This window comes from Schistocerca piceifrons, chromosome 3 (assembly GCF_021461385.2).
Source record: "Schistocerca piceifrons isolate TAMUIC-IGC-003096 chromosome 3, iqSchPice1.1, whole genome shotgun sequence".
NCBI lineage: Eukaryota > Metazoa > Arthropoda > Insecta > Orthoptera > Acrididae > Schistocerca > Schistocerca piceifrons.
The window spans coordinates 962,547,413-962,691,591 of NC_060140.1; positions in this window are offsets into that span (position 1 = coordinate 962,547,413).

Consider the following 144,179-nt stretch of genomic DNA (forward strand, 5'->3'; position numbering starts at 1 on the left):
TTTTTCGAGTTACTCTCGTTTGTCAACTTAAAATTTACACCCAATATAAAACAAGTCCAGTATCGTTTGTATGACGATATGGATGCTAAATAATTAAGTAAATAAATTAACGAGTCCTTGACGGTACGAGGTGTGTGAAGAGGCGACCTGTCCTCTGGGAACACAGCACCGCCATTGGGGAACAACCACTGTACCATGGTTTTGACTTGGTCAGCTGAAAGGTCACATGATCGTTGGAAGTAATGCAACCGTGCAGAGTAACGGTGGAGCCAATGGTGCACAGATCATTAACAAATCCCGCCATGCTTCTCTCTACTGACCTAATCTCCGCCATAAGTTGAAAACAGTGTGAAACAAGACTCATCCAACCAAACGACTTTCATCCGTTGTTCCATAGTCCAGGTCTCGTGACCTTGGTGTCACGTTTTCATGTTACATGCACTTGTATCGCTAATGAATGATTTTGGAATTCGAGCTAGTCCCGTACTTCCCTGCTTGTGGAGCTCCCTTCGTAATGGTTAGGTGCCGAAAGGGTTAGCGAGTGCGACATTCGGTTCCGCAGTGACTTTTTCAGCTGTGGTCCCCTTTATTTTTCGTCACGATCTATCTTCAATGGCCAACCTCCACGCTCACTCAACACTAACATTCGTCCACGCTGTGACATAGACAATGATGTTTCTCCGCTTTCCCTGTAGGCGGTATAAATCTGCGATACGGTACCTCCTGAAGTGCCAAACACTTTGCCTCTCTTCTTTACGGAAGCCCCCACCATACGAGCTTCAACAGTTTGCCCGTGTTCAAATTCACTTATCCGCCACACAATACACTCACAGTTACATAGAACACTGTTCGGGGTACGAGTGACGCTTGCAATGTATTGAGGACTTTGCACAGGCGCTATTCGTGGTAAGGCACGACAGTGCAGTCTGCAGGCTTGGATAGAATATGCTGTTACGTTCCAGCATGCATTTCTCGCAGTGTTCCCATATTTTTGACCAATCCCTGTCAGTTCATTATGGCTAAAGCTAACCTAATGTGGCGGGATCTAGCCTCCAGAATAGTGTTGGATATCTTTCACCGTTACGAAATGTCGCCTGCAAGCGTTCTGATATGAGTCCGTATTGGGAAGCAACTTGAACGGCCCAGCGTTGAACGAATTCGCCAACGTTAACACATGAACACAGGAGGCCCGACGTTAATAACACATCACAAGCCTAGAACGTGAATTTATTTGTACTATGAGAAATGTTGGCGCTTATAAGAGAAGTGAGATAGGGTCTGCAATATTTGTACTGACAGAAAATGAAGTGAAAACAAGCAGAAAAAATGGAAAACGAATCTTCTGTCAGATTATCATAATAGATATTCATCCATCGGCCAGGTCTGCATCTAGAAGAGTTGGGAGGGGAGGGGGGGGGGCAAACCGGAGTAACTGCCCGGTGGCAATTTCAGGAGGCACGAGATTCATATTTATGAAGGAAAAAAAAACCTTATTTCACTAAGTACCTTAGAAATCGGCGCACGTTGGTGTAACGACTATCCATATTATTTTGACACACATGCCAGTCTGTTTTTGAACACTTTGTAAGTTGATTTCTGAACCAGTAATAAGATGATTTTTGAATGCGTGCATAGTGTACGTGATGTCTCCATCAGGGGAATCTCGGTCGCATAGAGAAATAAACTTTCCCGCAGACCAGAGAGGACCGCGCTATATGAGCTGAGCCGAAGAAACACTAACCGGTGAATGCAAATTGTTGTTTGTTTACGTGGTTGACTGGATGTGCGGACGATCAGCGTTGTTATAATTATTAGCGAAATCCATAGATTCAGACTACCGGAGTGGAAGTCAACGACCAACAGGAAAAACAGGTAAGAAAGATTACATATTACCCTGTCGGTGTATCCAGGAAAATGAAATTTCCACAGAAATTTTTTGCCAAATCGCTACACTACTAAGGGCCAGTTGTACAGTCCCCCGTTAGCAGCCGCTCAAGTTCTGTTCTCGGAATAGCGTGGGAAACGCGTTGTACGAACAACTAATAACGCCTAACCGGAGAATAAACGCGGAATAACTAAACCTGTGATACAGGCAGTGTTAGTGAAGTTAACCGGAGAATAAGTTTTGAAAATGACAGGAATGGTTACAGTATTAGTGTTGCAAGATTGTTTGTTAGAAAGAGGAAGGAGAAGAAGTGGGGACATCAGACAAATTATATGGAAGAATATGAGGATTCTGAATTTCATAAAAATTTCGTACTACTACTTTCCGATCTAATGCTTGAGGAACTGAAGCATATGAAAGAAATGTGTAACTGTATCCTAACATAAAACTTTTTGCTTGTAGTAGGCATTTGTTATTGGTACTTCGTGAATTATGTTCTGTCGTGTTATTTATGTAAATGAAGTACATAAAAATAACCATTTGTGCCGAAACAGTCTCGCTTATGTAGCGTGTGTAACAATTGCTGGAATATGGGAAAAGCCTACTTCAGTATATGTAGCAGACAGTGACAAAACAGACGTAATCAAATCGAGAAACCTCACCAGTCTTGGATAATATTCGTATTAATAGCTTTTCCAGTATTAGACAACGATATTTTGATTTTTAATGTAGCAAAACGTTTGAGAAACTTTGATGAGGTGATAGATTCTTTCGCACAAAGGAAAGCACGCCGTGTAAATCTGCAGCAAGATTAAAGAGGAAAAAACTGCTTGGCCCTAAGGATTGAAGAAATGTGTACTGTCTTGCTTACCTCTTATCTTTATTGGTTTTATGTTTCCGATCATTACTTTTATGTCATAGAAAAGAGAAAGTTATTATTAGCTAATAGACAATAAAACGTGGAAATTTTCTGAAGAGTTTTTTTTATGGGCGTAGGATGTATATTGAGAACAGTGGAAATTAAAATGTCCTGTGGTGCCTCTCCTGCTCCCAGTCGACACTGCACTTTGGCTCACTTAAGACGTATATGTTTTATATATCAAACTCTTCAAAAGATGTGTGCTACAAAAGGAACATATTTTGGAAAATCGATTTTTTTAAATTTTTTACGTCCTATCTCAAACGCTTGAGGGGTGGGAAGGGGGGAGGGGAGCCACTGACAAGTATTGGCCCCTGTTCGGAAATACAGATCCGGGGTTGTAATCGGCGGATAGGAAACAACTTACAACAAAGTAACGTAACTATAGTTACGAAAATAGAATGATTATGCAGTGCTTGAGGCTTTCCCGATGGGCTGGTTGTAAGTATCGTTCACGGACTAGACGTATACAAGTCCGAAATACAAGTCCGCAACTGACGTGTGCTCGCCCTCACCGTTGTCAACCAAACATCTACGTCGCCGCCGCAGAGTCACCCCATGTGCGACCAATAGTTTATTTATTTATTTATTTATTTATTTATTGTTCCGTGGGACCACATTTAGGAGAAGTCTCCATGGTCATGGAACGAGTCAATACATGAAATTATAACACGATTGTAGAAACAGATAAAATGAAATGTAAGAAACATATTCAGGCGACAAGTCGTTAGTTTAAATAAAGAAAATCAAGAATGTAACACTGGAATTTGCTTAATTTTTTATCTCTTCCAGGAGCTCCTCGACAGAATAGAAGGAGTGAGCCATGAGGAAACTCTTCAGTTTAGACTTAAAAGTGTTTGGGCTACTGCTAAGATTTTTGAGTTCTTGTGGTAGCTTATTGAAAATGGATGCAGCAGAATACTGCACTCCTTCTTTATGTTTGCTGAGATTTTAACAAGGCCAGAGCTATATCCAGTGCAGTGCTGAGTTGGTATCCTGTGTCCCTGATAAGCAGCATGGTCGAGCTATGAATTTCCACTGTTTCTTAAATAACGCTGTCCCAGTACGAAGATGTCGACGAGTAAAGTTTGGTGCTTTTGTATTCCGTGGAGTGTATTGACAAGGGGGGCAAACGACGTTGGGATCACGGATTTACTTCAGACTTTGTACTCCTGCAGTAGGCCATTAAAACAACATAAAGAGCAAGTTGTAGGGTGCACTACTCTGGCAATTCCGAGAAAATTGCAAGAGAAGTTACGCGTGTCTGTTATGTAACTGACATACCTGTGCGTAGGTGCGGGACGTCAGAGTTCAAGGTGGGCGGTTGGCCGTCAGTGACGGAGCGGCGAGCGCGTGTTCCTGTCGTTCCGCCGGTCTAGTGACGTTCGTGAGTTTGTTTACTTCTTGTGAGCGCGAGTAGCTTACTACAGTGTCACTGGAGTAACATGGCGATCTCATATAGGAAGAACACTATCGAGATTACGAAATTCAGGTGGCTATAAGCACTATGGGACTTAACATCTGAGTTCATCAACCCCTGGACTTAGAACTACTTAAACCTAACTAACCTAAGGACATCACACACAACCGTGCCCGAGGCAGGGTTCGAACCTATGAGCGTAGCAGGAGCGCGGTTCTGCACTGAAGGGCCTAGAACCGCTCGACCACAGCGGCCGGCGATCAAGATTACCAAGCCGAATATCCAAGGCCACGAGTATATGAAGTAGAATACTTGTTGCGTGACGAACTGCGTCTAGATCCACAGGACACAACTGGTATTCACTTTTCGACCACGGCCAGTGTAATCGATGTTAAGATGACCAACGAAGAAGCGTGCACGAAGGCATTTACCGGCTCTGCCGGAAAACTCCAGTTTAGGCACTCGGGTTTACTACCGGCGCTGTTACCGTTGAACACCAGACCTGGGCATGACGACGTTACGGGTATTCGAGCTACATTTTGAGGTACCCGCCGAGTCCGTTATCTTTGCTCTTAAGCCGTACGGGACTGTCATTAGACACGCAGCTGAGAAGTGTCAGACTTCCACAACGTATCCCGTACTCAATTGAGTATGTCAGGTCAAAACCTAACTAACGAAGCGTGTTCCTTCGGTCTTAAACATTGCCTGTTCTCGTGCAGTTGTCACGTACGATGGACAGCCGAGCACGTGCTCAGAATGTGGACAGGAATGTCATGTTCTGTATGATTGTTGGCAGTGGCGGATCACCCAGATTCGATCAGGAGAAGCGGTACAACATGTTCCTCAGTCAATAAAATTCTTCTGGGCTTGACGCCACATTGTCATCTGTAAAACTCGGACGTTTCGGTCACCAGTGCAAGGCTCCTTCCTCAGGATGTATTGCTAATTCGGCCCTGCGAATTTTAACTAAGAGAGCCTGCAGGATCAATGATGAACTACATAACCTCAGGTCCATTTTTGCAGCTAATGGCTACAACATGAGGATGATACACAAAACCATGGCGCCGAAGGAGGAGGGCAACAGGGAAATGCAGAACGAGCACAGAACACCGTCGTGCTACCCTATGTACAAGAGGTTACTGAACGTCTGGGCGAAATTCTCCGTCGGGCAGGCATTAAGCCGATTTTTCGTATCAACAACAAAATAAAAGACATTCTGGGCTCGACGAAAGATACAATTGACAAGTTTCATGCCACCGGAGTTTATGAAATGGGGTGCGAATGTGGACTAGTGTATGAAGGTGAGACTGGGCGTCCAATTAGCACGAGGTTAACTGAACACGAGAGATGTATCCACCTAAACAATAAGCGGTGGCAGAACACCAGGAACAGTGCAGGAGGAAGATCGAACTTCGAGAGGCCCGCGTACTGACGAAACAGCCGTTTAGTTTGAGCAGGCAGGTTAGAGAGGCTATAGAAATAGCCAAGCGACACGACAATATGAATAGAGAAGACGGGTACCGACTTCCAGCGCCTTGGCTGCCAGCTGTGATAGCTTTCCGCCAATTACAACACACAATGCCAAGACCAATAAACTGAACTCGTAATACCCTCCCTCCTTACCCTCACATGCAATGACAGCACTCCTACATAGTATATAAGTATCGAAACTAGTGCTCATTCAGCAATTAGCAATACACCCTGAAGAAGGCGCCTTGCAACAGTCGCCGGAACGTCGGTATCTTACAGATGACAATGCGACCTCAAACCCACAAGAACTTTATTGACTGTGACAACGGCCGCGGAAGCCTACGTTTACATACAACATGTTCCTCCATCGATTCTACTAATCATTTATCCAAATGTGACGTCACTTACGACATCTGGCGCACAAGTGTGGGCACCTGCGACGTCGGGCTGTGGGGTCGGGATAGGTTACCACCGTAAACAGACGGACACGTTACTGACGAGGCATATGCCGTTCGCACTCTGCAGAAGGACTCGCCAGATAAACCAGAGCAGCAACTTCCACCGCACAACGAGCGGCTGGATGTTGATCCACGACTCGTGACAACCCAAGCTTTCCTCTCGAAAGGCGCAGAGGAGTCTGACCTACGTTCGCATTCTGACACGGAGACGCACGTCCGGATGAATCGTACGCACAGCAAGCACAAGAGACGCCGACAGAGGCCGTCTGGCGACTGACTCTTGCGGACAGATACACACGATCGCCCTGATTTCGGCTGTGTCGTGGACGCTCCTGATCTTCAGACGCCGACCGACAACACTCCATCTTTACGAACTGAGATAGTGGACTTTTCGTCACCCGTCCGGGGGCGGTGAAACACCGCCGCAGCCTTGAGGAATTACAACAAGGGTCTCTATAGTAGCCGATGAACCACATCGACAGCCTCTCCCCAGTGACTCGTGGGCGGACGATGTGTAAGATGACTCATTGGCTGGCACATAACTCTCAGAAGACTCGTCCCATTGAGGCGTAGCGCTTTATACAGATTCTGCCTTGCAGGCGGTTAAGTAGGAGATGTGTCTCAGAGCTGGATAGTGACAGATGGTGACGCGCACGTAGTTTATGTATCAGCCGATAGAGGACGGTATTGGATAGGGGTACTGACTTAGTTTCGATTGTGCCCAGTATATTGCACTAAAGTAATAGAATGTCTCTTATAAACTGTTGTAGTATTTTCATAAAGTGTTACTACGTCTTCTTGTGTATGTAAAACGTTATACATGTGTTTTAGCAGTATGAATGATGCGTGAGTGTGGTTTAAGGTTAATATGAAGATAATTGTTTAACGAGTTATGTAGTGGGATTTAGTGTGGGAACATTTCGAAGAAGTGTGGATATGGACAAAGGGGATTTTTGTAGCATAGTTTTGTAAAGTAAGTTTATGGTAAAGAGAAAGTTAATTCAGGTATAAATAACAATAGCAAATAACTTTATGCATAAGCAAAACTTCAGCATATTAGATAATTACGTCGGTAAAAAGGGCAGTCTTAAGGCTTACTATTTTGCGATTGGTTATTGATGAAAAGCGCGGATTGACGCGGGAAAATGTTGTTTTGCTATTGGCTGATCAGTAAACTGACCAATGGTAAACATTATTCTTCGCACGCCTCTCTCTCTGCTGGTAGAGAAGACAGAGTATTCTACAGGAGCAGTCGGAGCCTACCCATGAAACAGTTAGGTCGTGTGTAGTAACAGTTCCGATGGAAACGATAAGTTGCCGGATCTAGCAGTGTTTCATACATCAAAAGTGTGGTAAAGTGACGACATAATTATTCCGATGGGGGTGTAGAAATTTCAGAATTTTTTGACGAAAAAAGACATATATTCCGCGTGACGTATTGTGCAGGTCGGTGGCCAAAAAACTGTGACTGCATTTGGTACGGACAGACTTAATATTTGGCAATCAGTATTTTTGTAGCTATTACGTTTTCGGGAAATGCAACACCATAAACTTGCTAACGTGAGTGAAAGGGATTGTTAGTGATTGTGTTAAGACTAGCACAGGCTTGGCAGTGACATATGTTCACGTACGTTTCAGAATATATTAATTGAGCACAAAATTTCCAACCTTTCATTTGTGTGATAACTTTCTCCCGAAATGTAGATTAGTGACTTCAGTTGCAGCCTGGTTCACGTCGAAGTACAGTAGGTTTCACTCGGCTTTCCTACTGATGATCTGCTGAGACAATGTTCACTCGTAGGTGCAGGTCCGTCGTAAAAGGACGGAAAGAACCGCGCCGCTGCACCATCTCCCTGGGACAGCATGATATTAGAGAAGACAGGACGACGTTGGAGTGATCAAACCCGTCGCCACTGCGTACACCGATGACTGCTGCTGTCTTCGAGGGCAAACAACGATCATATCGATTCGTGACAGTCCGGTCGCAGGAGAAGCTATTATTGTTACGCGACACATTTTATGCGGCCGACATTAACGCGATGATGTTTGATTTGTGTGGCGCTCAACTGCACCGTCATCAGCACCCGTACGAAGTCAAAATTTTTATTCTGTCCAGTTTCTTACACAAGCCTATCGAGCCATTGTCACGAATGATGATGATGAGAATGAAATGATGAGGACAACACAAACACCCAGTCCCCGGGGGCCGTCACTGACGTGGGCTTGTTGCAGAAGGTATACGTTCTTGACTTAGAGGACATCTCCGGATACACGACTTGCATATCACACTCGTCGGATACCGGCAGTGGCGTCGAAATACCTACCGAATGCGGGGGCCATGGCGCTTACGGTCCAAGGGATACACCTCGTCAGTGTCTCCGCACCGGCCGGTACCAGTAAAAGGCTTGTACGTTCGCTGTTCTTTACTGAGGAATTAAAACAGTTATGCCAAGGCACGATGGATGATTTGGTGATCGGGAGTGATTTTAATCGTACACAATCTCTTAAGGACCAGATTCCTCAGCGTTCACCGTGCCCACCTCTGGGCCCTGTTATTGGGCAGCTCTGTTTGGTAGACACTTGGAACATCATCTATGCTGATAGACAGGATTTCACGCACTTTACTGAACATTAGTCTAGCAGAATTGATAGGATATAGCGGGTGCTCCATTGATCGTGACCGGGCCAAACATCTCACGAAATGAGCGACAAACGAAAAAAACTACAAAGAACGAAATTTGTCTAGCTTGAAGGGGGAGGGGGGGAGCAGATGGCGCTGTAGTTGGCTCGCTAGATGGCGCTGCCATTGGTCAAACGTATATCAACTGTGTTTTTTTTTTAAATAGGAACCCCCATTTTTATTACATATTCGTGTAGTACGTAAAGAAATACAAATGTTTTAGTTGGACGACTTTTTTCGCTTTGTGATAGATGGCGCTGTAACAGTCACAAACATATGGTTCACAATTTTAGACCAACAGTTGGTAACAGGTAGGTTTTTTAAATTAAAATACAGTAGGTAGGTACGTTTGAACATTTTATTTCGGTTGTTCCAATGTGATACATGTACCTTTGTGAACTTATCATTTCTGAGAACTCATGCTGTTACAGCGTGATTACCTGTAAATACCACATTAATGCAATAAATACTTAAAATTATGTCCGTCAACCTCAATGCATTCGGAAATACGTGTAACGACATTCCTCTCAACAGCGAGTAGTTCGCCTTCCGTATTGTTCGCAGATGCATTGACAATGCGCTGACGCATGTTGTGAGGCGCTGTCGGTGGATCACGATAGCAAAAATCCTCCAACTTTGCCCACAGAAAGAAATCCGGGGACGTCAGATCCGGTGAACATGCGGGCCATGGTATGGTGCTTCGATGACCAATCCACCTGTCATGAAATATTGTCTTCAATACCGCTTCAACCGCAAGGGAGTTATGTGCGAGACATCCATCATGTTGGAAGTACATCGCCATTCTCTCATGCAGTGAAACGTCTTGTACGAACATCGGTAGAACATTACGTAGGAAATCAGCATGCATTGCACCATTTAGATTGCCATCGATAAAATGGGGGCCAATTATCCTTCCTCCCATAATGCCGCACCATACATTAACCCGCCAAGATCGCTGGTGTTCCACTCGTCTCAGCCATCGTGGATTTTCCGTTGCCCAATAGGGCATATTATGCCGGTTTACTTTACCGCTGTTGGTGAATGACGCTTCGTCGCTAAATAGAAGGCGTCCCAAAAATCTGTCATCATCCCGTAATTTCTCTTGCGCCCAGTGGCAGAACTGTACACGACGTTCAGAGTCGTCGCCATGCAATTCCTGGTGCATAGAAATATGGTACGGATGCAATCGATGTTGATGTAGCATTCTCAACACCGACGTTTTTGAGATTCCCGATTCTCGCGCAATTTGTCTGCTACTGATGTGCGGATTAGCCGCGACAGTAGCTAAAACACCTACTTGGGCATCATCATTTCTTGCAGGTCGTGGTTGAAGTTTCACATGTGGCTGAACACTTCCGGTTTCCTTAAATAATGTAACTATCCGGCGAGCGGTCCGGACGTTTGGATGATGTCGTCCAGGATACCGAGCAGCATACATAGCACACGCCCGTTGGGCATTTTGATCACAATTGCCATACATCCACACGATATCGACCTTTTCCGCAATTGGTAGACGGTCCATTTTAACACGGGTAATGCATCACGAAGCAAATACCGTCCGCATTGGCGGTATGTTACGTGATACCACGTACTTATACGTTTGTGAGTATTACAGCGTGTAACACTCCCGGTTTAATCTACTGACTTATCCCGCTCGATCGGGATCTGATTAGCAGCCCAAATAGATATTAATTAATGTGACCGTGTACCTAATGGGGCTGGCAATCGGATTGGACTGCTACGGAGATGTTACATTCCATTTTGTCCTTCTCAAATGCTGTAATAATGTACGTCTGGTGCCAAGAAGAACAACAAAACAGCTTCATTAATCAACGACCTATATTCTCATCAAAAACCACAAAGATAAGGAGACAGCCACTGCCTTCGTCAATACACTGTTAATAACGGCTAATCTCAGCACAGGCCCTTCCGTTATTCATTATCGTCACACGCAAATTTTAATCACTGTATCCAACACTGCGATCCAACACTGCAATCCAACACTGCAATCCAAATAATGCCGGCGCGGTAGACGCGTAATTACAAATATTGGCACAAAAATATCACTGAATCACACTAGTAATTAAACTTTATCACTTTCCCGTATATTTCTAACACAAAGGGGTTGAACCGCGGCGATGGCCACTCCCTTTGTCGGTAATTTCTATCAATTGCTGGCTTCTGCTCAGCTCTGCCCGCCTCGCGGGAACCTACAACACGCACTGACTTGACTCAACTCTCGCTCTCGCGACCCGACACACTAATCGATAGTTGCCCTGTCGACCTGTGTGAGTGCAAACCTAGTAGTAAGGGCCTGCGGACCCCTTACAAGCGCCATCTACCACAAAGCGAAAAAAGTGGTCCAACTAAAACATTCTTTACGTACTACACGAATATGTATTAAAAAATATCCGTTTGACCCATGGCAGCGCCATCTATCTGGCCAACATTAGCGACATCTGGTTTCCCCCATCAAGCTTGACGAGTTTCGTCCTTTGTAGTTTTTTCGTTTGATGCGTATTTCCTGAGATACTTGGCCCCGTGACTATCAATGGACCACCCTGTATATCTCCCACTATGTCGCGGATGCGATCACGGCAGCAGTGTCGGAGAAGTGATCTGATCCAGCGTTCGTTACAGCTGTCGCTGGTTTGACGCACGCCATGGTTACTCCGGAACTCCGACGGGAACTGCTAGAACCGGTGACTTAGAAAAGAAAATAGTGTCGGATCCCATAGGAAAAGGGCAGACAATAAGTCACCATAAACGGGTGGGTTAGCCTTGGAGTTTTGTAGGACGTTCCGTAGACTATTGGTGGCCCGTTGGACTACTATATGTCTAGAGCTCATGATACCCGAGGTGCAACTTCCTGTTGCATTTGTGGAAGGTATCATCGTCCCAATACGTAAACCTCGCGGAGGATCACATATTACTACCTACCGACCATTAACTTTATTGTACAGTAATATGAAAATCTTCACACGTCTACTCGCAGCTCGAATTTGGTGTACGACATATCGTGTCCTATCAGTGGATCAGGCATATATGACTGGGACGCATAACAGACGTTCGTCCCTGTGCCGCTACAGGGACCTAAATGCCCTCGCTAAGGTGTGCCGTGTACCAGAAGCACTGGCTGTGATACACATCATTCAAGCGTTTGATCGCGTCGGTCATATGTACTTAGCCGCTTTTCTTCAGAATATGCATTACCCGGACGCTTTCGTCGAGGTGGTACTCCGTCTCATACGTGGAGCAATATCGAAACTGCTTGTCAATGGTGGACTGCCGAACATCTTGCAAATTCGCCGCTCTGTTAGACAGGATGCCCGTTGCGATAATACTGTACGATTTAGCATTAGAACCTTTTTTCTGGTAAACCTTCCGGGATGTAAGGTCGTGGTCCATGAAACTCTTCAGCTCCTAACGTTTCGTCCAGAGCTGCGCTGGACATCTTCAGAGGGGTGTTTCTCCTCCGGTGAGTCTTGCCCTCTGAAGATGTCCAGCGCAGCTCTGGACGAAACGTTAGGAGCTGAAGAGTTTCATGGACCACGACCTTACATCCCGGAAGGTTTACCAGAAGATATGTCATCCGGTCGTGAAAGCCTTCATACTATGATTAGAACCTCTGTTGTGCGGTCTAACACTCCGCCTGTTTGTCTCTTGCTGGCTTCGTTTTTAAGTGCACTGCTTATGCAGATGATCTGATGTTAACACTTCGTGACGAACATGATGTACGCAGAGTCCTTGATAGGTTAACCACTTATTGTGAAGCTCCAGAGCCGTATGAATGTACATGAATCGATGGCTTTGAATACTATATTTGCAGTGGGATGACACTTGCAAGTGTTTCCCCACTCGGGCTGTACGATAAAATTCGCTGTCTTCATGTCGACTTCACGGACGACATCTCTCGCACGATGAGCCTCTTGCAACACATCCGCATCAGAGTTATGGATCATCGCCTTCGTACTTTAGACCTTCATCAACGAACCGAATCTGTTAATGTCTGTCAGGCATCACGAATTCCGCATGTAGCGCAAATACTACCGATACCTAAACACATAGCTCGGAGCATCATGACAGTATTGGGTTTCTTTGTAAGCGCTGTAATGATACTTAAGGTTCGATACGACTCCCTCCCTCTTGCTAACGAACGGGGCGGACTTGGCCTTGTCAATGTTCATGATCGAGCAGTGTCCCTTGTAAGTAGGCTGTTTAGGTTTTTATGTTGGTAACGCCACGTAGCGCTCTGTATGAAAATCACTGACTGTGCTGTGTGCAGTCTGTGGCTGGTTTCTATTGTTGGAATATTTGCTATTGTAGTGTTGGGCAGTTGGCTGTAACAGCGCGTAGCGTTGCGCAGTTGGAGGTGAGCCGCCAGCAGTGGTGAATGTGGGGAGAGAGATGGCGGAGTTTTGAGAGCGGAGGACGATCTGGACGTGTGTCCATCAGAAAAAGGAAATTTGTAAGACTGGATGTCGTGCGCTGATATGTATATGATGACTTTTGAACACTATTAAGGTAAATACATTGTTGGTTCTCTATCAAAATCTTTCATCTGCTAACTATGCCTATCAGTAGCTAGTGCCTTCAGTAGTTAGAATCTTTTATTTAGCTGGCAGTATTGGTGCTCGCTGTATTGCAGTAGTTCGAGTATCGAAGATTTTTGTGAGGTAAGTGATTGAAGAAAGGTATAGATTATTGTTAGTCAGGGCCATTCTTTTGTAGGGATTATTGAAAGTCAGACTGCGTTGCGCTAAAAATATTGTGTGCCAGTTTAGTGATGTTCAGAATAAGTGAAGAGAAAACTGTCTGAGTACGTTGAGTTTTGCTCAGCTGTTTGGAAATCTAATAACATAAGAGTTTTTCCTGGAGGCTCTGGAACCATATTCCCTTTACCCCCCGGTGGCGCTCACTGAAATACCGGTGCCCGTTTCCTGCTTTGGGAGGTTTTATCTGAAATACAGCTGCCTAGGAGACATTCTCCCCGTCTCGCGCTTACCAACGGCCAGTGACACCTACCGCATACTTCTTCGCCGTTCTGCACCATCTTGGCACTGACTTTAACGTTGCAGACTTTGCTGTAGGTTTCACCAAAACACTTCCAGCCATAAGATCTTGCGCAAACCGTTTTGCACAGGTTTTTCACGAACTGAACTTTTCATAACAGCGACACCGAACTGTTTAAGGTGAGCGCCATTTGACGCAACGAAATACTCGAGACGCAGCACGCAGGAGATGGGCGTATCCAGCCATGTGAAAGCCGATTGGTGCATCGAAATCAAAGTTTTAAGCAATCTCTATGATGGGCAGTTCTCCTGTTTATTAACGAGGGTCACTTCCGCGTCAGTCTTATAAATACCGTATTTTCTAGGACAGTTTTATTTTCCCGAACATTTAAAAGATGCATGGAGGTGCGTTTCGTTTTCGAAAGTAAATGAAAGGCAGTTTGTTTTTTTCCCAAAGGTGTCTGCTTCTTTTGTTTACGAAGCATCTTCAGTAAGCTCTAATACATGTTTATTAATACATAAACTGAAAGAAAAAAATAGCGAAACCAAGAAGGAGCTGTGCACCATAACCGAAAGTTGGTAGGCGTACTTCTGCATCTGAGAGATGATGTCTCTTAAAATTTCGCGCCAGTTGCATAAGAGTAGCGCTAGTGCCGCTGCTATGAGGATTCAAATAAGGTTTGAATTAAATACACATTGTAACGGTCATGAGATTTAGTTAATTTTGAGTTGGGACATGGTAAATTGATATGAGAATGCAGGCTTTCTCGGCGAATCTCGATGATGAAATCTTCTCGGATTGACAGCCAAGTCAATGTGTTGTTCTCCAGCAACTTTTCAGCAAGTTTCTTACTTGCCATCTTCAGGCGAAGTGTCGCGGTCCAGTGGCCCAGCGGCTATAAAGATTGGGGCGAGACGTGAACCCGACACTTCGCCTGAAGATGTCAAGTAAGAAACTTGCTGAAACGTTGCTGGAGAACAACACATTGACCCGGCTGTCAACCCGAGTTCTTATCGTGGTGAATTGACGTTAGTCAAAAATGCCTTTAAGACGATAAAGACGCCATTATCATCACCTCACTGAGTTTGAATGAAGTCGTATATTAGGACTACGAGAAGCTTGTTGTTCCTTCTTTGACACTGCAGGAAGATCTGGCAGGAATGTAGCCACTTTATATGATTTCTGGCAGTGCTGGTCACGGGAATGTACGGCCCCAAGAGGACCAATCATCTGGACGGCCACTTGGCACAACCACGGTGAACGACCAATGTGTTCAGGGTGCGTCTCTGGCGAGTCGTACTGCACCTGCAGCAGCAATCTGGGCTGCAGTTGGACCCACAGTTACACAAAGAACTGTTACAAATCGATTGCTTCAAGGACAGCTCCAACCAGACTCCCTGTAGCGAGTATTGCAATGGCACCAAACCACCGCCATTTGCGACTTCCGTGGTGTTGGAGAGCAAGGTGGAGACCTGTTGTGTTTTCTGACGGAAGCTGGTTCTGCCTCGGTGCCAGTGGTGGCCGTGTGTTGGTTGGAAGGAAGTCCTTGAGGACCTGCAGCTAACATACCTGTGTGCTGGACATTCTGGACCTACGTACACCTGGAGCTGTGGTCTGAGGTGCGATTTCTGATGATAGCAGGCGCACTCCCGTGGTTATGTCACGCGTCCTGACTGAAAAATTGTACGCCAGTCCGGTGATTCGATCTGTTGAGCTGCCATTCATGAACAACAGGATAATGCTCTCCCAAATATTGCCTTGGCCTGTTCGATAGTCAGATATGCCTCCAGTTGAGAACATATGAGACATCATAGGACGACAACTCCAGCGTCATTCACAAACAGCATTAAACGTCCTTGTAACTCACTGACATGCGACTTCTTACAACAAAAAGCATGCACGTTTGCACACTTTAATTTACACTGGTTATTAATGTACCAGCATTTCACATTTGCAATGGCTTATCTCGCTCTTGCATTAACCTGTGATCTTGCAATGTTAATCAGTTAAAAATGTTACATAGACAAATTTATTCCCTAAATTTCATTACCCCACATTAATAGTCTTCTGGTGTTGTGAGTTCTTTCCGTCTGTGTAGCAGTTACAAGTATGTTGCTACGTTACGTTTTCTCATAGTATTACCTTGTTTTACAGGCTAGAAACTACTTTTGCAGCACAAGTTTCGTGAGGTTAAATTATTATTAGTGATACTTACGATTACCAATATTTTTAGTCCGTATGTGGGGTGCGGGAGATGTTGGTCCTCATACTCCAGATATCCTATTTTCGGCACTTTTTTAAAATTTTTTTCACCCACATTTGTTATAACACTTCACTTGCATAATTTTTTTCATAATGCGGGGCCACAATCACAATATATTTCTTTAAAGTTGCGGTGGCGCGGTTCTTTCCGTCCCTTTACGATGGACCTGCACCTACCTGTGAAACCTACTGCACTTCGACGTGAACCAGGCTGCAATTTAAGTCACTAATCTACGTTTCGGGAAAAACACGAAATGAAAGGTTGGAAATTTTGTCCTCAATCAATATATTCTGAAACTTAGGTGAACAAGTATTACTGCCAAGCCCGTGCTAGTCTTAACACAGTCTCTCACAATCCCTTTCACTCACGTTAGCAAGTTTATGGTGTTGCATTTCCCGAAAACGTAATAGCTACAAAAATACGGATTGTTTTTGATTGAGAATGCTCGACATATATTAAGACTGTCGGTACCAAATGCAGTCACAGTTTTTAGCCACCGACCTGCTCAATACGTCACGCGGAATTTATGTCTTTTCTCGTCACAAAATTCACTTAAAAATTCCGAAATTTCTACACGCCCATCGGAATAATTATGCCGTCACTTTACCACACTTTTTGATGTATGAAACACTGCTAGATCCGGAAACTTTTTTAAAATTTTTTTCACCCACATTTGTTATAACACTTCACTTTACTGCTCTTACTATCCGACCAGACTGTCGCAGAGGTTTTCTTCCCTTGGCGCTTGACTTGGCTCCTTCTCCCCTCTCCCATTGAAACCGCTACTCTTTGCTCACTTCTCGTCTACTATCTATCTCCTCGGTGTGACCGTGTTAGTGGGTAATCCTACCCAGACCACGGATTTCCATTGGAACTACTGCTATTACACACGTCCGAACTGTTTCATGGGTAGGCTCCGACTGCTCCTGTAGAACACTCTAAGACTTCTCTACCAGCAGAGAAAGCCGCGCGAAGAATATTGCTTTACCATTGGTCAGTTTACTCAACAGCCAATAGCAAAACATTCTCCCGCGTCAGTCCGCGCTTTTCACCAATAACCAATCGCAAAGTAGTAAACCTAACGACTGCACCTTTTACCGACGTAGTTATCTAATATGCTGAAGTTCTGTTTATGCATAAAGTTATTTACTATTGTTATTTATACCTGAATTAACTTTCCCATTACCATAAACTTACTTTACAAATCTATTGTACAAAAATCCCCTTTGTTCATATCCACACTTCTTCGAAATGTTCCCACACTAAATCCCACCACATAACTCGTTAAACAGTTATCTTCATATTAACCTTAAACCACACTCACGCATCAGTCATACTGCTAAAACACATTTATAACATTTAACATACAAAACAAGACATAACAACTCTTTATGAAAATATTAGAACAGTTTATGAAAAACATTCTACTACTTTAGTGCAACCTAGTGGGCAGAATCGAAACTAAGATCACGGTCCCCCTATCTAGTATTGTCCTCCATCGGCTGATACATGAACTACGTGCGCGTCCAGTCTCGCGTCACCATCTGTCACTGTCCAGCTCTGAGACACAGCTTCCACTTAACCGCCTCCAAGGCAGGATCGTTATATGGCGCTGCGCCTCAAAGTCAGTACCGCCATTACACTGTCGTTTATTTACAGTTTTACATTTACACTTACACAGTCATGATTTCGGCCTAAAAGTGCCATTATCAAGTGTTTTAAGTGCTATAAATTGCCATCTTAGGCAACACTATAAGTAAACAACAGTCTAATGACTTTAAAGGAACCTCACTCGCACTTACCACTGTGTGTTCAACGTCTGTGTGTATGCAGTGTGCAGTGCTGCTAAATGTCGCCGTGTGTTTACCTTAGTCTTTTTTTTTGTGTGTTATGTACGTGTAATTTATCCATGAACGTATAGATGCTTCCGGCGCTATCTGTGGAGACTACGCTTCTCACTAGTCTTTTTATTGCGATCGTGTTCCCGAGTCGAGGTAACTTCTCCTGCAAAGGAACCGCACATCATAGCGCTCGGTGCTACTTTCGGTAAAGAACGCTCGCACCTTATTTCTTTGCTCCTTTCTCGTAACTACCGTTTATCACCTCTGCTGTCCCACAAAGTCTTCCTTCTAACAAAATTTATAGACTGCTCTTCCGGGAGACCGTTAGTCCTTCTTAACACCAGGGCTTGAAGACAGTTTAATGCTTCTGGCTGCAGAAAAGCGCCGCGAGAAGAATGAACCTCTAAGCTGGACTGAGGTGCACACGCAGACAACTTTCAGAAGCGTAATTTCTCCAAAAGGTGCACGATTCTCTTTATTCCACTGTAAATCAGCGAATAGCTGTCGAGTAATGACTCTCGAAGGAGTTCAGTGCGATTTACATCGGAAACTGTGTGACCGTAGATACTGCTTTACTCTAAGCAAAATGTATCTCTTGCTTTAAAGGAGGCACGGGAACAAGGGAATGTAGTTCACTACAAAGTTCTAATATTTAGTTTTCCTCCGTAAATAAATTTGTAAAATATAATAAAATAATAAAAAAACATTCGCTAATATTATTTACGTTCTTTTTTTCTGCTGCAACAGCAAAATATTACACCTTATTTAAAAATAATTTTCATTAGCGGCACAGCAGAATTTAAGGCTGCCCGTGTGAAACTAGGGTAAAGCTGTTACATGAAATGAATCAGGTTACCAGTTAATAACCCAGAGTGTAGTCTCTAGTCACAGTGTAAATACTTTTTCAGCAAATTTTATACCTTGGTATAGTTCCAATAAGATTTCAGTAACATAAAAATACATGTTTGGAGCCTGAGTTGAGAGAGCCCATGGGAGAAGTGGATCAAATTAATTGAACTTGTAGTGAGGTTGAACACGCATGTCTTTCTTAATGGAACCAATAAGCTAACATCCCGTCAGCGAGTGTGTAACGTGGACGAAGTGCGAAACTCACGAACGTGAAACTACTCGCTTCCTACATGCTACATAGCAATAGGCAGCAACTTGTTATGAGTCAATGAAACTAAAAAACTGTCAGAGTTACGCAGAAAGTTTGTTTTTATTTAAATGGCGACCAGTCTCGGACTTCAGCCCATTATCGATCCATCGCCGTAAGACCTACCAGAACACCATAATGTGTGTACGCCGGCCACATTCCTTTTATGGGTGACTAGCGTACACACTTTATGATATTATGGTCGGTCTAAAAGTCTGAAACTGGTCGCCATTTAAATAAAAACAAACTTATATGCAACTCTGATAGTTTTGTAATTTCACTGAATGTCCGACTAAGAGCTGAAATCACTACTGGCACCGACGTTACATCCTCACGATTTACAAACACAAACTACTGCTATTTTTAACATCTGATTTAGTAAAATTGTGCTGTTTATCCTCAGAAACGTTCAGTCCCCTTTCGACACGTCACTAGAGTGCAGAAACGCACAGCTAACAATTGAGATCGCTACTCACAAGGATATTATCAGATTAGTCACGTTGAGACATGTCGCAGTTCTTTTGTCACTAGTAGTTAACGCCACTTGAAATACACAAGCTAAATTACAACTGCCGATACACACTGGAAGTTATCTAAAGAGATTCGCAACAACCGATAATTTCTGGCTTGGATCCTGCAGGATGGGTACATGTGGATTGTGACTGTCGCTAGCTCTAGTCGTGTAGTGCCCGAGATCGAGGATTGCTACCGGCAGGCATAGCGCACATTCAAGAGGAATATTCGTTTTTATTTCATTACTACCTAGTAAATTTCAATATACTTTATCGTAAATATTTGTATCCATACCGTTTTAATGATATTTTACAACTCCAGAAAATTCTCCGGTGTGCAAAATTTAAGGACGAAAATAGTTTTCGCATGATGTGTCAGACCCAAGCAATATAGCTCGATGAATCTTGGACCCTACTTAGTGAGAACTGCTACAGTATAGTACAGAGATTAGCTCAAAGAAATACGCAATAACACGAAGAGAAACTACACTCTTATTCAGAGACAATAATTACACTGAACTCACCGCGATTCATAATGTCCCTCGACACATCAGTAAAGAGGGACACGGTTGTTAAGACACTGTGTGACTACCACGGACGGGAATGTATGATATGTGAGCTGTGATTGGCTCGTGTTCCCGCCATCATGTATTTTACACCCTGTTTTTAACGTACTTCCACCACACTACGTTAATTTAAATTACTACTGCCACTGAGTTGCTGCTTTGCCTGACCGCGAGCAGCGCTAGCGGCGCGTATCAATATATCCATCCCCTCTCGTAGTATCTTTGCTCGACTGCTGTTACTTCGCGGCAGTGTTGCCAACTCTAAAAAACCCGAGTCGCTAGCTTCAATATCAAAAGTCGCTAGAAAGTCGCTAAAACTGATTTTACTAGGGGTATACTGAAAATTTCGTGCTGTGAATGGTGCAATAAGCCAGTGGGTGGGGGGGGGGGGGGCTAATAAAATATTAATAAAAATTGTGTCATACGTAATTGCTATATTGTCTTAATTAAATAACGCATCGCTTGCAACAACATACATATAAAATACGCTAACGTTTAATTAAACATGTTATCATAATTAACACAACACATAAATTGTTCTTTCAATCACAGTAGTCAAATATATTAGAAATATACAACTATATGTGTAACAAAAGAAAGCAAGAACTCAAATTAGGTTACAAAATATATACACGTCGGTATGTGAGCTATTCATCGTCGTCACTCAGAAGATCGAATAACTCTTCTGTTTCATGTTCTGACAGAACTTTAGTTGATGTAGAGGGTTGAACGTCGCTCAAAAGGTGATGTTGCAGTTCGACTGGTTTCGTCGCAAAAGAGTAACTTCTGTTCGTTCCAATAAGTTCCAATACGTCTGACGGTATGTCAAAAGATGCACAATCTTTATTTTGTTTCTTCAGCTGGTCTCTCAATATGATCGAAGCATTAATTGTCTTTAACGATAATCTGTTACGTTGTTTAGTTGTTATAATGTTCATAGAACTGAATATTCTTTCCACTTCTGCATTTCAATGCGGTAGGCATAGAACAGTCATTGCTAGCTGTGAAATCAAAGAAAAAGGATTCTCCCCTCCCGGCCGGGGTGGCCGAGCGGTTCCAGGCGCTACAGTCTGGAACCGCGCGACCGCTACGGTCGTAGGTTCGAATCCTGCCTCGGGCATGGATGTGTGTGATGTCCTTAGGTTATTTAGGTTTAAGTAGTTCTAAGTTCTAGGGGACTGATGACCTTAGAAGTTAAGTCCCATAGTGCTCAGAGCCCATTTGATTCTCCCCTGCGGCATTTTTATACTGCAAAACCTCACTCCAAAATCGAACAGTGTCCGTAGTGTTATTCTACCTAATGAAGTTGATATTATGCCATTCTTGCAGCATACCGTCTATGAAATCGCCACTAAAACCCAATTCTTTGGCTGCATCCGCTACAGCATTAATTTTTTTCACTTTTAGTGTTTCTTCAACATTCATCATTGACATTTTTTTCGGGATCGTAACGTTACTTGGCAGTCTTTGTTGAATTTCTTCTATGAGTTTCAGACTAAACTGAATGCATTTCTTCTTCAAATAAACTTTATTTTCTTCAGACAAACTTGACTCCGACAATTTCTGTTCAAACATAAAACCAAGGTTCGGATTTGCATACATACATTCGCTTGGAACAGGTGTTGTCAACAGATCAACAGTTGGAAAAACTATGTTTTGTCCGAGTGACTGCATGAGAAATACAAGTGTATCTAGTAATTTAGTGGGGTCATTGTCTTCTCCTTCAAAAGCTTTTATTGCTATTTGTAGTTCTTTTAGAGCATGTTTAAGGTAAAACATGTAAAGATGATTTGAGTCGTCACAATACATCTTGTACAAAAGATCGGCAGTGTAACAATTGTCTTGAACTACGGCAAGTGAAAAATGTAGCTTTAGTTCTTCCCACTGCTCCAGAATTCTTTGTATTCCTGGTTCAATTGAAAGCCCACGAGTTGGCACAGACCTTCAAAAATTTTAGTGGCTGTTTTCCACAATTTATTTTCTCATAAACCTTTTTATATTGCTCTTGTCTTTTGGGTGAAATGGAGAACCAATTGTTCTGCTGAAGAGAGTGACAAATGCTGAAGCTGAAGAGAGTGACAAATGCAACGGATCAATACCAAATGCTTCAAACCATATTCTCTCATCGAGTTGTTCGAAAAGCTCATTGTTTATTCCAACCATTGCAGAATCATTATCTGTGCCAATTCCTACCATATTAGCGATTGGAAGTTTGAGATCTTTCAAAGAATTCACAAGAACAGCAGCCAGATTTCTTGCATCTGCAGTTTTCTACTACAGCGAGTTTGAGAAATGCTGATCTAATGGTTTGGTTGTTTACACTATAGTACCATATAACGATACCAAGCATTTTAGATAAAGATACATCTGTGGATTCATCTATTAGTACACTGTATTTTTGGTTACCTATATCTTCAACCAATGATTGTGTAAAATATGGAGCCAAAACTTCAGTTATAATGTTAGTGCAGTTTGTATGATGTAATTGCATGTTTTTAGCGCCCTCATCACTGGAAAACACCTTCTTGCACAGTATTCCTAAATAATCTACAGATAAAATCGACTAATGTTCAGCAATAAATAAAGAAATGGCGCCTTCCGCTGTGCTTGCAATTCTAACTGTAGTTTTCAGAACAATTTTCACAGGTAAAGTGGTTTGTGTTTTTTTTTTAAATCAATTTTTTGTTTATGCTTAATAGTTTTCGAATGCTTTCTAATATCACACAATTTAGCATAAAACTCTGTTGCACATACTTGACATCTTGCCTTGGATAAGTCCTCAACGACTGGTTTCAGCCACCCATTGAATTCAGGTTCTGCTTCCCACACATCCCGATATTTTTGAGCGTACTGCTTCTTCTTCTGCGGTAAATCCATTATGTAAGCCACCACAACATAAGTTTCACCAATTTATAATCACTGAAAATACATTAAAACTCAGGTGAACTAGAGATCATGAAACAATCTACTCACTCGGTAACTCGATATCAGTCCTATTGTTCATTGTTTAAAACGTAATAATGTCTGAGATACCCCCACCGAATTGTTCTTGCGTTACCACTGTGCATGTGGTAATAATTTGATTGCGAGTTAACATTTCGAAAAATTAGAGGTTGCTAGACTGAAATGTATTTTATTATACTTAATATTACGTATGTTTTTTGTCAACTCGAAAAATAAAGGGAGTTCAAAAGTTGAAGAATTATACACTACTGGGCATTAAAATTGCTACACCAAGAAGAAATGCAGATGATAAACGGGTATTCATTGGACAAATATATTATACTAGAACTGACAAGTGATTACATTTTCACGCGATTTGGGGGCATAAATCCTGAGAAATCAGTACCCTGAACAACCACCTCTGGCCATAATAACGACCTTGATATGCCTGGGCATTAGGTCAAATAGAGCTTGGATGGTGTGTACAGGTACAGCTGCCCATGCAGCTTCAACACGATACCACAGTTCTTCAAGAGTAGTGACTAGCGTATTGTGACGAGCCAGTTGCTCGGCCACTATTGACCAGACATTTTCAATTGGTGAGAGATCTGGAGAATGTGCTGGCCAGGGCAGCAGTTGAACATTTCCTGTATCCAGAAAGGCCCGTACAGGACCTGCAACATGCAGTCGTGCATTATCCTGCTGAAATGTAGGGTTTTGCAGGGATCGAACGAATGGTAGAGCCATGGGTCGTAACACATCTGAAATGTAACGCCCACTGTTCGAAGTGCCATCAATGCCAACAAGAGATGACTGAGACGTGTAACCAATGGCGCCCCATACCATCACGCCGGGTGATACGCCAGTATGGCGATTACGAATACACGCTTCCAATGTGCGTTCACCACGATGTCGCCAAACACGGATGCAACCATCATGATGCTGTAAACAGAACATGGATTCATCCGAAAAAATGACGTTTTGCCATTCATGCACCCAGGTTTGTCGTTGAGTACACCATCTCAGGTGCTCCTGTCTGTGATGCAGCGTCAAGGGTAACTGCAGCCATGGTGTCCGAGCCGATAGTTGATGCTGGAAACATCGTCGAACTGTTCGTGCAGATGGTTGTTGTCGCAAACATCCCCATGTGTTGACTCAGGGATCGAGATGTGGCTGTACGATCCGTTACAGCCATGCGGATAAGATGCCTGTCATCTCGACTGCTAATGATACGAGGCCGTTGGGATCCAGCACGGCGTTCCGTATTAGCGTCCTGAACCCACCGATTCCATATTTTGCTAACAGTCATTGGATCTCGACCCCAACGCGAGCAGCAATGTCGCGATACGATAAACCACAATCACGATAGGCTACAATCCAACTTTTACAAAAGTCTGAAACGTGGTGGTACGCATTTCTCCTCCTTACACGAGGCATCACAACAATGTTTCACCAGGCAATGCCTGTGAACTGCTCTTTGTGTAAGAGAAATCGGTTGGAAACTTTCCTCATGTCAGCACGTTGTGGGTGTCGCCACCGGCACCAACCTTGTGTGAATGCTCTGAAAAGCTAATCATTTGCATATCACAGCATCTTCTTCTTGTCGGTTAAATTTCACATCTGTAGCATGTCATCTTCGTGGTGTAGCAATTTTAATGGCCAGTAGAGTAGATCGATACGCTATCGACGATAACAGGCTAGTGGGTAAGGAACAATGAATTGTTCTATAGTAAAGGTTTTCTTACTCTGTGGGCAATTCCCACATTCATGTGTACTAAATGCTGAACAATGCTACATGATCTGCTAAGAACTTAATTTAACTTAGTAAATCTAGAACAAAGTCAGTGTAGTACCCATTATATAGTTCAAATCTTAGTTTTGCTAATGAAAATACTGGCCCAAAATACTTTGGATTTGTACTTCAAAAGTCGTTAGTACTCCAAAAGTCGCCAGGTAAGTCGCTAAATAATCTTTGTCGCTAAAAAGTTTTTTTTGTCGCTAAGACGAAGGCAAAAGTCGCCATTTCTAGCGACAAAGTCGCTAAATTGGCAACACTGCTTCCCGGTGGTTTTCTGTTGTATATCAGTTCAGGTCGCGAGCTCGGGCTGCCGGTCAGTTGGAACGCGTCTGGAGCGCAGTCCGGACCCGCCAGTCGGGGAGTTGCAATGCGGCGCTGGTGCAGTCGGGTTGGAGCAGCAGTGAGGTCTGCGCCGACATGGTTCGCCCGACCATTACCGCCACGCACCACTTGAGCCGGGCCACGGTCTGGCTGGATCGTCAGTCGGTCGTCCTACCGGACGATGCGTTTTGGCTCGCCGATCGTTCATGAGTCGGCTGTGTGTGTGTGTGTGTGTGTGTGTGTGTGTGCGTCTGTGTGTGTGCATCTACTTTGTCTTCGGCCTTGCTTAGTGACTGTTGGGTATCCTTCAGGTCTTCGGGCAAGTGTATGTCAGGTTGTGTGCATAGTTGGTGCTCTTTCCACTGACGACTATTTTACATGTTGTCGGCATTCTGCGGGCAGTCGGTCGGTTGGTGCGGACCAGGGAGGATATCTCCATGCGGAGCAGTCGGCTGAGTCCGCCGGCAGTCCCTGCGCAGTGTCGGAGCATGTGTGGAGCTGTCCAGTCGCTACTGGCTTCGTGGCTCACCGACCCAGGACGTCAGAGTTGAGTATTGTGTTAAGTACCCAAGACACGTCCGTTCATGTTCTGTCGTTCGTTTCGGTGGTTCACCGTTGGGGAGCTTTTCCTGTGTGCAGCTCCGAGTGTTTGCAGTGGTCAAATTGAGCCACTGTGGGGTGGAATTAACTATATTGGTTCACTACAATTCAAGTGCACCAGCGGAATTTTCTGCCTTGTGGCCGTTAGTGTTCCGGTTACATGCCCTGGCCACTGACGTAAATTAAGGCGGTGTTGCTTTTTGGTGAAGTTCACAATATTACCTTATTTCAAATTCAAGTGTGCCAGCAGAAGTTTCTGCCTTGTGGCCGTTAGTCTTCCGGTTACCTGCTCTGGCCACTAACGTAATTTCAGGCAGTGTTCTTCCCTCACCTGTTGTCGCTCTCCAACACGGTGTGTGGTTTTGACAGCTTAATACATATTTCACTGTGGATAATCACGTCCGTAACAGTTTGGTTTTTGAGATTTCATGTACCGATTGGTGGCTAGCAAGTCGTTTGGTCGGTAGGACCGTGACTGTCTCTTGGTTGGGTAACCGACGGATCGAGTGTAATAGGGCCCACCACCTGTCTCGCGTAAGTCTGGCTCACATGGCTCTAAGCATTATGCGACGTAAGGTCATCAGTCGCCTAGAACTTGGAACTACTTAAACCTAACTAACCTAAGGACATCACACACATCCATGCCGAGGCGGGATTCGAACCTGCGACCGTAGCGGTCGCTCGCCTCCAGACTGTAGCGCCTAGACCCGCACGGACACTCCGGCCGGCTCTCACCTAGGTGAACGTTAATGTTTCGAGGGCACCCCCGCCCCCACCCCCACCCCTGGGTGTTAAATGGTCTGTAGGTAATCTATTATAGGCAATGTTTTATGGAAAAAATTTTTTGTCTTTTATGTAAATCGCCATCAGCCCATATAAGTAAGTTTGAATTGTGGCAAGTCGATATTTTGCCGGAAAAAAAAATGGTTGGCTCTGAGCACTATGGGACTTAACATCTGTGGTCATCAGTCCCCTTGAACTTAGAACTAACCTAAGGATATCACACACATCCATGCCCGAGGCAGGATTCGAACCTGCGACCATAGCGGTCACGCGGTTCCAGACTGAAGCGCCTAGAACCGCTCGGCCACACCGGCTGGCCTTTTGCTGAAAGTTACTGTTGTTGTGCTATCTTTTCATGTTGTGGGCTGTCACTTATAAGTTAAAGGAATAAGGTATTTTGAATTTTTGTAAAATCAATTGTGGACCTTCAGCCACTTAAAACAGTATTCTTAAATTTAGTTATTGTCGTTGCGTTGCCTTTTCATTATGTGTACTTTCGGCCACTTAAAACTTAAAGGTTTAAGCTATTTTTTTTTTAATTTTTGGAAAATCAGCTGTGGGCCTTCAGCCGCTTAAAGCCTTATTCTTAAAATTTCCCCTTAAGTGGAAACATTGCGGCTTTCTGGCTCACAAGATAATGGTAATATATTTGGAATTTTGAATTTTAATTGTGGCCTTCAGCCATTGGTATTGCACCTCGCTTATGTTTGTTCTATCCTCTCTTGCCTTTAGGCTTCCAGCCTAGCTGTGATGTAGACATAAATATTTTAATTATCTTATTTGCAATTTTAACTGCATGTCTTCAGTCACTTGAAATGTATCTCGTCGATTTTTAAGATTGCTTGTTTGGAGGCCTTCAGCCGTGAAGGTATTGGATTTTGAAGCTCGTAGCTGTAAAGGATGTGTAACCCGTGGTCTAGGGGTAGCGTCTTTGATTCATAATCAAAACGTCTTCGGTCCCGGGTTCGATGCCCGCCATTGCCTAAATTTTGATAAATAATCAGCATTGGCGGCCGAAGACTTCCGGCATAAGAAGTCAGCCTCATTCTGCCAACGGCCTTGTCAAAGAGGCCGGAGGAGCGGATAGAGGTTCAGGGCACTCTCTTGTCCTAGGGGTTGGAAATTGCCCCTAAAGGCGGAAGAATCAGCAATGATCAACGATATGAGGATGCAGAAGGCAATGGAAACCACTGCATTAAAGACACGTAACGTGTATCCACAGGACCTGTGGCCTGTAATTGAAGAAGTGTTATGATGATCTCTCCATTGGCAAAAGATTCCGGAATAGTCCGCCATTCGGATCTCCGGGAGGGGACTGCCAAGGGGGAGGTTATCATGAGAAAAAGACTGAATAATCAACGAAAGGATAACGTTCTACGAGTCGGGGCGTGGAAAGTCAGAAGCTTGAACGTGGTAGGGAAACTAGAAAATCTGAAAAGGGAAATGTAAAGGCTCAATCTAGATATAGTAGGGGACAGTGAAGTGAAGTGGAAGGAAGACAAGGATTTCTGGTCAGATGAGTATCGGGTAATATCAACAGCAGCAGAAAATGGTATAACAGGTGTAGGATTCGTTATGAATAGGAAGGTAGGGCAGAGGGTGTGTTACTGTGAACAGTTCAGTGACCCGGTTGTTCTAATCAGAATCGACAGCAGACCAACACCGATAACGATAGTTCAGGTATACATGCCGACGTCGCAAGCTGAAGATGAACAGATAGAGAAAGTGTATGAGGATATTGAAAGGGTAATGCAGTATGTAAAGGGGGACGAGAATCTAATAGTCATGGGCGATTGGAATGCAGTTGTAGGGGAAGGAGTAGAAGAAAAGGTTACAGGGGAATATGGGCTTGGGACAAGGAATGAAAGAGGAGAAAGACTGATTGAGTACTGTAACAAGTTTCAGTTAGTAATAGCGAATACCCTGTTCAAGAATCACAAGAGGAGGAGGTATACTTGGAAAAGGCCGGGAGATAGGGGAAGATTTCAATTAGATTACATCATGGTCAGACAGAGATTCCGAAATCAGATACTGGATTGTAAGGCGTACCCAGGAGCAGATATAGACTCAGATCACGATATAGTAGTGATGAAGAGTAGGCTGAAGTTCAAGACATTAGTCAGGAAGAATCAATACGCAAAGAAGTGGGATACGGAAGTACTAAGGAATGACGAGATACGTTTGAAGTTCTCTAACGCTATAGATACAGCAATAAGGAATAGCGCAGTAGGCAGTACAGTTGAAGAGGAATGGACATCTCTAAAAAGGGCCATCACAGAAGTTGGGAAGGAAAACATAGGTACAAAGAAGGTAGCTGCGAAGAAACCATGGGTAACAGAAGAAATACTTCAGTTGATTGATGAAAGGAGGAAGTACAAACATGTTCCGGGAAAATCAGGAATACAGAAATACAAGTCGCTGAGGAATGAAATAAATAGGAAGTGCAGGGAAGCTAAGACGAAATGGCTGCAGGAAAAATGTGAAGACATCGAACAAGGTATGATTGTCGGAAGGACAGACTCAGCATACAGGAAAGTCAAAACAACCTTTGGTGACATTAAAAGCAACGGTGGTAACATTAAGAGGGCAAGGGGAATTCTACTGTTAAATACAGAGGAGAGAGCAGATAGGTGGAAAGAATACATTGAAAGCCTCTATGAGGGTGAAGATTTGTCTGATGTGATGGAAGAAGAAACAGGAATCGATTTAGAAGAGATAGGGGATCCAGTATTAGAATCGGAATTTAAAAGAGCTTTGGAGGACTTACGGTCAAATAAGGCAGAAGGGATAGATAACATTCCATCAGAATTTCTAAAATCATTAGGGGAAGTGGCAACAAAACGACTATTCACGTTGGCGTGTAGAATATATGAGTCTGGCGACATACCATCTGACTTTCGGAAAAGCATCATCCACACAATTCCGAAGACGGCAAGAGCTGACAAGTGCGAGAATTATCGCACAATCAGCTTAACAGCTCAAGCATCGAAGCTGCTTACAAGAATAATATAGAGAAGAATGGAAAAGAAAATTGAGAATGCGCTTGGTGACGATCAGTTTGGCCTTAGGAAAAATAAGGGGACGAGAGAGGCAATTCTGACGTTACGGCTAATAATGGAAGCAAGGCTAAAGAAAAATCAAGACACGTTCATAGGATTTGTCGACCTGGAAAAAGCGTTCGACAATATAAAATGGTGCAAGCTGTTCGAGATACTGAAAAAAGTAGGGGTAAGCTATAGGGAGAGACGGGTCATATACAATATGTACAACAACCAAGAGGGAATAATAAGAGTGAACGATCAAGAACGAAGTGCTCGTATTAAGAAGGGTGTAAGACAAGGCTGTAGCCTTTCGCCCCTACTCTTCAATATGTACATCGAGGAAGCAATGATGGAGATAAAAGAAAGGTTCAGGAGTGGAATTAAAATACAAGGTGAAAGGATATCAATGATACGATTCGCTGATGACATTGCTATCCTGAGTGAAAGTGAAGAAGAATTAAATGATCTGCTGAACGGAATGAACAGTCTAATGAGTACACAGTATGGTTTGAGAGTAAATCGGAGAAAGACGAAGGTAATGAAAAATAGTAGAAATGAGAACAGCGAGAAACTTAACATCAGGATTGATGGTCACGAAGTCAATGAAGTTAAGGAATTCTGCTACCTAGGCAGTAAAATAACCAATGACGGACGGAGCAAGGAAGACATCAAAAGCAAACTCGCTATGGCAAAAAAGCATTTCTGGCCAAGAGAAGTCTAGTAATATCAAATACCGGCCTTAATTTGAGGAAGAAATTTCTGAAGATGTACGTCTGGAGTACAGCATTGTATGGTAGTGAAACATGGACTGTGGGAAAAACGGAACAGAAGAGAATCGAAGCATTTGAGATGTGGTGCTATAGACGAATGTTAAAAATTAGGTGGACCGATAAGGTAAAGAATGACGAGGTTGTACGCAGAATCGGAGAGGAAAGGAATATGTGGAAAACACTGATAAGGAGAAGGGACAGGATGATAGGACATCTGCTAAGACATGAGGGAATGACTTCCATAGTACTAGAGGGAGCTGCAGAGGGCAAAAACTGTAGAGGAAGATAGAGATTGGAATACGTCGAGCAAATAATTGAGGACGTAGGTTGCAAGTGCTACTCTGAGATGAAGAGGTTAGCACAGCAAAGGAATTCGTGGAGGGTCGCATCAAACCAGTCAGTAAACTGATGACAAAAAAAAAAGAAAAAAAACTGTAAAGGTTTGGCTGCGTGCCGTGTTGGTTTAAATGTGTTATTAAATGACAATAAATTAAAATTTTGAAGTGAAACTGACCGCCGCCTTATTTGGCCGTTTCCACAATCCGAATCACCTGTTCTGCCCTGCGGGTTTAGCGGGCGTCTCACTATGCAGTGTGCTTCCATTCCCACCACTACATTGCCAAAGAGTTCTTGTAGTGCGGCATTCTGTTCCTCCACCAGCAGGGTTGGCAACCACTGGGTGGTTGTTGGCGTGTGCGAAATAGATGCAGTACGTCTCCCCAAAGCAACCCACACATTCAATGTGGGAAAAAAAGTCGGGGCAATGGGCAGGCCAGCCCATTCGCCGAATGTTCTCTCAATCCAAGATCTTCTCCACCTGCCCAAGTCCATGCGGTTGCGCGTTGTCATCCGTAAAAATGAACTCACGGGCGAGTGCACCCTGAAGAGACTCATGTGGGGAAGGAGTACCGTGTCACAGTGACATTGACCGATGAGTGTGCCGTGTTTAGAGACTGGGGGATCAGTACGCTGCAGTAACATTAAACTACCCCACGGCACGAAACCTGGACAACCAAAACGATCGTATTCGAGGAGGAGTAAATTAGTGTTTAACGTCCCGTCGACAACGAGGTCATTAGAGACGGAGCACAAACTCGGAATAGGGAAGGATGGAAAAGGAAATCAGCCTTGCTCTTTCAAAGGAACCATCCCGGCATTTGCCTGAAGCGATTTAGTGAAATCACGGAAAAACCTAAATTGGGATGGCCGGACGTGGATTTGACCCTTTGCCCTTCCTATTACGAGTCCAGTGTGCTAACCACTGTAGCACCACGCTCGGTATCATGTTCGACAATGTTCCTGGCTGCATTGTATGTGTAAGTAGACTGTTTAGGTTTTCTTATTGGTAACGCCACGTAGCGCTCTGTATGAAAATCACTGGCTGTGCTGTGTGCAGTCTGTGGCTAGTTTGCACTGTTGTCTGCCATTGTAGTGTTGGGCAGCTGGATGTTAACAGCGCGTAGCGTTGCGCAGTTGGAGGTGAGCCGCCAGCAATGGTGGATGTGGGGAGAGAGATGGCGGAGTTTTGAAATTTGTAAGACTGGATGTCATGAACTGTTATATATATTATGACTATTAAGGTAAATACATTGTTTGTTCTCTATTAAAATCTTTCATTTGCTAACTATACCTATCAGTAGTTAGTGCTTTCCATAGTTTGAATCTCTTATTTAGCTGGCAGTAGTGGCGCTCGCTGTATGGCAGTAGTTCGAGTAACGAAGATTTTTGTGAGGTAAGTGATTTGTGAAAGGTATAGGTTAATGTTAGTCAGGGCCATTCTTTTGTAGGGATTTCTGAAAGTCAGATTGCGTTGCGCTAAAAAAAAAATATTGTGTGTCAGTTTAAACACAGTCATGTATAATTGCTGAAAGGGGACGTTTCATATGTTCACCCCACTGTCATCTGAGAAGAGCAAGCGACCGTACTCCACGTTGATTCAGTCCCTATTGTAAGGTGGCGTGGTGTCCTGACCTTGATTTCTTACATATTCCGACCTCACCATCGTACTCTACGTATCAAGACGTGTCATTCGAACCCAAACTCGATACAGTAGAGTCAATTTTTACATATTTCCATTTAACCAATATGCAAATCTAATAGATAAATTGCAAGTGATCACCGAGATTAAAAACTCGAGGCTGGCGTTCACAGACATTCAAGACACGATGGCCACAGGAGTTTTTGTTTGGCGGAGGCAACCAGCCCCCAGGAAAGTCTGTAGGAGTGTGAGTTAGCACGCAGCTGCGCCGGCCACCCGGCCGCCCAGGGACCAAACTAGTTATTGCCAGAGGAAAGAGATAATGGCCTGCGTGTTCACCTTAAAAGCAAACCCCGCTGTATTGTTTGGGAGAGCCCCAGCATACGCATTCTTTGATGGACCTAGTGTGCAGTTTCAGAAGTCTCACAGGTGGACAGTAAACCCCTAACGCAGATGCTACATATTTCCGGACTGGTTGGCTTAAACGGAGCGCCATTCTCCCGTTTGTAAGAGTAACGCTGATTGGCGGACTATTTCTGACACAATGAGCCGGTGGAGTGAGGGAAAGACAGTGGATGATAGACCCTTTCACTTTTTGCGTGGAGAGGGGTGGTTCCAGTGACGCTCTTGAAGTGGAAACATGTATCGGGAGCGAGTGCGCTCGTGCGTGTACGCAGAGAGTGAGGAACAAAGTCTCTACTCAGTACTGAACTGAGAGAGCACCTCTGTCACTAGCAAATCGGAGTGATACTCTATATTGAGTCGCTCGCGATTAAGCGTTTGTTCACTGTGCTGGCCGCAACACTTAATGTGCAGTGTGAATACAGAGTATTAGTTAGCGCCTGCGACCGAACAACGAGGGGCACTGCAAGTCGTCAACATAACACCCACATACTGACGCTATGCTCTTGGCACCACCGTAAATGATGCTCTCTATGTGTGAGTGTCACCGGACACAACGTACTGTTCATTGGGCAAGCAGACGCCATGTCTATGAGGAGCTAGAGATTGCGTGCCTTGCAGTCCTGTTACATGTGATCACAGTGACACCCACTGTTTCAAGTGGGACCCTTCTTGCCTGTTGCACAATTCAGCAGTCATCTGCTGCTGTAGTTGGTCGACCATCTCCTCTGCTTCGGGCAGAAGCGTCTGTGCTTTGGAATGCTCCCCACACTCTAGAAGCAATGCTGTGAGCAATACCAGGTGTTAACTAGTCGACTAACTGGCAATGCAGGGAAGCTGTATTGCTCACTAAAGGCAAACAAACCCCAACCAAAACCCTTACACAGTGATCTACTTACGACCAATCGACCAGTTATATGATAATCTTGGCCTATTACAGGTACAGACGCTGCAGCTGCCCCAGGAGACTTCGCAGGTGTCCAGCCCAGCAGGATCCCTCCTCGAAAGTAGTGACAATCTTTATGAGAACGTATACTATGACAACGGTGCTTAACATTGCATGGTAGCCAAAACTAACAATTACCCTACCCTTGCATGATCTGTAGCAGATGGCAAGAAAACCTTTAGTGCTATTACTATCCGACCAGACTTTCGCAGAGGTTTTCTTCCCTTGGCGCTTGACTTGGCTCCTTCTCCCCTCTCCCACTGAAACCGCTACTCTTTGTTCACTTCTCGTCTACTATCTATCTCCTCGGTGTGACCGTGTTAGTGGGTAAGCCTACCCAGAGCACGGATAACATCACAGCCCCACATACTGTGAAGTCCTGGCTTAGTAACTAACAAATACGGAGGTAACAGCAGATCTTTTGAGATGGTCACCACGTCTTGTGGTCGTAGACGGGTTCCACCCTTTTAAAAAAAATACCAAGCACTTGGGGAGCACTGGTCACACTTCATCTTCTTTCAGTTTCCCGGTCGTTCCTCCTCACGTGAAGAGATCCAAATGTTGCCTCTGGACTCTGTTGTAAAGAAGAATGCCTTCACAGTGCACTCTAATTGCTCGCTGATCGACACATACTGTGTTTTAGCGTACCTCAAAATGCTCCATTTGGCTCCTTATTCATGCTGACCAAGTGACATACAGCTTACTGGGAGACGTCTAGCAAGATACACCAATGGGCATCGGTTGCAATGTATTGCCTTATCAGTGTATACTGCCTTAACTAACAATGTGTGGAGTATGATTAGTGTATGAAATGAAGAACAATGGACCAAGTATGAAACCCTCTGGCACATCCCAGTGAAGAATTCTCGCTCCGACCTTCCACTGATATGACAAAAGTCATCCGATACCTCGTAATATCGTGTCAAACCAATTCCTTTTACCGCACGTAGAGCACCAACCCGACAACTTGCTGGATGTTCACTCAGAAATATACAGCATGCTGCCTCTAAAGAGTGACTTTTTCCACCGTGTACAAACTCTAAGGATTCATAGATGAGAGGAAAATATGGCTCTAAGCAATTATGGCACTTAACATCTGAGGTCATCAGTCCCCTAGAACTTAGAACTACTTAAACCTAACTAACCTAAGGACATCACACACATCCATGCCCGAGGCAGGATTCGAACCTGCGACCGTAGCAGTCGCGCGGTTCCAGGCTGAAGTGCCTAGAATCGCTCGGCCACAGCAGCCGGCTTCGATGACAGGACATGGACCAAAAAAGGTCTAATGAACTTATTCTGAAAATGCATGGTTTCCATGCTAGAGACTATTTATTCATTCACACCAAGTTAAAAAATGGTTCAAATGGCTCTGAGCACTATGGGACTCAACATCTGTGGTCATAAGTCCCCTAGAACTTAGAACTACTTAAACCTAACTAACCTAAGGACATCACACACATCCATGCCCGAGGCAGGATTCGAACCTGCGACCGTAGCAGTCGCGCGGTTCCTGACTGAGCGCCTAGAACCGCTAGACCACCGCGGCCGGCACACCAAGTTACAGAGACTGTGGTCTAATACGCACTGTACCACGCAGCCACAGTATCGTTAGGTGTTGGTAATAGTTTTCATGTGCCTCAAAGCACGCGTGAACGCGCCTTAGAATGTTCTGACTTACACGATCACATCGGCCAGGCACAATCCGAACAGTGTCGAAGAGAGCATGAACACGCTGCTGCAGTGTCTCCACAGCTGGAATGGGCTCTATGTACAAGACCCTTTGGAGATGGCCCCATAACCAGAAATCTCACGGGTCGAGATGCGGTGAACGAACAGGCCATACAACTGGACTCCCTCGTCCGATTTGTGGAACAGGGAGGACACGATTGCGATGCGTCCGAACATTAACGGCGAAGTGGGATGGAGCACCATCACGCAGCATCCACATAACCATTCGAATCACCAATGACACTTCTTCCAACAGGGGAGGCAAAGTCACCCGCAAGAAACGCCGGTAGTTCCTGCATGTTACGCGACGTGGAAGGAAGACCGGTCCCAAAACACGGTGGCCAGTTATCCTAGACCATACATTCCGGCTACACCGAAGCTGATGATTCGCTGTCACCATACCATGGGGGTTCTGCATACTATCCCACAGATGACCATTACCAAAATTGAAGATACCACTCCGCGTAAAGGCGGTGTCGTCTGTGAATAGGATGGATGACACAAATCCCAGAATCGTGGTTGACAGATCAAGAAACCAGTGACAAAACTGCTACCGATGGGAAAGTCTTTCACTAGTACTTCCTGCACATTCTGTAAGTGATAAGGGTCATAACAATAGTCATGTAGAATGTTCCACACGGTCGTCTGGCTTACCCTGTACCGGCGGGCCAACTGCCTGCTACTGACCACGGTGGTCGCCTTCCGCAGCGTTAAAGAAATTTTCCTTCAAGTTTGGTGTCCGAACATTTCGGGTACGTCCTTCATGATTTCCTGCCTCCTGAAACGACCTTGTCTCAGACAAACGGCAAAACACTGTTGCAAACATTGAATGCTGTGGCTGTTGTCGTCGAGGATAGGTCTCCAGATAATACCTTGCTGCCCACCGTCCGTTGCCATTCGACTTTTCGTAAGTAAACAGCATATCGATGAGCTCTCGATTCGAATGCAGAACCACTGTGTACAACGCTGTATAATATCCACTATAAGATGAATCACCACGAGAAATGAATCGGACGCAACATTACCAATTTATCTGGCAGGAGAGGGCGCTAGGGAAAGACGTGTGAGGAACATTACCGCCCTCCAGGAGGAAACCATGCACACCGTACCTGTTGCTGCATGGTACAGCGAGTATTATACCGCAGGCTCCGTAACAATGTATGATTGAGTAAATGGTCTCTAGCATGGAAACAATGCCTTTTCGGATGTAAGCTATTTAGACCATTATTTGTTCCGTATGCTCAACCGGTCAGTCCGTTGAGTTTGTAAACGGTCGAAAAAATTACCCTGCATAGCCGTCCTTAATTTGAAAGTATTGCTGGTACAGGGTTTTGTGCACGAACTGACCTCTTGATTATGTTTCAGAAATATTACATGTGATTGAGGTCTGGCGATCTGGGTGGCCTGATCATTCGCTCAAATTTTCCAGAATTTTCTTCAAACCAGTCACGAACATTTGTGGCCTGGTCATATGGCTCTTACTCACCTGTAAATTCCATTGATGTGCGGAAACATTAAGTCCGTTAGTGACTGCAAATTGTCTCCAAGTAACCGAACGTAACCATTTCCAGTCAATGATCGGTCCAGTTGGACCAGAGGACCCAGTCCTTTCCATGTAAACACAGCCCACACCATTATGGAGCCACCAGCAGCTTGAAGAGTGCCAACTTGGGCCGACGGATTCCTGGGGTCTGTGCCGTACTCTAACCCTTTGGAGTTTGAATAGGACTTGAGATCAACTTACTTTCATTTATTCCGCTCCCAACAAGAAATAAAAATATAATAATAAATGAATCATCAATTAAATATTTTATTGTCCAAGCAATAGCATCGACAATACTATTATTTTCAATTTTGCTGATTCAAATAAAGTATCCAATAGATCGAAATCGGGACTCATCTGACCAGGCCACGGTTTTCCAGCCGTCTAGGATCCAACGGAGCCGGCCGCTGGTGGCCGAGCGGTTCTAGGCGCTTCAGTCTGGAACCGCGCGACCGCTGCGGTCGCAGGTTCCAATCCTGCCTCGGGCATGGATGTGTGTGATGTCCTTAGGTTAGTTAGGTTTAAGTAGTTCTAAGTTCTAGGGGACTGATGACCACAGATGTTAAGTCCCATAGTGCTTATTTGAACCGTTTGAGTCATTTGATCCAACCGATATGGTCACGACCCCGGGAGAAAAGCTGCAGGCGATGTCGTCCTGTTAGCAAAGGCACTCGTGACGGCCGTCTGCTGCAGTGACCCTATTAACGCCAAATTCCGATGCACTCTCCTAACGGATACGTTCGGCGTACTTCCCACATTGATTTCTGCAATTATTTCACCCTCGGTTGCTTTCCTGTTAGCACTGACAGCTCTGTGTAAACGCCGCAGCTCTCGGTCATTCAGTGAAGGTCCTCGGCCACTGTGTTGTCCGTGCTGAGAGGTCATGCGTGAAACCTGGTGCTCTCGACACACTGTTGACACTGCGGATTTCGAGATATTAAATTCCCTAAAGATTTACGTAATGGTGTGTTGCCTGCGTCTACCTTCAACTACTACACCGCATTCAAAGTGTGTTAGCACCCGTTGTGCGGCCAAAATCAAGTCGGCAATTTTTCACATGAATCAACAGAGTACAAATGATAGCTCCACCAATGTACTGCCCCTATAGTACCTTGTGTACGTGATGCTAACGTCATCTCTGTATGTGTACATCACCATCCCATGACCTTTGTCACATTAGCATATTTTTCCCTCCTGCCATTTATGTAACTGTTTGTGTATTGTTTTGTGTGTACTGAACTGGGGACCTAGAAACGACGTCGAGGCTTCGTCCTGCCGTAGCCCTCAGTGGTTCACAACCCGACAACACCCCACAGCAGTCCACCCACCGCACCGCCGCCCCACACCGAACCCAGGGTCATTGTTCGGTTCGGCCCCCAGTTCAGACTCACTTGAATCTTGATAACCTGCAATTGTAGCAGCAGTAACCGATCTAACATCTGCGCCAGACACTTGCTGTCTTATATGGGCATTGCTGAACGCAGAACCGTATTCTACCTGTTTATTGAACTGTTATTTGAATACGCATGCCTATACCAGTTTCTTTGGCGCTTCAGAGAGAATCACCATAAATAATCAATTGCACATTTACATACGTGTTACATCAAAGAGCATGGTTATACAGAAATTACAATAAGTAAAACGGACAAAGAAGTTAGATAAGAGCAATGTTGGTAATATCGGTAGTAGTGTTATAAACGTATACCGCCGACAGAGTCTCCACACGGGGAGAAAATCAGGTCATTAGCTTACGAAGAGAATGGTCGGCGACGATTCCATGGGGAGTGTGGCAGCTGGTGTAGTTACAGGTCAGTGGAGGCGCGTTGATTCGGGTCACGTGACGGCAGCTGGATCCGCGGCAGTCTGTCCCACGGGCGGCTGTGATCCCGTTTCGTCGCCGCCGGACCTCCATACCCAAGCGACCGGAGCGCCGTCGTTTGTCACGGCCGGAGGCCTGCCTTCTGGGAGGCGCAATTTGGCGGCGGATGGCCGCTCAAGTGGCTGCGCGGCGCCACCGATCGGATAAGAGCGGCGTTCTGCTGAAGCGAACAGCGCGTAAAATCCAGGAAAGAACAGCAATAGAACGAGCCTCGATAACGAGCAAGTGCTCGGCAGTTCAGAGTCAATAACTGTATGCAAATTAAACGGCTAGAGACAAATAGTAGTACTTGGCGTATAAACATCGTGAAATATCTCAGCACTTTGTGCAAGTAATTCCCACCATATCAGGAACCGGTGAAGAAGTTGGGTGTAACTTCGGGTGAGTAGAGAAGAGTTCTCTACCATGTAGTAATTTTCTGACTTTCGGTGCTGTAATAGATGGTCAGCATATTACATTATTGCGTTTTGAACTGGTAACATTACTTTTATGTGTGCTGTAATCTTTTTCTGAAATTACAAAAAATACTCTGGAAAGGTAAGGATTTTCCAACTGTGAAAAACTGTTTCAAAGTACAAGATGGTCATGTATCTAGGAACTGCAGTGTGTCCTGATGAGAAAGGAAAGATTTTGGAACTTCGACTGAAATTCTGACGTTTCATTGTGCTGAAGTCTAATTGTTCGGAATTTGGGACACATTATGATGTCCACCAGTAATAAAATGGCTGGTTCAAATGGCTCTGAGCACTATGGGACTTAACATCTTAGGTCATCAGTCCCCCAGAACTTAGAACTACTTAAACCTAACTAATCTAAGGACATCACACACACCCATGCCCGAGGCAGGATTCGAACCTGCGACCGTCGCAGTCCCGCGGTTCCAGACTGCAGCGCCTAGAACCGCAAGACCATCGCGGCCGGCCACCAGTAATAATATGAGTGTTAGATTACCTCTACTGCGGATGGTCAGTTTAGATAACTTTGGTTACATGTGTTGATGGGCGTCATGCTCAGAATCTTCGTTGGCTAGCAGATAAGATTGGTGACCGCAGACTGAAATGAATAAGCCGGCCGGAGTGGCCGTGCGGTTCGAGGCGCTACAGTCTGGAGCCGAGGGACCGCTACGGTCGCAGGTTCGAATCCTGCCTCGGGCATGGATGTGTGTGATGTCCTTAGGTTAGTTAGGTTTAATTAGTTCTAAGTTCTAGGCGACTACTGACCTCAGAACTTAAGTCGCATAGTGTTCAGAGCCATTTGAACCATTTTGAAATGAATTACATCACAGTAGAAAACATCTACTGGACTTAGTTAAAGAAATTTAGACTGCTAGGGTCGACCTTTTCTATATCGTCCACTTGTGCACATGTCCGCAGATGGTGCGCATATCGACACGGCGCCAAACTGCTGGCCTTCCAGCGTAATTAACACTGAAACTTAACAGAATCGTATATATCAGTAGTGAAAGTTAGTAGTATCATTTTTGATAAATAAAACATAGTTAAATCAGAATTTTCAGTTATTATTTGAAATAAACTACGAACAAATAACAAGGGTATGCTTATACTCTGAAAAGCAGAAGATGGCAGACAGCAGCCAGGAGGCTGTTCGTGCCTCTTTTGCTGTGCAAAAATGAACGTCGAAATTAACAGCAACGATGGCTGTAGAAATGTGGTAGTGGTATCATACAATTTTAAGTTTGCAGTGAGAAATAGTTAATTACAGAACAAATATTCTCTTCAGATTTAAATGTGTTGCGCTTGAGAAAATCTTGGCAGTACTATATGTAAGAGTCTGTATGTTACAATATTGCCAACGGCCTTGCCGCGGTTGTAACAGCGGTTCCCGTCAGATCACCGAAGTTAAGCGCTGTCGGGCATGGCTAACATTAGGATGGGTGACCGCCCGGTCTACCGAATGCTGTTGGCAAGCGGGCTGCACTCAGCCCTTGTGAGTCCAATTGAGGAGCTACTTGATGAGGAAGGAGCGGCACCGGTCACGAAAACTGACAACGGCCGGGAGAGTGATGTGCTGGCCACATGCTCCTCTGTATCCGCATCCAGTGACGCCTTTGATATTAGGATGACACGGCGGTCGGTCGGTACTGATGGGTCTTCAAGGCCTGTTCGCATTTCTGAGTGTTACGATATTTCTCTACTACACATCAGTAATTAATAACTGAAATGAAATTAAGAAGTATTAACAAAAGCCAGTTACCAATTAAGAGAAGCTACTGACATCTGACACCAGTTTCCATTTCGAAAAGAGGAACAATTGTTTAGGCATTAATGTAAGTAAGTTGATTCGCAGTTATCACTTGTTCCATGGTAAAGTATCTTCTTCCTCTTCAAGGAGAGTAGTTTTTCCACGTGTTTTTATGGTGGCTGGGTCACCCATGTTTTTTGTGAGGGATCGCACATTACCCTGTGTAATTAATTCAGCTTTCATCTGGTCTTACATGTGTTTTAATTGTCAATTTTAGAACCTATGCTCACTTTTACGCTGTCTTAATGGATGTGAGCTAGTGTGAACGAGTGGATGATCGTGAGTGGTGTTGGGAGGGAGTGCGTGTATTTCTGTAAAACTGTTGCTAGTGTTATGACATTTTGCCCTCATTTACGTTGTCATAATGGATGTGACATGGTGAGATTGTGCGTATGATGGTGAGTGAAGTTGGGAGGGACTGCGTGTGTTAACCTAAGGCGTAATTTTCCTAGTAATATGACATTTTAAACACACCTATTCGTATTAATATTAGCATGGAACCTGATACCCTCTCCGTTGTGCGCCAGTAAACCAGAAACACGTATACAGAAATTGATTTCTATTATGTGAGCTAGCCACGGTGGCCGAGCGGTTCTAGGCGCTACAGTCTGGAGCCGCGCGACTGATACGGTCGCAGGTTCGAATCCTGCCTCGGGCACGGATATGTGTGATGTCCTTAGGTTAGTTAGGTTTAAACAGTTCTAAGTTCTAGGGATCTGATGACCTCAGATGTTAAGTCCCATAGTGCTCAGTCATTTGAACCATTTTTTTCTATTATGTGACTTGAAAATGACCATTTAACTGCCTGCAACTAGTAATCGATTGTGCATTTTCAATCTCTCGCGACGTAATGAATAATCCATAACATTTTGGGCGTGCAGGTGCACTAATATTGCTACTTCTACTGATATTTCAGTCTTGTATCGCCCGTCTGTCCTCAGAGTGAGTAGCAAGACTGACGATAAGGTGAAAAGCTCGGCATTATATGCTCCACCACGGCGCTACTGCGCATGCGGGCCACAGGTGCTTGTCAGCGGCGGAGAGGTACGCTTATACACACGCCACCTGCGGTTAAAGCATTCAGACATTCGATTCGATTATCGATGTATAATCAGCGATGATAGCTCCCTGACGATTTCTCTGCAAATTATCGTTATCAAATATGCGTTGTGCCCTGTGCACTAAGGACTTAATGGCACCTACGGTTTGTGAAGGGTGACGGCAGCTACTGGTATATTATTATAGATTCATATGCGTTGCTTTACGACGCACAGCGAGTCATGATGTGCCATCAACCTTACGAAAAAAGAAAACGTAAAGAAAGAGAGCAGTCATCTTTCTCTGTTTGCAGAGCAAATTTAATTCTAGCTCGGATAGAATTCAGGTGCTCAAAGAAATCGATGTAATTCATCTCGTGATGCCATACCACATACCTGTCGTCCACGTACCTCTTGAAAACTGTTGGGTTAAGACTTGCCGAGTCCAGAGTGTTGTCCTCGAAGTCTTCCATAAATAAATTAGCTTCCAGAAGGTAGAGGGGGCTTCCCATAGCAGCTCGATCAATCTGCTCATAAAATCCACCATTGAACTGAAAATAAGGTGACAGGAGTACACCTCCTCGTTCACCAACGTATCTGTCTGGCACTTGTGACGTCCGGTGCCGCGGTATGGGACTGGTTTCGTTCATGTCGTGGTTGGTCTGAGACTAACCTAAGGACATCACAGACATCCATTCCCGAGGCAGGATTCGAACCTGCGATCGTAGTAGTCGCGCGCTTCCGGACTGAAGCGCCTAGAACCGTTCGGCCACCGCGGTCGGCAACCATTGTAGCACCTCACTCAGTGACATACATGTAATAAAAGGGAAATCCATACCTACATCGACAGTCAAAAGCCATGAGGCGCTGAGGAAGGGCCCAGCAAAGTCCAGATGGACTCAGAACCACTGGCTGCAGATGGTGGGCCACGGAAAATAACGATGAGCCAGGGCGGAAAATCTGCTTCAGCATATAAAAACAGACAGCCACGATAGATGTGACGGCAGAGTCCATGCCTTGCCAAGAGACATATTGGTGGATGAGGCCTTTGGTGAACATCATTCCCTCCTCCAGTGACATTCATGTAGAAGACCAGATCACAGAGGCTCGAAGGGTGACAAAGCATGTCCTGCTGTTGGTGCTCTGTATGAGGACGACCCCGTCGACCACAGAGAGCGCCTAGCGTCGACCCCAGAAGGCTTGCAGAGCCAGGTATGTCAGCACCTTCTGATTCGCAAGTCAACCATGTTTATGAATCGCAAGACATCATGCAGGACAAGGTCAATGCCAGTTTTTTGTCAGACAAGGGTGACATCCAATGGGAGCAGGGCCGAAGCGTCTTCAGCGTCTGAGTCCAGCTGGAAGCAGACCTCCAGGCTGAAGTCCGGGTCTTGACGAATGGGCAGCCTGGAAAGAAGGTCTGCTCAACATGGTGGGCCATGGATTGAAACTAAATATCGTAGGTGTACATGGAAAAAGAGAGAGTCCAGCACTGGATCCAGACCTACTTCAGTAAGGGCAGGAGCGGCTTGTGAACCATGCACAGTGTGCATTGTCAGCTGTACATACAGTTGTGAAACTATTTGATACCAAAGATGCTTCCTTCTCGATTTGACTGTAGTCCTGTTCAACCGATGTCAGAGTTTTTGACACAAAAGCAACTTGCCTTTCCACCCCGTCGATGACATGTGAGAGTGCAGCCACTACACTGTAGTCTGATGCATTGGCAGCAAGGATCAGGTACTTTCAGGGATCATAGGTGGAAGACAGATGGGGGGAGAGGAGAACCTGTCGGATATCACAAAATACCTTGTCACACTGGTAGTCCTTTCCCACTGTACTTTTTATAAAGGAGATGATGAAGTGGTTCTACCAAGGCCGCTATATGGGGTTGAAAATCGCGGTAGTAGTTCGAAAGTCCTAAGACGATTGGAGGTGATATCTGGTTTTAAGTTTGGGGAGATGTAGGATAACCTCGACGTACTGAGCTGTTGGTCAAATTCGCTGATGCACTGAAAATACGGACGAAGTATTCTACTTGTCGCACGAAAAAGTCACACTTATCTTAGTTACAACAAAGCTGCACATGGTTAAACACTGCTAAAAATACGTCCAAGTTCTTGATTAAATCTTCGGCAGAGTGAACTGCTACCAGAAAGTCATCTAGATTATTGGCGATGCCTGGGGCATACTGTATCTTCGAAAAATTGTTGGGGCACGAGCAGCGCCGAAGGGAAGTCTGTTGTACTGGTAGAATCCGAAGAGTGTGTTGATGACCAGAATGTCACAGGATTCGGCGTCCAACGGTAGCAGGAGGAACACTTTGCCAGTCCTACCCCCGTTTAGCAAGAATGTCTGGTAGTTTGAGAATAGGATACGAGTTGACCACCGATGCGTTGACTGTAGCACTAAAGTTTCCACAAATACGCAACACCCCACTGAGCATCTCGATGGTGACAGTAGGTGTTGCCCAGCGGCTGTTGGACGCTGGTGTGAACAACCCCATCGTCCTGCAGTTGCTGCAATTCTGTATTTAGTTTATCCCAAAGTGCGAAATGGACAGTTCGGACTGAGCAAAATTTGGGTGTAATTTGGGTGTAAAAGGAAGGAGACTCACTTGGGCTTCGAAGTCGGAGACATCCGAGGAGGACGTTGAAAAAACATCCGGGAATTTGGACAGAAGTTACGGATCATATGAAGACTTGTGGACGGCCGTGACAGTGGCTTCTGCGTCATGAATTTTCAGACCCTTGGTATTAAAAAGCTCCAGATCCAGCAGATTGAAGGCACCTGGAGTCGCGACAACGAGTATGCGTGTCGTGAGGGATGTGGAGCCATATTGCAACGAGGCTGAGGAAAGTAGTAGATGATCTACTGTCGATTTGAAGCTCGATCGAGATATCGTTCATACGAACAAAAACAGACATTAATTTTTCGACGGTGGGAGAATGGATTGGACAAAGTCAATATTTGGGAAAGGTAAGTTCGTGTCCGCTATCTCTGAACTGGAGGGCTTCCTGATTACCCAGCCCGTATCTCATCCACTGTACTTTGCTTTGCGAAAGCGGCATCGGTGTCGTTGGTAGCTAATAATGCATTGTGAACAGGAAGGAAGGGGCCGGAAACGACCTGGTCTTGATTTCGAGCTGATGTTGGAGTTTGTCCGGTATGGACAGGCCCCGAGTGGGACGTCATGTAAAAACCGACGAGGTGTCCTGAAGGGCTGCTGAGGATCAAAGAGACTGCTCGAAGGCATATGTGATGGGTGAACACACCTGCAAGAATGGATCTTTGAGCTTCAGAAGATCATGGCGAAAAGCCTCAGGGCAAAGTGCCAACACCACGTAGAAACGACGAGGAGAAGGGTTGTTTACACTAAGAGTTTGTGCAACGGAAAAAAAGAATGGAAGTGGCAACCGCGTGATTAGACCTTGGAGTCGTGCAATCCAGTCTCCGTAAGATTCAGAGGAAAGTTTGTGAGAGCAAAAAATTTGTGGCATGCCGCCGACATGTGAACTTGCGAATCAAAAGAGTTAAGCAAAGTAGATTTTCACGTTGCATAAGGAAAGGCACGTGGCTCCAGCTCGGGGTGTTGGATGAGATGGTACAGTGACGGGCGTGTACTAGGAAGGAGGAAAGCGCGTTGCTGCATATCACCTGAGATATCGTGCACCAGCAAACGTTCATCCTTTCGATGTAGTAGAACCATCGTTCCTGCTTGCTGTTGAATTGTTGGAAGGGTGGTGGCGTCGGCCGGATACGTTGACATGGGCGAGAAGTCTGGCAAACTGCGTCGCTCACTGCACGACAGCTGCCAACCGACCGACCAAAAGTTTGTATATGTGGATGCTAAACGAAATGGCAGACGAAGCACTTCGGTGGTCTACGGATAGCGCCTAACTTGAATGGCGGGCGAAGTGGTTCAGCTGTAAGATCAGAGCTGGTTCGGTAGTCTCGGAGGACGGACATGTTTTCTGCCGCGGTGTCAGTTAAGACTTGATTTGCAATGTCTAGTTTGTAAATGTGAGAGCTGAATCGGCAGTCTCGGACGACCGACATCTTGTCTCCCGCGGTCAGCCTCAGGTTAAGAAAAAGTGGTTCAAATGGCTCTGAGCAGTATGGGACTTAACATCAGCGGTCATCAGTCGCCTAGAACTTAGAACTACTTAAACCTAACTAACCTAAGAACATCACACACATCCATGCCCGAGGCAGGATCCGAACCTGCGACCGTAGCCGTCGCGCGGTTCCAGACTGAAGCGCCTCGAACTGCTCGGCCACAGCGGCCGGCCTCAGGTTAAGACTTTATTGGGAATGTATGGTTATGCGGAGATGTAATTGAGAACAAATTGATAGCAATTACGCAATTAAATTTTTGTTTTTATGAAAGCGTGTAGTTTGGAGGATATTTGTGATTCATAAAGTAGAACACAATTGTGCAGTTCCTCCTATTCTGGTGATATAAAATGAGTAGCATCGCGTATAAAGAAACAAATTGGAAATTTTATTATTTCTAGAATATCAGCTCTTCGCTAAGAGTTTATTATAGGCTCAAAATAACGGATTCACTAACTACGTGTTGTTTTCTGCGCAGGTGACAACAAATGTAGAAGACTGCAGGTTGGTGAACATTAATTAGAGCTTACGTATTCCACTGAGGGCGATGGAAGCAAATAGGCACCTAGCTTGTATTACAAACTTAGTACAAATGTAATCAGTGACACGACATCTGTGGTAACACAGAAGAGGTATGGACAGAAATTTTCGTGGAAAATTGTTTATCATACGCACTTTCAACTTGCCGTAAAGTCCACTGTATCACAGGCTGTGGCCATGGCTAAAAGCTAACATACACCTCCACTACCTGCAGCAGTTTCACTGAGTTGGTTTCAATCCCTCACTAAAGTGTCCTGTAATGGGGACACTCCTACAGGAATGCACGAATGTTCAAAACAAAGTGTTTTATTCGTAAGTTTCATTTCTGAATCCTTGAGACACAGATCAGTAAGTAAAGGTTTATCACTGCACCAAGAACAAACAAGCTGTAACTGGAGCCGAAAAAAATTCTTCTTCCGGCTACTTGTAGACTAAACAAAGTAGTCTCCCCAATTATTGCAATAAAGTAATTGCTGGATCACTGATTTGAATACAAATCACTGTCCTATCGGCAGCTTTTTAGTAAAGACATGAAATAAAAGTATTAAGATTTCTCAACAAAATATTTCCTTCCACAACGTGTAAGGAGAAGTCTGAATTACACTGCCAGAAGTCAAAGACAGCGTTTAGATTGTCTTTGCATACCTAAAGTTCGCTACGACAGCCTGAGACGAGCTGGGCCAAAATCAGACACCGTTGAGACACCGACTGCACTTCCAGCAGAACGGCGCTGCAGCGCAATAGCATGATGAGGAGCGGGTGGCGAGGGGTCTGGCGGCCATCGAGGAGCTGACCGCGGCGAACCTCACGGCCCTACTAAGTACGGTGGCAGCGGATGCATACAGGAAATCTATCGGCGGTGCGGTGTGTTTGCGGAGACATAACGTAGTACAGCATTCTCCGCCACTGAGGCCATCGGTGTGCGTGCGTCCCCGCCGCGTTACACGCGCGCCGAGGCGATTATCTGGCGCCGGCCGTTGAACTTTGCCGCCGGCCTGGTGCAGGGGTCAGGGGGTAGGCCACCCGCCATGCTATGTCAGCTGGGTGGCGTCGGCGCATAGTCGCGGCATGCAAGGTGCCGCTATCAACATAGTGTAAAACCTGCGGAATGTCTGTTTACTTGTAAAAATAGCATCCTGCCTTACTGCAGAACACATCCTGAACAAAACTTTGACTGTAAGCACACACAACCCGTGTTATATTTGGCAGATGTTTCGAGACTACTATACAGCTATAAAAATGAGTATACCCCCAAGTTCCTTGTCAGGTCGCACGACCCAGTCCACAGCCTGAGAAGGTCGACATCTCATCAGAATGACGTTGCAGGACAGATCTGCGTCTTCCTCGGCTCTGGTGCAACAGTGAAACAATGGAAAACACCGTACACTATCAGGTACGACAGTCCATCGCCGTTTATCACGGCGAGAGTTACGTACACGTTGCCCACCTCTCCGCCTACCTTTGGCGAATGTGCAGAACCATACTAGACGGCAATGGTGTTTGGACCAACGTCACTAGGGACAGGAGTGCCATCAAGTGGTGGGTTTGGACGAATCTACGTTCCATTTGTTTGGAAATGCTGGCCCAATTTGGTGCGCTGCAGACAGGCGGAGCGGCATCACAGTGACTGCATTCGCACAAGACATACAGCGTCAGCGGAAGGTCTTACACTGTAGGGTGCTGTTGGGTACAACTACAAACCACAGATGGTGCGTGTCCAGGGCACTGTGGCCAGTGTGACCTACGTAAATGACATCCTGCCACCCGTAGCCGTACACTTTCCGTACCGTACCCCAGACAGCATTTTTCAACAAGACAATGGACGAACGCTTGTTGCTGAACGAACAAGTGGATTGTTAAGTTTGCTCCTGACAAAGTCGCTTACAACCTCAGGGCATTATACGAGTACATGATGCCAACTTCGATGTGTTTGAGCCAGTGTAAGATTCATCATGATCGACTGATCTGAAAGACGTAATTTTTACGCTGGTTATAGCTGCTGTTTTCAAAAATTTCGTTTACCTCACAAAAGGTCACCAATGGTGACATGAAATTGTTAGTGCTGCTGATGATATCTTTGAAGAGATACGCTGCGCACGTGAAGAGGACAAAAGAGTAACATGGAGCCTCAGCCAGATTCTATCACGCCCGTTCCATATCGAAGGTATAGGCCCATCCAGTGTAGCCGGTAGTTTGACGTGAAAATCGGACCGTTCAGTTATACCAAATATGTACGAGGGTTGGAACTTTAATAGTGGCAACTATTCGAAGTTTTACTGACCTTCAAAGTAGTCACCAGCATTGCGTATAAACCGTTGCCAGCGACGTGGAAGTCGTAGGATACTCTTAGCAGTGCCACTTGTGTTGACAGTTCAAGCGGCGCGGTCTACTGCCCGACGAATTTGTAGCAATTCTGAAGCGAATGCCGTGAAGTGTTTCCTTCAGTTTAGAAACTGAGTTCAACTCACGAGGGCTGAAGTCAGGGGAGTGCAGTATGTGGTATACCACGTAGCAGTCCCATCAGTCAAACAAATCGGTAACAGCTTGCACTGTACGAGCTTGAGCATTGCCCTGCAAAATGATGTTCAGGTCCTGCAGAAAGTGTCATCACTTCTGTCTCTAAGCTGGTCGTTAGTTGTGTTCCAAATATGAACAGCATAGAGTCAGAAGTGATGACACTTTCTGCAGGACCTGAACATCATTTGGAGGACAATGCTCAAGCACGTACAGTGCAAGCTGTTACCGATTTGTTTCACTGAAGGGGCTGCTAAGTGCTATAGCACATACTGCGCTCCCCTGACTTAAGCCTTCGTAAGTTAAACTATATTTCTAAACCAGAACGATACCTGACGCCAGTAGTGCTTTGAATAAAATATTTCGATATATAGCACGAAGGACGAGTTGTGAAAACTGTCACTTCCGTCACTTTTTCATCCTAAAGTACTAACGACATTGTAGAAGGAGGATATTCACCCGTCGACAATTTGTGGTTAAGAAAATAATCTGTTCTATCTATTTCAAACGTTGCCTCACGTGTAAACAAGAGTGAAGATAACAAGTGCAGTACTGGAATTTTGTACAGTATATCACTGACAAGTTTTTTCATAATGGAAAATTCATAGGAGTAAGACAGTACTCACATTGAAGATGATATGTACACATGAACTTTCCGTGAAGTAACCACATCGAGATATTATTAGTTGAGGTCACTGGTCACATTTTTAGTCTTTCCCATGAAAGACCGCACTGGTCACAATGGGGCGCTGTAGGCTGTGTGGAGCTGGAAAGCTGTGACCAGGCGGTCACGTAACCCTCTACTGCTGACGTAAGACATGACAGTGAAGTATATGTGCCAGATGGTTGAACAGAATTAGCAAAGAGAGATCACTTGACGTGGAGACGTGATAATGTTGAAACCCATAGCAACTAATCACGTTTTAGGATACAATGAATGCATAGGAAGATTAATTTTCATTATTATTAAAATACACTATGTGGTCAAAAGTATGCGGACACCTGGCTGAAAATGACTTACAAGAACGTAGAGTCCTCCATCGGTAATGTTGGAATTCAATATGGTGTTGGCGCACACTTAGCATTGATGACAGCTTCCACTCTCGGAGGCATACCTTTAATCCGGTGCTGGAGGGTTTCTTGGGGAATGCCAGCCCATTGTTCACGGAGTACTGCACTGCGGAGAGGTATCGATGTCGGTCAGTCAGGCCTGACACGAAATTGGCGTTCCAAAACATCCCAGAGATGTTCTATAGGACTCAGGTCAGGACTCGTTGCAGGCCAGTCCATTAGAGGGATGTTATTGTCGTGTAACCACTCCACCATAGGCCGTGCGTTAGGAAAAGGTGCTCGATCGTGTTGAAAAATGCAATCACCATCCCCGAATTGCTCTTCGACAGTGAAGGTGCTTAAAGGTGCTTAAAACATCACTGTAGGCCTGTGCTCTGATGGTGCCACACAAAACAACAAGGGGTGCAAGCCCCCTCCAAGGAAAACACGATCACACCAAAACACCACCGTCTCAGAATTTTACTGTTAGCATGCGTCGTTTGGCATTTACCGGCGTGATATGTGGCTTATGAGCAGCCGCTCGACCCTGAAATCCTAGTTTTCTCACCTCCCTCCTAGTTGTCACAGTACTTGCAGTGGATCCTGACGCAGTTTGGAATTCCCGTGTGATGGTCTGGATAGATGTCTGCCTATTACACATTACGACCCTCTTCAATTGTCGGTGGTCTCCGTCAGTCAACAGATGAGGTCGGCATATACGCTTTCGTGCTGTACGTGTCCCTTTACGTTTCCACTTTACTATCACGTGAGAAACAATGGACCTAGGGATGTTTAGGAGTGTGGAAATCTCGCGTACAGACGTATGACACAAGTGACACCCGATCACCTGACCACGTTCCTAGTCCGTGAGTACTGCGGAGCACCCCATTCTGCTCTCTCACAATGTCTAATAACTACTGAGGTCGCTGATATGGAGTACCTGGCAATATGTTTCAGCACAATGCACCTAATATGAAAAACGTGTGTTTTTCGGGGTGTCCGGATACATTTGATCACATTGTGCATATATAGGGTGATTTTTTTCCACCGTGTACAAACAATCGATGAGACGATACGGAACAAAAAAGTTTAATGAACTTATGTTCGTAAAAGCATGGTTTCCATGCTAGCGACCATTTATTCAATCATACTTTGTTACAGAGACTGCAGTCTGATACGCGCTGTAGCACGCAGCCACAGTTCCAGTATGCGTGGTTGCCTCCTAAAGGGCGGTACTGTTCCTCATAAGTCATGCCGTAGCGCCCTCTCCTGCCATAGTAGTTGTTAATATTCTGTCCAATTCACTTGTCTTGCTGACTCACCTCGTAGTGAATGTGATTCAGCGTTGTACACAGTGGTCCCCTATTCGAATCGAGAGCTTGCCGACATGGTATTTACTTATTGAAAGGCAAATGGCAACGGGCGGCGGGCAGCAAAGTTGTATGAGGAGAGCCGGCCGCGGTGGCCGTGCGTTACTAGGAGCTACAGTCCGGAACCGCGGGGCTGCTACGGTCGCAGGTTCGAATCCTGCCTCGGGCATGGATGTGTGTGATGTCCTTAGGTTAGTTAGGTTTAAGTAGTTCTAAGTTCTAGGGGACTGTTGACCTCAGCTGTTTAGTCCCATAGTGCTCAGAGCCATTTGAACCATTTTTTTTTTTTTTTTTTTTTTTTGTATGAGGAGACCTATCCCCGCCGACAACAATCACAGCATTCGCTGTTTGCAACAGTGTTTCGCCGTTTGACTGAGACAGAGTCGTTTCAGAAAAGCAGGAAATCATGGAGGACGCATCCGAAATGTTCGGAAACCAGACTTGGAGGAAAATTGTGATTAACAGCGTGGAAAGTCACCACCGCGCCAGTGGCAGGCAATTCGCCCGCCAGTACAGAGTAAGCCAAACGACCGTGTGGGACATTCTACATGAAAATTCTTATTACCATTATCAATTACAGGCAATGCTGGGATTAATAGCGACAGACTTTTCACATCGGGAGCAGTTTTGTCACTGGTTTCACCAGGTAACCACGATTCCGGGATTTGTGTCATCCATCCTCTACACACATGGAACCACCTTCACGCAGAATGGCAAGAAGTGCCATTGACGATTCGAGTGATTGTGTCGCAGCTACATGATATTGCTGCAGCCCACTTGGCCCTAAACGTCCGGACGCATCTCAGTCGTGTCTTCCCTGATCGAACGACAGGATGAGGGGGACCAGTTGCATGGACTGCGCGTTCACTTTATCTCGACCCGTGCGATTTCTGGTTATGGCGCTATCTCAAAAGTGTCGTCTATGCAGAGCCCATTCCACATATGGAGACACTGGAGCAGCGTGTCGGTGCTGCCTTTGACACTGTTCGGACGCAACCTGACCGATGTGAACGTGTGAGAATGTGCTACGGCGCGTACACGCGTGCGTTGAGGCACATGGTCACCATTTTCAATGCGTGCTGTAATTGTGGCTGCGTGATATAGGGCTTATTAGATCGCAGTCTCTGTAACTGTGTGTGATTGAATAAATGGTCTCTAACATGGAAACCATGCATTTTAGGACATAAATTCATTAGACCTCTTTGTTCCATATCCTCTCGGCCGAGGTCGAGTCTCGGTCGGGCACACAGTTTTAATCTGCAAGGAAGTTTCATATCAGCGCACACTCCGCTGCAGAGTGAAAATCTCATTCTTGAAACATCCCCCAGGCTGTGGCTAAGCCATGTCTCCGCAATATCCTTTTTTCAGGAGTGCTACTACCGCAAGATTCGCAGGAGAGCTTCTGTAAAGTTTGGAAGGTAGGAGACGAGGTACTGGCAGAAGTAAAGCTGTGAGGACGGGGCGTGAGTCGTACTTGGGTAACTCAGTAGGTAGAGCACTTGCCCGCGAAAGGCAAAGGTCCCGAGTTCGAGTCTCGGTCGGGCACACAGTTTTAATGTGCAAGGAAGTTTCATATCAGCGCACACTCCGCTGCAGAGTGAAAATCTCATTCTTGAAACATCCCCCAGGCTGTGGCTAAGCCATGTCTCCGCAATATCCTTTCTTTCAGGAGTGCTAGTTCTGCATGGTTCGCAGGAGAGCTTCTGTAAGGTTTGGAAGGTAGGAGACGAGATACTGGCAGAAGTAAAGCTGTGAGTACCGGGCGTGAGTCGTGCCTTGGTAGCTCAAATGGTAAAGAACTTGCCCGTTAAAGGCAAAGGTCCTGAGTTCGAGTCTCGGTCGGGCACACAGTTTTAATCTGCCAGGAAGTTTCATATCCGCGCACACTCCGCTGCGGAGTGAAAATCTCATTCTGGAAACTTCGAGAATGTTTTTATGTTTTTATCCATTTTTACTCTTGGACTTTTTACTGAGGGAGAGAAGCTGACATTTACCTCGCTTAAGGTTAAACATGACAGGGATTCCCGATATTTCGGGGTAATGAACCTAGGTAAACCATTCAGTATCTATTGGGTTTTGGATGGGTTGAACTTTAACCCTATATAATGCGTCAATTTTGAAAGAGCCCACACATCGGTACTGAAATTCTCGATAGCTGTCTTCAGGTTTGTTGACTTTGCACTTAATACAACTGTAGGCTGTCAGCGTAAATGTAGTATTTGTAGTGGAACAAACTGATGACTCCTCATTTCCGTACAGTGGAAAGAGTAAATTACCTAATACTGAACTCTGGAAGTCGCCAGGTACTGCCTGTCTTTATTGCGACTTTGTAGTGCCGGAAATGACGCAATGCTGGCGAGACTTCAACTATGAGCGAAACCACTGCACCGCACTTTGTGACAGATTTAGGGTGCTAAATTTGGCAAGCAAAATCTCGAAGTTGACTATCTTAGCCCTTAGCTACGCGCGCCGCTGAAATTTACGCCAGTACACGCGCTCGGCACTCCGTACCGCAGATCCGATTTCCGGCAATCACACCACATAGTATTTTTAAAATATTTCTTGAGCAATAAAATTTAAGTAGTATAACTGTTACAAATGACTCATGATGGCAAATATATTAGTTAAGTAAATAATTCAAATATAACTCATTACTTATGACTAACTAGGAACAAGGTTGCATAAAAAACAAAGCGATGAACAAATATTTAGAAAAAAAATAAATACTACGATGTCACTCTTCATCGAATTGAATGTTGCAGGCATTGCAAATAGTTTTGCAGGTGGAATGCTTTTTGCCCACGAATCGCGTACACTCTGAGCATGTTATTGTAGTTTTATTGTTGCGATGTTTACCGCACTCATGGCATGGACCAGATCTTGGTCGCTCTCATGAGGCTTCAGGAATTACTGGTAAATCAGAACGCTCCTTGTATTTGACCAGATATGCTTTTATATCTATGGGCAGTGATTGTATGTGAGCCCTATCTTTCATATAATCTTCACGTAGGCTAAATCCCAAGTTTTCAATAAACTCTCCTCGCCTTTGCCTCTTCCTTTCCAACACTGATATGTTGTTGGCAACAAAAATAATATGAATGTTTACAACTGCCATATCTAAAAATCTGAAATAAATGCTAGTGGCCACCTCCTTGTCCTTCGTCTTTTTAGAATAATTGTCCCATGTTTGATCATGTGAATCAACACGTAGCCAACTCGAAAGACAAATAAAGTTGATCCTATTGAGCGACTTCGGTTGGGAAGGAACTCCAGAGGGATGTCTGGCTTGTTCTTCTTCATGGTAGCTGAAAAAGTAAGACCATTTTCGAGATGGTGTATAGCAAGCTCGTAACTTAAATAATAGTTATCAGTTGTTAAATTTCTCTTTGAATCTTTCAATGGTTCTACTAATCTCTGTACGATGTCTATCGCCTTATTCGATAGTACATACTACCCTGGACGCTAGACAACACAGTAAATCTCAAAATTTGATACGTAATACGTTTTCGCATCACATAAGGCACACATTTTTATGCCATATTTGGCTTGTTTAATCTGGCATATAGACGACGAAGCCACATCGGCCTCGAAATGGGTGGAGCATTTCGTCAATGGTGACAAATGCAGGTAAACAATAACTTTTCTGAAAATTTTCATTTATTTCTGAATAAACCTCTATAATTGGGGCTAATTTACCTACCACACATATCTGTAATCGACTGCGGTAGTTGTCAAAGCGTAGGGATTGTAGTAAATATCGAAATCTGTTTACTGTAAAAGCGGGCCTGGCCACCATAAGACCAGCACCATACGTCTTCCAGTCCTGCGTGGCATCAGCTCTGCGACTCTTGTTGACAGCTAAAATATATAAATGACCTTAAAGACACATGACTTCGGACCGACAGCTGGCTTTACAATCTTTATCTCTGGAATAAACGCAACTACTTCTCTTTCTTTCTATATATAGATTAGTGTAATTTACAATTTTATCTGTAATATCAATTGTAAAATACTTCATAAATGCATCGATTTCAATTTTAGCATCCCTTGAGACACGTGCGGGTCCAGGAAAATTTTTCAACAAATTATTTGAAGACATTTTCGAGGTTTGCGTCACTGGATTGCTGAGCGAAAAAGGTTTCAGACCTTTTCCCCTGCCCCAAAAATACTTGAAATTTACTTGACAGTTCCAGAGTTTCTTGGCCTTCGTCCCCTGGCTGTTCACTCGCGCTGGAATGGTCAGCTTCGATAATTGTCCCTTCTTCGTCACTTTCGTCTGAAAAATCAAAAGTGTCTTCTTGTTGTAATCTGCCTTCACGCTCTTCATCAGAGAGCTCTCTTAGTAGCTCCACAATCTCTTCTATCGTATTATAACGTCTGGACCCGAAAGATGAGAAACGAGGGAGTAATGAAAGGAAAAGCAAAGCAAATAAACGACGGAAGTGAATAGAACAATTAGACCAATGAAGCAAAATGTAGCTTATTTTTGTAGTAGAAATAATAATAATTATTCATTTATAAATGTATAGTACTATAAAAGCAACTAAGTAGTAAAAAATACTTGCATTATTGTGTATTATAAATATAATTGTAGAACACCACCACACGCAAACGATACGGGGTGCAGCATCGAGTAACTGTCTCAGTTAAGGGCTTGCAGACAACTAGCAGTAAATCATACAGACACTGAGTCGTCCGGGAATCACATGGAGACTCCTGGTGGGGCAACACCTGGAAGCTTAACCTCAAACATCCCATAATAGCTGCCAAAACTCAGAAGTGCGCATTTTCCGGCACAGAGTGCCGCTCAGCGTGTAGCTAAGGGTTAAAGGCTTCCTTGAAGTTGAAACACATGATAATCGCCTCTTGTTGATGCATGCCAAGCTTCGGGCCATTCGTTACCTAATTTAAGGGATCTGTTGTACTGCAATGTTTACGGAAACCTGAGAGAAAACAGGTCGGTAATTAGAGGATGCTGTGGGAACGCCCATTTTCGGCAGTGGCTTCACTGGTACTGTAGTGTAACGACGTAAGTTTTTGTTTATAACCAATTTTTGTTTGACATATGACCATGTGCAGACTTCGTCACCTACGTCAGTTACAACCCACTTCAAAATGATTTATATTCTTTTTAAATTGTCATAGAATGGTTCTTGAACGAAACTGTAAAACATCAGTTGAGTCGTATGCAAAGAATTACATCACTTGGACCAATTGGTTTCCATAAACTTTTTCGATTTAAATTTCGTTTGTTTCTCCTCAGAAATTATATTGACACACGTTATCTTGATTTAATCGATATCAGAATCACACATTGAATAAACTTTTGAGATTCAAAGTTTCGATGAACGCTGTCAGAATCAATAATCTTGTCAAATATATTATTAATCCGTTCACATAATTCTTCATAAATAAATCCTCAGAACACGTGTTTCAACTTTAGTAGCATCCACTATTTTATTAGCTTCCTACACATACAGATGTGAACTTGACCGTTGACAAACTAGGACTGACTTTTCAATAAGATTAAGCTCTATATGACGTCATTGTTGTACAAAAAGAGTATAAAAAATTCATTTTTAATTTTTAGAAGCACGACGCAACAACTCGGTTCCAGGATCTTCTGTTGCTCCTTGGCTGTCGACCCGCGACGTATAGCGGCCAGCAATTTCCTCTCCGGTCGCGGCAACGAAGATGCTGTCTCCGTTCGTTGCGCCGCCCTCTCCGTACATGAAACACATAAAAAAATACAAAACTTTTAGATAAATCACAGCTATTACAAATATTAAGAAAAATACATAAACAAAACTAAATTAAACTAATAGTCACCTGCAAACTGGGCTGACATTGGTGGATGGGTGACGCTTAATTTCGTCCCGCTACAGTACCTGTTTCCAAGCCTCAGGCAAACATTTGTGTTATGGAATGGTTGAAGATATCTGTTACACTGGGAAGTTGTGGGTCAGTAATAAGCTTGACCATTCGAACTGTGACCGATTGTATTCAGCAGACGCTGATCTAATACGCATAATAACCTTTTTGAAGGTATTGCCAGTAATATGCATTAGACAGAGATTTCCGTAGATACAATGGTTTACCCCAGTGAAGTAATATGACCTTCATGCATACGGCGCCGTTTCTATGCCGATTGATTGATGAGCTACTTCAGTTTTTCAGTTAGCTAATGTGTAGGCTTTCTTCTCACTTCTCCATACTTTCCCGTAACGTAATTCTAGACAGAGCGTAAGACAGGGAGATAGACTCTCGTCCCTACTTTTCAATCTATACAGCGAAGAAGAAATGACAGAAATAAAAGAAAGGTTCAAGAATGGTATTAAAATTCGAGGTGAAAGGTTATCAATTATAGGATTCTCTGACTACTTTGCTACCCACAGTGAGAAGAAGACTTACAGGATCTACTGAATGGCAGGAACAGTCTAATGAGTACAGAAAATGGATGAAGAGTAAATAGAAGAAAGACGAAAGTAATGAGAAAACATATGAGAACAGTGAGAAATTTAACATCAGGATAGATAATCACAAAGTAGATGAAGTTAAGGAAGTCTGCTACCTAGGCAGAAAAATGTCCCATAACGGAAGGAGCAAATAGGACTTAAGAAGCAGTGTATCATTGCAAAAAAGGGCATTCCTGGCCACGAGAAATGCGTTAGTATCAAACATAGACCTTAATTTAACGGAGAAATTTCTGAGAATTTGGAGTACAGAATTGTGCGGTAGTGAAACATGGACTGTGGGAAAAGCTGGGAATAAGAGAATCGAAGCATTTGAGATATGGTGTTACAGAAGAATGTTGAAAGTTAGGTGGATTGATAAGATAAGGAATGAGGTGGTGCTCTGGAGAATCCTGGAGGAAAGGGATATATGGACACACTGACAAGAAGAAGTGACAGGATAATATTTCATCTGTTATGACGTCACCGAATAACTTCAATGAGACTAGAGGGAACTGTACAAGAATACATCCACCAAATAACTGAGGACGTACGTTGAAAGTGTTACTCTGAGATGAAGTGGTTGTCACAGGAGAGGAATTTGCGGGGTAGGGAGGGGGGGGGTGGTGCAGTAAAACTGACATATTTTTAAGTAAGTCTGTTAGCTTTTCGTCATCTGCGACAAGGGTTCACCGCCTATATCACGTACAGCAGGCCACTGTTGTACTGTGACGCAACCTGTCGTCGACCAGCGATGTGATCGCAAGGGTGTACAATGTACAATGTCCAAGAAAGAAACCACAACTGCCTGAATATCGAGATTTCAAACGCATAAATTTATCTGAACTTGCAGTCGAGGCTCAAGAAACAGTTTGAGGGACCTCATTTAAGCCTTTGTTGCAGATAAACTTCATGGATTTACTAACAAACGTACTTAACAATATGACAATTTTACTGCGGCCCGCCTTGAATTCCTCTCCTGTGACAACATCTTCATCTCAGAGTAGCACTTGCAACCTACGCCCTCGATTATTTGCTGGATGTATTCTTCTAGAGTTTTTATCCTCTACAGTTCCCTCTAGTCCCATTGAAGTCGTTCGGTGACGCCGTAACAGACGAAATACCACCCTGTCACTTCTTCTTGTCAGTGTTTTCTATATATTCCGTTCCCTGCCGATTCTCCGGAGAAACTCCTCATGCCTTACCTTATCAGCTCACTTAACTTTCAAAATTCTTCTATAACTCGACGTCTCAAAAGCTTCGATTCTGTTATTTCCTGGTTTCCCCATACTCCATGTTTCACTACCGTACAAAGCTATGATCCAAACATACATTCTCGGAAATTTCTCCCTTAAATTAAGGAGTACGTTTGATACTAGCACACTTCTCGTGGCCAGCATTACCCTTTTTTCCAATACTAGTCTGCTTCTTATGTCCTCTTTGCTCCGTCCGTCGTGAGTTATTATGTTGCCTAGGCAGCAGAATTCCTTAACTTCATCTACTTCTCGTTATCGCATATCCTGTTCTCATTTCTGCTTCTTCTCATTACTTTGGTCGTTCTTCGATTTACTGTTCATCCATATTTTGTACTCATCAGATTGTTCAGTCTATTCAGTGGATCCTGTAATTCTTCTTCACTTTCACTGTAGATAGCAAAGTCATCAGGGAATCCCATCGTTGATATCCATTTACCTTGAATTTTAATACCACTCTTGAACCTTTCTCTTATTTCCGTCATTGCTTCTTCGATGTATAGATTGAAAACTACGGGGGAGAGACTACCTCCCTGTCTTACATCCTGTCTACAAATATGCTATCCGAAGGACCGGAGAAGTGAGAAGAAAGCCAGCGCATTGCCTAACCGAAAAACTGAAGTAGCTCATGAATCTGAGGGACGCTTCAGATCGGCACGCAAACGGCGCCCTATAGCTGAAGATCGTATTACTCCATGGGGGTAAACTACAGTAGCCACGAAAATCTCTGTCTAAAGCATATCACTTGCATTACCATCCAAAAAAGTCATTGTGCCTATCAGATCAGCATCTACTTAACACGCTAGACCACAGTCCAAATGGTCAAGCTAATTATTGGGCCACAACTCCCCACTGTAACAGATATCTTCAATCACTCCATAATACAAATGTTTCCCTGATACCTGGAAACAGCTAATAGTTAAGCCGCTGTCAAAAACAGACGTTGCCACAGCACCCTCTGATTACTGACCTATTTTCTGCCAGAGCTCTGTAAACACTGCGTTATAGCATATCTTTAAAACAGGTGACGGATGACTCAAAGCTCGCCATTCATGAACAGGAGGCGACTATCACGTGGTCCTTAGACTTCAACAAAGCATTTAACACAGTTGGCTTCTACATTTGGTTGCCGAACTTAGTAGCCTACATCTCTCACGAAGTACTTGACATCTCACCAGCAATGCTTTATGTCTGGGACCATAACATAACAATGAAGACAGGTAGTACTAGACGTCTCCCAGAGTTCGGTTTTTGGTACTATACTCTTTCCATTGTACATAAATGAGATGTCAGCAGTTTTGCCCTGCTGCAAATACCACATTTATGCTGATGGCCTCCAGTTGTATTTAAGTGCAATATCAACAAACCTGAAGACAGCTACTGAGAATTCCCAGTGCCGATCTGCAAGCTCTTTCTAAATGGGAGGAGGATACAGGGCTAAAGCTCAACACATCCAAAACCCAATAGTTAATGATTGGTCGTTCTAGGCTCAATATCCCGAAATATCGGGAATACATACCTTCTTTAACCCTAAGTCAGCAAAATGTTAAGGAGTAAAAATAGATAAAAATCTAAATTGTACTAAGAAGATAACTACAGTGTGCAAGAAGTATCTCTCCGTGTCTTACCAAAATATAAGACACGCTGTCTGTCTCGTTGCAGCCACCTTCATTTCCAACGGGTTCCCGAAGGCCGTATTCATCTAATGCAGGATCTCAGCAACAGCACGCGACTAGCTCCCAAGGGAACAGGCATACAGATCGTTCGGCAAAGCTGAATCGTACGGCCACATGACGTATCTTGTGTCAGGAAATACTCTTGTTTACAGGAAAACAAGTATCCACAGCACCATTCCTGTGACGTCTGGAGCACAACAGGCAGCCTGCACGGTGACCGTTTTTCTGGCTCTCGTTGACAAGGCAACAGACAGGCAACGACAACAATAGTCAAAGCGGTGGTACTAGTTTTTTTATATGAGTATGCGTTTCCTCAATAGCAAACTCCATGTTTGTATCAGACTGTCGAAACACTCAGCGGTGTGAGAATGGAAGAATTAGTGGAGAAAAAGTTATTCTCAAGATAAATACAATGCGATATACATTACCTGTAAGAATAATTCCTATTGTAAAACTCTATTAATTAAATCAATTCTAAGAAAATTAAGAATCATAACGAATATTGCTAGCAATGTAAAAAATTATAAAAATAAGATAAAAAGCCCTCTGACAAATGACGATTTATGCTTAAAAATAAAGTGATTAAGTTGCCAAGCAATTTAAAAAATTGTGTTATTTTCTTTCTGTTCGCGTCACCTCAGCATTCATCGAAATAGAAATGTTGGTGATGGGTGGAAACGTGCGGGAAGAGAGAAACAGAACTTCAGTAAATTTAAATATAAAAGTAATTGTTCATTTATTGAAACACAAATTTATAAAACACCACTGGATTAATCTATTAAAAGGAACCAAGAATCCATATCTAATGCCAGATGTATGAAAAACTTGTATTTAAGTAAATAAATAAATGAATTTGAACATAATTCGTTTTAGGACTATACTTTTATTCACCTCTACTTGAAATGAAATGCGTTATTTGTCTCTAAAAATGTTGACAACGTTGATCATGGTTCATGTATAACCGAAAAGACTGAATAAGTATGCAAATGAAACCACTCAGACCTGGAGAGTGAGTGAAAATATGTATATAGCTGACATGGCACCAGAGACAAATATCATTTGGTCGTTTCATTCGAGTGAAAAAAACCAATGAATGAAAAAACTCAGACCAATAGGTTATTAGAACCAGTCGATTGCCCCATCACTAGAATTTATCGCTAGATGTCATGAGAGTCACAGCCGCCGTATAAAAGCAGGTGGCGAGTATTGCACTGTATTGCCGTCAGAGAATCAGTAAGAGCAGGCTAGGTAGATCAGGAAAGCACTGTCACTTCGAACGTGGACTAGCCGCTGGGTGTGATTTGAATAACCGATACATCAGGATATTTCAATCCTATTAAGCTGCCTACGTCGGTTGTTGATGATGTGATTGTGAAGTGGAAGCGCGAAGGAGCACCGCAGTTAAACTAAGACCAGATAGACCTCATGTACTGAGGCATATGTTACTGTTCACTATTTCATTGGCCATTTGTTGGTTAGTAATGCATTTATCTGCAGGGGCAGGTTGCCTTATTGTAATATGAACAGATGTAAGGAAGGAGTTTAGTGTGTGTGTCAAGCAAGGTTAAGTTAGCCTTCACACTGCCTTCTGTTTAATCATTTATCCTGACAGAAGATTGCCAAAGTAACCTGGCGACAGGTTTTAGTATGTAATGTTACAACTTGCTTTTGTGCTGCGAGAACGTCCGTTCCTCACCCACCTGTTTACTGTTGTTTATACTCTGCTGGAGTGTTTCGGAACCGACTCCCAGTTTGAGTGTTCCGTTTCTGTTAGGTTATGTCACAGTCAACTTTTCAAAAATTCCTCGCAGAGGTACAACGTTAGCATCGATTGTCGTTTTAAGGTGGCCGGTAGCACCGTTACAGGCTGTTAAAAGGAATGGGGTACAATGGTCTAGCAGCTTCTCTGAGTCAACGCTAACGGTTGCCTAAGATGCTGAAAAGAGAGACGCCACTGGATCGCGGATGACTGGAAACGATTGATGTGGTGTGATGCATCAGGCACTGGCAGTTCGATAGAAGACATCTGGTTCGGCGCATTCCTGGAGAACGTTACCTGCCATCATGTGTAGTGTCTACAGTGAAACATAGAAGAGTTTTTTGTGGTAAGGCAGTGATCCTTTTACTGTGAGTAAGAAAACGCTAAATGCAGAGGAATATGATCATATTTCACAAAATTTTGCACCGCATACTATAGACTGCAGTGGTCATCAAACGTTTTTGCTCAAGATCCAACATTGACAATGTGTGGCGACGCCTCTGGCCACATATACACCGATCTTATTATTAACTGTTGACCTATGTAAATTAGTGTTTAATGGGCACCCAATAGATTCTATACTAAGAGTGCGATAAGTTGGCCACCCACCCCAAGTACTGATCGATAAAAGTCACCACCATTCGGAATACTTCGGCTCCGCTGTACTCTGTTTCACATTGCTGCCACGTTCAGTGACCGCCAAAGCTGTGACACTGTAATTGTCTGACGAAGTGTTGCTGTGTTGTCTATGCGGACCTATGATTAATTGATTAATAACAATAACTATACTTTCGGTTACATGCATTATGCGATATGAGGTAATATCACAAGTATTTACTAAATGGTTGTAGTGTTATTTTTCTTCCACTCGCTGCGTTGTATTACAAAAGCTTTCATTTATTTTCACATTCTTTGCTGCAAATATTACCACATTTGAACATGATTGTCTCTATAATGTGCGTTTATGAATTCGTGTTACTTCCGTCCGAAGTATATACCATAGAAGCTGATCGGTAAGCATCGCACACGCCCGTGAGTTGTCAGTACTTGAAGATAAACAATAAAAAATCACCTGTCACATCCTCTAAGCCTGCATTACTATTACTGCCTGTGAAAGAATTTTTTTGTTACTGTACAGGAAAAGCTCTTAAGAAGCCCTTAACGTTAATTGAAGTTTGGATTCGGCTGTTACTTGTCAGGTGCATAGCATTATATAACTAGTAAAACCCGATTCTTTAAAGAACCGAATTCCCATGCATAAAACAACTTTAAACGTCTGATTACCTTAGAAATGAGTTTATGTGTTAAATTAGGCATGTAAGTGAGAGACAGGTATAAGGTGTGCATGTGATTTTGATTTTTGTAAGTTATCGATATGCACTTGAGAGAGAGAAAGAGTTACGTTACTGTTAAATAATCTTTGGTCTTGTCGAGGCGCAGTCTTTGCTCTGCGAAGTCTGATACATTCTTAGATGAAGTGTGGTAGGTGATGGACGCATTCTATAGTGCTGTGTCGACTTGTGATTGTATCTGTTAGATGAAGACAGATTGATCGTCAAGGATAGCAATGGTGAAGAAGATGTATATATTATTAGAAAGCGAAGAGAATACAAATAATGAAACAACCTTTCTTTTTTTTTTTTTTTTTTTTTTTTTTTTTTTTTTTTTTTTTTTTTTTTTTTTTTTTTGCACTGTGCACCTAATTTGTAGAAATGATTATTGTGAGCTAGTTAACTCGGTTCACGTGCTCAGAGCTGAGAGAAAGACCACCTCACTTCCCAGAGTCACAAATTAATATGTCAACTGATTAAGCCGGTTAATTTTTACAGAAATCCTCTGTTATCATTATCCCTTTTTAAATCATTGTTCACTTTACTAACCACAATACTTATTAGACCAAAGTTCTGTGTGAAGGTCACGCGAAATTTTACTCTGTCTCTTTGAATATGTACTTCATTCTAAAATCACTGTCTTGGGATATCATTTCATAGGAATAGTTACTCTTGCCATACTACTGTTTAACGAAGGTTTATCATTACGCATTACCACATTGCACCATGTTGCATAGGCAACAGATTGAATATTGTTTGGCAGTTTTACTTAAAAATAGAAATCTAGGTTAGCTGCAGCATGCTTGATGTTTGTTGTTGTCCTTTCGAGAAATCTGCAACGATGTTGTCAAGACGTGAGGTAACTGGAAATTTTAGTTAGTATCAGATAATTGTTTTACTTCTGTTACGCATTTAGTATAAAGGCAAGTTTTACTCAGACCATTTACAGTTGAATTCAAATTAGGTTCTGTTTTGACAAAGGTTAGCATACGATTCATTTGGATAACAGTCTGTGGGTACATTGTTTTGTTAACACGTAGACATTTTATGGAGTGGGAGGAACATTTGGGCTCAATTTCATACAAAAACCCACAGTGAGGAACTTACAAAGTTTGGGAAAGGTTTGAAATATTGCTTAACGTCTGTTGTAACTCACTCAATGCTTTTATTATGAAACACCGAATGAATATAGTGTGGGTAATTTGAGTGCTCTGTTTTATGCAAAATCTAATTCTTCACTCATCTGAATTATTATGGCACCATATCTCCTGAACTAAGTGTCTGGTTTCTTGGGTACAAAAGATGTAATACATTAATATGTCACATATGATGGATACGCAGCGACAATGTAGTAAACGGTACACTCTTTCACTTTCATCATTCTCAGCAGGGGAGGAGGGGGGGGGGGGACAGCAGTGTCGACGATAAAAAGCTTCATAAAGATCTCGAATTACGTGCCACGTTTGTTGGAAGTCACTATGTCCTCTCATTTTCAGTTGGTTGATGAATATACTCAGGGTAGCTGCACGCAGTCACTTACGCTGCCTTAATTTAAATCTGTTCTATCTCGGAAACTATTCGGAATAGGGCATATGACAAAGTGAAGTTTTGTGCCCCGAATTACCGTTTCTCTCATACGCCTGAATATTAACCATTCCTCTTGAAGTACCCTCTTGGCACGGCTGAGAACCGCGGGCCGCATGAATACTTGATTGGTGCCACATGCAGCCCCCGGGATGCAGTCTGACGACCTCTGCAGTAGAGTAGGCTGGAAGACGATGATTGTATCACCAGCAAGTGAACCCTGTTATAAAGCAGCGTTGACAATAACATTCATTAAATGGTCTAGCCTCCCCAGACTCATGATCTGAACTCAGCGAAACACGTCTGGAATGAGTTTTGAACTCGACTTCTCTCCAGACCACAGCGATCAACATCACTACCTTTTCCGATTTCAGGAGGAGAGTATGGTTTAAACTATGAAGGTTAAATCTTTTACATTCTCATCCATGTTGTCTACCATCTTTTAAAGTTTGTAAGTAAAGTTGTCTTTTTACCTGTTTTCATAATTAGGTGCTTATGTCCTTGTAAGACTTTGATGTAGAGGGGTAGAACTACTATCATTCTATATTTCTTTTTATTTAGATATGCAGATGTTCTCCCTCGTGGAAAAAAATAATCAGTGACTATCTGTCTGGTTTTAATTATGGGTTTAACATTTGTGAGTACACTTGGGTTTTTATCTATTCTTATAATTAGATGTTTATTGCTCCAGTATTAGTTGATAGGGGTTAGTTGCTATTATTCTTTATTTATTGCTGTTTGGATATATATGTTACAGTCAAAACCCGATTTTAGTTAGAATGCGTTCTTACAAGTTAAAACTAGTTTACACTGAGCCACTTTGTCCAAACACGTTTTGCCTAGATAAAATTAGTTTTAATGACTGTTGCTTTTGACCAGCAGTGAATCCTAATTTTAACTAAGGTTATCAGTGTCAACTAGTTTCAAATAGTAAGAATGTGTTCTAACTAAACTAGACAGAACTAGTTTTCACTAAATTTATTTAGGGGCAAACATTAAAATTAAGAGTAACTATGTGTTGATTGAAATAAAAGGCAGCATTTTTGTATTGTTCGATGCAACATTTATTGAAAATATTGATCATACATCTAAGTCATTAATATTAACTACAGCAATATAAAAGTAACCATGCACTGAAGAAACATTTAAGGAACATTACAGAGCCATATTAACAGTATTAGTTACAAAAGTGGAAACAAAATAATCATACAGTAAAAGTATATTAATTACTCATAGACTTGGCAAAAGTTGCTACAGTGTTAATAAAAGAGAAACATGTCTAAAAAATTAAAAATTAAGTTTGGATTATTTGTTATTGCAAGGGAAACTGTTGTGACATTTTGAGTTACCAAGGTTTCCTTTTTTACTACAAAAGCATCTTTTTGAAATACATGCCTTCTTACACACACAACGAACACATCCTTGTCCTGATCCTAAGGTAGCAGTTGTTAGTGATACCTTTGTCTCTGGCACGTCTTCCAGAATTTATCTTTGGACACATCGAATTCGGATCTGGAAGAGAACTTTTAATTAGCTTGTTTGAAAGGCTATTAGGTACTTAATACACATTATAAAATATTTTACAATGTAAGTATTAAAAGATAAAATATTAATTAATTATTTGAATAGTTAGAAAAATTTTCAAAGCATTAAATCAATGAAGTGATGAATATCTCTGATATTTGTCCTTAATTATTGAAATCAATTCAGAAATACATATCTGCAATACAATTTGTCGAGTATCCCATATTTCGTTCCAATCTTGTGGAAGCTCTGTTCATCTTTCTGAAGAACAACTCCAATAATATTGGGGAGATCAGATCTGCTTTTGCTCTGTCGATAACAGGAATCGGTATAATTATATTGTCACTGATTTGTACAGTGGTGTGTATTGAATCTGAAGCTATCTTCATTATTTTGGCCTGTTTCGTTAGGTTTTCATGAGCGTTTTCTCTAACTATTCGTATTCGAGATTGTCGTTTCGTAATAGCTTCAGCTTCTGGATCCTCATGACAAGCTGGAGCTATTTGAGGCTCTGCAATAGTACTACCTACTGCTTCTGGATACTCTTGATTGGCTGGTGCTGTTGTTGGAGACTGTATACTTGTATTGGGCAAAGCTTTTGCATCTTCTTGTCTGGCTGCAGATGTAATCTGTCCATTGCTACTAGCCATAACCGCTATCTCCTCTGAGCCGTGTGATAGTTCCAGTTCATCAGGTGTCTCATTTACTGCGTCTACCACATTAGTTTTATTCAAAGCCTCTTTAATATCATCTTCATCTTTTATCTCGTTAATAACATTTAGAGGCAGACTCGAAGTCATAAGCCCTGCTGGTGGTTCTGTGCCAAACGTAGCTTTGTAAGGTGTTTCCTTGATACCAGAATGATATGCCTGATTTTTCATGAACTGTACATACCCATTATATACTTAAAACCACGATCTTCTTGAGTTTGCATGTCGATCAGATCAACTTGGCAACAACTGTTCATTTCTGAATGAAGTATAGGTTTCGAAACATACCCCCTTTAATTAATGCTCCTTTTGCGCTGACAAGTTTCACACATAGACAGATAATTGTTTATCATCTCCACTGCTATGTTTGCATATTTTCTTGGAGTTTTAACCTTTAATCTGTCTCGACCTCCATGACCAACGGCCTGATGAGCTGCTTCAATAATGTTGAAAATTTCTTCGACACATAAGTAGAACCTCACAGGCTCTTTTCTTATCACTGACTTCCTGGTCCCACAAATATTAATAACCTTGAATCGATTTAAAGTTCTGTACTGCTTCTGAGTCTTTTTTTAAGCTGATCGTGCTTCTTCAATTTCGTCCACTAATTTATCGTAAGATCGTTTTGTCATAACATTGTAGTGATTTTCTCTTTTGTCGTCTTCTTCAGTCTGTAACATCATTCTCACAAATTCTTCTTTCCATCGCCTTTCTTGATTTAGATCTGCCGTGATAAATACGTACAAGCTAATCTACACGTGCTTAACCCCGCGACCATGTTGTTTGTTGTGGCGAAAAGCGACCAGTGCCGGGCTATTGTCGGCCGCTGCAGCTCTGCCCAGCCGGGGAGTTTTGGCGCCTAGCACTGTTCCCAGGCGTATAGTTCTTTCCGCGCCTCTGGCGCTTATTGTAGCGGCGCGTATTGAAGCGCTTATGTGCGATTGTTGTGGGAGCAAGTAATTACCTAACAACTGAATACCTAACAATTCGAAGATTTTCACAGTAGTAACGTTGTTACAGAATTAAAAATTAGTTATTATCAATTTTTATATAATAAGGAAGGGTTTTAGTGGTAGATCTAAAGGAAACACAGTTTCTTGAAGAATATTTTTTAGAAATGACTCTTTGTATGGTATAGCTCGAAACATGGTATTGCACACAATCCAACATCGCATCCTTCACAATACACACGCGTTCCTCTTCTTATGTTTCCCTCGATGTCATCCAGTTTGCAGCAACACTCACCATTTTACGTGTCGGCGTCTTCTTGTTTTCACTATCTGGAATGTGTTTGGATGTATGATCAATATTCCAATAAATATTGCATTGCACAATACAAAAATCCTGTTTCTTCAATCAACACGTAGTTGCTCTTAATATTAATATTTGCCCCTAAATAAATTTAGTGAAAACTAGTTCTTTCTAGCTTAGTTAGAACACGTTCCTACTAGTTGGAACTAGTTGATATTGATAGCCTTAGTTACTACTAGAATTTACTGCTGGTCAAAAGCGAGAGTCAGTTGAAACTAGTTTTAACTAGGCAAAACGCGTTTCGACAAAGTGGCTCAGTAAAAACTAGTTTTAACTAGTAAGAACGCGTTCTAACTAGAAACGGGTTTTGACTGTAACATATAGAAGCGCAAAACCGGTAGTATCTGATAAAAAGTTGGTTCTAATGCAGCTGTCTGCGAAATTTCAGATATGCAATCGTAGACTTTTATAACGATACTGCATCATTTTGAAGCAGGTGTTGTTTTCAAGCAGCGTCTTATCTAATAATCTGCTACATTCTGGGCTGTCAGTTTGCTATTACCATCCATGACAGCGAACGGTGACAAGGGCTGCCAGGTGCCCGGTTTTAGCCGCACGTGTCCTGCTTTTTACAGTCCTGTCCAGCCAAATATGCACAAGTTCGGCGTGTTCTGTTTTAGCGATGAAACAGATAACGCAGAGCTAAAGCCTGTTCGAGGCTAATGACGTCAGGGCGAGGAATAAGTGTAAGGAGGAATGATGAGATGTACCATAAAGATATATAGGTACACAATATTCGATGCTACTCTAAGGGAAACCTAAAGTTGGCGGACAGTAAATTCTTTGATCAGTGGAAAAATTTCAGAAACTTCACGTAAAAAGAAATGACGACATTGCCTTTAAAAAGTTTTTGTGTATGGAAACTGGACACCTTATTTCAAATTACACCTCAATGAAAATTATTATTCGGAATTATTAAAATAGGCGGAACATTATTTCGCAACTCCTGGCCGCAATGCCAACTTCGAAAGAGCTTTCTTTTTCATAAACGACGAATGGGCAGCCAAAAATGCAATAAATCCCAAACCCACAAAACCACAAAACCACAAAAATGACGATGTCGGTGTGTAATTTAAAAATATCCTGTCAAGAGTTCCAGGAAATCATTTATAACAAACGCAATATTCTTGATTAAGAGGGTGCAATATTAAAACTTAATTACTGAATGCTGTTCTTTCTTTATCAAGCTAATTCAAATGACAAAATTCATTGTCTAACTTTTCATTTTCCGTCCCAGAAGAATAGGTAACAGCTTATTTTGTTTGGAAAAGAACTTTGTTTAATTTGTCTTAAGGTCATCTTAGGAAGAAGACTGAGCAGTTAAGATCTCTTAGCACTTAGCTGCTATCGGAATATCGTAACTGCCAAATTATAATGCCGTCTGCTCTTTTCCATTAGTTTAATAACGTTTAAGGTGGATCTCACAAGAAAACTAACTGTTATTGATTGTTAATAAATGACTACAAATTTTCAACTGGCTCTATTTTTATTTGAAATACTTAGTCCCGCTGTTAGGACAAAATTTTCGGCTGAATATAGCGTCGAGTCCGACTTTCCCGTTTTTGGATCTGACAACCCTAACGGCGACTCTCGTCGACCACACAGTTGGCGGCAGCAGTTGAGTAACGGCGGCTGTTTCCACAGAACCGAGACGCTCATTGAAGACCTGTGGCATGTCGAACTATTTGTGGTGACAGGAGAATTCTTGCTCTTTTTCGCTTCTCTGTATCCCGCTGTGTCGAGCAGACCACTTGTCCGTAATTCAATTGCTGCTGATGAGTCCAAGTGGCAGTGACTAAATCGTTCGAATGTCAGAGTAAGAAATAAGTAATACAAGAATACTTGGAACTGGTGTGCAGCTATGTAAAGAGCTACGTGATTAAATTGATGCTAGCATTTTTAGTGGAATGTTAAACGCTACAATGTCACTCTCGTATTACGACAACGGGATGTTTGCTTCCCAAGCAATAAAAACTAACTTTGAAGGGTCTAGACTATACATCAGCTTGATATCAGCGTCTAGTTATTGGAGTGCATAGGTGCCCCACTACCAGTTGGTCAGGGAGGGCAGTGTGCCAACGGAATTTCTGCAGACTGTAAGTTGCACAACTGCCATTACTCTTGACATGGTAGTGTCTGCCGTTGTTTTAGCGTTCAAAGGTACTTCTCCTATTATTCTCTAGCTACTAAACGCTGCAATTACTCTGTTATAAGCTTAACAAAGGGGTGGCCAGGGAAGGGACAGGCTGGCCACAAAATAACATAGCCGAAACCAAGAGAGCAGACGATTTAATGTAGAGGCACTGAATTTACATACAAGCACTGGAGTGTGAACTACAGTCGTGTTTAGCACCTAGAGTTGTGTGAGAGAACACTGTAACGTTTATGTCTAAAGTAAGGTGTGATGTTTACGTCTACCAAAGAACAGTTATGTCAAGTGGTGTGATGACTGCTTATCTGATTACGTGTATTCATATATTTACCTGGCCCTGTATTAAACAATCTGTCTACTAGAAAGAAAGCAATACCAGTAAAGCAAAACTAATTAAAACCTGTACGCGATGATTACAAATTAGAGATAAGCACATTAAGATCTACTCGATCTTACTACGGCCCTGTAAATCTGAATAAGTACAAATGTGCTCCTGGCCCGAAAATCCATTAACTGTGTGATACAAATTTCTTACCTCGTATTGGTGTCGCTTTGGAACACCCGTTGTTCTGCTCAGAGCACTACTAAAGTAACTACAGTTGCAAAAGCCGAAATACAATGTATTTGACTGAGACACATTTAGAATAGGTTCAAATAAAACGACTTGAAATTCTGAGATGGAACATGACTGAGGGGAATGACTGTAATATCTTTATGTTACTATATTGTGAAACTCACTTGCAATTGTTAACCCATATCGTAAAAAACACATTTACGCAAACAAATGATCTTCAAAAAAATAATACAATAAAAAACCTTGGGGTTACATACAAAGCTGGTCTCATTCAAATTAGTTCTACAGCACAAGCGCATAAATACACGAATATTGATTCCCTTGTTGTAGATCGATGTAACGATATGTAGAAAGATTCTTCATCAAAATTTCGTAATAATACTTGCAGCATTTTCTTAATTAATTTTACTTCATATCTTATTTCTTTCATAAATCATTAATACACAACACTGAAATTATTAAACTGAATATTTAATACTAACCGGCTGCCCACCCCGGAGCATCACAATAGACACTACCCCCTACCCCTGCTCGTCCTGACCAACAACTGCCTATCACTGCGCGACCTGAGATAAGTTCTTTGTTTCACATACTCTGTCCCGCTGCCTCGCAGAGTTCTTTCGCACGTACATCTTTGTAAATGATGTTTCGCTTATGGTCTTGGATAGTACATTAAAATTTACAATTTTCATTATTTGTACGTATTTCAACACGAAAGACCTTGACATCTGGCAGTCAGATTCCCTTTATCACCATTTCCGATATGTCCCGTAATCATGTTTGTCATAGAATTTATAGTAAACCATATGCTCAATATCGCTTAAGTGAGTCGCTACATCATCTTTGTCGGCGGTATTAATAATTGATGAAACATGATCTAGACTGTTCAGTTCATTAGACATGGTATGGTTGCTAATTATTCGATTTTTTCTATTGCGCATGTCGCTTAATCGACATCGCACACCCTTCTTACTTTATATGCAGTTTGTATGGCATAATATTTTAATTAATTTTATATTGCTTACTGTTGCGAGCACGACAGATAAAATACGATTTTCACTATTAGTTTCTGCAGTTGAAAATATTTTAACTTCATGCACTTTGACCTATTATGTGGGGATACGCACAACGCTGAAAGATTTCCTGCTGTGGACGTACGATCTTCAATTTGCAAACTACTTTTATGTAACACCGATCTGGCTTGTTAGATATGGAACGTGGTAACATTACTGTAACTAATTATGGAAAAAAAGCCCTTCACTACTTTCATCTCTTGAACGCACTGAAAATTACTCCTATTACCTGTACGGAAGTTACAGTACTTTATGTTCACTAAACGTAAAAGCTGCTGTGGATTTTTTTTAAATATAATTATTAAGACTGTTAACTGCCGTGACTAACATGAGAGCATGAAACTAAAAAAAATGAAATTTGGTTATTATGTTATTAGCCAGAACAGGTTTTGCCCAGCAGTTTTTGATACAAGTAAAATTTTATCACTCATGAACTATTTACGTAACTGACAACATAATAGCAGCTGCCCATGTCCACCTGAAAATGGCATAATAAAATCCACAATTTCCCTCTGAAGTCTCCAGGAAGCCGAAAGAGATAATTTTGATGTTCCGTTACCTGCCTCCTATATTGCGGGAAAATTGCTTTCATTCAAATTAATTTGAATTTGCCGCGTCATGAAAAATTCCCGATATGCTGAAAAGGGATAAGAATGTGGAAGATAACAATTTCTATATTAAAAAAATCAACATCAATTGAAAGTACACACCCTTTTCAAATATCAACCTCCAATGGCGTCTTTCTCGATCAAAGGACAAACGAAGGCTAAATAACCATTCAAGCGAGTGTAACAGGCTCTTACAACTTTAACGGCTACAAGAAGACAGAGAGAGTAATGTTTTAACCTCCACTGTTTATAGCAGTTTAATAAGCATCTTTGTAATTATTTTTCATTACCTGCTTCGAGACATACATTTGCCGACCAAAGACGTTATTTGTGAAATACAGATACATAAATATTGCACAAACATAAAAATTAAAAATTGTTATTTCCTTTTATACATAACCAACAACCATTCATACAGTAATTAAATAATAATAATTATACAGATAAATGTTTATTTTTATTATTTTTATTATATTATACCGATTTTGTAAATGTGTTGCCAGGAGACGTCACACGCATCATCACTGTTTGAAGTTGTTTTAATACTGAGTGCAGTCGAGGCTGCTATGCCGTTCTGTGTTATGCTTCAAATATGGGTATGAGTATGAGTAATTTCGCCCACTGCCGATCATCTGATCATCACAAGGTCAAATGTTTGACGTAGTCTATACCGCCACAGCACAGTACTTAGGGTATACCAGGTGTCAAGTTGAGCACTTTGACTGTAACCATCTGTAAACAAAAATCATTACTATGGTGCAATACATCGTATCCAACAAAATAACCGTGATGCCCTATTGAAGGTCATCCGTCAACAATTGTCATTTGTGAACGATAAAAGATAATGATTTGGTAGTCTACGCTGAACTTACTAATGCAAATGCGGATATGATCTCAATCTTTCGCGTAGTCTTTATGTCTTCTTTTAATAGGTTACTACTGTACTTATCATTATACACTGTTTGTGTAGGACCTCTTTTCGCCAGCGTAGCTCAGTCAACGTTTCATGGACTCAGTAAGGTGTTGGAATTCCTCTGCCGTAATATTGGGCCATTATGCGTCTATAGCTGTCCATAATTGCGGAAGTATTACCGGTGCAGGATTTTGTGCACGAAATGAGCTCTCGGTTATCTGACATAAATATTCGATTGGATTCATTGTCGGATGGTCGGGATGGCGAAATCATTCCCTCGAATTGTCCAGAATGTTTTTCAAACGAATCACGAACAGTTGTGGCCGGGTGACATGTTTAGGAACGTGAAGTCCGTGAATGGCTGAAAATGGTTTCCAAGTAGCCGATCATAACCATTTCCAGTGGACGATCGGTTCAGTTGGACCAAACTATTCCACGTAAACACAGCTTAAACCACTACGGAACTACCACAAGTTTGCGCAGTAACTTGATGACAACCTGTGTCCATGGCTTTGCGCGGTCTGTGCCATGCTGGAACACTGCTGTCTGTGTCACACTTGCCAACTGAAATCGGAACTACGGTTTTTCACTTGTCTAGGATCCAACCGATATGGTCAGTAGTCCAATCATCATCAGATTTAGGCGATGTCGTGCTGTCAGCAAAGGCCCTCGCATCTCTCCTTTGCTGCCAAAGCCTATTAATGCCAAATTTCGCGACACTGTAGTAAGGGATACTTTCGTCGTACATCCCACACTGATTACTGCTGTTATTTCACGCAGTTGCTTGTCTGTCATCACTGACAACTGTCTTCTCGGTCGTTAAATGAAAGCCGCTGACACTTGTAAGTAGGCTGTTTAGGTTTTTTTATTGGTAACGCCACCTTTGTATGACAATCACTGGCTGTGCTGTGGGCAGTCTGTGGCTAGTTTGCATTGTTGTCTGCCATTGTAGTGTTAGGCAGCTGGATGTGAACAGCGCGTAGCATTGCGCAGTTGGAGGTGAGCCGCCAGCAGTGGTGGATGTGGGGAGAGAGATGGCGGAGATTTGTAATTTGTCATGAACTGCTATATTTATATATGATGATATCAAGGTAAATACATTGTTTGTTCTCTATTAATATCTTTCATTTGCTAACTATCCCTATCAGTAGTTAGTGCCTTCCATAGTTTGAATCTTTTATTTAGCTGGCAGTAGTGGCGCTCGCTGTATTGCAGTAGCTTGAGCAGCGAAGATTTTTGTGAGGTAAGTGATTTGTGAAAGGTATAGTTTAATGTTAGTCAGGGCCATTCTTTTGAAGGGAATTTTGAAAGTCAGATTGCGTTGCACTAAAAATATTGTGTGTCAGTTTAAGCACAGTCATATATAAAATTGTTCAAAGGGGACGTTTCATATGTCGACCCTTAGCCGAGGATACCTCACTGGAATCTTCTGATTTTTCTTGTAGTTTGTGTAATTAGTGTAGATGTTGTTTATTGCTAGCGCGTAATTGTAGAGAGAATCTCCTTTGTAGTTGTAGCCTTTCATTGTTGTACAGTAAAACAGTTGTGGCATGCATGTAGATTTGCACCAAGTATTTCGCAGCTGCGCTGGCAATTAAGTAGACATTATTTCCATTGCTATGTTATTTTATTTTGCTCTTCAAATTGTGCTTTTCTGTGTTATCGTGTGAAATATTGTGACAATTATGGCGTGTGAAAAACGTAATACTAGGCTCCAAAGTAAACTGAGAAATGACAATGAAGACGAAGGCAGTGTGTTAGCGCCGCAGAGTAATGAATTAACTAATGTTCAAAGTAGTAATTTGGTAATTGCGCATAGGGAAATGGAGCGGGCGGCAAACAATGGTGTAGACAGTGAAACAGGTAGTGAACAGGGAAGCGTTATCGATCGATTGGTCGGCAACAGCTCGCCTCAGGAATCGCGAATGACAGAACACAATATCGCAGATACTGTAGATTCAGGTTTTGGGTCATCACCGTTTTCTCAAATAAGTCAAGACACATTTTCTGCTTGTCAAAATGTGAATGTTGCCGGTGCAAATGCACTGCCGAAAAGCGTAGAGAAACAGATTCCAGACACTAATACATTATTATTGCAATTAATGCAACAAATGGAACAAAATCAGAGACAAATGGGACAAAATCTTAAAAAGTTAGACACAATGGAACAACACCAGAGACAAACACAGCAACAGTTAGACGCAATGGAACAAAATCTTCACACCACGCTTGAACAAACACGTGAAGATTTAACTACTGAGTTACATAACATTGAATCGAAATGTCAAAAAGTCTGTAATGACGTAAAAACACAAATTTGTGAGCATTTTCAACCTATTTTTTCGCGGCATGAAAATGTATTACAGAATCACGAAGCAGCCATAAAAGAACTGCAAACCATTGTTCATGAAAATCACGACACCTTGCAACCTAAAATTGACTCAGTTGCATCTACCGATTCGGTTACGCAACTTGCAAAAACTCAGGAAAACTTAAAGGACACAGTAGATACTCTGAAACTTGGTTCAGAAAAACATACAGAGGAAATAATTTCACTATCGGATAAAGTAGCTGAACTTTCAGATCAGTTCACTAACTTATCTACAAAGGTAGATGATGATCTGAATGACACAAGACCTGTAACCTTCACTGACACTGAAGAGTGCGAACAAATTAGGAAATTCAAACAAAATCAGAATCAGATTAATACGCAACACCAAAGAGAAATCCGGGAAGTACAAGATCAGCTGACACAGTTAATACAAGAATTACGTATTTCAGAGGATACTCGCGCCCCAATACGGGAAGAGGGACACAGAAATACGGAACAGCCACAAAATAATAACACAGGGCATTTCGGAAGTTATGAAAGAAATTGGCAATGTGCACCGAATTTTGAGATGGAACGGCCGACACGACCTAACAATGACCGATATGCGACTCGCCGACATGATGACTTTGACTATAAGCTGTTCATTACTACACGTAAATTCAAAACATTTCAGAATTCTGGCAACGACATTCATCCACAAGCATGGCTCCATCAATTCTCTCATTGTTTTCCTCCCAACTGGTCATTAGAGCACAGATTAGAATTTATGTGTGGCTACTTAGAGAATGAACCAGCTGTAAGAATGCGATCGGTCATTCACGATTGCCACAGTGAAGGAGAATTTTACCATGCCTTCCTCTCAGCATATTGGTCTCAAGCCACACAAGACCGCGTAAAACATGGCATCATAATGATGAAACATTTCGAACAATCTGAATTCTCCAGTCTTGTGAAATATTTTGAAGACATGTTGCACAAGAATCAGTACCTGTCAAACCCATACAGCCCCTCAGAACTCATCCGCATTTGCTTAATCAAATTACCTGAACATTTACGGCATATTATTTTAGCAGGACGTTGCAAAGACGACATTGAAGCTTTTCAGGGACTGTTACAAGAACTAGGAATTGACACTGATAATCGCGGAACGCGAAAACAAGGACACAACAATTACAGGTCACATCCGTCACAATTCCGTGACGACAGAAACAATAACCGGACACGACTGGTCTATTCTTACAACGCAAATCGTGACCAAAATAGACACCACCCGTACGACAACCGTTGGCAGAGTAATAATAGTTACAGAGAAAGATCACCTCTCCGTGGTAATGACTATCACAGAGACAATCAGAGAAACAGACAATATGGGAACCAAAATAATTATTATTACGGGAGACAGAATAACTTTAGACGCAACGGTCCAGCGCGCAGTTACGATTCAGGGAGAAATTCTCCACCACTTAACCGACAAGAAAGAAACTACAGGAACTACCGACATGACGACAGACGATGTGATCGTAACGACAGACCTGAATTGCATCAGAACTGGCGGGATTCAAACAGAGCAGGGCCCTCTCGTCACGGTGAATTTGTAGAAGTTAGGTCTCCTAATCCCAATAACAACGCGCGGCAACAAAGAGACAGACAACGACTCGCGCCGCAGGCACCCACGTGCGCCGGCTGGCTCAGAGAAAAATAACATTGACGCTAACCCTGTGAAAAATTCCAGTATTCTTTACCGACGTATACTGCATGATAATTGCGTTCAAGCTGAAATTCTGAGTACTTTGAAGAGTAAAAGATTGTACCACATTTCACATGTAAAACCGATTATTGAAAGATAATCTGCTTTACAAATATGCTTTGTCAGACTTAGAATCTGTTAACATGCAACAATGTTTGAAGTTAAATATCCAGTCAAGAACCAAGAGAACTTATTTAAACAGAAATGACGAATGCATTGTTATAGTGAACAGACGTCACAGTGTTATTGTGTGTGTACATTCTTGCTTGTTTGTTGCACGATTACATAACGACTATAAGGCTCACATACTTAGAACATTTACCAGTACTGCTAATGAGATTTTAATGCAACATTTTGGTTTATTTGAAAATACATTCTGGGTTTAAAGTACTTTCTGTGAGATACCAGAGGACACAGTGGTTAGTTTATGTGACAGCTACACGATGTTATCACGACGCTACTAATGAGTGACAATTTACAATGTTGCTTTTGCAGTGTATCTGTTTTATATCTGCACAGTTTTCTGAATTCTTCTAGGAAGAAAAACAGGTTTTAGTAGTAACTTTTGTGGTATAGCTACAATGAGACAGCCTTTTTCGTGGCATAACAATACATTACTGTACAGTACTTTCTTCATTACAACAATAAGCGTAATAACTATGATACCTATACGCAAAGCATTTCACTTTTGTGTATTATGAGGTAAGTACATTGACTTATGCAGAACTTAGCTTTCGGAGGACGATAACTACGACACTTCCACACAGATTATGTTGCAACAAGACGCACATTTAGCGCTACAGTACACGTATTTGAGTGATTAATTTTGTACTTAAAACATTTATTTTTAAAGATTTTTGAATTACTAAGAAAGTTTTCCGTGATACATTTCATTGCATTGCTGTAATCTGTAACACCTGAGGGTATAATTACATTAATCCTCAGGGGGGTACACGCTTGCTTTGTGTACCATGTGTTTGGCAAGCACAAGGAGCACTAGCTAATATGGTATTTGCTTATACAACTTTACACATCGGTACCATATTTCTCTAACACAGAATTACACAGCTATCTGATTATTTGACAGAGAAACAAACATTCTTTTTACTATGTCAGTGACACATGTTTACGCAATTACACAGTTGGATAACTTCACACTTATGAAATTGTATTTTGTCTGTACTTTGTGAAATGCTCATATTTTTTCGGAACCATTGTGATACTATGAGAGCTTTGAATGATGTATTTGGTATGGGATCATGATTTTTAAAGTACGTTTGAGGCAGATGACACTTTTGACATGAGCAGAGAATTTTTTTAGGTTTTGAAATTATTGCAGAAAGCTACGACGTTTTTGAGATTTGACTGAGGTGTTATGATATTTTTTACGACGACGATGTGTATTATGCTGCTGAGGTATGTTTATGATTAATAAGCTGGTGCTATATGAGGAATTTGGTTATGCTATGTATTTATTATGATGAAATATTGAAGTGTCGTCGCAAGGTTGACGTGTCGACGAATATAAATATGTGTAATAAGGTAAGGAGTAATGAATAGTGATTAGGGACTCTGACTTATGGAAAAGGATGTTGGAAACCAAGAATCGTACTTTAGAATTATGAAATGTGTGTACATGTGTGAATCATGTGTGAATGTATCACAATGCCACTGAAAATTTTTTTGGACACTGTTATATTCATAGGATTTTGTTTCTACACATTTGCAAAGTAAATTCTCGACCTGTGAAATTTTGTATATATGACTGTCACTGTAGCGGAAACTGCTGTCGTAAATATTTCCGTACGAAAGTTAAGTGACCACCTGCACATAATGCGTCGTGGGCACCCAGGTGTGTCAGACGCCTGGAGAACAAGCCATTAGTGTGAGTGCCTCGTCAGAAGCACAGGTAGAAAAAAAAAAGAAAGGGAAGGCCATTGTCCGCGCTACTGACATCTCCTTGTTGAAAGCATACTGTGGAGCTCGTAATTTATGATATTTACTGAAATGCCTAATGAAACGATGAGAAACATTTCACAGCTATTGCCTTGCTAGTTAAGAAAAATGCCATATGGCTTGTTTTATGTATTTATTTACACATTTTGTTTAATATCAAGTTTCTAGCTGCACTGCAGCATTGGTTAAAATAAAATTTTATAGATGTACTAATATAAATATTTTCTGTCTACAGATCGAGTATATAATAATTTTTTTCAAAAAAATGAGGGAGCACAAAGCGACATTTACCTTCACAGGAACTGCATTCATAATTTTCTTTTCAAGTACTTGGTAATTTCTTTTGTAGAATAAATTGTGATGCATCACTCTAGTGTTAAGATGTGACATGGCCATTTTTAGTGTACTATTTTTTCTGCTTGAGCTATGTCATGTTTAGATATAAGCTGCTGTTTGCCAGGCATAGTGCTACTGAACTTTAATTTGTGTTACTCTGCTAAGCCAGATTTATTTTTTTGTTGCTGCACATTGGCCTCTATTAGTTGTAATGTTGCATTGCTTGGTAATTTAGATTTACTGTAGCTTGCTTTGCAATTTTCCAATTTTTTGGTCATTGCTGTTTGTGTTACTTATTTTGTGCTGCTGCATTGCCTCGTCCCTTAGTTAAACATCTGAGCTCAGTAGATTTAAGTTAGCTTAAGAGGGGGTAGCCTCTAAGAGAATGAGTTGCGATGAATTGGAAGAAATGCATTGAGAAAACAGGTTTAGGTAGGATTTTCTTGGAAATAAATGTTGAGGTAAGAAATGTGTGAACATATAAATACAGAAAGCATGCTTAGATAGAATTTTTTTGGTGGAAACAAAGGATGAAATAAGAGGAAAGATATATGAAGTTTTGGGTTGGACTGCAGTACCAAATGTTACACTGAAAACGAACCCTGTCCTTTCCTATTGGTGTTATCCCACTATGTGTGTGTGTACTCTTGTGTATTTATGTTTTTCCTGTATTTATATGTTTATCTGCTAAGACTTATGTTGTAGAATTTTTCTAGTACTAAGCTACATTCACTATGATGAGGAATACCGTTATCCTCAAATACAATTGGCATTAATAGTGTGTTATTTACTTTGTAAAGATGTTTAGACATTATTAATTCTGTTTTGTGTTAATGCTCATGTGTGAAGTTGATGTTTCGAAAGTTACTCTGATCTTTTATGTATGTACTCATGTCATAATTCCTGTAACACTGATGTATATGTTATTTCGATTCTTTTGTAAAGCCTGTATTGCTACAAATGTTATCTGTATTGTTATGTTTTTAATGATGTATCATGTACCTTTGTTATTGTATTTTTATGTTACCAAATTGTAATTGTTACCAGTTCTTCAAATTAAGTAACATTTCACTGCACACGTTTCTGTTGGTCATAGTACATGGACAATATGTGAGAAGTAGGGACTGATAGTGTTTGCACGTGTGTTAATGATTCAGCAAGGGACTGGATAACAGCATTGCTGGATCTAAGGACAATTCCAGAAACTTTGTGAGTGCACAAGTGGTGGTTTATGGACTTGCTATATTGTCCGCAAGACTCTTCGATGGTGATTGTGCACCTGCACGTTTGCAACAGATGGCTGCTGGCTGTCTCTACCAGGACTGGGTCTGCATCTTTGATGGCCCACTAATTGCTACAAGGACTGCAGTGGGTCTGCACCTCTGGTGGCCCACCAGTACCGTAATTTCTACCAGGACTACAGTGGGTCTGCTCTGTGATGACCTAACTACCAATATTCTTCAAAACGTCGACTGACTCTGCTGTGGGTTTACTCTGTTGTGGCCCATTACCTGTCTGCATGTCGAGTCAGCACTGTCTTTCCGTTGGAAGGACAACACTACTTCTTCAAGACTGCATGGAAATCCACTACGTCTGTGTGCATTGTCTTTTACTGGTCAGACTTTGAGAAAAACACTGCAGTTTTACTGTGACGAATGATGAGGACTGTCTTTATGGACTGTGAGAAATTTTTAGCTTTTGACCAACATTGTATCAATAAGTGTGTGCATTTGATTTCTTTGTTATTGTAATTATGAAAATATTTTTTCAAATCTGTATTGGCCACTGCCAAATCCAATTTGTAAAAATTTTTTGTGGGGAGCATGGGGGCTATGTAAGTAGGCTGTTTAGGTTTTTTTATTGGTAACGCCACCTTTGTATGACAATCACTGGCTGTGCTGTGGGCAGTCTGTGGCTAGTTTGCATTGTTGTCTGCCATTGTAGTGTTAGGCAGCTGGATGTGAACAGCGCGTAGCGTTGCGCAGTTGGAGGTGAGCCGCCAGCAGTGGTGGATGTGGGGAGAGAGATGGCGGAGATTTGTAATTTGTCATGAACTGCTATATTTATATATGATGATATCAAGGTAAATACATTGTTTGTTCTCTATTAATATCTTTCATTTGCTAACTATCCCTATCAGTAGTTAGTGCCTTCCATAGTTTGAATCTTTTATTTAGCTGGCAGTAGTGGCGCTCGCTGTATTGCAGTAGCTTGAGCAGCGAAGATTTTTGTGAGGTAAGTGATTTGTGAAAGGTATAGTTTAATGTTAGTCAGGGCCATTCTTTTGAAGGGAATTTTGAAAGTCAGATTGCGTTGCGCTAAAAATATTGTGTGTCAGTTTAAGCACAGTCATATATAAAATTGTTCAAAGGGTTCACACTGAGTTGTCCATGATGAGAGGTAACGCTTGAAAATTGGCTTCTGGCACACTCTTGGCACTGTGGATGGCGTAATATTGAATTCCATAACGATTTCCGAAATGGAATGTTCGATGGGTCTAGCACCAACAACCACTCCGCGTTTAAAGTCTGTTAATTGCCGTCGTGCGGTCATAATCACGTCGGAAACTTTTTCACACGAATTATCTGAGTAAAAATGACGGTTCCTCCAAGCTCTGCCCTTTTATACCTTGTGTGTGTGCACTACTGCAGCCATCTGTGCATGTGCAAATCGCTATCCCATGACTTTCTGCAGCTCAGTGTAAATCTATCAAGTCAGTGCGAAATGTCAAGAAATGTACAGAATAAGCACAAAGTCTAATGAATGTTTTTTTAAACTTAAGTTTTATATGTTTTGAGTTACCTGAGTGTTGACTGAATTATTTGAAATACAAGACACGTTTTTGTATAGTCATATTTTATGCCACGATGCCTTATTTATATGCATACAAGACGGTAAAAGGAACCAAAAATTACACAATGAAAGTAAATGCTCTCAACTGTTAATTAAATGTAAACAGAAAACTCTAAGAAATCGGCAGTTATAAACGATTTTTTTTTTCGCACAGGTCAGTAGCAGCATTCAAACATAAGGATGTACGCAATAGACCGTCTCATCGAAAGTATCGGGGCTACGCTTGGTGGTCATTAATAGAGTGAGTGTCCACTCTACAACTTGATAATAAATTCAGTTGGGAAGGGCACACCACAGAACTGCAGAAGCGCCTTAACAATTTTTTATTTACAATTCGAGTGTTAGCAGACATAGGCGACATAAAAATGAAAAAGCTTGCATACTTTGCCTACTTTCATTCCATATTGTCATATGGTATAATATTTTGGGGTAACTCTTCAAGTCAAACAAAAGTTTTCAGAGTCCAAAAGTGTGTAATATGTATTATTTGTAGGGTAAATTCACGGACGTCCTGTAGAAACCTCTTCATAGAACTGGGTATACTAACTACTGCCTCTCAGTATATTTACTCATTAATGAAATTTGTCCTAAATAATATATCTCTTTTTCCAATAAACAGCTCAGTTCATACATACAATACTAGGAACAAAAATGATCTGCACAAGGACTTAAAAGCACTTACTGTAGTTCAAAAAGGGGTCCACTACTCAGGAACACTCATCTTCAATAATTTGCCAGTAAACATAAAAAATTTAGTTACAAATAAAGATCAGTTTAAAAGGAGCCTGAAAGACTTACTAGTGGCCAACTCCTTCTACTCCATTGACGAACTTTTTTAATAGAGACGAATGATGTATTGTATATATTCATACTATTAGTTTTGTTATTTCAGCTAAAAAAAAAATTGACATGTTCCACATCCATGAGGATCTCCTCAGCACGGATCTATGGAACGAAAAACTAATCTAATCTATTCTAATCTCCGCCTTTATGGCAGCCTCGGCTCTTCTGGGAACCCTTTTAATATCTGAATATCTGTGGAAGAATTTCAGCACATTCTTAGGCAAGAGTTGAAACCAGACAAGATTGTGACATTGGATGCTGCGGTCTGGAGGAAGTCAACACTGGAATTCATCTCGAAGGTGTTCCGTTGGGTTCAGGTCGCAACTCTGCGGGGTCAGTGCCCTAGAGACATGTTATTGTGCACAAAAACCATTGTCTCACAGATGCTGCTTTATGACAGTTTGCGTTGTCTTACTGATACAATCATCGTCTCCGAGGTCCGCAGCTCGTCGTCTAGTGGCTAGCGTTGGTGCCTCTGGATCGCGAGGTCTGGATTCGATTCCCGGTCGGGTTGGGGATCTTCTTTGCCTGGGGACTGGGTGTTTGTGTTGTCCTCATCATTTCATCATCATCATCATCATCATTCGTGACAGTGGCTTCATTGGATTGCGTAAAAATTGGACTGTGTAATAATTGGGACTTCGTACAGATGCTGATGACCGGGCAGTTGAGCGCTCCACGAACCAAACATCGTCATCATCAAATTGCCTGGCAGATTAAAACTGTGAGCCGGACCGAGATTCGAACTCGGCACCTTTCCCTTTCGCGGGCAAGTGCTCTACCAACTGAGCTATCCAAGCACGACTCACGCCCCGTCCTCACAGCTGGCTAAGCCATGTCTCCACAATATCCTTTCTTTCAGGAGTGCTAGTTCTGCAAGGTCCGCAGGAGAGCTTGTGTAAAGTTGGGATGGTAGGAGACGAGGTACTGGCAGCACTAAAGCTGTGAGGACGGGGCGTGAGTCGTGCTTGGGTAGCTCAGTTGGTAGAGCACTTGACCGCGAAAGGCAAAGGTCCCGAGTTCGTGTCTCGATCCTGCACACATTTTTAATCTGCCAGGAAGTTTCATATCAGCGCATACTCCGCTGCCGAGTGAGTATCTCATTCTGGATTCATCGTCATCATCGTCTCCAAACTGTTCCTCTATTGTTCGCAGTATAGTGTAATTAAGTTTTCCGACCAGTTCCTAGTCCTGAATCGTTGGAAGTCGGTAAAAACTCGATGGCCTCCCCGAGAGTCCTTCTCTCTTGGCTGCGGCCAACATTAGCTAGCTGGCAGTAGTTTTTGAGGTAGGTTGGCTGCTGTGTTGCTATGTTTAGCTTCATCATATTTAGTACTGTGTCGTTTCCTTGCGATAAGTGTGCGTAATTACAGCATTTCCCATACTTTACTCCAATACTAGACTGGTGATCCCTTGGTATCTCAGAAAGTGTCCTGCCAACCGATTCCTTCTTTTTCTCAACTTATGCCATAAATTTCTTTTCTCTCTGGCTCTGCTCACTAACTCCTAATCTTCAGCATTCTTCTGTAGCACCACATTTCGAAAGCTTCTATCCTCTTCTTGTGTCAACTGTTTATCGTTCACTTTTCACTTCCATACAAGGCTACACTCCAGACAAATACCTTCAGAAAAGACTTTCTAACAATTAAATCTATAATTAATGTTCACAGATTTGTCTTCTTCAGAAACGCTTTTCTTGCCGTTGTCTCTCTACCTTTTATATCCTCTTTACTTCGGCCATTACAAGTTATTTTACTACACAAATAAGAAAACTCATATATTACTTTTAGTGTCTCGTTTGCTAAACTAATTCCATCAGCATCACCAGATTCAATTCGACCACATTCCGTTACTATTGGTTTCCTTTTGTTAATGTTCATCTTATTTCCCCCTTTCAAGACACTGTCCATTTCGTTCAACTGCTCTTCAAAGTCTTTTGATGCCTCTGACAGAATTTTAATGTCATCAGCAAGCCTCAAAGTTTTTGTTTCTTTTTGCATAACTTTGAATCCATCTCCAAATTATTATTTGTTTTCGTTTTGTGTTTGTTCAGTGTACAGATTGAATGGAGTAAGCTTCAAACCCGTCTCACTCCCTTCTCAACCACTGATCCCCTTTCATGCCATCTGGTTTCTGTACAAGTTTTTACAGCCTTTCGTTCCCTGTTGATATCCTTTCGCATTTAGCATTTTGTTAAACGCACTAAACGGACAACACCGGAAACACATCGGCACGCTATGACACCTTCTCCGTACAAGACTGTTGGTACTAAACATGGTGATGGGTAACGTTCATAAGACATCCGTCAATCCGAAACCCTTCCATCAGATTGCCAGAGGGTATAGCGTGGATACATCACCCCAAATCACTCGTTTCGAGTCATCACTGTCCACTTTAGGCGTTGCTAAGCGTTAGCTTATGAGGAGCTGCTCAACCATGGTATCTCATTATTTTTAACTTCATACGCACAGTCATGCTCCTAGCTGGGCTGCTGGTAGCTCATCGAAACTCGGCAGGGAATCCTTACTCTGATTTCACGCGATATTTTACAACCAACTTCCACAGAGTTGGACGGTCCCTGTGTTCCTTCCTGGTTCCACTTCACAGCGGCATCACCAGCAGCCGACTGGGACAGCTATACGTGGGTTGACATGACCCTGACCCATTTGTTACTTAGGTGACAACCAATGACTGGTCTACGTTCGAAGTCACTGAGCTCTCCTGACAAAGTCATTCTGCTGTTACTGAGTCTCTACTGACAAAATAATGCTCCCCGCCTCCTTTCTTACTGACGGGTGTGGCTATCGTGATATCTACTGGTCAATTCCTCATTACACATAGTTTTCCGGGTACATTTGATCAAATAGTGTAGTGGTGGATTACTGTATTTCTTCAAGTAATTCGATGCTATTTTGTCGAAAATTGAGATTGTGATACCGTGGGTGTGTGAAAATACACATTAATTTTTACAATAAAGCAGATACAGCAAGCAGCTTCAAGTGATAATGCTATTTACTAATAAAAATGCGCCGTATTTTCGGTGTAGTACAGTCGCGCGGAGTGGCTGCGCGGTTTGTGGTGCCATCTCATGGATTGTGCGGCCCCTTCCGCAGGAGGTTCAAGTCCTCCCTTGGGCATGGATGTGTGTGTTGGTCTAGTTTAGTAGTGCGTAAGTCTGGGGATCGATGAACTCAGCAGTTTTGTCTCTTAGCAATTCACACACTTTTGAATATTTCTGCCAAAAGACTAAGTAACAACTTTTTTAGCGCAGGTGTGCAGGAAGAGCGTCAGTGAGGTTCTGGAAGGTATCGACAGGGGTGTGGAGCCATGACGACTCCAGAGTTGTGGCCAGATGCGCCAGGTTTCTCTATTGAGGATGCATGATCCGAACAGACCACTGTAGGTGGTCCCACAGGATATCGATTGATTTTAACGGCCAGGTGAGTACCGTAAAGTTATTCGGCTGCTGTTTGAACCACACAAGGTCACTGTAAGCTGTTTGACGCATTGCATCGTCCTACTGGTAGGTTGCCACCGTGCCGACGTAAAAGCAAAGTGTATGTAGGGGTGGACATGGTCCTCAAGGATACATGCATACTTGCGCTGATCCATTGTACGTTCCAGAACGAGATCACCCAGGGAATGCCACTAAAACATTACCCAGACCAAAACCTTCCCTCCTCTGGCCTGGACCATTCTGGCGATTTTTGCGGGCTGTACACACCGAAGGCCAACTGTACGATGGATTCATCTGAAGAGGCCATCTCCCGCCACTCAATGGACTTCCAGTTGCAGTTCTGGTGTGCAAAATCCATCCATTGTCGCCAAAGAACAGCATAGGTGGGTGAACCAGGTACCTAGTGCAGAACTTTCACTGAGCGATTGTTGAGGACACACCGTTGGTAACCCCTTGGTTCTTCTCGGCGGTCGGTTGCTCAACAGTTGCAGGTCTATTCGGCCCTGCACATCTCCGCATCCGTTGTTCGCCCCTGTCGTCTATGGACAACTGTGCACCACAGTTGCCTAGCCACTGGTCTTGTATGGCACCATTTTACCGTGCACTGTATACTTTAACCATGTCATCACGGAATCAGCTTAGAAACTTAGCTGTTTCGGAAATGCTTTTCCCCTTGGGCTGAAAGCCAATGACCACGCCCTTTTGGAAGTCAGATACCTCTCTCCATTTCCACAATACGATAACGACAGCACCGTATTCCGTATCCGGGTGACACGCGTTATATACCCTTCACTGCTAGTGCTGCCACCTACCGTATGTGAGTGAAAATTGCTCGTCGACGTTCAGCGTAGGTGGTTGTCACACATATGTGACTGGACGATGTACAGACGATGATGATCACGAAAATGTAACTGGCCATTGTACAAGACGATCGATTGTAGCCGGTATTCTAATGGAGAAGAGGGGGTGGGGGGGGGGTGGGGGGTGGGGGGGGGGGGCGGGGCACCATCTTCCGTGTTGAAGTGCTCATGTATGTATGCCACTACGAAGATTTGACATATATCATATGGGCTTCCACATCGGCACGTAATATAGCACGTGATTAGTATTAATCTTTTCAAAAGAAACACCACCCACACACACGTGATTAATATTGTTTTTTTGTACATTACTTGCTTTGTTTTGGTTGAGACAGAATCCGGAAAGATGTTAAAATACCGAAAACAGTAATACAGGGTGGCGCAGGGGAACGGGAAATTTTGAACGTTACAGTTGGCAGCACTGTAGCGCCGGCAGATGTTCGAAACTTTGCACAATTGATGTGAACGCATTGCCATTTAGTAATCATGGAGAATTGGACTGGTGCGGAACGTGCAGTAGCTGTGAGAGCGTTTTACGAAAATGGTAATAGTGCGACTGCCGCGCAGAGAACATTTCGACGGCATTACCAGCTTGGACGTCATGGACGTGTCCCATCTGCACATGCGATTACAACGTGGGTGCGTAATTTTGAAGAAACAGGATCTGCCTTGAAAAAGAAACCTCTAGGTGGCATTCCAACGGTACGTACCCCAGAGAACATTGCAGCTGTTAGAGCTGCAATCGAGAGAAGTCCTCGCCGCTCCGTTCGACAGCATGCATCTTCGCTAGGGATTAAGCGACGAAGCTTACAAAGAATACTGCACGAGTTAGACCCATCCCTATAAGTTGCAGATTGTGCAACACTTACATGAACGAGACCCAGCGTCACGTATGAAGTTAAGTAGCCAGATATTGGCTAAAATCAACGAGGACGCGAATTTCCTTGGTAACTTCTGGATATCAAACGAAGGCCATTTCCACCTGAACGGATTCGTGAACAAACAGAATTTTCGTTATTCGGCACAGGACAATCCTTGTGAGTTTCACCAGCGACCACTACATAGCGCCAAGGTCACAATACGGTGTGCTGTGTCGTGTCACGGTGTTGTCGGCCCTTATTTGTTTGAACGTGAGGATGGTCGTGCAGTGACGGTAACATCCGCTCGATATGTTGAAATGCTTCAAACACTCTTTACACCGAGACTGTACGAGCTTAATCTTAACGTCGAAAACATGTGGTTTCAGCAGGACGCAGCCACGTCACACACTGCTCGACAATCGATGGCAGCAGTTCGTCAATTGTTTGGAAGACGCATTATTTCACGTAACGGTGACATAGCATGGCCTGCGAGATCCCCTGATCTTAGTGTGTGCGACTTCTTCCTGTGGGGATATCTTAAAGGCAAGGTGTACCGTGCACGTCCTGCAACAATCCATGAACATTGAAAACGAAATCACTGCCATTCCCCAAGATTTGCTACACCGCGCATTCCAGAGTTTTCATAACAGGCTGTTGGAGTGTGAACGCCGAATGGGAGCACATCTTTCCGATGTCATCTTTAAAAAGTAAAGAGACAGTTTTGGACATTTTGATTGTAAAGACATTCTGAATAAAGGCCTACTGAATACGTTGACTTTCGTTAATAAATTACTAGTTTTATGAATTTATGCATGGAAATGATGTTATTTCGAAATTTCACGTTTCCCTGCGCCACCCTGTATAAAAGATTTTTTTGTGCAGCTGTGTGTCATGCAATAAAAAAACCAAAGTTACTAAATCTGTTGCAGTTGTCGTTTGATAGCTACACAACAGATTGTGAGGTGTACAATGACGAAGCAATTGGAAGCAGCAGCGTAGCGTTTGGCCTCTGCTGAAAACAAACGGCCTGCGAGTGCCGCCGAGTTGTCTCGCCCTTGTGGCACCTGGTCGGAGGAGCGCCATTCACTTCACCTGATGTTGTGGCCGCAAACTGTCGAGGGTCTCTCAGGAAGGCAACACGGCAGTGGTTCTGCTCTGGAGGGCTGGGGGGCGCAACTTCGTGTTATTTGTGGCCGCGCCACTGACAACTCGGCGCTGCGAATGGCAGAGTGCGGGGGAGGCGGTGGGGAGTAGGGAAGCGGTGATGGGGAGGAGGGGGGACTGGTTTAGAGGGGGAAGGAGAGTGGACTTTTTATTTCCTGCCGCCGATGCACATGTCCATTAGCGAGGGCACTCCCAGACCACTCGCATTAGCCCCCTGCTCGCTCTGCGTCGAGGGCCGAATTTTTAAAATCGGCTCCACAGGTGGATTGGCGAGGAGGGGCGGCGGGCTGGAGCTTCCCCTGTCGCGCACTCGTTCCTCTGCTGGCTCGAATTTCTCCTGTAAATACACAGCGTTACAGTAAAATAACGGTCACAGGTGTGTCCGCTGTGTCTGGCTGTTACTGGGAACGTGGCAGTGCTGTTCGGTACTCACGCTAAGACTTAAATCACTGCTGCCGCGCGGAGTGGCGGCGTGGTTTGAGGCGCCATGTCACGGATTGCGCGGCCACTCCCGCCGAAGGTATGAGTCCTCCCTCGGGCACGGGTGTGTGTGTTGTTCTTAGCATAAGTTAGTTTAAGTAGTGTGTAAGTGTAGGGACCGATGAACTCAGCAAAAAAAAAAGGTTGAAATGGGTGTGATCACTATGCGACTTAACTTCTGAGGTCATCAATCGCCTAGAACTTAGAACTAATTAAACCTAACTAACCTAAGGGCATCACACACATCCATGCCCGAAGCAGGATTCGATCCTGCGACGGTAGTACTCGCTCGGTTCCAGACTGTAGCACCTAGAACCGCACGGGCACTCCGGCCGGCTGACGTCAGCAGCTTGGTCCCTTAGGAATTAACGCACATTAAACAAATCACTGTTAGCTCCAGCCGTGCGACCGTAATCACGTCGGAAATCTTTTCACATGAAACACCAGAGTACAAATCTAGCTCCGCCAGTGTAGTGCCTTGTTATACCTTGTGTACGTGATTCTAGCACCATCTCTGAATGTTTATACCACTATCGCATGACTGTTGTAACGTTGGTGTATTTTCCCCTCCTGCCATTTTTGTAATTGTACTCAGTGTCTAACATTGTGTGTATGAAATCTTATGGGACTTAACTGCTAAGGTCAACAGTCCCTAAGCTTACGCCGTACTTAACCTAAATTATCCTAGGGACAAATACACACACCCATGCCCGAAGGAGGACTCGAACCTCCAACGGGACCAGCCGCACAGACCATAACTGCAGCGCCTCAGACCGCTCGGGTAATCCAGCGCGGCTGTCTAACAATAGCGGCTACTATTAATGTAGTAGTATACAGATACTGTTACTCTGGTGAAAGGATTTTTTTTTTTACTGTGACTGTGAGCTTGTCTTTCGGCACTGACAAATCTAAGTACATTTCCCTGCTCTCGCTCGTTAAGTGAAGGCCAGAGGCTCTGAATTCTCCGTGGTGAGTGATAATGTCTGAAATTTTATATTCTCGGCACGCTCTTGATGCTGTGGATCTCGGAATATTGAATTTCCCAACGATATCCGAAATGGAATGTCCTATGCGTGTAGCTCGAACCACCATTCCGCGATCAAAGTGTGTTAACTGCCGTCGTGCGGATATTAACGGCGGGAACCTTTTCACGTGAATCACCTGAGTACAATTCAGAGCTCCGCCGATGCACCGCCCATTGACACACTATGTACGAAATACTAACGCCATCTGTGTGTGTGCATGTAGCTATCCCGCGACTTTCTCACATTGGTGTACCTTTTCCTCCTGCCGTTTTCGTACTCAAGGTATACTGCCAACAGAGTTTCTACACGTGGAAAAAAATCAGGTCATTAGCTTACGAGGACAATGGCAAGAGCTGGCTGCAGCTACATGCTGCCTAAGCAAAGACTGTGAGGAGATACTTTGTATTAGATGTTCCATGACGTGATGATCAGACGATAGCCAATGGATCAAAACAATCTGTATTTGAAGTAGAAAGAAAAAACAGCCTGACAAAAAAGAGAAGTAATTAGAAGATATGATCAGCTGTCAATGTATCTTCGAACACGCAATGTACGCCATTGTCTAATAAGTAAACGGTTAGTATTGTAACCCTCTGTTACAATTAGAACGGCCATAGGAGTACGTTAGTGGTTACCAGAACTATTAGGGTGTATATGGAGCGTGAATAACGTCATATGCTGAGTGGTTAGTGTGATGCACGCTGAGGTGCCACGCTTTCGTGTGAGACGCCTTATCAGCAACTGACAGAATTTGAAAGGGGCCTCATCGTGTGTCTCCATCGAGCCGGTTGGTCGAATCGTGCAACGTCCAGGTTAGCGTTGTGCTCCAATCTGACCGTGGTTCGATACTGGACTGCTTAGGAGTTAGAGGTCAGGCGTACACCCCGCCACGCTTCTGGTCGACCACGTCTGACTACCACCAGGAATTGTCGCCGTATTGTGCGACAAGCGTATTGTAAGCCCTTCACGTACGAGCATGCGATCCGAGAACAGGTAAAGAACTCCTCGGTAGGAAAGCAGCGGCAGCCGCACTACGGAAGTACTATCGCGTGCGTAGGCAGCCATTAACACAAACGACTGAGTTTTGAGTGGTGCCGCGACAGTGAGGCTCGGACGTCTGATGAAAGCTGTCGCATTGTGTTCAGTGGGCAACGGCGTTTCTGATCAACCCAGGATGACCATTCTCGGCTATTATGGCGGCTTCCTGTGGAGAGGTCCCGATCTTCTAATGCTTTGGAGACGCGCAGCGGTATCACTCCTGATGCTGTGATGTTGGGAGCCGTAGGGCATCATTCCAGATCAAGTAATGTGCCTCTAAACTTCGACGTTTCCCCACAACCAACAGCATAGGATTAATCAGAAGGTGCGCGACAGCTACGTACGAAAAATAACTAGATAGTGATCAACGCAACCAAGAGACCATATCAGAACTGTTTTTAATGCCACACTCAAAGCCGATTGGAGAGGAGTGGAAGAAGAGTTAGAGATTCAAATACAGCTGCGGGCGTCGACTTGCTTCATTTACTGACATGATCAACGATCTGCAATGGTAAATGTTACAGAAAGGGTACTCTGAGTTGGAAAGTCGCTTACAGCGCTCCGAGATCATAGTTGTACTATACGAGTGGTGTTCAGTAAAGAGTGGAACACTCCTTTTCTGCAGAAAAATTGATTTTATTCAGTTTTCCAGTCCACCTTATTATTCCCCACTATTTTGGCTACAAAACACTATTTTTCAACATAAATCCCACTCAATGTGACGGCCTTCTACTGGTCGACATCGGAACCAAAGTCTTCGTGCATGAATAACCTCCCATTCATCCAGGCACTGCTTTCCCCGGAGTGCATCCTTCATTTGGCCAAACACAGGGAAGTCGGCAAGTGCGCGAGATCCGGGCTGTAGGGCGGGTGAGGAAGCACATTCCACTGAAGTTCTGTTACCTCCTCTCGAGTGCGTAGATTTGTGTGTGGTCTTGTGTTCTCATGCAGAAAGAGAAGTGCATTTGCAATTTAGTGGCGAGAAGCAAGCTGAAGTTCTTTCTTCAGTCACATAAGGGTAGTACAATACCCTTCACAGTTTATCCTTGCCCCATGATGGAGGATATCAAAGCAGAACAGACCCATAAGAGTTCAATAAAACCATCTCCACCGGTGTGGCCGAACGGTTCTAGGCACTTCAGACTGGAACCGCGCTACCGCTACGGTCGCAGGTTCGAATCCTGCCTCGGGCATGGATGTGTGTGATGTTCTTAGCTTGGTTAGGATTACGTCGTCCTACGTTCTAGGGCACTTATGACCTCCGATGTTAAGTCCCAAAGCGCTCAGATCCATTTGAACCATTTTTGAGCCAAAACCGTCTCCGCGAGTTTACTAGCTCATGGTGCGGCTTTGAACTATTTTTCGTGGAGGTGTGGTGTGGCATGACCTCGTTGGTCATCGGGGGCCGGTTCGAAGCGGGACTCATCACTGAAGATTCTACTTCAGTCAATCAAATTCCAGGCCGAAGACGTAATGGAGACACGGCGTTAGAACACCAACCTGACTCTCGCCCGCCGTACCGTCCGGAGAACAGGACTCATGGTCTGGGGTGCCACTTCTTTCCTAAGCGGGACCCTTTATGTTGTTATCCGTGGCACGCTTACAGAACAAGCCATTCTGGAGCTACGTTTCAGCAAGATATTGCCCGCCCGTATCTGGTGAGAGTGGTCGTGCAAACTCTACCTTGGAGAACGTCGCCGGATCTGACACTAACTTAGAACGTTTGGAGCATTATGGGCAGGGCTATCCAGCCAGCTCGAGATTTTGACGATCTAACGCACCGATTGGACAGCATCTGGCGCGATGCTCCCCAAGAGGACATCTAAAAACTGTGCCAATCAATGTCAAGTCGAATAACTGCTTGCATAGGGGCCAGAGTTGGACCAACGCGTTATTGACTTGCTCCGTTTCTCTTGAACAAATCATTCAGTATTTCTGAAACTGTAATAATTTGGTTGAATGTACATGTGCGCGTACATCACATCTACTGATGTCCGTTCCATTGGGATAATTCTTTCGTGGTGCACCATTTTTTGTGTTAGAGTGTATTAGCTACACTATGTTGCGCATAAGAATAAACCTGATGTAAATAAATGCAATCGCGATGATTGATCAGCAGCTGTAGCACATGTGCACTGCCGTTGCACCGCTCTTGGAAGTAACTCCTACTGATTTACTAGATATCCTATTAATATGTTATAGTAAATGAAACTTTAAGATAATCTTACGTGTTTACAGCAATCAACGTTTTTCTTAATCGTATTTAAGCTATGTAGTTTCTGTTTCAAAAATCGTATCCATTCTCAGTCCCTGGATTGTTGTGCTCTGATTCGAGCGCTGTTAATACGTACTGTGGAAATGGCTGATGCTGCTTACTGGTCCGTAGTGAAGCAAACGCGTGGAGCACTGTTAAAAAGTGGATACAAACAGGTTATTCATATTTTTCACAAATTTACGGAAAGAATCAACTTTGAAGTTTTCTGAGTTCCCGTATTTACAAAAGTTAAGGGGGCGTTGAAAACCGGACGTATAGTTGAATCGCTAGCGTTATAGAATGATAACTGGTTAGAATTCATGGATCGATTGTACAAATCTCACTTTGCCCTTCCTTTTTTTTCAATTTGAAACACCTAAATCATTTACATTTTAGATTCGTCAAATATTTTCTAATTAACACTTATTTAATCACCAGTTTAGTAAAAAATGCATTTCTTCTTGTTTCTAATAACATACTGATCGCAAAATTACCGTTCCACTGAAGTATAAACACAACAGAGCAGAGCTGCTCTAGGGCCAAGTTACGGGATCTGTCGCTACAAAGGGCTTAAAAAGCCAGACGCACTGGAACTACTGCACGAAGCTTTTGTCACACGTCACTGCTGACCGCTGTCGTAATACAGGATGGCACTCCAAAAGAAGAAGAGAAAATGTGGAACTTGAATGGCTTCCTGGTTTTCATTATTGATCCATTTGTTATCAATGTAGCAGACGGCAGTTCCAGTATTGGAATGTATTTCTCGGATTTGGATATGAAAAAAGTTAGAGATTACCAGACGACTGACTGTAAACAACACGTTCAGCCGCCTCAGTATTTAACAATACGCTGAAATCCCTGTAATACGCGTTTGCATCCTACATGTCGTGCGCACAAAAGTTACCCTGTGTATAAGTTAAGAATTTTCATCACTCTTGTTTTTAAGAACGAGCGCGTATTGTGTTTTCTGTCTGGTCTCCTAAGATGCGTTCGGTATTGGAGTTTTCCCGACAGTTATTTCATTCTCTTTAAAAATTAAATGAAATTCGAAGCTATGTTGCTGCTCTGCTCTTCTCTCTTTACGTCTTACCTGCAGCTGTGCACATCACTGCAGCTTAGTCGGACCATCTGGCTGTCCAGTGCGGTTCGCGTCACTGTAAATGCGGCGGTAAAGCTACTGTCCCGTATTAACGCACAGTCGATGTGCATTTAAAGCACAACATAAAACATACCCTTATTCTCGTACTTGACTGTACTTAGACAGCTTCGCTCTCGCTCCACGCTGAACGAAATCTCCACCAACCGCAGAAGAATACATGGTGTAATGTTTAGGGTTCATCAGAGATTTATTCTTGTGAGGAACACAGTAGAGTACCCCTCCCCCCCCCCCCCCTCCCCCCTCCCCCCCTCCCCAACCCTATCACTAACAGCGTTAGCACCTAAATAAGGTGTAGAATGAAATAAGGTTTTTCTTTGAACGCTTTGATTTGTAAAATCACGGAAGATAGATTATATCTGAAACTTCCTGGCAGATTAAAACTGTGTTCCCGTCCGAGAGTCGAACTCGAGACCTGCAAGGTTCACAGAAGAGCTTCAGAGGAGGTTGGAAGGTAGGAAACGAGGTACTGGAGCACGTAAAGCTGTAAGGACGGATCGTGAGTCGTGCTTGGGCAGCTCAGATGGTAGAGTACTTGCCCGCGATACGCAAAGGTCCCGAGTTCGAGTCTCGGTCCGGCATACGTTTTTAATCTACGAGGAATTTTCATAACACGCGCACTCCGCTGCAGAGTGAAAATTTCATTCTTGAAATGATATCTGGTTTTTGTGGGTTTTTCTCGAAACATGGAGTAATGAACCAATGAGTCTACTTGTACTGTTATTTCCTACAAGCCTTTTTTTCATAGAATGGTGAAGCAATCCTTAGTACATTGATAGTGCCACCTACAATTTCTTTTCAGTAAGGAAAGCAGACTTTTGACATGGAGAGTAAATAGTCGTTACGGAACATGCTTTCCCCATGCCACCCTTCTAGCTAGATACACTGGATTCTGTGGAGATAACCACAGCCACGCCGTGATAAGAGCAGCCAGGCGAGGGGAAGCAGGAAACAGGAGTATGATGGCAGCTGTGCAGTTTATCCACGACAGAGGACCCCATCATGACCAGAAGAATGATAAGTAGACATGAAGAGGATGAGGGCAGCTGACTGGGATTGATGCTGACACGATTCGGCCATCTGCGACTTAAACGTGTGGACAATCCTTTCAGGCAATCCATTGGATGCAGTATGGAATAGCGCCATATGGAGCAGCTGGATGCCTGATGTAGCACAGAATGAAGTAAACTCTGCTGATGTGAACTGCAGGCAGTTGTCAGACCCTCAATGGCGAAAATATGATAGAGGGATTGAATGGTGTGAGTCACAGTTGTTGAGGACATGAGTGCAACATACAGAAAACCACTGCTGGCGTCCACCAAAATGAGGCAGTAGGACCCTAGGAATGGACCCACAAAATCCAGATGGAGCAAGGAGCACAGGTCAGCGATAGGAGGCCACGGAAGCAGGCGTCATGGTGGAGCTAACTGCTAACATTGACAGGAGGAGCAGAAACCCACCTTGTGGGTGATGTCACTGTCCATTCCCCAACCACAGATATGGTGGCAGGCGAGGCGCTTTGTCAGGACGATGCCTTGGTGCCTGACATGTAGGAGTACAAGGACCTGCTGATGAAGGGGGGAGAGAATGAAGTCACGCCAATGATCAGTGTCCCCTAAGAGAAGAAGAATACCGTCACGAATGGAAAAGTTGTTGCAGAAAGGCCAGTAAGCCCAAACCTCTGTCTCCAACATCTGACAACGATTGGAGGGCCACCTGAGTTGAACATGGTGCAGAATCGTCTGAAGAGCTGAGTCTGAGGCCATGTGCTGTGCGATGAGCTGGGAAATGCAGCGACAGCAGAGGAGGCCACGTCATCCAGATGAAAACAAGCACCCGGATCAGCATCGAATTCGGAATCCGCCCCACAGGACGTAGAGAAAGAAGATCAGTGTTGGCATGGAGGGCCATGGCATGGTAATGGATGTCGTACCCTGCAAGGAACAACGCCCAGCGCTGCCGGTGGCGAGCAGTCCAGGTGGGGATGACGTATGTGGCACTGAAAGGGGAGACCAAGGGCTTGTGGTCTGTGTACACCATGAACCATTGTCCGTAGATGAAGTCGTGGAACATCTTGAATCCAAATATGATGGATAAGGCCTCTTTCTCGTTGTGGCTATAGTTACACTGTGCATGTGATAGGTGAAAGCCACTGCGCACTCAACACTGTCAACGATATGAGACAAGACAACCCCAGCCCATAAACTGGTGCATCAGCAGTCAAACTAAGAGGTTTGGCAGGACTGTATGGGACGAGGCAAGGTGGAGTGAAAAGCAGATTTGAGATACTGAAAAGCCTCATCACATTCTGGCGACTAGGTTGAGGGAACATTCTTGCAAACCAGGTGATGCAGAGGCTCCGCCAGAGCCCCAGGATTTTGGATGAAACTCCAATAATAGATGAGATGATCCAACACAGATTTCAGCTGGGAGCCATTTGTTCACAGGACACAGTGTTAACCGCTGGGGCTGAATCATGGATTTCAAGGCCAAGAGAATCAGAAAGATTCACCGGAGGAGAAACACCCCTCTGAAGATGTCCAGCGAAGCACTGGACGAAACGTTAGGAGCTGAAGAGTTTCATGGACCACGACCTTACATCCCGCAAGGTTTACCAGAAGATATGTCATCCAGTCGTGAAAGCCTTCATACTATGAGAAAGATCCACCCCCAACAGATTATTGGCTGTGGAGGCGGCTAGGACCAAAACTTCGGCAGTGACATCATGAGAGAGATATCGCACCTGCTCGAGGAGCCACCTCTACACACGGATAATGTCATTACTATAGTTCTTCAAGGGTATCAGGAATGGGCAGAGCATCGGAGCAGTCAAGCTGTGGTGAGAGTCGCTGTCAGTAATAGTAGCTGACGACCCTGTGTCAAAATAGAATTGGAGAGGGGTGCTGTTGATTTGGACCATCAGATTGATGGACCTCGCCATGTGTCGGAGAACCATCTGGACAAAGGAGATGTCTGGTGGCTGGTCAGAATCCTCTAAGACCGCGTCCAGAGGGTCCAACGCCATGAGGTCCACCTCCATTGATCAGCCTGATGGCCCTTTGTCCTGAAGGCCGGATATGACAATCACAGCACTGGTGTGTAGCAAAGCATTGATGACGGGAGAGCAACCTCTGATGGTGCTGAGCCTGAGAACCCGTAAACTGGTCTGGAGGAGGAGGCAGCGGCGGGGCGCCCACTGCAGGCCATTGGCGTGGGCACTGCTGGCGACTGTGGCTCCGAGCGATGACGGGGCGGCCTGCGGCGAGGCATGGAGCGCCGTAGACGAACAGGAAGAGTTTTCTTGGGCACACATGACTGACAGACACATGTTCAAGGAGGGATGCTTCAGCTTCAACAGATCTGTCCACAGAGTACGCGAAAGAACTTGACCCCCTTCTAACAGCCGTGTACCGCAAGTCTCTAGAGGAGCGGAAGATTCCAAATGATTGGAAAAGAGCACAGGTAGTCCCAGTCGTCAAGAAGGGTCGTCGAGCAGATGCGCAAAACTATAGACCTATATCTCTGACATCGATCTGATGTAGAATTTTAGAACATGTTTTTTGCTCGAGTATCATGTCGTTTTTGGAAACCCAGAATATACTCTGTAGGAATCAACATGGATACCGCAAACAGCGATTGTGTGAGACCCAACTCGCTTTATTTGTTCATGAGACCCAGAAAATATTAGATACAGGCTCCCAGGTAGATGCTATTTTCCTTGACTTCCGGAAGGCGTTCGATACAGTTCCGCACTGTCGCCTGATAAACAAAGTAAGAGCCTACGGAATATCAGACGAGCTGTGTGGCTGGATTGAAGAATTTTTAGCAAATAGAACACAGCATGTTGTTATCAATGGAGAGACGTCTACAGACGTTAAAGTAACCTCTGGCGTGCCACAGGGGAGTGTTATGGGACCATTGCTTTTGACAATATATATAAATGACCTAGTAGATAGTGTCGGAAGTTCCATGCGGCTTTTCGCGGATGATGCTGTAGTATACAGAAAAGTTGCAGCATTAGAAAATTGTAGTGAAATGCAGGAAGATCTGCAGCGGATAGGCACTTGGTGCAGGGAGTGGCAACTGACCCTTAACATAGACAAATGTAATGTATTGCGAATACATAGAAAGAAGGATCCTTTATTGTATGATTACATGATTGCGGAACAAACACTGGTAGCAGTTACTTCTGTGAAATATCTGGGAGTATGCGTGCGGAACGATTTGATGTGGAATGATCATATAAAATTAATTGTTGGTAAGGCGGGTGCCAGGTTGAGATTCATTGGGAGAGTCCTTAGAAAATGTAGTCCATCAACAAAGGAGGTGGCTTACAAAACACTCGTTCGACCTATACTTGAGTATTGCTCATCAGTGTGGGATCCGTACCAGATCGGGTTGACGGAAGAGATAGAGAAGATCCAAAGAAGAGCGGCGCGTTTCGTCACAGGGTTATTTATTAACCGTGATAGCGTTACGGAGATGTTTAGCAAACTCAAGTGGCAGACTCTGCAAGAGAGGCGCTCTGCTTCAAGGTGTAGCTTGCTCGCCAGGTTTCGAGAGGGTGCGTTTCTGGATGAAGTATCAAATGTATTGCTTCCCCCTACTTATACTTCCCGAGGAGATCACGAATGTAAAATTAGAGAGATTCGAGCGCGCACGGAGGCTTTCCGGCAGTCGTTCTTCCCGCGAACCATACGCGACTGGAAGAGAAAAGGGAGGTAACGACAGTGGCACGTAAACTGCCCTCCGCCACACACCGTTGGGTGGCCTGCGGAGTTTAAATGTAGATGTAGATGTAGGGCATCGTCAGTAGCATGGACCAGAATCATGTCGCGAACGAGGGGCAAACCATGCGACTGCTTACACCCTGGGTTGGCACAAGAGAACCGTCAATCCCGGGAGAGCCCTTGACGGCGAGCGATCCATTCCCTGTCAGACTGTGATGAAAGCTGCTGACAGCTGAAGAGCGTGTGGCGAGTTGCTACGACGTGGACCTGGGCACCAAAATACTCTGGTAAAGTGGCAGTCAGCTGTTTGTAAGGGAGGACATGGGGATGCAACTGCTGCACATGCTATAAATGTCAGGACCCACATAGGTAAGAAAAAACGCACGATGCTGGCCGGTGTCGATGAGTCCATGGACAAGAAAATGTTGTTCCAAGCGACCCGCATAATTACTCCACAGTTCAATAGGCTTGTCAAACGGTGGGAACGCGGCAGGAGCGACCGACGCCGGAATCCCTGGAGAAACACTAGTCAGAGCCTGGAGACGCTGAATCAGAAGTTCGTTCGTGTGTAGCATACGATGCGACAGCTCACGGACACGAGCTGACGGCGCATATACACCCGGAATTCCTTCATCCATGTCAACAAGCTATGGAGCAACGCAGGAATTCGAACAAACACGTCGCCAGTGCTAAATCTACCTAGCAAGAACCAACTCTTTTTGCCAAATTTATATTTATTAAGGAAACTAAAATCAACTACAAACAGTAACCCACTCTTCAAAACCAGAAAACAATAAGAATGCCTTCTGCAGATCAAGAAAATAACAACTAATTCCTATAATCGGAGTTCCCTTCAACTCTATACCCATACAAGTATTCCACATGAAGTCGGCTGTTACCAGCTGATGAATAGCCTAACACGACAGAAGCGACGTATCACAATCGTTGCGGAAGAGAGGAAGGTCGGGGAGGTACACCGCAGGACCAGCCGATCTTCTCCCCACTCGGCGAGTCGAGAACTGCCTGCTGAACGGCCGGGCGCTGGCTTATCTGTCTCCAGAAAGGACATTTATGGGACTATGCAAGGAAATCGTTCATTCATCGCTGCGCCCCCTTCCTCTGCTGCTGGTTGATGACCTCTGATGGACGCTGGCCGCACTTACGTGTTTTGTTGTGAACTGTGGTACTTGCCTGTAAAACTCTTGCGTCAGCCAGACTTCGTAGTGGAGTCGGCAACCCGCATCGCTGGTCTGTCTGCGGTGTTGCCGATGCAGTAGGCGTCTCTGGTGGCTGCAGCAAGTATTTACTCTTACTTTGTGTAGTTTGCTTTCGTCTCTGAAAAGGTTTTTGTAGGTAGCACTACCGATTACTTCATCATTCTGTAAAAAAAGTCGTTAGAAATAAATGGCACCTATATACATCAACGAAAAAAATCGCGACACCAGAAAATAACTAATGTACAGTATTGACGTTCCTGGAATACATTTGTTAGGTATCATGTAAGTTGGGGTTGGGTTGTTTGGGGAGGGAGACCAGACAGCGAGGTCATCAGTCTCATCGCATTAGGGAAGGATGGGGAAGGAAGTCGGACGTGCCCTTTCAGAGGAACCATCCCGGCATTTGCCTGGAGTGATTTAGGGAAATCACGGAAAACCTAAATCAGGATGGCCGGACGCGGGATTGAACCGTCGTCCTCCCGAATGCGAGTCCAGTGGCTAACCACTGCGCCACCTCGCTCGGTAACACGTGTCAGTGATTGACATTGTAAGATCACAGGTTAATCTAATTGTGAGGAAAGCCATTGCCAATGTGAACTACTGCTGCATAAATAAATGATTTAACTGCCAGAATGTTAAATGTAAGCAAGCACATGTGCATGAATTGTGTTGTGCAGCTACTACACATCAGTTTATGGCATGGAGTTTCCATACCTGGTGTACTTTCTCGGTCAGTACATTGGAAGAAAATGGTGTTTGTACATGATGCAGCAGTTTATGTCTGACGATGTCCTATATTTGCTGTATTGGAGACAGATTTGGCGATCGAGCAGTCGACACCCTGTAGAGCACGCTGGGTTACAACAGCGATATCCAGTTGGAAAACACTCCCTGGAATGCTATTCATTAATGGCAGAAGAACAGATCAAACGACCATACTGACAGACAAATTGGCACTCAGGATGCACGGGATAACCAGGAAAGTGCTCCAGCTGTCATGCGAAATTGCACCCCTCGAAGTGTAGGACCAGCGTGTTTAGCTCGCAGACAATTTGATTGTACCAATCAAGGGGCCTCCTTCTGACAAACACGCACCCATCACTGTCACTGAAGCAGAACTATTTTCCATGAGAAAACACAGCCTGCCCTCCAATTACCTCTCGCTTGACACCACTGAGTTCGCAAATGTCTTGGTTTGTGGTCAGTGGAACACACTCTGCAGGGCTCGTGGCTCGGAAGTGTCCTGGAAGTAACAGATTCGGATCAGTTCATTGTGTCACAGTGGTGCCAACTGCTGCTCCGATTGCTACTGTTAATGCAGTACAATGCCCCAGAGCCATACACAAAACACAATGGGCATCTCTCTCGGCAGTGCCAAGCGGCTGTCCAGAACACCATCTTCTTGCGACTGTACATTCTCGCGATGACTCCTGCCACCAAACACCTACAGTGGTTACATTCCTGCCCAGGCTTTCTGCAGTATCACTGAAGGAGCATCCAGATTCTCATAGAGCTGCTACAACACCCCATTCAAAGTCAGTGAGATGCTGATATAGGCGTCTTTATCACCATAAAGGCGTTTTTGACTAGCACCAACTCACCATGTTGCGGGCTTTCAAATAAAGTCATGAAAGGATGTGGGGTGGAGGCCCTCAACTAAGTACCCCCAGAGTCAAAGTTCAAATATTAAAACTTTCGGCTGGTTTCGTTGTCTAGGGGCTGGGGTACGTAAATGCTGCATTACAAGCCAAATACTGCTGAGTCTACAGTATACAATGTGAATATACACATGAATCGAATGGTCCAAGGTTCCTATCACTCGGTAATTGCGAATTCTGAATGTAACATTTATAAACGAAAAATTGCAATTAAATAAAATCTGCAGGTACTGTCTTAACGACTTTAAATAATGAGTACGATAGTATAAGTACTTTTGAGAATGTGGTATTTTTCTGCAAAACACATATTGGTGTCGATTGCCCAACAAATTAAATACAATAAAAGCTGAATAACAGCGAAACAGTAGCTTCTAACAGCACATAATTATCTATGAACAACAACATAGCTCACAAGATATTCACTTCTAAATGCACACTACGTCTTCACTGTAGAAGCCGCGGAAATCTCACAAGTGCACATGCTGGCACTCCGCAGTATTTCTACCTGCTGCGCCCACGCGCAAACCGCTGCACACTGTGCGACTCCCCTCCGCCGCCTTCTCAGAACTCTTCTCCCGCTTCCATCCAGTCTCCCCATTCACGAGCGCTGTGACTGGCTAGAGCGCTCGCACCGTGTCTTCGAGCCAACGTACCCACACAAACATAAAGAAACACATTCGAAATATTGGATTTACATTTAAATAACTTGAAATTAAATAAATATTGCTACGGCTGAACCATAAACACGCTCTAACACACATAAACAAAGCAAATAAACATAAATCAAAGGAATAGCAAGCAAAAGTAGGCCATTAGCCTAATGTCTCTGTGCTTTCTAAAGGACAGTAAATATTTGACAAATTTCTTCATGCATAGAATATATCGGATATAAACAAAGACATATATGAATAAATATATTTATAAGCATGCTGCTACCGCTTTTTCGTGTAACTGTGGAGTAATTATGGCCTGATGCGATTATTAGAAATCAGCGACTTTTACCTCCAATAACTCATGTACTATTAAAGTTACATGACTGTAGTTTATACCGATTTAGGTTTACACTAATAGCTTTCTAACGACATATCGATCGACAAAATCGGATGAACCGTTTAGATTTTGGAAATCCGTTGCTGGGTGTTACCTTTATAATTTATCGTCAAATACTAAATTTTAAACTAATAAAGATATTGAAAATCCGATTACACCATCAGAATTGTCGTGCAACTAATGGTAATGTACATATTTATTTTTGAGGTATCACGTTTCATCTGGCTACTGTTAATTTCTATACGAATAGTGAAATGTCTGCCATTACGGTTTCACGAGGTCCGCCATCTTAGGGACTTCCTGCGTGTCTCCTTCATCGACACAGCGTCACCCTGGAATTCCCGGCCACGCGGCCGCTGGACTCCAGCTGACGTTCGGCACCACGTGGCCACCGACCAGCCGCCACCTGGCCAGAGGCCCCAGCGCGGCCACGCCAACTCCAAACTTAGAATTTTTCCAGGGCGCCGCAACTCGGCTGTTGCCTCACAATGTCCAGTTCCAAAGGTAACTAACGCTCACATTCATTACAGTGCGAATTTGAAGCAAACCTGATTTGCACCCTCATAGTGCAGCTACTAGCGCTGCCTCCAGAGTAGTGTTGCATGTCTTTCACTGTTACGAAATGTCACCTGCAAGCGTTCTGATGTGGATGCCGTCCGGAGTGGCCGAGCGGTTCTAGGCGCTACAGTCTGGAACCGCGCGACCGCTACGGTCGCAGGTTCGAATCCTGCTTCCGGCATGGATGTATGTGATGTCCTTTAGGTTAGTTAGGTTTAAGTAGTGCTAAGTTCTAGGGGACTGATGACCTCAGAAGTTAAGTCCCATAGTGCCCAGAGCAATTTGAACCATTTGAGCCATCTTTCAGATGTAAAAGCATGCCTACAAACTTTCTTTTATGACAGACAACTCTTTCTTGGTGCTGTGGTTTTTTTCCCATCACTGTGGTCATTTGAGTTCGTTACTTCAAACTGTAATAAAATATTCACAGAAACCCTAAATCAATAGTCTTTCGTGGTTTTAAACATTAGTGTGTTCAAAGAAAAATCTTTTTCATTTCAAAATTAAGTTAGGTGCTAATACTGATAATGATCGTGTTTAGAGAGTGGTGTGGTGTGAGGTACTAGCTAATACCTCGTTTCACTCATGGATAATGACCTCAAAAAATTTGGAACCAGTGTCGTACAGCAGCGTATTAACCATTACATAGCTACTGCTTTGTTCAACTGACAATTAATTTGTTTACTGTTGTGAAGTGATTCTTGAAGCAATTTATGGTAAAGTGCTGGAACTACCCTCAACGCATTTTTATGAACTATTTAAGTATATATGATGTAAGTGGGTCAATTTTACTTTCACAGAGGCATGGTACAACGTACAACGTACGTTTGTAGTGGGTGGCGTATATGAGAAAGATTATGTTTGGGTCCGCAGCTCGTAGTCGTGCGGTAGCGTTCCCGCTTCCTACGCCCGGGTTCCCGGGTTCGATTCCCGGCGGGGTTAGGGATTTTCTCTGCCTCGTGATGACTGGGTGTTGTGTGATGTCGTTAGGTTTAAGTAGTTCTAAGTTCTAGGGGACTGATGCCCATAGATGTTAAGTCCCATAGTGCTCAGAGCCATTTGAACCATTTTTTTCTGATTATGTTTGAATTTTGGTTTTATTAGCTGCAAACTTCACCCTACTGTGACGTGTATTAATGCTATTAGTTTTAAAAAATGTAATTATTGGTAAGTTCGTAAACGATACGACAGTGTTATGAAATAGTGATAACAGTAATGCTCTGTGATCGGAAAAGATGGAGCCCCCTTGCTTTGATCAATGTTGAAAGAGACATAAACACTCTCAAAGCACATTCACACTACATTCTCAACTACATTGTGTCTGCAATGCAAGCTATTGAAAATACACATTCTGAATAGTACTGTTACAGACATTTTAGAATCGATGTGGGGAAAAAATACACTGCTACTTACCATAAAGAAGACACACCAAGTTTCAGACATCGATCATTAAAAGTCTATTATCTTTCTTCACTGACGAAGGCTTTGGCCGAAAGGTACATGTTCGGTTTCTTAGTCGTGCCTGTCTGCAACTTGATATGTTCTCTTTACGGTAAGTAGCAATCTATCTTTTCCTACATTGTTGATATTCTTACCTGTAGTTTCAACTGTTAGACATTTTAGAAAGAAAGTGTTGTGACTTTCTTTGGGAACAATGAATAGCAATTTATTTTTCATGGTTTTGCAATCTTTCAAACGCACCTTGCAATCATTTTTACTTAAATCTCATTAATATACTACCTGTTAACTTAAAAAGTACTTCTATTAATGTAAAGTTATGCGTGATAAATTCTCATAAAAAATTTATGATTACAAATTTGATTCGTTTGATTGAAATAGTTAATAGTTAATTTAACGTACTCAGTTTCCCAAGACAGCGGTAAATTCAGTCGGATACTAAGTAGCTTTATTTTCAACTGAAATATCTCGTAAATTTGATTGCTAAATAGATTGGCACTAAATGTCTTGTAGCTTGTATTCTGGTACGAAAAATTAAGATTGCACTCATTCGAAGATAATTCCATTAACTGTTTCAAGTATGTGTTTCAAGTATGACTAAAGGAAATTTCTCTCTTTAAGGCTCGCCACAACTGGTTATAGGCAGTATCTTAGTGATAAGATTGCATTCATTCGAAGATAGTTCCATAACTGTTTCAAGCATGTGTTTCAAGTATGACTAAAGGAAATTTCTCTCTTCAAGGCTCGCCACAACTGGTTATAGGCAATACCTTTTTTTTTTTTTTTTCTTCAAACGAAAAATTCTCAAGGTGAGTTTGCATTGGTTCCCGACCCAATTGAACATATTAGCACTGAGTTTTGGTGGGAAAATCTTCATTATCAAAACCATTACTAAGGTAAGAGTGAAGTAACGTGTTAAATGTTATTACTAGACACAGAACTACTCCTCCCCCTCCCCCGAAAGAAAAAGAAAAATCCACCAAATAATCTGAAATAATTACGATAGCCTTAACAATAGCCAAACACACATATTTACATGTGATTAATTTTCGTTAATGAGTTTAGTTTAAGTGAAAAGCAGTTCTCAGAGTGTAATTTTTACTCGTCTTCGTGAGAGTGTAGGTTGATGCTACATCAACCACTCAAGGTTGTATCAAGGTCATACAGTTTATTAAGTGCGACCAGCCACTAGTAAAATAGACGATAAAAGTTCGCGACATTCAGAGAAAGTAGAGTGAATGTTCCTTACATTCTTTAGGTGGCCTTTAGTTATGGCTACTGTGTACTGCGAAAGTAACGTCGAAGTGATCACATACTTGTTCTTATCTTTCCTCAAGATTGAGTATCCAAACACTTTAATAATGTCCCATATACAGTCAGTGGCATTTATGTACTGATATAATCTTGTTGTTCGAAGAACCGTTCTTCACATCTGCATGACACTGAGAGAACAGAGGTTCATTTCAGATGCCAGGAAGGACAGTGTCCCAGTTTTATAGGAATGGGAAGCGCTACTGCAGTAAATAGGACTGTGGGAATTGAGGCCAGTTTGGGCTGAGCATGCGGCTCGCTCAGTATGGATCAAACGAACCGACACCGCAGTGTTACAGTTGCAGAGCAGAGTAGCCCTCAATTACTCCACTCTACTACGCTCGTGGTTTTTTCCGTCTGCTCTGTAGCTAAATTAACAAATGTCGAGAGGAACAAAAAGCTTACGCTGGCCCGGATGAAAGAAGGCCGCGGTTCCGATCATGCGACATGAAAGTGTTAACAGCGTCGGTCACTAGCGTTGAGCTAGAGAGTTAATCTACTCGTAAAAGTGACCTCGATGGCATAACGACCACAATTAGGCTTCAGACCAAATAAAGGGAATTCTCTTTTTTCGGCTGTCATTGCCGACATTCGTACCGTTATTGTGTCACATGAGTATTCCTTGCTTTTTATTTCTCCCTCCGTCGCACTTCTTTCAAAAGCAGTTCAATATCCACGAGAATGATCAGAAAAATTACTTCCCGGCAAGCACACCTTTCTTTCGCAGTTTGAGTATACGCTGTGGTACAGGTTTCAGGATTGTGAGCTCTCTAGTAGGCTAAAAAGAAAAACAAATATTAATTACACACACACATGAGGAAAGTTTCCAACCGGTTTCTCATACACAAACAGCAGTTGACCGCCGTTGCCCGGTGAAACGTTGTTGTGATGCCTCGTGTAAAGAGGAGAAATGCGTACCGTCACGTTTCCGACTTTGGTAAAGGTCGGATTGCAGCCCATCGCGATAGCGGATTATGGTATCGCGACATTGGTGCTCGTGTTGGTCGAGATCCAATGACTGTTAGCAGAATATGGAATCGGTGGGTTCAAGAGGGTAATACGGAACGCCGTGCTGGATTCCAACGGCCTCGTATCACTAGCAGTCGAGTTGACAGGCATCTTATCCGCATGGCTGTTACGGATCGTGCAGCCACGTCTCGATCCCTGAGTCAACAGATGGGGACGTTTGCAAGACAACAACCATCTGCTCGAACAGGTCGACGACGTTTGCAGCAGCATGGACTATCATCACGTAGACTATGGCTGCGGTTACCCTTGACGCTGCATCACAGACAGGAGCAACTGCGATAGTTTACCCAACGACGAACCTGGGTGCACGAATGGCAAAACCTCATTTTTTCGGATGAATTCAGGTTCTGTTTACAGCTTCATTATGGTCGCATCCGTGTTTGGCGACATCGCGGTGAACGCACATTGGATGCATGTACTTGTCATCGACGTACTGGCGTATCACCTGGCGTGATGGTATGGAGTGCCATTGGTTACACGTCTCGGTCACCTCTTCTTTGCATTGACGGCACTTTGAACAGTGGACGTTACATTTCAGATGTGTTACTACCCGTGGCTCTATCCTTCATTCCATCCCTGCGACCGCATGTTGCAGGTCTAGTATGGACCTTTCTGGATACAGAAAATGTTCGACTGCTGCCCTGGCCAGCATATTCTCCAGATCTCTCACCATTTGTAAAGGTCTGGTCAATGGTGGCCGAGCAACTGGCTCGTCACAACACACCAGTCACTACTCTTGATGAACTGTGGTATCGTGTTGAAGCTGCATGGGCAGATGTACGTGTACACGCCATTCAAGCTCTGTTTGACTCAATGCCCAGGCGTATCAAGGCCGTTATTACAGCCAGAGGTGGTTGTTCTGGGTACTGATTTCTCAGGATCTATGCACCCAAATTGCGTGAAAATGTAGTAATGGCATGTCCGTTCTAGTATAATATATTTGTCCAATGAATACCCGTTTATCATCTGCATTTCTTCTTGGTGTAGCAATTTTAATGGCCAGCAGTATATATATATATATATATATATATATATATACTCTTGGATAATTATAATCAATGATGACTCCAAGTCTAATTATCTTCAATTTTTTCATTTTGTTTATGTAATTCTTTGAGCCTCTAGCAAGACTCAGCCTCAATACGAGCTCTCTTGTAATTTTTGAATACGATTTTTAAACACTTTCATCTCCGTTATTGTTCAGTGTCAAATAATTTATTATTTTATTATTACGGATGCGATGTATTGGCCTAGGCTGGAAGCCACTTGCCCTATATATTGCACAATGGCCCCTGAGGAAGAGCCCTAGCCACACTCTGTGAAAGGCACATGCACAGGACCGAGGGATCCCCAAGGGCATTTCACCCACCCTCCATTGCACAGGGAGAGAATTATTGAAGTATATTAAATAAAATCGTCATAACCCCTGAAGGGTTTTTCATTAGGACGTTCAGACTGCGCGGTTGAAGGGTTCGCATTAGGACGTTCAGACTGAACTGTTGTCCACGAGGGACGGTGGTTATTAGTGTGCTTAGTGTGGTTTGGTTTAGCAACGAAGCCCACTTTCATTTGGACAGGTTCCTCAATAAGCAAAATTGGCGCATTTGGGGGCCTGAGAATCCGCATTTCGCGCTCGAGAAAGTCTCTTCGCCCTCAACCGATGACTGTGTGGTGTGCAATGTACAGTCACGGAATAATTGTGAGCGATAATCCTCGATGGCACGGTGACTACTGAATGGTACGTGAAGGTTACGGAAGATGATTTCATCCCTATTATCCAAAGTGACCCTAATTTCGCCAAGATGCGGTTCACGCAAGACAGAGCTCGATACCACTGAAGTTGGACAGTGTTTGATGTATTGGAGAATCACTTTTGGGACTGCATTCTGACTTCTGGGTACCCAGAGGCCATTGGCATGGGCGTGGATTGGCCGCCGTATTCTCCGGATCCGAACACATGCTACTACTTTTTGTGGAGCTATATTAAAGACAAGATATGCAGCAATACCTCAAAACCGTTACTGAGTTGAAAATAGCTGACAGCATCGATGTTCCGACACTTAAGCGGGTCATGCAGAAGTTAACATTCGAGGATGTCCAGTCTCGTCACAACGCCGTTAATCACTTAGAAGAAAATGTGATGATGAGTGCACGAAACATTATCGACGCCATGCCATGATTATAATACATTAAACCACACTTGAGCGTGGCATGCTGGTGACAATTATTGAACCATATTAAAAAAAAAAAAACGTTAATTTGTTACAAACTACGACGTGCGCAAACTATTCAGCACCTAACCGTAACGACAGATATTCAGATTTAGGTTACGTCTTCTTCGATATGCAGCCATCATTGGCGATGATGTGGCGCGCACACACATGACGGGCACTCACGTCTGGTTGCCGTCGCAAGTTGTGCCCTTCCGTAGTCCCTATGCCGCCACCAGGAGATTTGGCTAGCCGATGCCTGTGCGCTTGTTCGGCACTTTCGTACTGTGTGTGTGTGAATTCCTAATGGACCAAACTGTTTAGGGTATCGGCCCCTAGATTTATACACTACTTCAAAAATCAAATGTGTGTTAACTGCTGAGGTCATCAGTCCCTAAGCTTGCACACTACTTAAACTAAATTATCCTAAGGACAAACACACACACCCATGCCCGAGGGATGACTCGAACCTCCGCCGGGACCAGCCGCACAGTCTATGACTGCAGCGCCCTAGACCGCTCGGCTAATCCTGCGCGTCTACACACTACTTAAACTAACTTAAACTAACTTATGCTAGGAACAACACACACGCTCCCATGCCCTATGGAGGACTCGAACATCCGGCGGGAGGGGCAGCGCAGTCCGTGACATGGCGCCTCAAACCGTACGGCCACTCCGCGGGGCTCCCTTTAGTACTACTGGGAGATGTCGCCAGCCGATTCCGACATGGCTACAGCTTCGCTGCCAGCAGCCCGACCATCGCCCGGTAATCGTTCTGCAGCTCTTTTAACTTAGTCCACCTGCTAGTTCTGTTCGTCTCGTAGCAACCACAATGTAAAGCCCTGCTAACGATCCTGAGAATCTTTTTGTTTAATTCCCTAATTATTATTTCTGTTTCACTCATAACGGCAATTTGTAAATTTTATTTGTGGAGTCGTGAGACCAAAGCATTCTTGTTTGTTCAAATAAACGTTCGTCACCAGCCTCCTTGCGTTCCTGTGGCATCCATTCACACAGTTTGGAAATGCCGCACTTCAGTGGACTGTAAGATGCTCTGTTTCCTTTTATTCACTATGTGAACGCCTCGCTCAAGTGTGGTTTAATATATCATAATCGTGGCATGGCACGCATAATGTTTCGTGTACTCATCATCACATTTTCTTCTAAGTGATTGGCGGCATTGTGGCGAGACTGGACATCCTCGAATGTTAACTACAAGTGACGGTGCTCATGTAATAAAAGTAAAGCAACCCTGATATGTCACCCCTGATCTCTTACTTACGTAAGTTTTGAGGTAACTGAGTACACAGTTAACGTTTCCCAAGATTAACTGAATATTGCCGTGACATATGCAAGCAAGGCTCATAAAACTGTAACATGATGAGTATTCACAAATCTGTCAAAGACAACAAAGTTTTCTCTAACAAAGTATTTCACCAAATGCACTGGGAAAAGCGTTGTGGGCTGCTAACATAATGGCGGAAGCTGCACATAACTTGTATTTGATCGACACAGGACATTAATCCACCCGAGAATTAGCACGAAAAACAGATATCAGGCAATTGAAGATAAACACAAATAAATATGCAGAAGCGATTAAAAAGCGAATCGAAAATAAAGACTGAATATCTCTGGTCGCAACAGTAACAATTGCGTTATTAGCTTATACCTAATGGGTTTGCAGAACATAACGATTATAGAATTTAATTAATTATAATTCTGAATGTTACTGAAAAAATGAACTGCAGTTCAATGTGGTAATTTCAAGTTCTGTAAAATCACTGACAATGTACAGCAGTATCTAAGGAAATAGTTTGAGAGAGTTGATTTTTTTCGGTATTTTTCAGAGTTAGTCTCCATTTGGCTGGTAATTTTAGCGAATCGTCTACGTTCGCGTCGTTGGTCAATAATCCTTGAGCATGCAGTCCAGTACTTATCGTCGTCTAGCTGTTCCCCTTGATCGTAACCACTCGTAGCGAATGTAGCAGGTACGCACGATGTTTGTAGAATTCTCTTAATTATTGGATGCATCTCCAGCGATTAAGTTAGAAACGCTTCATTCAATTGACGGCGCACTCTTCTCGTTATGTGCGTACCGAGAAGCGTGATATCTGAAGCTGATCCGATCTTCAAACTTGTTTTACTGTATATCCAGACGTTACATTTCCGATCGTCAATTCCATATCAAAAGTTTATCTGGCAAGTCCTCCCTATAGCCCGTAGAAGCCAGTAATAGGAATTGAACATCCTGTATAACTATCCTGTATAACACTCATTACATTGGTAAACAAGAATGGTCACAACAAAATATCGGAAATTTGTACATTGCTGACAATTGCTAAGGAGCGACTGACATTTTCTAAGAAACTGCCAATAGCTACGGAACAACCGACAATTTCTGCAGAACACACGACCAATGATAGTGAAAGGAAATGTAGAAGGCAGGACATGATAACCGCCGCGAAGCCTTTGCACGAACGCTCTGTGTGGATTTGACAGTTCATACAATACGGTGTCTGATGAAGGTTGTTGTGGAACCGATTGGCGCGACATTCAGAGCGGTGAGGCAAGATGTCTGCAGTCCGTCATTTGAGTGCTTACCATGGTGGACGAACAGTTCGACAGCACGAAGCCGGTGAAAGTTTCGGTACTGTAGCCATAGTAAAGAGTTTGTCCAAAAGTGCCATTGCGCGATTAAAAAAGGCATCAGAAGGTCGAAACGCTGTGCGAATCATCCCGGTGGTTGTACCATGACACCGAAAGAGGATCGATATATAGCCCTAGTGGCGAAACGGAACACACATCTCAGTCCTAGCCAGATCGATTCAGACCTTGCAACCGCTGCCTGTATCGTCACCATTTCACGTTGATTAAACCTGGCTGGTCTGTATGCTCAGAAGCCTGTTAAAAAGTCATCCCGTTTCAAAGAAGGAGTTCGAAGACTTTGTTGGTGTGGGGAGCATGTTAGTTGAGGCCGGCGGGTGTGGTCGAACGGTTCTAGGCGCTTCAGTCTGGAACCGCGCCACCGCTATGGTCGCAGGTTCGAATCCTGCCTCGGGCAGGGATGTGTGCGATGTCCTTAGGTTAGTTAGGTTTAAGTATCTCTAAGTTCTAGGGGACTGATGACCTCAGATGTTAAGTCCAATGGTGCTCAGAGCTATTTGAACCATTTGTTAGTTGAGTCTCAGCAACGCTGGTCCAGAGCAAGGTTCTCCGTCGAATCCCACTTCACTGTGGCAAGTGATTCTGGCCACCAGTTAGTGTGGAGAAAGAGGGAAACACGTTACACACCACAGAATTTTCACGTACGTAATTGGAATGGCGTATGCGTTATGGTGTGGCAGCCAATATGCACAATGGCCGAACACCGCTACATTTCTTGGAGCTATGTAACGTTACAGCACATCGGAATTCCAAGGAGGTTATTCTGGATCATGTCTGTCTGCTAACGGGTGCTGTGTGTCCAGCCTTTCTGTTTGTGGATCACAATACCAGCCCACAAAGGACCGCTAAAGTGTCGGAAAGTGAAGATATAGAAAGTTAGGAATGGTCTACGTACTCCCCAGACCTAGACCTGTAGTGCCTGCCTGTGATACTCTTGGCAGACGTATTTGTTAACGAATATCCCCTCCTGAAACCGTCCAAGAATTGGAAATTCCGAGGACTCCTCAACAGTTTCGTAGCCTGGATGAGTAACATGTGCAAAGTGCATTAGAGCCCGGGGAGGGCATATTCCTTACTAGTCCGATATCGACCTTAATGTTGGAAGCCTGACGTGTGGCAAACGTCAGCCTTATTTATCTCTGTTACCCTGCTTTCCCATGTGGTGAAATGTGTACCATTTCCGTTATAAATACACCGCTCCACGTCTATTACGTACGTACTGTTTTCCATGTCTTCCGTCACTGACTATGAGTATTCCTTCCCAACAATGTCTCGTTCCTTAGCAATTGTCAGACAGTGTGTTCAAACAACCAAAGGGTTAACTAACAGCTGAGGGGAAACACACTAATAGAAACACTACACTTACTCAGTATCATGTGACTGGTTCCGTGACCACCGACCTTACGAACACTGCCATAGCGCTGCAAACTCAGTGCTGGCCATTAAAATACCAGCACCACGAAGGCGACATTTAACAGACATCGAATTGAAATTTTTCTTCTTTTTCTTTTTTTTGTGCAGGTTAAGCCCCTCCACGCCCACACCGGCATGATGGCCAATAGAAAAGGTCTACATCTCTGCATAAGGGTTAGCTTTCACTAAAGTGAGGTCTCGCAGGAGGTGGGTACTGCGATGTTTGCTTACGTGAGGTTGAGGTTAACCATTAATACGCGCTGATCTGGAGACAGAGATAGATTGGATCGAAAGTTGAACAATGGGTGGCGGTTTGAAGGGCAGAGGGGGGGGGGGGGGGGGAAGTAGTGCCAAGGCAAGAGCCAAGGGAAAAACCCTCTGCGATAGTTGCGTCGCGTTGTGAGAGCTGTAGCTGTTTTGTTGCTGCCTGCGGTAGGTCATGCAAGGCTAGGCTTTGTTCGTAGTGGGTATCATGCAGGTCGATACCTTGGACGTTGTTCGGTGCTGTTACTCGGCAGCTGCCGCTGGGCGCCGGTGTTGGTTTCTCGGTGAGCGTCAGCATACCTCTAAGAGGTTCATCATCGTTTAGTGTCCGATAGGTCACATATTGGATTCACAGTACAGTGTAGTATTGGCAGTGTGCGAGCTTCTCGGTTTCCCTGCTGCAGCCTGGTGGTCGGCGTTAATGGTAGCTGGCAATTCCAGTCAATGCTGCTGATGCGCAGGGGCTTACCGATGTTGCCACTTGTGGGTGTATGTCAGCTCGCCATAGGTGGTTATGCCACAGCTAGTAGAGTCTTGGTCGGTTGCGCTTCCACTTATGGTCGTGATCACAGTTTGCCAGAGTAAGGATGAAAGGATTGTTCAAGTGTCTCGAGTTCCTGTATAGGTGTGTGGCGTGTTTTTTGAATACTTCCGTGAGTGTTTCAAAGCGGTATACAGTGCGAAGACCCACGGTGAGTGTGTAGCTTGGAGCGTTGCTAATGATGCGTAGCACTTCGTTCTATATGATCTGCAGATCACGCAGGCGTGTAGGAGCTGTGTATCAAAAATGCAGCGTAGCGCACTACATCTACATCTACATAGGTTACTCTGCAATTCACACATAAGTGCCTGGCAGAGGGTTCATCGAACCAGTTTCATACTACTTCTCTACCATTCCACTCTCGAATGTAGCGTGGGAAAAAGGAACACCCAAATCTTTCCGTTCGAGCCCAGATTTCTCTTATTTTATTATTATGATCACATCTCCCTACGTAGGTGGGTGTCAACAAAATATTTTCGCATTCGGAAGAGAAAGTCGGAGTTGGAAATCTCGTAAATAGATCTCGCCGCAAAGAAAACCGCCTTTGTTTCAGTGTCTGCCGCCCCAACTCGCGTATCATATCAGTGACACTCTCACCCCTATTGCGCGATAACACGAGATGGGTTGCCCTTCTTTGCACTTTTTTGATGTCCTCCGTCAATCCTACCTGGTAAGGATCCCACAGAGCGCAGTAATATTCTAGCAGAGGACGGATAAGTGTAATGTAGGTTGTCTCTTTAGTGGGTTTGTCGCATCTTCTAAGTGTCTGCCAACAAAGAGCAGTCTTTGTTTCTCCTTCCCCACAATATTATCTATGTGGTCTTTCCAATTTAAGTTGCTCGTAATTGTAATTCCTAGGTATTTAGTCGAACTGACGGCCCTTAGACTTGTGCGATTTATCGTATACCCAAAATTTATCCGATTTATTTTAGTACCCATGTGGATGACCTCGCACTTTTCTTTGTTTAGGGCCAATTGCCACTTTTCGCACCATACAGAAATTCTCTCTAGATCATTTTGTAATTGGAATTGATCGTATGATGATTTTACTAGACGGTAAATTACAGCGTCATCTGCAAACAATCCAAGGGGGCAGCTCTGATTATCACCTAGATCATGTATGTAAATTAGGAACAGCAGGGGGCCTATGACACCACCTTGCGGAACGCCAGGTATCACTTCTGTTCCTCTCGATGATTTACCGTCTATCACTATGAACTATGACCTCTATGAGAGGAAATAGCAAATCCAGTCACACAACTGAGATGATACTCCATGTCCACGTGTTTTGATTAACAGTCGCTTGTGAGGAACGGTATCGAAAGCCTTCTGGAAATCTAGGAATATGGAATCGATCTGAGATCCCTTGTCGACAGCACTCATTACTTCCTGGGAATAAAGAGCTAGCTGTATTGCACAAGAACGATATTTTCTGAATCCGTGTTGGTTATGTGGTGTCACCGCCAGACACCACACTTGCTAGGTGGTAGTTTAAATCGGCCGCGGTCCATGTAGTACATGTCGGACCCGCGTGTCGCCACTGTGATCGCAGACCTAGCGCCACCACCAAGGCAGGTCTCGTGATACGAGAGTGGACTCGACCCCAGTTGTACGAGAACCAAGCTACCGCCCAGTTGTACGCGAACCTAGCTATCGCCCAGTTGTACGAAGCCTTTCTCTCTCATTAGCCGAGAGACAGAATAGCCATCAGCTAAGTTAATGGCTACGAACTAGCAAGGAGCCATTTGTATCAGTGCCTATAGCTTACGAGTATTCAAGAGAGATGTATTCCAAGGAATCAATAAAAGATAAGTAAAAAGCATCTACATACCTTTCTTCTTATTCATTTATAAGTGCTCATGTTCCAGACTTCACGCCCGTCTGCCTTATTGCCGTTCGTGCACTATCGGCCACAGCTTTAGTCTAGCGTGCCTTTCTTTTGGCTACTACCGTGTGGCGTAACAGTCTTGTTACGTCATTACAGATTGGCGACGAGAAAAAGAGTTTGTATTAATTCATTTGCCACGTTGGCGCCGCTTTAAAGTGTTCTGATTGCTTACATTTCATTGTGTCATGGCTTCGCCACATTCTCCAGATGTACTGTCCGAATTTTATCGCTTGCAGAATCAGCAGACGCAGGCGTTACTGGATGCCCTTGGACAGCTCGTCCAGGGTCAACGTGCGCTGCACACCGATGCGGCCGCAGCCGCTTCACCGCTACCGCAGCCACAACCTGCCGTTGCACCGCCTTTTAGGCACTACGACCCGAACCAAGAGACCTGGCAAGAGTGGTCCCGCCAGTTTGCCTTCCACCTCGCTGCCTACAGAATTCAAGGTAATGAGCGGCAGCCGTTTTTGCTTTCTTGTGTCGGTGTGTCCACATACCGTGTAATAGTGAAATTGTTTCCCCGACGAGACGTAGCAACTCTGTCCTACGAGGAAATTTTGTCTGCATTAGATGCCTATTTCAAAGAAACAGTTAATGTGGTTGCAAAACGGTATACGTTTTTTCGTACAAAACGTACGGCCGGTCAAACTAATAGGGAGTGGGTAGCAACATTGCAAGGACTTACTAGGGACTGTGCCTTTGAATGTGACTGTGGTCTTTCTTATTCAGATACAATGGTGCGTGATGCAATTGCACAGAACGTTTCTGATGTTCGCATACGGGAGCAAATTTTGAAACTAGTTAATCCCTCCCTTCACCAAGTGATAGACATATTGGATAGACAGGACACACTTGACTGTGCTCAGGAATCTTTTGAAACTTCGCCAGCCGTGTGTAACATTAACCGGCCAGCTGGACGCGCTGCGCGGCCCGGTAACCGGGCCTCGCGCACGGACACACAGCTGCCGCCGCGTGCTAAGCCAGGTGTGCCGCGCCGGCCCACAAATGCAGTGAAATCATGCCCGCGGTGTGCTACTAGACATTCGCGTGAACATTGCCCGTCACGCCAAGCTATTTGCTTTTTCTGCAATAAGAAAGGACATGTTCAAAGTGTTTGCCAGAAAAAGCTCAGATCAGACAATCACAATCATTCCAGGCCCTTTGCTTCGCGCCGGAATCGAACCATGGACGCTCAGGCTCGTGGACCTTCGCCTATGGACATTCATGTCGTTAATTCCGCTTCGTCCAGTGACACTTTCTCTAACAGTGACTGTGATCGTCCCACAAAAACTGTGCGTCGACGTCGCCGGAAATCACGTCAATTAGCAAGTGATTCTGTACCAGTGTCTGTTCCAATTGCACACAACAGTCGCTCTTGTCGTCAGCAGGACAATAAACTTTTTGTGGCCTTAGACTTTGACGGCCAAGTGATACCATTCCAGCTCGATACCGGAGCTGCAGTTTCATTGCTCAATCACGACACGTACAAACAACTGGGCGCACCTCCGTTGCGTGCCGCAAATGTTAAGCTAACTACATATTCCGGACAGAAAATTCCTGTGTTAGGACAGTGCAGCCTTCTTGCCACATACAAGGGACAAACAAAACTTGTGTCATTTTACGTTCTTCGTTCTTCTTCTGCAGTGAACTTGTTTGGTCTAGACTTGTTTCAGTTGTTTAACATGTCTATTGTAAATCAGGTCCTATCAGTGAATCAGACTGTGCCTACAGACAGTGTTTCTCGGCTATGTGACGAATTTGCAGACATTTTTGCACCGGGCTTAGGTTGCGCTAAAAACTATGAAGCACATTTAGAACTGAAGGTAAACGCGCAACCGAAATTTTTCAGGGCGCGCAATGTTCCCCACGCATTGCGTGATGAGGTCGCAAGAACGTTACACGATCTCGAATCACAGGGTGTAATTGAACGTGTGCAAGCTTCTCTCTGGGCCTCACCCTTAGTAATTTTGCCAAAACCTTCCGGAAAATTGAGACTTTGCGTGGACTTCAAGGCCACAGTGAATCCACAGCTAGTGACTGCTACTTTTCCTTTGCCCCGCCCGGAAGATCTTTTTGCTAAACTGTGCCCGGGAAAATATTTTTCAAAGTTGGACCTAGCCGATGCGTACTTGCAAATACCGGTGGACGACGAATCCCAGCGCGTATTGGTGGTTAACACGCATCTTGGATTGTACCGCTTCAACAGACTGCCTTTCGGGTGTGCATCCGCCCCTGCCTTGTTTCAGCAATATTTACAAACTATTTGTGCGTCGGTCCCTACTGCAGCAAACTATCTGGACGATATAGTGATCTCCGGACAGACAGAAGAAGATCATCTTGCGAATTTACGAACATTATTTCAGGTCTTGCGGCAAAATGGTCTTCGCTTGAGGAAGGACAAATGTGTGTTTTTTGCTCGTGACTTACCATACCTGGGACATGTCATTAATGCCCAAGGCATACATCCGAGTCCAGAGCACCTCCGTGCCATACAAGACTTGCCGTCCCCTCAAAATCTCAAACAGCTACAGAGTGTGTTGGGTAAAATTAATTATTACCATAAATATGTGCGCAATGCCTCTTCCATTTCAGCTCCGCTTCATCGCTTACGCCGTAAAGGTGTTCCGTTCGTCTGGACGCCGGAATGTGAACGCGCCTTTCGCCAGTTGAAATCGGCGTTGCTTTCTAATACTTGCCTTACGCCATTCGATCCCCAGAAACCCCTTTTGTTGATGGTAGATGCATCGGATTTCGGGATCGGTGCTGTGCTTGCGCACAAAGTTGGCTCACATGATCGCCCTATTGCCTTTGCGTCCAAATTGCTCTCGTCTGCGCAAAGAAATTATTCACAGATAGAGAAAGAAGCTTTGGCTCTCGTGTTTGGTGTTACTAAGTTCCATGATTTCTTGTATGGTCGTCACTTTACCATCATCACAGACCACAAACCTTTGACATCGCTTTTTCATCCGAACAAGCCTGTACCTCCACGTACAGCGCAGAAATTCATTCGCTGGTCTATTTTCCTCTCGCAGTACCGCTACGATATCTTGTATCGGTCCACTGCTAAGCACGGAAACGCCGATGCGTTGTCCCGTTTGCCTGTTGCTGAGGATAAAGCATTCGATTCTTCCGAACTTGCTTGCATGTTCATTGATTCGGAAACCGATGAAGTGGTCGAATCGTTTCCGATTGATTTTCGTCGTGTCGCTACAGCCACAGCTGCTGACCCTGTCCTTGCTCCTGTTTTACGTTTTGTTGCTACGCAATGGCCTTTGTCAAAGTCTCGGATCGAGGATCCGTTGGTTCGCCGATTTTTTGCTCACAAGGAGAGACTTTTTGTTCGACGTGGTGTTTTGTTGTTGCGTTCTGATAATGATCAGTCCAGAGTCGTGGTCCCACGTTCGTTACAGTCCTCTGTTTTACGGCTTCTTCATCAAGGACATTGGGGTATAGTGCGAACGAAACAACTTGCTCGTCAGCACTGTACTTGGTTCGGAATCGATGCTGCGATTACGAATATGTGTTCTTCGTGCCCGGCGTGTGCCGAACAACAGTCCGCACCGCCGCGGAAAGTCTTTGCGTGGCCAAAAGCCACTTCCCCTTGGCAACGCTTGCACATTGATTTTGCTGGTCCATTCTGGAATGCTCGATGGTTGGTTCTGGTTGACGCCTTCAGTAATTTTCCTTTTGTTGTCCGGATGTCTTCTACGACGTCCTCCGCCACCATCCAAGCGTTGTCTGCTATCTTTTGCATTGAAGGTCTTCCGCAGACTATTGTTTCCGACAATGGCCCACAATTCATGTCCGCAGAATTTCAGTCATTCTGCCAGGCCAATGGTATTCAACATCTGACTTCCGCGCCGTTTTCGCCTCAGTCCAACGGTGCCGCTGAACGATTGGTCCGGACTTTCAAGTCACAGATGTTGAAATTGAAAGAGTCGCATTCTCGGGAGAACGCATTGTTGCTCTTTTTGTCTTCGTATCGCTCTCAGCCCCGAGATGGTCGATCGCCGGCTGAGTTGCTCCACGGTCGTCCTCATCGCACCTTGATGTCTTTGCTGCATCCGCCGCATCAGGTTCCTGCGCAGCGGCAGACTCCTGCTTTTGCTCTAGGCGACGTTGTATTTTATCGCAACTATCGTGGTTCACGGCGTTGGCTCGCAGGGCGCATTCTTCGCTGCCTCGGCCGCGCGATGTATTTGGTTTTGGGGGCCTCTGGTGAGGTGCGTCGGCATCTCAATCAGCTGCGCCTCTGTCGTCGCTCGGGTTCTGCCGCTCCCCGTCTGCTTTCAGCGACGGTGCCGTCCGGTCAGCGCCCTGGGGACCCATCTACTGGCTCGCCTCATCCCCAGGTGTTACCGACGATGCCTTCCCTTTTGCCCGATGGCGACGCGCCGCCGCCGCCGCCGCAGCAGCAGCAGCCGCCGCCGCCGCCGCCGCTTGTTCTCCCGCTGACGCCGACCGCATTCGACGCTTCGTTGCAGCCGCCAGGCGCCTCCCAGGGTCACGCGCCGCCGATCGCTTCCCGTGACCAGCTGTCCTCCGCCATGGAACTCCCGACCGCTCCGGACCACATGACGTCATCGCGCGTCGGCTACCCCGACGCAATGGAGGTCGACACTTCAGTCCCTCCTGTCTCTTTACGGGCGCATACACCGCATGTTGACGTGCACCCTGGACTAGTTTTGCAGGCGTTTCCTAGCTCCCCTCGGACCGGATGGCCGGGTGCGGGTGGCACAGCCTCGCCTGTTGTTAGGCTCCCCACCTCATCGCATACGTCAACATGTGGTCCTCCCCACGGCGGGCGGAAGCCTTATTACACGACCGTTCGCCGATTTGCGGGGGAGGAATGTGGTGTCACCGCCAGACACCACACTTGCTAGGTGGTAGTTTAAATCGGCCGCGGTCCATGTAGTACATGTCGGACCCGCGTGTCGCCACTGTGATCGCAGACCTAGCGCCACCACCAAGGCAGGTCTCGTGATACGAGAGTGGACTCGACCCCAGTTGTACGAGAACCAAGCTACCGCCCAGTTGTACGCGAACCTAGCTATCGCCCAGTTGTACGAAGCCTTTCTCTCTCATTAGCCGAGAGACAGAATAGCCATCAGCTAAGTTAATGGCTACGAACTAGCAAGGAGCCATTTGTATCAGTGCCTATAGCTTACGAGTATTCAAGAGAGATGTATTCCAAGGAATCAATAAAAGATAAGTAAAAAGCATCTACATACCTTTCTTCTTATTCATTTATAAGTGCTCATGTTCCAGACTTCACGCCCGTCTGCCTTATTGCCGTTCGTGCACTATCGGCCACAGCTTTAGTCTAGCGTGCCTTTCTTTTGGCTACTACCGTGTGGCGTAACAGTCTTGTTACGTCACTACAGATTACGTATCAATAAGTCATTTTCTTCAAGGTGGTTCATAATGTTCGAGTATTGTATATGCTCCAAAATCCTAATGCAAATTGAGGTCAGCGCTATGGGTCTGTAATTCAATGGGTTGCTCCTATTTTCTTTCTGGAATGTTGGTGTGACCTGTGATACTTTCCGGTATTTAGGAACAGACCTTTCGTCAAGTGAGCGGTTGTATATGTTTGCTAAGAAAGGCGCTGTTGTGTCTGCATACTCTGAAAGGAACCTGATTGGTACACGATCTGGACCGAAGACTTGCCGTTCTTAAGTGATTTGAGTTGTTTCGCAACACGTAAGATATCTAATTTTATGTCACTCGTGCTAACAGCTGTTCTGGTACGTGCTTAAATATGATGACCATCAGCATTCCAGCATAAGTGCTCGAAGAAGGCAGGAGTAACGTCATCTACAGTACGTATAAGAAAATGTTAGACAGCGGGTTTCACATTTAGAAATCATATTTGACTGTTGTTTACGTATGAGAGAATCGTGATATGCCACGTGCAAGGAGGGGACACGTATGCCAGCGGGTGTCGAAACTCGAGAACGGCAGACTCGTGTGATTTTGAGACTGAAGTTTAACGTTCAGAAATAAGACTTCCGCGTATTTAGGTCCATAATCAACACCATTTACGTATCAAGGGCCTCGCGCGATTAGAGGCCGAGAAGACGGGCGCATCTTTCCCTCTGACGTGCGGGAACTCACTGCCGCATCTCGAACCTTCAGTCAGTAAGTGAACTTGTTTGCAGCGAGCTACGCATCCACAACGACATCTGGCGAATCACGAAGCGACAGCTTGGCGACGATTGTCGCAGCTAACCATAGTTATAAAGTGTGGAGTGTTGAAATCATTACCTAACCACGCCAATTCATACACAGCGGCGTTCTGTAACCTATGATACAGCATTTATATTTGCACCAGAAGATGCAACTTAAATACACTCCTGGAAATGGAAAAAAGAACACATTGACACCGGTGTGTCAGACCCACCATACTTGCTCCGGACACTGCGAGAGGGCTGTACAAGCAATGATCACACGCACGGCACAGCGGACACACCAGAAACCGCGGTGTTGGCCGTCGAATGGCGCTAGCTGCGCAGCATTTGTGCACCGCCGCCGTCAGTGTCAGCCAGTTTTCCGTGGCATACGGAGCTCCATCGCAGTCTTTAACACTGGTAGCATGCCGCGACAGCGTGGACGTGAACCGCATGTGCAGTTGACGGACTTTGAGCGAGGGCGTATAGTGGGCATGCGGGAGGCCGGGTGGACGTACCGCCGAATTGCTCAACACGTGGGGCGTGAGGTCTCCACAGTACATCGATGTTGTCGCCAGTGGTCGGCGGAAGGTGCACGTGCCCGTCGACCTGGGACCGGACCGCAGCGACGCACGGATGCACGCCAAGACCGTAGGATCCTACGCAGTGCGGTAGGGGACCGCACCGCCACTTCCCAGCAAATTTGAGACACTGTTGCTCCTGGGGTATCGGCGAGGACCATTCGCAACCGTCTCCATGAAGCTGGGCTACGGTCCCGCACACCGTTAGGCCGTCTTCCGCTCACGCCCCAACATCGTGCAGCCCGCCTGCAGTGGTGTCGCGACAGGCGTGAATGGAGGGACGAATGGAGACGTGTCGTCTTCAGCGGTGAGAGTCGCTTCTGCCTTGGTGCCAATGATGGCCGTATGCGTGTTTGGCGCCGTGCAGGTGAGCGCCACAATCAGGACTGCATACGACCGAGGCACACAGGGCCAACACCCGGCATCATGGTGTGGGGAGCGATCTCCTACACTGGCCGTACACCACTGGTGATCGTCGAGGGGACACTGAATAGTGCACGGTACATCCAAACCGTCATCGAACCCATCGTTCTACCATTCCTAGACCGGCAAGGGAACTTGCTGTTCCAACAGGACAATGCACGTCCGCATGTATCCCGTGCCACCCAACGTGCTCTAGGAGGTGTAAGTCAACTACCCTGGCCAGCAAGATCTCCGGATCTGTCCCCCATTGAGCATGTTTGGGACTGGATGAAGCGTCGTCTCACGCGGTCTGCACGTCCAGCACGAACGCTGGTCCAACTGAGGCGCCAGGTGGAAATGGCATGGCAAGCCGTTCCACAGGACTACATCCAGCATCTCTACGATCGTCTCCATGGGAGAATAGCAGCCTGCATTGCTGCGAAAGGTGGATATACACTGTACTAGTGCCGACATTGTGCATGCTCTGTTGCCTGTGTCTATGTGCCTGTGGTTCTGTCAGTGTGATCATGTGATGTATCTGACCCCAGGAATGTGTCAATAAAGTTTCCCCTTCCTGGGACAATGAATTCACGGTGTTCTTATTTCAATTTCCAGGAGTGTAGTTGCGAAACCGGTTGTGTGTCTATATAAGTGACCTGAAAAGAAAAGTACAACTACAGCGGTTCATTGGACATTTAACTCAGTTTCAGTTTAATAGTTTTAACAAATGTATTTTTTTAAAAAAGTGTTCAGTGTATGAAGTGTCAAGCCATCATCTACACCCACAGTTTGCACACCGTCATCTCTTCAAATATGTAATGCAGTTCTCGTACTGTGCAGATAGCACTTTAGGGTGACATAATTTTTCTTTCTCTTTTACTATATTTTCTTTTACTTCTTTTATACACTGAAAAGATTATTTCAGAATGAGTTTTGTAAATTTAATTCTTGGTTGTGTTTCTGTTTACCTAATGTAGTTGTTACGAATGTGATTGCCAATTTTGATTAATCTGATATTGAATACTTTCTTATTAGTTAAGATTATATTTGAATTTGTTTTCTATGGACAGAGTAAAATGAAATTGTAATTTTTTGTAGAACTGTAAATTAATGTAATCTCTATCTTCGAAAGCGATATGTGAAGCGAGGTATTTGAGCGATGTAAAATCATATCGAGAGGTCTATAGAGAAGGCAACGGGAGCGAGAAGACAATTCATGTGATTGACATGCCGCATATGTACTGTTACACATTGCGTTCGTGGCCGGTGGAAAATATCAATGTTTGGAAAGTTCAACATATGTGATCTCGGTGTGTTCCGCAATTAAAGAACTAGTGACTTTACGTGTCGCATTGTTCGTTTGCTGGGTCTGTGTTTTGACTCATTAAGCATAAAACTTTGATATGAACACCGGTAAGCTATCTGCACTCCGTAAAGGTAATGTTTTTGATTGTAGAAAGCACAAACTGTTTAGTGCTTGCCAGGGACTGTGGAATGAAACAGTAAATATTAAATGCATTTTCATGTCGCATATTTATACAAAGAACTGTGAATGTACGTTTGTTGACCGCAGCGTTACTGAAGTGATTACGTAGACAATTGTGCATGGCACACATTGTTCGGTTTAACTTGCCAACTAATGATTTACGGTACAGTTGACATTATTTACTTTTGTAATGCCGATGGAATGTACCATGAAAAGCTCTGTATCGAGATCGTCAAGCATAAATCTGAAAACTGTGGCTAGACTGTATAACAAACATCATGACGTCATAAAATCTTCAACATTTCGCGGCCCTTTCAGCAACTGTATAAATATTAATTTTAATTTTAATAATCAACAGCTTCAGTTGAACCGTTTACCTAGAATTTACCTAGGTTTCACTCGGGATAACCCAGCCTTCCTCAGAATAACAGTTACTACCGTTTGTCCGTAGTGGACATCGTCAAGCTAAAAGACCATAATCTGTCGTCAGACTATAAAACTTATCTGGAACTGCCTCGGCCCCACTTCGCGCGACCGCGATGCGGCAGCCACGAGTGCTGTACTGGAACTGACCGTAGCGTCATGAGGCCCGCCTAGGCGGACACAATACCTTGCGCCTGCGCATAAACTGTGTGATGGTTACTTGTTGGGAGAAGACGCGAACTTAACTCCTGACCTTGAATTTACTGGTAAAGTGAAATGAAACGTATAGCTGAGGAAAAGCGCGTATATGTTATCCTGTGCAGAACGTACTTAGATCGACTGTCTTAACATTTATGAAGTATTCTTGGTCATGATATGAGGAAAACATCATGTGCTTACAAGGTATGGCCTATCTAGGAAAATTTTTGTGCTTATGCACGAACTTTAATCACCTAAAAAGAATTTGGTTCAAAATGGCTCTGAGCACTATGGGACTCAACATCTTAGGTTATGAGTCCCCTAGAACTTAGAACTACTTAAACCTAACTAACCTAAGGACATCACACACACCCATGCCCGAGGCAGGATTCGAACCTGCGACCGTAGCAGCCTCGCGGTTCCGGACTGCAGCGCCAGAACCGCACGGCCACCGCGGCCGGCAAAGAATTTGGGAATGGGAAGAATAATATACAGCCAACATCATCATTATGACTAGGCCTAGAAATTTTTAAGACGTAATTGTTAAGCACTTGCTTAGCTATGGTTACAAAGCATGAATATTCTATTGACTTAGCAGACAAATGGTCATGATTCAACTTATGAACAAGTCTATATCTAATCTCTAATATCCTGGAACACGTGCCATATAAAATAGATGGTCATTATGTAAGGTTAGTACATTTGACCTGAAGTGGTCTAGAATCAAGTCAAAAACTATTGCACGTGCCTGATTGAGCTTCTTGGCGAAGTTATGGTTATGAGTAGCAGAAACCACTGTAGTAGGGGATAACGTGGCGGCAATGGGGTACTCAGATTGCCTTTATGAAGGTGATCCACACACATACTGTAAGAACTGTGTGTGGACAACTGCCATCATAATTCGAGCCTGGTGACCACTGCCATTGAACTTAGGGAATGACAGCGGAATTATGATTAAAGCTAAAGTGTGACTTGGCGAACATCGCTCCAGATCATTTCAGGTCAAATGTACTAATCTTGAATAATGACCATCTACTTTATATGGCACGTGTTCCAGGATATTACAGATTATATATAGACTTGTTCATAAGTTGAATCGTGACCATTTGTATGCTAAGTCAATAGAATGTTCATGCTTTGTAACCATAGCTAAGCAAGTGCTTAACAATTACGTCTTAAAAATTTCTAGACCTAGTCATAAGGATGATGTTGGCTTTATATTATCCTTCCCACTCCCAAGTTCTTTTTAGGTGATTAAAGTTCGTGCATAAGCACAAAAATTTTCCCAGATAGGCCATACCTTGTAAGCGCATGATGTTTTCCTCATATCATGACCAATGAATACTTCACACATGTACACATGCACAGGATAACATATACGCGCTTTTCCTCAGCTACATCTTTTATTTCACTTTACTAGTAAATTCAAGGTCACGAGTTAAGTTCGCGTATTGTCCCAACAAGTGACCATCACACAGTTTATGCGCAGGCGCAAGGTATTGTGTCCGCCTAGGCTGGCCTCATGACGCTACGGTCAGTTCCAGTAAAGCACTCGTGGCTGCCGCATCGCGGTCGCGAAGTGGGGCCGAGGCAGTGCCAGATAAGTTTTTACAGTCTGACGATAATTTATGGATTTTTAGCTTGACGATGTCCACTACGGACAAACGGTAGTTACTGTTATTCTGAAGAAGGTCGGGTTATCCCGACTGAAACGTAGGTAAATTCTATGTAAACGCTGCAACTGAGGCTGTTGATTATTAAAACTAAAATTACGACGTCAGGCTAGATACGTAGATTGGAATTAATTCTGCAAACATAAAGCGTTCCTGCTACAATCGCAACAGGCACCCACGATCGAGGAGCTGAGAAGGGCGACAGCATTTACTGGATTACATCTGTAGGATCATGGACTGACGACACGGACGTCGACGATTCGCCAGCAACATCAACTAACTGGAAACTGTTTTGAAGGAATTTTGGCTAAGAGATACCCCTAATCACATCGTTGTAATCAGTGATGTAAGAATTCTTTACATAAGAGCAACAATAACTTTCATAGTCATTCATTTTGCATAAATTAACTTGTCATATTGTAATACTGCTCACTTTTATTTTCAGTAACATTCAGAACTGTCCCGGCGTAACATCAAGAGCCGGCACGTGGACCCCAAACGTTGCAGCAGAGGAGGCTGCGAGACGACGACAGCCAACAGAGCGCTGGATAGGACGACACCATGACAGGAGCGGCCTCTACAAGGAGAGAATGCTCCAGCTAGCCTCGGCGGCACTAGAAGGCGAGCCTTGGCTTATGATCGATATTAGTTGCTTGTATGGAAATTGTATGTATCAAGGGACATTAATTATTTGCATGTCACCAATTCCTTGCGACAACTCTACGTAGAAACGCAAGTTAAATATTGCCAATTTAATGTATTGTAATAAACTCCATTTATAAGGAAACTTCCTGGCTGATTAAAACTGTGTGCTGGACCGAGACTCGAACTCGGGACCTTTGCCTTTCGCGGGCAAGTGCTCTACCAACTGAGCTACCCAAGCACGACTCACGCCCCGTCCTCACAGCTTTACTTCTGCCAGTACCTCGCCTCCTACCTTCCAAAGATTTTCTTGAGTTGTTGTTTAGCTTTCCGAGAAAGCAGCTTCCTAGGCAGGTAAAACTTGGTTTCATTCAATTGATTATTTATTTTCATAACCATAACTACTCTTCAAACCTATGAATGTCGCACACACTCATTTTTGCAAACAATAGCTAATAATACTAACGAGATAAGAGTTAAACAATTTTGATTTCTTTTCATTTTCTTTTAATTGCCATTGCTTCTTACTTCCTATGTTTTGTAAGTGTATGTCTGCATTTGCATATTTTATTGTTTCGCATTTGGTGTCATTTAGCACGCTAGTCAATACATGGCGTTACATTGTTAGGTAGAAACAGTTCAGGATTTATTCATTTTGTTTAGAAGAGCATTTTATCAGTGGTAATCTGTTTGATATGGGCTAATGGGTGATCATTGGTAATGTTATAGTTTTTGAATAATTACTTGCGAGTGTGAATGTAATGTTCAGCCAGAATGAAGAGAATTTTCCTGGTTCCAGTCAACGAGCACGGTAAATTTAGGGGAGGCAGGTCGGAGTATTGTCAGTCTGAATAACGGAACGCGGTCAGTTCGAGCCCAATCTGTTTGGGACGTGCTGTTTCGGGTTGGGTTGTTAGGGGCAAGGACCAAACAGCGAGGTCATTGGTCTCATCGGATTAGGGAAGGACGGGGAAGGAAGTCCGCCGTGCCCTTTCAGAGGAACCATCCTGGCATTTGCCTGGAACGACTTAGGGAAATCACGGAAAACCTGGATCAGGATGGCCGGACCCGGGATTGAACCGCCGTCCTCCCGAATGTTTCGGATGATAGTTACATTTCGTCATGCCCTCTGATTCGTTATCACCAAGGTATCCAGCTTATTTAAGCGATGACGCACCCCGTTGCAATTCGTCATCGAAAACTTAGTAAGAAGATATTGTTCATAATATGTGAACTGAAGGTGGATGGGACGAAATGGAGGGAAGTAATGACATCAGCTCCATCAGGACTGTGTAGAGAATCAGCGGCGACGAGTGAAACTGTGTGCCAGACTGGGACTCGAACCTGGGATCTCCTGCTTACTAGGCATCGGCGTTAACCACTGCTCCATTTCTTGTGACGGCAGGAATCTACTGATTAGGCGACATGCACAGTTAACTTGCACTGAATTATTGATCATGTACGTGAGTATAGCTGAGTTTAAGTGTAAGAAATTATAATTAATTATAAAATGCTCAACAGAAGGATCGGAATATTCGGGCAAGCAGCGGAAGCATTTTACAAAAAGCTAGCAATAATGGTTACAGCCAGGTGTAGGCAGGTGGAGACAAGCTGTGTAACAACAACAGCTGTACATATAATAATTTTTTCTTCTGATTTTCGATAAATTAGTGTAAGCGATGTTCTGATTTCATTTCTTTTTTCTTTTCATGTCATTATGTTAAAGAAACTGTAAACAATTTTCGATGTGAATATTAATGTTTATGTCAAATTGCAAGCAATATTATAACAAAATGGAAATGTAAGAAATGTTGAAACTGTTGTAAGATGTTAAAGTTGTAATTGTGTGCCTGGTCCATACGTAGGCAATGTATTAGAATATGTAGAATGCAAAACCTTTGGTGAATACCCTGTCTGTAGGGGAGCGGTAAAAGGTGGATGGTAGGCGAGCGCGGGAAAATGCACACGGGCGCTGCACGGCATAACGGGCTCAGCAGTGGTAGTCGGAGTTGGGCATCGGTCTGAGCCACACGTTCTGGATCGAGGAGGCTTTCCTGGAAAAAGTGATTTCATTGAGCCTCGGATGTGCCGTTTCCGACGACTATACAGCATGGCTATATTCCATAGGCACTAAATGGAAAAGTATTGCGACGCTAAGAAGAAGCAAAGTGCCGATACATCAAGAGCCATAGCTGTGATTGTATGTGTGCTTTGCGCCTCGCCGTCTCGCCGCCCGGCAACCGCCGCATCGACACGAACAGGTTGAAACTTTTAGTACTGTATTCGTATGGACCAGTGTTACTTATGTTCCTGACTGTTCAATAACAACTTAACTTTTACCAGAACTGTCCTATCATTTAATTATCCTCAACACTAACCTAGACAGGGTCCTTTCCACATGTTGTGCAATCCGAGTGTCCCGAAATGAAGATTTAAAGTTTATGTAAATAATACTTACCTGCAGACCTATCTATGTTAGAATGATGTTTAAAGAACTTTGTTGTTAATGAATATGTAGGTATGGCAAAGTTGGAAGATAATGTTGAAATTGGTTTAGTAATGAAGTTTAATTATTTGAGGCAGATAAGATGGTAATTAAATGAGCAGGAAATAAGACAAAAAGAGTAGTAAATCATATATTGGAAATCTTGAGTGCTTCATGATCTCGATAATTAAAATTTCAGTACAGTGATCATAACAGTTTCAGGGTCCCCCCCCCCTTTTTTTCTTTTCTATTCATTTAAATTCTGAAGTGTACTGAACTGATGTGACCAGCAAATTTAAAGTCAATATAAAACCAAAATTTATTAGTGTTTTACCTTTTTCAAAATTGACATTGTATGTGTGTTTCGAAAGTGCTATTTCTAGGGTAACCTATGCCCGATTTTAATCAGATCAATGGACAGTACGAAGTTTGTAGTAAACATTATAGTGTATTGCTGTGTATTTATGGCTTGTCCATATAAGTACAGAAAGTGAAATTATTAGTTCAGTAGATTTTCTGATTCTAAAAGTTACCATATTATGCAGCGTTATTACGTGTTGTTTTGTATCAAAGTACAGCAACTTGTACAGGGAAGAAACTCAGTTAATGCCTAATTAGGCTGGCGACCGTTTTATTAACAAATTGGTAGCATCTGCTGTGTTGTTTCTTGTCCGTCATAACGTGTAGCTGCACTTCAGGCTTGCTTGACGTATCATGGTTGTTACTGAGTGGGTGAAAGTGTGATTTTGCCTCCATTCTGGTACACGCGGTCGACATATATACCAAAATCCTTTCTTATAAGGTGAAGCCCGTCAACTTACCATAGCACAGGCTTTAATAAGTATCGAACGCAGTAGCGTAGTGTTACAGCTGGACAGGGAGTGAATCCTGAGGCGTGGTCAGAATGCCTGTCCCTCTACTCTCACTGAGCCGCTCCCTCACATAGCTTCATATCTTCTTATTTTTCATTTGGTGTTTCTTAAGTTTCCAAAGATAATGCCAACAGCGTGAAAAGAAGGAATGCTGAGGAAAATCAGAGACGAGAAAACAAAAGCACAATGAGGGCAGCAGCTGCTGCTGGAACTAACCAACACAGTGTCTTTGAAAGGTAGGATTCAGCACATTGGCAAAGCGTTCTCGAAATCGGGACACTTGCAAGCAAGAGCAGTAAGCAGTAGACATAAACTGCGAGAAACCAAATGGTCTTCACCACTTTCACCAGCGACAACAAGTGCACAAAATGACCAACCAGCCACATTACTGTAATCGTCCCTGTCCTCGGGAAAAAAAGCAGCAGCCGGCCGCAAAATGATATCTGCGGAATATGCGGCTTCCTGAGCTCGGACCAGCTGGCTAGGTGACTACGACAAGTAAACCGGTGCAGCACCGTATCATGGGACACACACCTACTGCATTTATCTGAGTCACTAATTCTGATACGATATAGATGCTCGTTGGAGGAAAGCAAATTGTTGACTGCCCTGTAACAGCAGTAAGCCGCTGCCATTGGTAGAACAGGAAGGCTGATGTTGGCCCACATAATTTTCCAGAAAATATGCGGTGATATTTGTTCAAAATGGTGCCCTGAACATACAAGAGAGACTCCTTCCTCTTAAGGTCAGAAAGGCCCAATACGCCAGGGGAACGCGGTTTCTTCATGATCTCGTATCGCAACCTGAAGATATGGCACTTCCATAAAAAGCAACCATGCAGCTGTTTCAGTTTCGTAGCCACCACAGACGGAAGCGGAAGAAGATGTGCAGTGTAACAGGCCTTGCACAACACATACGTATCCAAAATTAGTACCTTATGCAGAAAGTTAAGAGAGCGACGTTCATGTTCCAGTAGTGCCCCCTGAATCTTATCAGCAGCCGATTTACAGTCGAGAGTCGCCATTTTGAGCGGACAACTATCAATAACGACTCCTAGTGACCTGTGACGATCCACAGCAGTGGTCCACGAGATCGCTGCTTCATAGAAACGTTGTGAATCACGCAGTTTACTTTTGCCCTCGTTAAGTCACGCTGTCAACACACGGCAACAATCATCGATGATCACCTTCAGTAGAGGTGTCTCTGCACGTCGATGGAGTAACATCACATCATCAGCGTACACGCAAACAGTAACGGTCCTTCCAGAAAGAGTTCTACCCTGAAGCTGGAATGCAACCTTCCGAAGCAGTGGATCCAGATATAAGACAAACAAAGACATTGACATCAGGCTCCTCGGTGACTCTCCCCGGCTGATGGGAATTGAAAGTGTCAGTTGCCCAGTCACAACTACAAAGCTGCAATCCATGGGAACACATCCGATAACACTCGAAGAGCCTCAACAGTAAACCCGACCATCTCTAAAATCCCAAGCAGAAAGTCATGACTTACATTAACGAAATCTTTATTAAAATACAGAAAGGCAAAGGTACAATGGACAGAAGTAACGGCAGCAACCGAAAGCACATCAGTCGACAACAACTGTCAGCAAGTCACACATCCTGCAATTTATCACCCTCTCCACTGTCTAATAATCAAAATTCAGTTTTAGTTTAGTTTTAGTTATGTCATGTTCTGTGGATCATTTTCCCGATTATTTTATCGATATGATGTGGAACATGTCAGATTAGAAGATATATATACACACACCAATAGTGCTAATACTGAATTTTTTAGTTCTACTCATGCAACTACATTTAGAGGTACAATTTCTTTTTTACCATTTCTGAAACAGAAACCCGTCCGTGGAGTAGAAGTAGTTGTCCAAAAGAAATGGTTTTAAACTAGATTTAAATATTGATCTGCTACCTGCCAGAAACTTTATGTTGTTGGGCAAATGATCAAATATTTTTGTTGCAGAATAATGTACTCCTTTTTGAGCAAGTGCCAGCTTCAATTACGAATAGGAAAGGTCATTTTTTTCTCTAGTATTGTTGTACGTATGAACATCACAGTTCTTCGCGAATTGAGATGGATTATTTGTAAAGAATTTCCTTAGCGAATATACGTACTCTGATGGTGCAGTTAAAATAACTAATTCCTTGAAAAGATGCCTACATGACGTCCTTGGGTGGACACCACTAATTATTCTCACTGCTCTTTTTTGTGCAATCAATACTTTATGCCTAAGTGGTGAGTTACCCCAGAAAACTATTCCATAAGACATTACTGAGTGGCAATATGCAAAGTACGTTAGGAGGCTGATCTGTTTATTACCAGGACTAGCGATTATACGAAGAGCAAAAGAAGCTGAACTTAGTAGCACAGTAGCACAGTAAGCACAGTAAGATGCTTCTTCCAGTTCAAGTTGTCATCAATGTGAACACCCAAAAATCTGGAGACCTGTTCATATGCTACATCAATTGTCGGTGTGACTCTATTCAGTGTACAGAACTGGATATGGTGGGTTTTTTCAAAATTAAGGGAGAGTCCATTTTCTGAGAACCACTTAATAATTCTCTGAAAGACATCGTTAACAATATCTTCAGTTGCTTTTCCTGGAGTGGTCTTTATTATAACACTCATGTCGTCTGCAAAAAGTACTAGTCCCGCTTGCTGAACGTTAAGTGGGACGTCATTCACATGAATAAGGAACTGCAGAAGACCTAAAATTGAACCCCATGGGACTACCTTTGCGATCCCATTCACTAGAATTTACCACCCTCCCAACATTATATATGCTATTCAGCACAAAGTTTTGCTTTCTGTTCATTAAGTATGGTTCAAACCAGCTGTGTGTATAGTCTTCAGTTCCATAAAACCTGAGTTTTTCTAAGAGTGTGACATGATCCACACAGTAACGCGGGAGGACCAAAATTATTAACAGTATTGCGACCAGGGTGTTTGGGTATCAACACGAGTTTCCCCACCTTGAATGGAGAGGGCCCAACTACTCCCCCTCAACAGCTTGTTCAACATAGGGGTAAATTTGACTTACAAGGGGTGCGAAAAACGCACATAAATTTCCTTGGTGAGCCCATCCTTACCTGATTATTATGAGAAGGAGAAGTAACAATAAGATCGTGTACATCTGGGTGAAAGGTTGCCAAGAATTCGGCGTTCTGCTGAGGCGTGTGTGGCGTACCTAAGGTCTCAGTAGCCAGGACGAATGGAAAATCGCTAGATGTATCCACGTCGTAAAGATCCTCACAGTACTGGTGTAAGACGTGAAGGACATCAGGTAGTACAGTTAGCTGACTCCATTAGCTGCTACAAGAGAACTAATGCCAGAGCGGCGACACCAAACTTCATGTCGAAGTAAATGGTATAATAAGCAAATATTCTCCTTAATATCTAAACTGAAGGTGGAAGGGACGAATGGGAAGGAAATAATGTCATTATCTGCGTGAGGACTTTGCGGGGAATCAGCGGTGACAAGTGAAAATGTATGCCAGGCTGGTGCTGGAACCTTGGACCTCCTGCTTTCTTGACAGGTGTGTTATCCACTGCACCACTCGGCAACATCGTTTACTGCACGTGAGCATACTAACTAGGCAAGCTCCCTGACTGATTCACATTTCTACCTGGTGCCACCTTTCTGCAGCCCTATCTGGGTCCTCCATGTTCGCTGACATTGAAATTTCCACTGGGGGTCGAATGTAAATGTGCATAAGCACTGAAGATTGCAGATTCGTTGCACATTAAGGCAAATCGCTACATGAATGCGTGATGTCTGTTCTTTTGACATTAAAGTTTGACCCCCTGTGGGAATCTACAAATTAGTGGATTTGGAGCACATGAACTGGGACAGTAGGCAGGTGGTGCTAGGTGTGAATGTGAGAGCCAGGGAATGGTCTGAGATAGTCCGCACATTTGACACAACACTGTGTCCGGGCCGCGCGTGGTAGCAGTGCGGTCTCGGGCGCCTTGTCACGGTTCGCGCAGCTCCCCCTGTCGGACGTTCGAGTCCTCCTTGCTCATGGGTGTGCGTGTTGTCCTTAGCGTAAGTTCGTTTTCAGTTACATTAAGCAGTTCATAAGCCTAGGGACCAATGACCTCAGCAGTTTGGTCCCTTAGTCCTTACCACCACTGTGTCTGGATGGAGCACTTACTAACGTAACTGTCTAGTATCCAGGAGATCTTAGGTTCGAGTCCTGGTCTCGTACACATTTTCATCCATAACCATTGATTACGCATGAAAGTTGACAAGTGATGATCAAAGGTAAACGGTGTTAAGAAGAAATCTACAGATACCAGTCAGTGAATGCTCACCCCTACTTTGACTGGAAGAGCTGTGGAGTTCTTCCCGCACGTCGGTCAAGGAGGACTGGAGAAGGTGTAATGTAGCGCTGAAACTGGTTGTTCAATAAAATAACATATGGAAATTTAGATGGCAGAAGCTGTTTTGATTTGACTTACAGACATCTGTATAAAGATGCACTCACAGCTATTCCACATAAAGTCCCAATGCAGCTAATATCATTAGTTCCTTATCTTTCCGTTCCTCTTTTCTGATCCACCTTCCACTCACGTAATATGTATCACAGCAGCGGTATTCGCATGGTATCTGTTGTTTCGGATATGACTAAAAGGAAAGACACCACGCTTTCACTAAACTGATTCGCCTCAATGGACAATAAACCCACAACCTTCATTGTGGATGCGTATTTATGTTCCACCTACAGTGAGAGTCTAGAATTACCGAGCGTGGAGGACATGGTCAGGACCTGTAAAGAGGTGGCGCAAGGTGGGAGTGTGAATGAACTGGAGAGTCAGCCGAGATACTCCGTGCATCTACGATGAACACTGTGCCCGGATGGTGCTATTGTTAAGTAACCAGGAGATCCCAACTTCAAGCCCCGGTCTGGCACTGATTTTCACTCATTCTGCGTAAAGTCCTGATGCAGTTGATGTCATTAATTCCCTTTTCTTTCCTTTCTCCCCCCCTCCATCTTCAATTTACATAATATGCACACAGCTGCGGATTTCGCATGGTTTCTGTTCTTTTGGACATAGAACAGACACCATGTATTAGTATAATATTCTAAAGTTTTGTATCTGGCCATCCACTCTGCAGAACGCTATTGGCAACTTGGGTGCACTCAGACCTTGTGAGGCAAACTGAGGAGTTACATGATTGAGAAGTAGATGCTCCGGTTCGTAAACTGACACACAGCTGGGAGAGAGGTGAGCTGACCACATGCCTCTCCATATCCGCATCCAGAGACGCCTGTGCCTTGAGGATGACGCGGCAGCCGGTTGGTACCGTTTGGCCTTCATGGCCTGTTTGGGCAGAGGTTAGTTTAGTTTTATGTTTTGTATACAGTTCCTTACTGTTGCACCAGCAGTTGTTTAGTGCAGTTACATAATACGAATACAGAAAATGGCTTTGTGAGGAAATGCTCTGATTATTTTACACTAGTGTTCAGAACTTGAGAACGAAAGTAACTTTCGCATGATGTGGCTTGACTGAACAAGGATCATACACAGAAGCAGCTGCTGCAGTGACAAAGAAAGGTGACAAAGAAATACGGAATGAGGTCAACAGGAAATACCCTTATATTCAAGGACAAAGATTATACTGAAGCCACTGTGGTCACCTGGACATTACAAAGGGCGGGACATGGTTCTTTATTCGGCGCGTGATCACCACAGATGGCAATGCTTGTTCAGCAGCATGGTGGCCACAGGACAGGCCAGGACTTGTTGTGGTTGGACATGCTGTTCCTACAGATATTCCTAACCCAGTCGTTATCTACAAAGATCAGACTAATGTGTGCAATGAGTCAGCATGTCATTCTTGTGCCTGCCTTTACTGCAGAGTAGAACCGCTGAAGTTCATATGTGATGGACCCGCGTTGTCGCGGCTGTCTGATGTCGGATGTAGCTCACATAGAACGATTCTATCAGTGGTATATGAAATTATACAAAAAACGTTATTAGTACATGTACATAATATAAAATACACATTTATCACAACAAATCACACTACATACCAAAGATACATATCACTGAATGATCTTGTATTGTTTTTTGTCATGAAATACTTGACATCGCTTATGTTTCACCCCTTGTAGGTCCTGTCACATTTTAGCCATTCTTAAAATATTATTGCTAAAAAGAAGAAATTTATGTATTCAAGCTGGTAATACTAAACTCGTTGTTGTTGAACTAGTGTGTGTTGTGTCTCTGTTGGTATGTCTGTAAAGGACAATATCCCGAGCCGCGTCTACTACTCCACAGCCTACGTAATTTCGTACACGTAGACAAGTTACTCTCGTGATGTAGAAGCAGCTGCCGGCTCCGACTGCTGCCTGTAAAATTCTTGAAATGTAAGAGAAAGAAAACTTATATAGGATCTGCTCGAATACTCCCATTTGCATTTAGTTATTCGATGACTGTCTGCGAGTGAAATGAGTTCGTTTTAGCAGAGAAAACTTTCTCTATGCCTTCGACCGTGTTATTGAAGCAGGTTCTACAGCGAACATCGACCACCAAATGTTCGATGTCCTATACAAGCTTGTCGTACATTACAGTTCATCACAGAATCTTTTGATCAAAAATAAATACGTAAAATTACCATTGACATGCAATAGACTCTATTATGGCTGTTACTAAACTCCACATTACCGATACATACCGTTTATGAATCTCAAAAAACACAAATTATACAATATGGCGGCTAAAAATGACTCTTTCATTGCACACCATTCATACACGTCCTCACGTTATCCTGTCTCGCAACAAAGTCCCGTCACATTCCGATTTTCTTACTTTTCTTCGCTCGCCATGGAGCAACGCTAAGTCAAGGAGCAAATAGTTTGCTCGCGCAGGCGAAACATGCCACCTAGCAATATATATCAATCATACGACCAATTCATGGGTGTATGACATCAGTCCGCTTCTTCATCAAAGGAACATTGTGTCCTAAATTCTTAACATCGACTAGACGGTCTTTTAGTGGGAGTACTGTAACACATGTCCTCAATGTATCGCCCAATGCTGCCGATAGGACTGTAGTTCGGAAAACGCATAGGTCAGTCCATTTGTGCGGGCATTTTGTAACACATGTCCTCAACGCATCCTCCGTTGCTGGCGATGGGACTAAAGTTGGGAAAACGGATAGGTCAGTCCATGTGTCGAACATCCGAACGCGTCAAGAGATGCTCCGATTATGCTGCTTGATATAATCTTGCACTTATTTATTATTTCCTTTGAGCCATGAGACTTCAGACTGTCTTGATGCGGTTCGCCTCAAAGTCGTCTATCTGCCAGCCTCTTCATCTTAGAGTATCACTTGCAACCAACGTCCTCAATCATTTGCTGGATGCATTTCAATCTCTGTCTTCCTCTACAGTTTTTTCCCTCCACACCTCCCCCTAATACCATGCAAGTCATTTCCTGGTGTCTGAACAGATGTCCTGTTATCCTCTCCCTTCTTGTCAGTTTTTTCTACATATTCCTTTCCTCTCCTATTCTGCGCAGAACTTCCTGATTCTTTACCTTATCAATCCACCTAATTTTCAACATTGGTCTGTAGCACCACGTCTCAAATGCTTCGATTCTTTTCTGTTCCGGTTTTTCCACAGTCCATGTTTCACGATCGTCTAATACTGTGCTCCAAACGTACATCCTCAGAATTTTTTTTTCTCAAATTAAGGCCCATGTTTGATACTAGTAGACTTCTCTTGCCCAGGAATGCCCTTTTGACCCGTGATTGATTTTGATGTCCTTCTTGCTCCATCTGTCAATGGTTATTTTGCTGCCTAGGTAGTAGAATTCCTTAACTTCGTCACTTTCAATTCTGATGTTAAGTTTATTTCTGTTTTTATTTCTGCTACTCCTCATTACTTTCGTTTTTTTCTATTTACTCCCAGCCCATATTCTGTACTCATTATGTTGCTCATTACATTAAGAAGATCATGTAATTCTTTTTTACTTTCACTCAGGATAGCAATGTCATCAGCAAATCTTATCATTGATACCCTTTCACCTGGAATTTTAATGCCACTCCTGAACTTTTATTTTATTTTCCATCATTGCTTCTTCGATGTACAGATTGAACAGTACGGGCGGATCACTACATCACTTATTTACACCCTTTTTAATCCGACCACTTCGTTCTTGGTCGTCCACTTATTCCCTCTTGGCTCTTCTACATATTGTACATTACCTGTCCCTCCCTAAAACTTACCCCTATTTTTCTCAGAATTTCGAACATCTTGCACCATTTGACACTGTCGAAGGCTTTCTACAGGTCGACAAATCCTATGAACATCTCTTGATTGTTCTTTACTCTTGCTTCCATTATCAACCGCGAATTCGGAATTCCCGCTCTGGTGCCTTCACCTTTCCTAAGGCCAAACTGATCGTCATCTAACACATCCTGAATTTTCTTTCCCATTCGTCTGTATATTATTCTCGTAAGTAACTTTGAAGCACTACCTGGTAAGCTGACTGTGCGATAATTCTCGCACTTTTCAGCTCGTGCAGTCTTCGTAATTGTGCTGATGACATTTTTCCAAAAATAACGTGGTATGTCATCAGACACATACATTCTAAACACCAACGAGAATAGTTGTTTTGTTGTCACTTTCCCAATGATTTTACAAACTCTGATGGAATGTTATCTGTTCCTTCTGCCTTATTTGGTCTTATGTCCTCCAAAGCTCTCTTAAATTCTGATTCTAGTACTGGATTCTTTATCTCTTCTAAATCGACTCCTGTTTCTTCTTCTATCACATCACATAAATCTTCCCTCTCATAGAGGCATTCAATGTACTCTTTCCACCTATCCGCTTTCTCTTCTGCATTTAACAGTGGTATTCCCGTTGCGCCCTTAATGATACCACCCTCACTTTTAATTTCACCGAAGGTTGTTTTGACTTTCCTGTGTGCCGAGTCAGTCCCTCTGACAATTATTTCTTTTCCGATTTCTTCACATTTTTCATAGAGGCACTTCGTCTTAGTTTCCCTACACTTCCTATTACTTCTTTCCTCGGCAACTTGTATTTCTGTATTCCTGAAATTCCGTGAATGGTTTTGTACTTTCTTCTTTCGTCGTTCGACTACAGTATTTTTTCTTTTACACACGTTTCCTTCGCAGTTCTCTCCTTTATACCTATGTTTTTCATTCCAAGTTCTGTGATTGCCTTTTTAGAGATGTCAATTCCCCTTCAACTTACTGAGTACTGAGCTATTTCTTATTGCTGTGCCTATAGCCTTAGAGAACTTCAAGTGTATCTCGTCATTCTTTAGTAGTTTCATATCTCACGTCTTTGCGTACTGATTCTTCTCTTAAACTTCAGCCTGCTCTTCATCACTACTACATTGTCACCTGAGTCTATACTTGCTCCTGGGTATGAAATACAATCCAGTATCTGATTCCGAAATCTCTGTCTGACCACGATCTAATCCAACTGAAATCTTCCCCTGTCACCAAGCCTTTACCAAATACACCTTCTACTCTTGTGAATCTTGAACAGAGTATCCGCTACTACGAGCTGAAATTTATTACACAACTCAATTAGTCTTTCTCTTCTCTCATTCCTTGTCCCAAGCTCATATTTTTCTGTAACCTTTTCTTCTATTCCTTCCCCTACAACTGCATTCCAGTCCCCCATAACTATTAGATTTTCATCTCCCTTTAGGTACTGTATTACTCTTTCTATATCCTCATATACTTCCTCTATATCTTCATCTTCAGCTTGCGGCATGTATACCTGAGCTGTCGTTGTCGGTGTTTGCCGTCGAGTCTGAGAAGAACGCCCTATCACTGAACTGTTCACAGTAACGCACTCTCTGCCCTACTTTCCTATTGATAACGAATCATATCCATGTATATCATGTTCTGCTGCCGTTGATGTTACCCTATACCCATCTGACCACGAATCGTTGTTTTCCTTCCATTTCACTTGATTGACTCCAACTACATCTAGATTGAGCCTTTGCATTTCCTCTTTGAGATTTTCTAGCTTCCCTACTACGTTCATATTTCTGACATTCCACGTCCTGACTTGTAGAACTTTATCGTTTCGTTGGTTATACAGTCTTTACTGACGGCCACCTCCCCCTCGGCAGTCCCCTCCTGGAGATCCGAATGGGGGACTAT